This window comes from Labeo rohita, chromosome 5 (assembly GCF_022985175.1).
Source record: "Labeo rohita strain BAU-BD-2019 chromosome 5, IGBB_LRoh.1.0, whole genome shotgun sequence".
NCBI lineage: Eukaryota > Metazoa > Chordata > Actinopteri > Cypriniformes > Cyprinidae > Labeo > Labeo rohita.
In genome coordinates this window covers 7,255,497-7,381,332 of record NC_066873.1, presented here as the reverse complement: position 1 = coordinate 7,381,332, position 125,836 = coordinate 7,255,497, and the positions used below count along the sequence as shown (strand labels likewise).

General features: G+C 41.0%; 1 protein-coding gene across 1 annotated transcript; it reads right to left on the bottom strand.

The window, feature by feature from the left end:
* Positions 1-8,861: 8,861 nt before the first annotated feature.
* LOC127164698 (integrin alpha-M) lies at positions 8,862-84,383 on the bottom strand. The gene is made up of 20 exons (XM_051108723.1): positions 84,204-84,383; positions 83,458-83,578; positions 82,990-83,084; positions 81,991-82,046; positions 60,045-60,159; positions 59,419-59,552; positions 59,090-59,235; positions 58,754-58,907; positions 55,136-55,268; positions 54,957-55,030; positions 39,625-39,760; positions 32,714-32,862; positions 32,300-32,425; positions 31,973-32,179; positions 29,878-30,008; positions 16,289-16,449; positions 15,948-16,114; positions 15,649-15,777; positions 15,339-15,412; positions 8,862-12,060 (listed from the first exon to the last, which is right to left on the bottom strand). Exons 1-20 carry the CDS (start codon positions 84,295-84,297, stop codon positions 11,805-11,807), a joined length of 2,658 nt encoding a protein of 885 aa, XP_050964680.1. The 5' UTR covers positions 84,298-84,383; the 3' UTR covers positions 8,862-11,804.
* Positions 84,384-125,836: the final 41,453 nt, after the last annotated feature.

The window sequence follows — 125,836 nt, the reverse complement described above, 5'->3', positions numbered from 1 at the left end:
TGATTAGCATGTCGATAGCATGTTTCTTGCATGACTAGCATGTCGCTAGCATGTTTCTAGCATGACTAGCATGTTTCTAGCATGATTAGCAAAGTTGCTAGCATGATTCTAGCATGACTAGCATGTCACTAGCATGTTTCTAGCATGACTAGCATGTCACTAGCATGTTTCTAGCATGATTAGCAAAGTTGCTAGCATGTTTCTAGCATGATTAGCATGTCGTTAGCATGATTCTAACATGACTAGCATGTCACTATCATGTTTCTAGCATGATTAGCAAAGTTGCTAGCATGTTTCTAGCATGATTAGCATGTCACTAGCATGTTTCTAGCATGATTAGCAAAGTTGCTAGCATGTTTCTAGCATGACTAGCATGTCGCTAGCATGGTTCTAGCATGATTAGCAAAGTTGCTAGCATGTTTCTAACATAACTAGCATGTCGCTAGCATGTTTCTGGCATGACTAGCATGTCGCTAGAATGTTTCTAGCATGACTAGCGTGTCGCTAGCATGTTTCTAGCATGACCAGCATGTTTCTAGCATGACTAGCATGTTGTTAGCATGTTTCTAGATAGATAGATAGATAGATAGATAGATAAGGTTAGATGATAGATAGATAGATAGATAGATAGTAAGGGTTTGAAGATAGATAGATAGATAGATGAGTTTGAATGAGTTTAAATGGATTAGAAATACAGTACATAGAAGGGTTGAAGTTTGATTGAGGCTCAAAGGATTCTGGGAGTTTTGACAGTTGGAATTTGAAAAGTGTTGGCTCATTTGAACATTCCGTCAATGTAAGTCTATGGGATTTTTCCCAGTTTTAAACGTCATTTTTAGGAAAACCGTAAGTCCGATCAGTTAGAAAAGATATAGCAACTCGAGTCAGATCAGTTTGAAAATCTGGGCTGAGTTTGGAGTTTGAAGAGTTAAAGCTCTAGGAGGAGTAGCAGTCAGAAATTTTAGTCTCAGAAGAAGAATAATAATAATAAGTTTAAATAGCATATCAGTAAGTTGGCTTTCTCAAGCCAACTTAATAATAATAACTTTAAGTTTAAGTAGCATATCAGTAAGTTGGCTTTCTCAAGCCAACTTAATTATCCTGGTAGCCTTCAGTAAAATCAATTCTAAATTCTAAAATGATTAAACATGAATATCAGGTGACCAAATATTTACATTCTTCACTTACACAGACGACAATGAAAAGACTGTATCAGTCAACATATATATCTCAGAGGTCGTGTTAACCGAAAATTGTCCGTCATTGACATAATTTTTTTATCAGTGACGGAAAAATCTGAAGGCCGTTCGTCACTTTGACAGATTACACTGACAGTGATCTACTGTCACTTCTAACTGTAATTCTGTGGGATGATGTTAGACTCAAAACGATTAATAGATGCACGCACAATTATCCATGTACTGGATACATTTTATGCATGTATCTTACAATCCACAAACAAATGCCTTTCAATTTGAGTCTGTGGAATTCGGGATTAAATGATTGTGCAGCGATTTGTACAAATACAGACATGTTTGCAAATAAAAATGTTCTGTTCTGCATTAATGTATCATAAATTGCTCATGCAAAAAGGAATCCGTGCATTTGTGGATCAGATGACGCGTGCATTTATTGAGGTCTTGCTCGAGTCAATCTTGTTCAGTTCATTTGGATTTTGAGACTTCATTTTCGCAGTTTACACCATTTCACGACGCCCACAAACACAACTACCAATGAACAAGGCCCAGTGCAATTCATTAACGTACGCGATTTGAAAAATTCACAAATTTGCGTCACTACACTGAAACAAATGCATCTCAACCGGTGTCTGCAGAGTTAAGAATTACATGTGCAGCATTTTGTTCTAACAGCGACATATTTGTGAACACAAATGTTATAGTTTGTATTAAAGTATCATGGTTTGTGCATGTGGCGATTAAAATGTTCATTTGTGGATCAGAGACATGCGTGCATTCATTCACATCTCTTCTGAATCGATTCTGTTTGATTCATTTGAATTTTGAGACTTTCGTTCCGCCCTTTTAGCCTTGCCCAATCCACACACACACAGCTCACGATCCACACGCAGCTGAGCCTATAAGAAAATCGGCGACCACTAGATGGCACTATATAGCTACAGTCACGTTGTTAGTTATTCCTTCCTTATTACTGTTATTATTATTATACGTGCTATTGTAGTCGCTAGTTTGAGCCATTAGTAATCGCACGTTTATATTAAATTAATTATACTATATTAAACCAGTGAGCCTTTTATAGCCTGTTCCGCGCTCAAGCGGACGAGTAAAGCTTGCTGACTAAAGGAATGACAATGAATGTCTAGGGAAAAAATAGCTTTAACATATTTCATGTACTTATTGCTAAACTCTTTTCTGAGTCAGTGTCGGCTGCAAAGATGTAGTTGATGATGCTGATTCGCCATCTTCGCAGTAGGAGAGAAATTTTATACGACTTATAGTAATGAGAGTGTATGTTATGGGTTTGAAGAGGATGATTTTACATGTGAAGAAGACCTTTTTTTGTCGGAAAGTGCGTTAAGTACAAAGCCTGGTTTACAGAATAAACAATAGATTTACATAATAAACAATAGATTGGTTTAATATAATCAATTGTGATGCGACCTGGGAAAGTGCTGGGACGATTTCAGGAAATTCGAAAAATAGGTTGCGCGCAAGATTTTTATTTATTTTTCATATCATGAGATGGCGGAGCACAACTACGCAATCTTAAGTACTGTAACTTAGCTGCTCACTTAATCTTACTTGTCTTATTATAATTGAATATTTCACATCCAGAAATGAAGGATGAAGTAAGTTACTAAAGAGGAAGAGTCCAGTGAACTTTAAGCACAGTGAATGTAAACTTCAAGGTAGGCTACATTATGCGTGCTATCTAAACATACAAGGGATGATCAAAAGTTTGGAGACTATGGCCATGATTAAAAACAGAAAACAAACGTTAGTCTATTTGTGTAATGATGCAGAATAGCACTCCTGATTTGACAGACAGATCTTGTTAAACCCGTGAAGTGAAAGTGAAAGCGGTCTCACTTTAAACCCGTTTTTCTCAAAATTCCATTCCTGAAAATCATATCTATATCAGCCAACTTATGATAGCCGTAACTATTGTTACATTCAAGCTATGGAAATAGATAAAAAATTGGAAATAAAAACAGTTTTGAAAAGGGCTTGAACCCTGCTTTTATATGGTATCAAATAAAAGGTTAAATTCACCATATGTTGGGCTTTCCTTGATCGCATCACACTTAAATATAAACGTGCGACTAGCCCTTTAATAATAGCACTTTAATAATAATATAATAATAATAATAATAATAATAATAATAAGGAAGGAATAACTAACAACGTGCCTGTCACAAACCCACTCCTGTACGTCAGTCTTCTTGCCACCAGAGGTCGCTTTGACACTCGTATCTCACTGACTGTTACACCTCACCCTGGACTACGTTTCCCATCTGCCACTGTCTGTGTCTCGTCCTTTAAATAAAAGTCTGCAATTGGATCCGCCTGCTCCATGCGTCATTCCTCACTCTGTGACAGAATACTCGGCATCACAAGGACCCAGCAACTTTTCACAAGGACGTCAATCAGGTATGGACACTGCTAGACTGTTGTTAGCCCTCGAGCAGGGCACACGATCGCTCGAGGGCTACATACGAGAGTATTTAAACATCGCACAGTTTTCTGATCTGCCAGACTGCGTGCTGATAGACTTTTTCCTAGAGGGCAGTAGTCAGCCGCTCAAGTCACGTCTCAGACACGAGGGTCCGCGATCATCACTTTGTGAGTTTTTGGACTTTGCTCTGCTGTGTGTGGGCTCGCCGTTTACTGTGGGTGTCGCGGAGGAGGAACGCGACAACGCGGTAATGGCGGCCGCGCATCCCGCTCGCAAAATGGTGGCCGCGCCGGAGCGTGTTCATACCATGGCGGTGACAACGGAGCCCGTGCACAAAATGGCGGCGACAGCGGTGCCCGTTCGCAAGATAACGGAGCAAGTGCACAAAATGGCGGCGAAAACAAAGCTCCGTCATGTCACTGCTGCCATATCAGAGCCAAGCAAAGTTGCAGCTGTGTTTCCCGAGTCAAGTCAAGTTGCAGCTGCATTTCCTGAGTCCAGTCAAGTTGCAGCTGCGTTTCCAGAGTCCAGTCAAGTTGCAGCTGCGTTTCGTGAGTCCAGTCAAGTTGCAGCTGCGTTTCCTGAGTCCAGTCAAGTTGCAGCTGCGTTTCCCGAGTCAAGTCAAGTTGCAGCTGTGTTTCCCGAGTCAAGTCAAGCTACAGCTGCTGTTCCAGAGTCAAGTCAAGCTACAGCTGCTTTTCCAGAGTCACGTCAAGTTACAGCTGCTGCTCCAGTGTCAAGTCAAGCTACAGCTGCTGCTCCAGAGTCAAGTCAAGCTAAAGCTGCTGTTCCTGAGTCAAGTCAAGCTACAGCTGCTGTTCCTGAGTCAAGTCAAGTTAAAGCTGCTGCTCCAGAGTTAAGTTAAAGCTGTGTTTCCTGCGTCAAGTCAAGTCAGAGCTGCTCTTCCTAAGTCAAGTCAAGTTACAGCTGTTGTTCCAGTGTCAAGACAAGATACAGCTATTGTTCCTGTGTCAAGTCAAGTCAGAGCCGCTCTTCCTAAGTCAAGTCAAGTTACAGCTGTTTTTCCAGTGTCAAGACAGGATACGGCTGTTGTTCCTGTGTCAAGTCAAGTTAAAGCCGCTCTTCCTAAGTCAAGTCAAGTTACAGCTGTTTTTCCAGTGTCAAGACAGGATACGGCTGTTGTTCCAGTGTCAAGTCAAGTTAAAGCTGTCATTCCTGTGTCAAGTCAAGTTATACCTGTGTTTCCTGAGCCAAGTCAAGTTAAAGCTGTGTTTCCTGTGTCAAGCCAGTGCACAAAATAGCGGAGCCAGTGCACAGTGCCAAGTGCTCCAGTGTCAAGTCAAGCTACAGCTGTTGCTCCAGAGTCAAGTCAAGCTACAGCTGCTGTTCCTGAGTCACGTCAAGCTACAGCTGCTGTTCCTGAGCCAAGTCAAGTTAAAGCTGCTGCTCCAGAGTCAAGTCAAGCTACAGCTGCTGTTCCTGAGTCAAGTCAAGCTACAGCTGCTGTTCCTTTGTCAAGTTAAAGCTGCTGCTCCAGAGTCAAGTTAGAACTGCTCTTCCTAAGCCAAGTCAAGTTAAAGCTGTGTTTCCTGCGTCAAGTCAGAGCTGCTCTTCCTAAGTTGCTCCAGAGTCAAGTCAAGTTACAGCTGTTGTTCCAGTGTCAAGACAAGATACAGCTATTGTTCCTGTGTCAAGTCAAGTCAGAGCCGCTCTTCCTAAGTCAAGTCAAGTTACAGCTGTTGTTCCATTGTCAAGTCAAGTTAAAGCTGTCATTCCTGTGTCAAGTCAAGTTACACCTGTGTTTCCTGAGCCAAGTCAAGTTAAAGCTGTGTTTCCTGTGTCAAGTCAAGTCAGAGCTGCTCTTCCAAAACCAAGTCAAGCTACAGCTGTATTTCCTCTGTCAAGCGGAGTCACAGCTGTTGTTCCTGTGTCAAGTCAAGTCACGGCTATATTTCCTGTGTCAAGTAAAGTCACAGCTGCTACGCCGGTGTCAAGTAAAGCTACAGCTGTATCTCCCAAGTCAAGTCAAATTACAGCTGTCGTTCCTGTCTCAAGTCAAGTTACAGCTGTGTTTTCTGAGCCAAGTCAAGTCAGAGCCGTGGTTCCTGAGCCAAGCAAAGTCAAAGCGGTGGTGCCTGTGTCAAGCAAAGTCAAGATGGATTTTCCTGAGCCAAGTCAAGCCACAGCTGGTCTTAGTGAACCAAGTCGTCACACGTCTTGTCTGACCGCCCAGAGCCAAGTCACGTCTCGTCTGACCACCCAGAGCCAAGTCATTCCTCCGCCCGCTCCATGCGTCATTCCTCACTCCGTGACAGTGCCGTTGTAGTACAGAAAAAAAGGTACCATGACGAAGCTATTGATGACCATGAATACCATGATAAGCTATTCTGTAAGAACAAGTTCAGTAAACCTTGTTTACTATATTTCTACGGGCAAAGGAGAATAGCCAAACCAAAAAGAAACAAATAAAACACAATGTAACATTCATAAAAGCGTACACAATGGAATGCGCACATGTGACTGTGGCTATAGTGCCATCTAGTGGTCGTGGATTTTCTTATAGGCTCAGCTGCGTGTGGATCGTGAGCTGTGTGTGTGTGGACTGGGCAAGGCTAAAAGGGTGGAATGAGTCTCAAAATTCAAGTGAATCAAATAGAATCGATTCAGAAGAGATGTGAACATTTTAAAATGAACATTTTAATCACCACATGCACAAACCGTGATACCTTAATACAAACTATAACAGCTGTATTCACAAATATGTCTCTGTTAGAACAAAATGCTGCACATTAATGTAATTCTTAACTCTGCAGACACCGGTTGAGATGCATTTGTTTCAGTGTAGTGACGCAAATTTGCAAATTTTTCAAATCGCGTACACGTTAATGAATTACACTGGGCCAGGGGCGGATCTAAAAAATAATTTTTAGGCTGGCAAAGGGGTGGCATGGGGTCTATGAGGGGTGGCAACTCCAAAGAAAGCCCCCATGCATAGTTTTTGGGGATTTATAGTCTGACATACACAGTTGTGTTCACAAATATTGCATTACCATTAAGTAATCATCTATACTGTTTAAAATGAAAAATAAATAACATTTCAATGTCCATCATGGCACCAAGTCAATAAACAATATATAAAAAACTTCAACAGGTTATACAATCAATATTTCTGAGCTTGTATCACTAAAGAAGACATGCGATTCTATTAAATTACTACTTAGATGATATAAATCACATTTTAGTGCAAGTTTAAGATGTTAATGTTGATGATTCCATATTAATTTCCTAACATTAGAAAGAAATATTATAATATCAAAGCACTGAAACTGGATCAGTTTTGGAAACAATGTTTGATTTTCTGTTATTAACAGAGGTGGGAATGTCTGTAATCAATTATGACACACAATCAACCATAAAATCTAGCAACATCCCAGCAACTGCATAGCAAGAGCCTAGCAACCACCCAGAATATTGTAGCAACCAACTAGCAACACTTTAGCAAATATCTAGAACATGTAACTGACCAAACTATTTATGTTTTTAAAAAAGTCTTAAGACAAGCCAGCATAAATTTGTCTTTCAAACGTTTCAATCTAGTTACTACAGGTATTCTTAAATGATTACACACAATTCAAATACAACGACTTTTCTGCCCAGTGAACACTCATGAGATCAATAACACTAACAAAAAAGTCTTGCAACTCAGTGTCTATTACAGTATACTACATAAATTAAATTACAGATTGCTAATTCGGCAATTAACATTTGGGAAAAAATCTTTTTATTTTACTACTGTAAAGTAATCCTGCAGCAGATGAAAAGCACTAGAAAAGTTCAAATAACAAAGAACTGTATATGAACCTGGTATGCACCACAACACAGTACAGTAAAAAATAAAATAAAAAATTAAATTCAGCATCCTCTGCACATTTGGCTAAATTTCATTAGACAATTTTCATTACAGTACTATTTGGTCTCCTGACACAAGACTATATCTCTGGGTAGCCATTTCTCAGTTCTGCAGAAATGCAGTAGACTACACATAAAAAAATGGTTACAAATAAAATTTGACAGTCACACTTCTAAAGGTGTACAACATGTACTACAGTTTACTGTACATATAGAATAGTGAAATTTCCATCATCTAATATACTGGTACTGCTCTATAATTATACTATATGTGTAATTATAATACCCATGTAAATGATTCGCTCATTTCTCTCCTCTCTCCGTTGCTGGATGCAGAGATTCTGATTGGTGTGTCATCAGTTTTGCTACTTAATGTTTAACTTACTTATTGTTAAACTTTTTGAGAAATGTGTCTTTGTTTTTAGCACTGAATGAATGGTTTGGTAATATAAGCCAACTAACATCAGTTATATTATGTTAACAATCAAGAAAACTGCAATACGACCAGATGCTTACCTAACTCTGCTATTAGTTTCCGTGATCGTTATCTTCTTATTGATTTCATGCTATTATTGTTTCGTCGGATACAACAAAAAAGACCTATATCCATGATGGATTACGCGATGAATCTCAGACATATCTGGACGGGATTAGATGTCTCAGAGGACTTCTGAGTTAAACGAGAAGCAGTAATTATCTGATTCACGAACAAATGTAAAACAATTCGTTAGTGAACTGGGCCGCGCTTTGTGTTTTTGACTCAAAACGAACCGGTTCATAGGACTCATTTGTTAATGAAGCCGAATACACTGGGCGCGCTGCGTGCGCGTGCAACTATCGTGCACATTTCATTGAAAGACGTATTTTTGCCATTATTTTGCGTTACGCTGTCAAGGCTGCGGCAGAAAAGTAGCACATGAAACACTGTTTACATTTATATTTTATTCTGTGATAATTCCCGTGCCACCCTGGTAGATCCGCCCCTGCACTGGGCCTTGTTCATTGGTAGTTGTGTGTGTGGGCGTCGCGAAATGGTGTAAACTGCGAAAATGAAGTCTCAAAATCCAAATGAACTGAACAAGATTGACTCGAGCAAGACCTCAATAAATGCACGCGTGTCACCTGATCCACAAATGCACGGATTCCTTGTTGCATGAGCAATTTATGATATATTAATGCAGAACAGAACATTTTTATTCGTAAACATGTCTGTATTTGTACAAATCGCTGCATAATCATTTAATCTTGAATTCCACAGACTCAAATTGAAAGGCATTTGTTTGTGGATTGTAAGATACATGCATAAAATTGATCCAGTACATGGATAATTGTGCGTGCATCCATTAATCGTTTTGAGTCTAATATCATCCCATAGTTATTTACCATGCTGCAATCCGCTTTGTGACTGGAGCTGCATTTAACACTCATCATTGTCACCTGTATTCTCTATTGAACTGGCTTCATTCTCTTCATTCTCGTAGACAAATTCATTGTTTTTTGTTTATTTATAAAAACCTTTATTGGGAAAACACCATTATATTTGCAGTCACTTTTTAATATTCATAGTCATACAAGTCATAATCTGCGTTCTAATAGTTTTATTAATTTTTGTATACCTAAAGTTCGTACTTCTTTTGGTCGTTATTCTTTTCAGTTTTCTGCTGCCAGTGACTGGAATAATTTGCAGCAGACTTTAAAGCTTAGGTCATTTGTTTCACTTACTACTTTTAAAAAATTAATTCAGTCTATAGTACAGGATTATTGTACTTGTTTTTAGTTTTTTTTTTTATTATTATTATTATTATTATTTTTTTGTTTGTTTGTTTTTGTTTATAATTGTGTTATGTGTTGTATTGTTTTGTACCTGTTATACTTATGCTGCCTCTTGGCCAGGTCGTCATTGTAAATGAGAACTGGTTCTCAGCTGACTTACCTGGTTAAATAAAGGTTATTATTATTATTACCCTTTGCCTGTAAAGTGACTACCAACCTAGATACTTTCCCCAAAATGGCCGCCGTTCCAGAGTCTCGCCCCGTCACGCTGCAGAACCTCTCAAAGTGGCAGCATCTGCTGCAGAACCCCCTGAGAAGGTGGTGCCTAAATCTGCTCCAGAGTCTACTTCTGTCCCTAAGTTCGCTCCAGAGCCCACTTGGCGCTATCTGCCTCACCTTTCCTCAACATGTGGGTACCCACTTGTGAACTTTCTGTTTGCCCTGTCCCAGCCAAAGAGGCCATTTCTGAACTCTCTGTTTGCACTGTCCTGGCCAAAGAGGCCTTTCCTGAGCTCTCTGTTTGCCTTGTCACAGCCAAGGAGGCCATTGCTGAACTCTGTTTGCTCTGTCCTGGCCAAGGAGGCCGTTCCTGAGCTCTCTGTTTGTCCTGCCATGGCCAAGAAGGCTGATCCTGAACTCTGTGACTGTCCACAACAAAGGAGGTTGTCTGTGAACTCTCTGTCTGTCCTGTCACGGTCAAAAGGGCTGCCCCTGAATTCTCTACTACTTCTGTTACGATCAAAGATGCCGTTTCTGAACTGTCTGCCTGTCAGGCCTTTGTTAACCTCTCTATGTTCCGTGTTTCAGTCCTGATCCACCTTGGTGGTTTCCTGTCTCAACGGCTCCATATTGGTAGGCGTCTGTCCAGCCTGGACTATTTTGGTGGTCTCCTGTACTGTCAGCTCTGCTGAAGTCCTCAGCTCCATCGGCTCTACCCTGGTGCTCGTCTGCTCCACTGTGAGGATCTTCGGTTCTGTTGGATCTGCATGGAAATCATCTACTCTGCCCTGGTGCTCTTCAGCGCCTCTAAGGGTGTTGGTGCCTGTTTCTCAGTGACCACAGAGGTGACCCATGAACTCTCAGCCTGTCCTGATATGGCCAAGGAGATCGTCTGTGAACTCTCTGACTGTCCTGTTGGGGGATTCTGTCACAAAGTCCTTGTTCTTCCTCCAGTTCTCCACCAGAGGTCTTTTTTGCACCACAAAGACTCTCACACCACACACACACTGTTGCATTTCACTCTGGACTACATTTCCCACAATCCATTTCTCACAATGTTGATTAGCAAGTGCCCTATCCGATGGACTATTTAACACACACGTTCACCCTCATTCAGTTCCGAATACTATTTAGCCATTAGCAGCATTACAGAGCCATTTATAGCTACATCTGAGTTGATAGTCTAGTTTTGTCTTGTTTTCGCCTGATTGCCCATGCCCTTGGTCCTTGCCTGTTTATCTTGTCTTGCTTATTCACTGCCTGCCCTGACCCCTTCCCTGAATACTGGATTAACCCTTTGTTTAGCACTGTTAGATATTGTTTCCCGTAGATTGACCCTCACCTGTTTCCTGGATTACTCTTTTGTCTTGCCTCGTTTACCACTGTTTGCCGGTATCGACTGATGCCTGTATTTGACTACTGTAATAAAGCCTGCAGATGGATCATCACTTCACTGTCTCGACTCGTCATGTCACTGCTTTAAATGTTTTTTAAGTGTAAATAGGGTAACTTGTGATCTGTAAAGTAACCTTCCCAACACTGGTGCCCATACTGTTAAAATTGTTTATTTCTTTATTTGTCACTTTTGATATTGTTTCTTCTTAAAACCAATGTCTTTCTCACATGACTGTATACTGACCGTAACACAACATGAGGTGGAATGAGCCAAGATACCCACATGTGGTCAACTGATGCGGCCGGATATAAATTGACATAAATTAACCTGAAAAGTCCAAATGTATTTTTTTTTTTCTGGTCCTTGAATCTGATTGGTTAATGAGAGTGCAATATTAGAGTCCAACAGGACTTACCATTTGTAATTGTATACTATAATTTAAAAAATAATACTGTTTTTGTGTCACGGAAAGTGGTTTTTAAGAGGTTTCAGGTGAGAATGTACTTGTTTACAGTTCAAATATGCACTTTGTTAATAAAGATAATGTCGGTTTGATCATTTGCGTCAACATTTTCGGACATGTGAGCTCCAGAATGTCAACGGCTGTTCAGCGCTCATGAGGGCACTGGAATTTATTGCTGCTTCTGATCCCTGATAGCACACATACATCACGGAGATGGGAACATCTTGAGGTTAGGTAAATGAAGACAGAATTTTCATTCTTGAGTGAAATTTCCTACATATTTTTTTTCTGCCTGCCTTGTCATTGGTCACTAAAAGTATTCAATACAGTTTTGAAAATACAGTTGTTGTGTGCTTTTAGTTAAGTCAGATTAAAAGCTTTGCTTTAATTTTTAATTTCTGATAGGATCAAACCACATTTTATTAGGAGTCAGTACAGAAATCCTGATACAAAAAAGGATACAATGGAACAAAGGATACAAAAACTTTGTCTTGCCACTGTACCTATGTAGTATAGAAAAAGTTGTTTATTAAGAAACTTATTTAAAGAGCATCTGACCGTTTTGGTAAAGGAGAGGGTAGTCGGATGATGAAGGAAAAGCTCTGTATCTGTGGAATCTTCTCCATTATTGGATACCTCCACTGAGAAAGTCACTGGGTAACCAGCTGCACTCACTACAGTATCACTGGTGCACAGATAAGAGATACAGAGTCATATATGTATCCCGAGGAGAAACTGCCTACTTTCAGTAACTGCCAAAAGTTCCAGTAAATGTGACCCGTCCTGGCAAAATGAGTCGAAATGCACACAGACATAAATTTGAGCTACACAACTTTACTAAATTTGATGTTTTAAAAAAACAGCGTCTAGCGATCCCAATGCTCTAAATAATAATTCAACATATAAAATTTTTATTTGTACATTTGTACAGAGGAGTACCATTTCTCCGCTCGCTTCTCACACGGACTGTTATCCAAAGCACCTACATAAAAGTATTCACGCAAGCATAATCTGTTGTGTTAAATGAACATTTGGGAAAAAACATCTTGGCCCGTATTCACAAAACGTTTTATATTACCACTAAGAGTTCTCCTAAACAGCAGTAAAGGTTTTTAGCTAAAAGTTTCCCCTTAAAACCTATTAGCATTGCTGGGCCTGTATTTACAAAACATCTTAAGGCTAAAAGTAGCTCATAACTCGCCGATTTAGGAGAAAATCTTAAAAATAATGGGCTTGTCAGTCCTAAATTTAGGACTCCTACATTTTTGAGTATTTCACAAAGCGTTTTAGCACTAAAACTAAAACTAGCTCCTAAGTCTGTGAAAAGTTAGGAGTAGTGAAGAGGACTCCTAGGGCAAGCCACAAACTATCTTAAAATGGCTGTTGACCACTATCTGCCTCATAACATCGCGATTTTAAATAGAAGTATTACAAAACGTTGGAATTAGACCCTTCGACAGTATGCCAATGATAACCGTAAAAAGAAAAGAACGATCCAACCACATATCGGCGCACGTGATGAACTACTCACGTGTGACTCGCTCATTTCAAGAAGCGTCCGGACACGAAAGGTGCTCACACAGAATGTGCTTTTGTGTTGACAAAGATGGGACGCGGGCAGTGGAATAGGAAAAACATAAAAGGAGATGGGAGTGAACGTCTTTTAACTTAAGTTAAATGATTATTCTACTCTGTTAATAAAAGGCTGTTTATGCATATTCAATAATTGTTTACGCAAAGCATACATGTAAGAGGCTGACATTTAGACTGAACCAGAGGTCGCATTAACCTAAAATTGTCCGTCATTGACAGAAAAATCTCAGGACCGTCCGTCACTTTGACAGATTACACTGAGGACGATCTATTGTATATTGTAGCTGTAATCCCCACCCCTGTCCAGTTGGTGGTGAGTGCGCTCCAGTGCAGCAGCAGAGCACTGGATCCAGAACAGAAACAAAACCGTCACGATTGTTTTGATAAGCGTTTGATTACACAGAAGCTACAACAATCTATCATGCCACATTAAAGAGCGCAAAAACGGTATTTATTGCTTGAATTTCCTAATAAAAAATGGACAGAATTTGATATCTGAGACTTTGTTTCATATCAAAAGTAACATAGCTTAGCCTATTGCGATTTATTGGATGGGAGGAAGGCGCACTATGTACAGTTCATTAATCAACTGAGAACACCATAAATCCATAGACCAAATGATCGATTGGAATTTAAGAATGGATATTGGTTCATTAAAATGAGAATCTATTAAAATCGAGAAACTGAACGTAGCATAGCATATTTTTTTTTAAACACTGCACCGTCGTCCCGTAGGTTCATGATTAAAAATGGAAATGTGAACACAAATAAAAACAATTAAATGTGTTATTATAATTAAAATATGAAAATTAAAATGACAGGTCATAATGATTATGACAGAATTTTTATGACCCTGTCCGTCAAAATGACGGACAATGTTAAAGTCTAATGCAACCTCTGGACTGGACATATAGTTGTTTAATTAGTGACACTTAGCCTGTATTTTAAAATCATTATTTGAATGTGGCAACATTTTTTTTTTTAAATCTTTATTTGAATATGGCAAAATAATATTGCACTCTACAATATTTCTATGAATAGCCCTAAATCTCTGACAGAGACCCCTCCCCTATCAGCCAATCACTGTGTGCATAGTTAGTAATCATGCTAACATCATCCATAGCAACGAGGTCAAACCCTTGCTTACTCTTAGCTTAAGACTTCTCTTTATTCCTTAGTAAAAGTTTGTTTCAGCAGCTTTGTGAATAAGGTTTTAAGAGTGAACTCTTAGCTAAAAACTACTGCTATTTAGGAGAACTCTTAGTTGTAAGATAAAATGTTTGTGAATACGGGCCCTGATGAGACAAACTTTTTCTAAGGAGTAGAGAGAAGTCTTAAACTAAGAGTAAGGGTGGGATTGACCTTGCTGCTATGGATGATGTCAGCATGCCTACTAACTATGCACACAGTGATTGGCTGATAGGGAGGAGTCTCTGTCAGAGATTTGTTCACAGAAATATTGTAGAGCCTGGTATTATGTTGCCATATTGAAATATATTTTAAAAAAATGTTGCCATATTGAAATACGTTTAAAAAAAATGTTGCCACATTCAAATAAAAGATTTTTAAATGCAGGCTAAGTGTCATTAATTAAACAAGTATATGTTCAGCTGATTGTCAGCCTTTTACATGTGTACTTCTCATAAACAGTTAGCTGATATGCATATAAACAGCTGTTTTATTAACAGAATGGAATAATCATGGCTGATAGTAAGACATGCAAACATAAAAGAAAACCAAATGGGACGCAAAAACAGCTGTTACTTCTTGCCCAACGTGTTAATGACAAGAATATAATCAAAGGAAAATTTGGAGTTGGTATAACCTTCAAAATCAAATTCGTTATAGGTGATTTTGCTTTGGAACCTTAAGAAAAGTTTAACCATTTTTGTTTGTTTGTTTGTTTGTTTGTTTTAATCAAAATTGACTTTGCTGACTCTATCAACTTCAAACAGGTGTAGCTCAATCATTTTTTGAGCTATTCCAACAAATCATACATTGTTTTGAAGGTCTTTTAAGAATGGGAAATAAAAAATTGTGAAAATTTGGTCATTATGACTCATTTTGCCAGCACAGGTTGCAAATTATACTTTGATGCTTTAACCTTATTTGCATGTAAAAATGCCAGATTGGAGCTTTATTGTGAATACTGTATATTTGTATGTATCTTACATATTTTTGTCAAAATATAGATATAATAATATAAATATAGTACAATACTGACCGTTGTATTTATCACACATAACATATAAATAATGATTTGTATTGGCCCATTATTTACATTTTATCAGTATTGGCTATATGTTCATATTTAAATTTTGGTCTCTTAAAGGCGTCCATAACAAAAGTGGAATGTAATTGTACACTAACCTCAAAAAAGATAGAGACACATTTAAATCCGAAATACACACGTGATCTTCCCCGCATACTTTCTCCAGAACCACCTTAGAACACAAACACATTCACTAATAAGGTAACAGTAAACCATTATGGTAAGATGGGGGAAGATGCCCCTCAAGTACGTGTTTAAATTTAAGTTTAGCATGTGCACAATGATGAATGTGTTATTATAAGAAATAAATAGAAACATTTGCTATTTGTTTGTAATTTATTTGTTATAGCACAAAATGTAAATGTAAATTAAAAGATGGCTAAAATGCTATGATAGTATCTTACACACCATCTTTGTAAATGCAGGCCAGCAGTCGGGGCTCAGCACTGGCCTCAGCCCTCCTGTTCCTGGAATAACTTCTGTTGTTACTTTCATCTTCCCAGAGAGAGGAACTTCATGGTAATCTGAAATACACTCCTGTAGTGGACACACAACATATACACAAAAGGAAACGTTGTGTATGTACTGTATATCTGTACATTTTTATATTTTACATTAAAAAGCCATTACTAATACAACTGTTTTCATGACTTTTGATGCAAGATTGTGTGATATACAAACATATTTTGCATCTGTTTCACACTGACCGGGATGCCGATGTATTGTGTAGTGCAGACAGGGGAAATGCTGCTCAGGTTGCTGGTGAAGGTCCAGAGAAATGAGGCTGATCTGGGAACAAATAATAGCCGAGGTGCTCTGGCCCAAGGGTCCAGCTCCAGCTCCAGAGCCACTGACACCATGGAATCAAGATGACCTGAACCAATGATATATATATATATATATATATATATATATATATATATATATATATATAATGTCAAAAAATGTATATGTATACAGTACATAAAGAACAGTGTGTTATCCACTGTGGGAAAACAATAATTCTTCATGAAGTTCAATAGTTTCTCTCTTTCTCTGAATAACTTACCTTGTATATCACCCATGACAATCTTTTTTACAGTGACACAGATTGTAACTGTGGCAACTGGGGTGTTGAGACCGAGGGGGGCAGAGCAATGAAAGAATTTCTGATCGATAATTGGTGGATCAACAGTGACGGTTATAGGCAAACACATGACAGGCTGAGACCTGTTAAAATGTGATAGAAAAAAAAGTTAGTTTTTTTTTTTTTGAAAGTATATTTTGTTTGTATTTTGTATATCATAACTGTATAATAAAATCATGACACCTCTTTGAAATAGTTGCTTTACTTGTCATACAGCCTGAAATCAAACCCTATTCCAAATAACTTTTTTCAGCTTTGTTTATAATTTGAGTCCTACAACATCAAACCGATGAAAGAAAAATCACAACAGTTCTGCAAATTAAGAAAAAACAAACAAACAAACAAAAAAAAAACAGTGTTGGAAAAGTCATCAGTCCCTTGATTTAATACTTTGTAGAGCCACCTTTTGCTTTAATTACAGCCATTCGTTTTTTTTTTTGTTTGTTTGTTTGTTTTTTTGATATGTCTGTACTAACTTTGCACACATTGATTGGGAGAAATTTGCCCATTCTTTCTTGCAGAATTGCTCAAGTTTAGACAAATTATGTGGTGAGCGGCAATGGACTGCTCTCTTCAAATCCATCCACAGATTTGATTGGATTTAAGTCAGGGCTCTGACTTGTCCAATCAGGGACATTCACCATTTCATTGTTGTTTTGACAGTATGTTTGGGGTCACTGACGTGTTGGAAGGTGAATGACCTGCCCATCTTCAGCTGTCTAGCAGAGGGACACAGATTTTCCTCAGGAATTTGGATGTACTTGGCATTATTCATTTTCCCTTCAATCTTGACCAATTGCCCAGTCCCAGCTGAAGAGAAACACCCTCACAACATAATGCTGCCACACCATGCTTCACAATAGGTATAGTGTGTTTTGGGTGGTGTGCTGTGTTTGCTTTTCGCCAAAGATAGCACTTAAAATTCAGTCCAAATAGGTCAATTTTGTTCTCATCAGACCATAGCACCTTTTGCCAGAAGGTATCAGACTCTTCCAAATGTGTTTTTGCATAGCACAAACGAGACTGAGTGTGACACTGTTTTTAGGAAAGGCTTCTTTCGTGCCACCCTGCCATATAGGTCAGCTTTGTGTAAAGTTTGGGAGATAGTTGTCACATGCACAGACTGACCAGACCCAGCCACAAAGCCTTGTAAAACTTTCACAGTTGCCTTTGGCCTCCTGGTAACTTCTCTTATCAATGTCCTCCTTGGTCATCCATTTTGGATAGACAGCCTGATCTAGGCAATGTGCTGAGCAAGTTTATAATGGTATGCTCTAAGGGGCTGATCACTTTACCAAACAAGGCGTTTCACTGATTAATTTATTAATTTTACTGATAATTTAAATGATATTTTTACTTTAATGATCAGGGTTATATGTGTACATGCAGCTCCATGTAACGTGACAAAAGCGAGTGCAATGAATAAATTTACCACTGTAGCATGCGTGCAATACAGTTTTGCATGTTCATAACACAGCCGCTTAATAGTGTGAAGTGATTTTGTTGATTGTGTGTGTGATTACACTTAGTAGTTAGTATGACGATTTTTGATTGTGGACAGTTAAAATGTTTCCACGTTCTTCTTTTGAAGAAGTATCATAGTCATTTGCAGTCATTTGCAGACATACGTTCACATCAAATGTTAACTCAGCAGTAGAGTTACACTCGCGGGACACTGCACTTATTCACAATCACAAAAGTTGCACTATTTGCATCTGCTTTAAAGCCTTGCCTGTTGAGAGAGAAACTGATGTGTGCAGCTCTTAAAGCGACAGAACTAAACATGGTGCCGCTTGTCATTAAAGGAGTAGTTCACCCAAAAATAAAATTTGTCATTATTTACTCACTCACATGGTGTCCCAAACCTGTATTAATTTCCTTCTTGTGCTGAACACAAAAGATATTTTGAATAATGTGGATAACTAAACAAGAGCTGGTACACATTTGATCAGGGGTGGGGAACCTTGATCCTGGAGGGCCGGTGTCCCTGCAGAGTTTAGCTTCAACCCTGAAAAAAATACCAACCTGTATCCTGAAGACTATGATTAGCTTGTTCAGGTGTGTTTGATTAGTGTTGGAGCTAAACTCTGCAGGGACACCGGCCCTCGAGGATCAACGTTCCCCACCCCTGTATTTGATAATATAAGAGAAAATATTATTGTTAAAAAATACTGCCTACTGGACTCTTGCTTGTTTTATTGGATTATTCTCTACGACTTGCATGTGATATTCCTGTTTGCTCCTGTTTCCACCCTGCCTGTACGACCATGTCTTTGCCTCGTCCTGTTAATAAAAGCTCGCGAATGGATCCGCTTGCCTCTCGCCTCTCACTCCCCGTTACAGAATACTCCGTCAACACAGGATCCAGCAGCTTCACCCCCGGACATTCGACAGACATAGACACTGCCGGATCAAACAAGGATCACGCACACTCGAGCAACACATCCGTGAGTTTCTGGCCATTTCCAACCACTCCACCCTCCCGGACTGTATCAAAATTGAAATCTTCTGTGACGGCGTTAATGAGCCTCTAAAGGCGAGACTCAGACGCGAGGGTCCGCGTTCATTTTTAGCTGCTTTCTTGGACTTTGCCCTATTGTGTGTGGACTCACCATCTACCGTGGGTGTCGCAGATGAGGAGCGCGACGCCACGGAACCACTGGCCGCTTGGCTTGCGCGTGAAATGGCGGCCACACTGGAGCGCGCTCGAGCTATGGCGAAGGCTACGGATAGCGCTGCTCTAATGACAGCGACAACAGAGCCCGTGCACAACATGCAGCGACAACAGAGCCCGTTCGCAAGATGGCGGCGAATACGGAGCTCCGTCACGTCACAGCTGCCATACCAGAACCATATGAAGTTGCAGCTGCGTTTCCTGAGTCAAGTCAAGCTCCCGAGTCCAGTCAAGGTGCAGCTGTGTTTCCTGAGTCAAGTAAGGTCACAGCTGCCACCCCAGAGTCAAGCAAGATTACAGCTACTGTTCCAGTGTCAAGTCAAGTCAGAGCTGCCTTTCCTAAAGCAAGTCAAGTTAAAGCTGTGTTTCCTGTATCAAGTCAAGTTAGAGCTGTTGTTCCTGTGTCAAGTCAAATTACAGCTGTCGCCCCTGTCTCAAGTCAAGTTACAGCCATCTTTCCTGAGCCAAGCACTGACAAGATGGCTGCCACGCCAGAGCCACTGCACAAGATGGCTGCCACGCCTGAGCCAGTTCACAAGATGGCCGCCGTCTCCAAGCCACTCCACAAGATGGTCGCCATTCCAGAACCTGTGGTCAGCACTCGGACGCCACCTGTGGTCATGATGGCCCACGTGCTGGACTCACCCCTAATGACGGTTTGGGCAGCTAAAATGGCGCTCCTTCACGCCGCGGCTGCTACCCCAGGGTCAAGTCAAGCTTCCAAGTCCGGTCAAGCTTCAAAGTCCGGTCAAGCTTCCTAGTCCGGTCAAGCAACAGAGTCAAGCCAAGACACAGACACAGAGTCAAGCCAAGACACAGACACAGAGTCAAGCCAAGACACAGACACAGAGTCAAGCCAAGACACAGAGTCAAGCCAAGACACTGAGTCAAGCCAAGACACAGCTGTGCCCCATGAGTCAAGCCAAGTCACAGCTGTTCCCCATGAGTCAAGCCAAGTCACAGCTGTGCCCCACGAGTCAAGCCAAGTCACAGCTGTTCCCCACGAGTCAAGTCAGGTTACAGCTGTTGTTCCTAAGTCAAGCCATGTTATTCCTGAGTCAAGTCACGTTACAGCTGATTTCCATGAACCAAGCCAAGTTACTGCTGATCTTCACAAGCCAAGTGAAGTCAGGGCCGCTCTTCCTGAGTCAAGCAAAGTCACAGCCAGTCTCTACAAATCAAGTCAAGTCATTGCTGATCTCCATGAACCAGGTCAAGTCACTGTTGATCTTCATAGGCCAAGTCAAATCACCACTGGACTTCACGTGTCAGGTCAAGTCACAGCAGCACTTATTGAGCCAAGTCAAGTTACTGCTGTTGTTTCTGAGTCAAGTCAAGTCCCGGCTGGTCGCCCAGAGCCAAGCCACGTCCTGTCTGATGGCCCAGAACCGAGTCACGTCCCGCCTGACGGCCCAGAGCCTCGCCATGTCTCATCAGACCTCCCAGTGCCTCGTCATGTCTCGTCTATTTGTCCAGAGCCAAGTCACGTCTCGTCTGACCTTCCAGAGCCTCGCCATGTCTCGTCTGACATCCCAAGATCACGGCCTATCATGATGGCCAGCGTGCTGGTCCCACCACTAGCGTCAGTGAGGGCAGCGAACATCCCAGTGGCATCAACACCTTCTAGACCCACCTTTAAAGAGGTCCTGCCACCCGCCACTGCTCTTCCTTTAATGGCGGTTGCCATTTGGTGTGTGTGGGCTGCACACTGTGCTCCTGAGGTCACGTCTGTTCACAAGTCTGCTCCAGAGGTCACGTCTGTTCACAAGTCTGCTCCAGAGGTCCCGTCTGGTCACAAGTCTGCTCTAGAGGCCTTCCCCGTCAGAGAAGCTGTGCCAATGCCTCCAGAGGTGTCAGCGTGGACTGTAGAACCTCCTATGGAGGCGGCGTTATCCTTTGGTCTCTCTGCTTCTCTCCCTATTCTCTCTGCCTCCTCTGTCCCTGCTCTCCCCAGGTCCCAGCTCATGACGCGGGTTCCTGTTCCGCCCTGGAGGGTCCCTGCGTCTCCTGCTCCGCCCTGGAGGGCTCCTGCGCCTCCTGCTCTGCCTCCGGCTCCGCTCTGGAGGGCTCTGGCGCCTCCTTCTCTGCCTCCGGCTCCGCCCTGGAGGGCTCCTGCACCTCCTGCTCTGCCCTGGAGGGCTCCTGTGCCTCCTGCTCTGCCTCCGGCTCCGCCCTGGAGGGCTCCTGTGCCTCCTGTCCCGCCCTGGAGGGCTCCTGCGCCTCCTGCTCTGCCCTGGAGGGCTCCTGTGCCTCCTGCTCTGCCTCCGGCTCTGCCCTGGAGGGCTCCGGCGCCTCCTGCTCTGCCTCCTGCTCCGCCCTGAAGGGCTCCCGCGCCTCCGGCTCCGCCCTGGAAGGCTCCTGCGCCTCCTGTCCCGCCCTGGAGGGCTCCTGCGCCTCCTGCTCCGCCCTGGAGGGCTTCCGCCCTGCTGGTTCTGCCTCAGTCTCCTGGCCCTCCCACTGCTCCCCAGGACTGTTTCTCGGTTAGAGCGTCTGGAAGCCGCTCCTTGGAGGGGGGCTATGTTACGAATCTGGTCGGTGTTCCGCGGTCCGCTCAACACCAGATGTCGCTTTCTCCTTATCCACACACTCTGACTGTTGCACCACACCCCGGACTACATCTCCCGTCAAGCAGCGCGCTGATGGCGTCAGCACTTGGGACCAATCAGGCGCGCTATAAAAGCCCCGGTCTTTCCATTGCAGAGCACGGAGTATTGTTGTTGTGATTATTGTTGTTAGCGTTTTCTAGTTTCCTTGTTCCCTGTGTTTAGTTCCCTCGCCTGGCTTCCCCGTTTTGACTGTTCGCCGCCTGCCTACTGGACTCTTGCTTGTTTTTTTATGGATTATTCTCTACGACTTGCCTGTGATATTCCTGTTTGCTCCTGTTTCCACCCTGCCTGTACGACCATGTCTTTGCCTCGTCCTATTGGAATGGATCCGCTCGCCTCTCGCCTCTCGCCTCTCACTCCCCGTTACAGTTTTATTTGTATGTATGTGTATTTGTAATGTATATATTTGTTCTTATTTTCTAAAAACAAATATAAAATACAAAGATTTTTATCTTTACCCACTTTGGCCCAAATGTCTGCCATTCTTTTTTATTTTATATTTTGTTATCTTGAAATGTTTTTTTTTTTTAAATAGTAAAGTCAACATGACAAGGAATCATGATAAAATCATGAATCGTGATTTTCCTGAAAAAAATTGTGATATGATATTTTTGCCATATCGCCCACCCCTAACTTGTGCTTATTATTATTATGATGATTTTCTATATACTGTGTGTATATAATTAAACAACAGTTCTTTCTGGTCCTCGAATATGATTGGCTAATAAGAGTTCCATATTAGAGTCCAACAAAACTCCTACAGCCATCACCGTTTGTAAATGTATCACTTCACTTGCGGTGGAGTGTCATGGTGGATGCCCAGAACCACAATAATTTTGTGTGTCACGGAATGTTAAGAGGTTTTCAGGCGAGAATGTTCTTGTTTATAGTTCAAATATGCACTTAGTTAGATAGAAGATAACATCTATTTGAAAATTTGCATCAACGTTTTCGGACATGTGAGCTCCAGGACGTAAGTGGCTGTTCAGCACTCCTGAGTGCCCAGAGCAGCCTCTCCTCTGCCAGATCTTCTGGAATTTACTGCTCTCCTCTTTACTCCTCTGATCCATGATAGCACACATACATCATGGAGATATATGGTGTTAAAAAAAATAAATGACACCCTATTTGAATAATAAATAAAAAAAGGGGGGTGTAGAAAGACGTGTAAGTCTATAAAGCAGTGAAGTGGGTAGAGAAAGGGATTTGATGAGAGAGAAGAAGTGGAACAGGTAGAAAGAGAGGGAGCAGAAAGGAGGGTGTGAAAAAAGAAGGGAAGAGAAGGAACGTGATAAGAGTTGAGTAGAGAGGAGGGCATTGGTGTAGTGGGATGAGCATGGGGAGAAACTGTAAGAAGACATGGACAGAGAGGAAGTGGACAACAGGATGGAAGGGTTGGAAGGAGATGTAGAAAATCATGGTCTCTTCTATAGAGAAGCTGATGGGGGTGTTGTACTTTTGATTTTTAGTCCTCCTGGGACAACGTCTGTTATTTGCTGTGAATATCCAAACATTTTTTCAGAATTGAAGTTCAGAACATTCAGGTTATTTTAAATGGAATAGGAGCATTGTTGACATGGTGGTTCAGAACAACACCACCAGCCACAAAGGAAGAGGCCTGTGGAGATGTTGAGACAGGAGCTTGTCAAGCATTCAACCTTCTTACATTTTTTTTCTCCTATGATGCAAGCGTAGCACATACAGTATGTAGTGTAGATAAAATGTAATGAAGTTCTCTTCCAGATGTAAATGCCCCAGCGCAAGGTGCCCAGTAACCCCCAACCCCCCAAGAACGTTTTGCCCAAAACACACCGATGAAGAGAACAGGGACAACCGTTTTAGTCCATGCGCAGGGTGTGCCGACCATTTTTCCCGTCCTTAAAATAGCAAAAGTGGATTCGGACATGCCCTAAGTGCCCCGTGCCGTGTGCTTTATAACATGCGCTTAGATCGTTAAAATTGGGCCCCAAATGTTGACTACTGTATATATATATATATATATATATATATATATAAAACTTTACTAGTGTACTAGTGTAGTGTTCTAATAATTTTGGCCACCACTGTATACATGAATTATCCTGAAAAGTTATCAGAAAAGTTGTTGCTGCTAAAGGTGGCACAAATAGATTTTAAGTTTAGAGGGGCAATTACTTTTTTCTTATGGGTAATGGCAGGAGCTGGACAACAATTTTATTTTGCTTAGATATACAAAACAAAACTCCCTGTTGAAGAATGGCAATAAACGTGTATTTTCATTAGCATATTTGTGCATCTACAGCTGAATATGAATGTTTTACAATCAATAGAATTGTCATTCATTCAGAATGAAGCGCAGCACACACAGCCTGGAGACAGCTCTCCACTTGTTTGCAATGCAAGGGTAAATAAATAACTGGTGGATGAATAAGTACAGTGTTTTCTTTACTCAAACACTATGTTTGCAAAGGCTAATGTTTTTTGTGTGTTTGAAGAGTTTGGGGGGAAAAAAGTTCCCCTGTTAACCCCTGTTTTCCCCTGTTAAGTTAATGAAAGCATATACGATGCACTTGGTACAGCCGTTCTAATGACAGACAAAACGCAGATCTCCGTCATTTGTTGCCCAAAAACACTGTTAACTCCTTTTGAGCTTAATTTTCACAAAATGTTAAGTGCAAGTGTCTGACAAAGCTACAATAACAACTCCGACGACGAGGTGTTTAATTATTGGGGGAAAATATATAAATAAATAAAATGCATAAATAAAATTAAACAAATAAATACATAAAAGTCATTTTCCCCTATCTATCCCCTTACGCCACTGCCATACCCTATAGTTCTGTGAAACGCCGCCACTGCTGTGTAGTGAGAAAAAAGAGAAAGAACATTCATATTCTGCTTTTATTTCAGTTCATTAAAGTCAACCCACTCAGGAGTTTTGTGCTCTGTAACCCAGATAACTTTCATTTGTATCGGCTAACTTGTCTGTCTTGTCATTGCACAAACATAAATTAACGAGTTGTTACGCTGCCACTGGGACTGATGAAGTGGAGAAAGTAACAGCAGTTTGCAATTTACTAAAATATGATATTTGCTCAGGTGGTTGCTGGGGATCTTATCTATGTTATCGGATTGCAACGTATATCCATTTGGTTAATTAACATTACACATAGTGCACGTGTAATTAGAGTTAAGCAAGTCGGCGTAATAGCCCAGGCTCACATAGTCTTAGGCCACTATTTTTAAGCCGGTCGATGTGGTAGCCAAGGCTCACATAGTCAGTTCTTCTCTGGCCTGACAAACCAGTTTCAGTCTCAGTACTTGCTCTGCTGCAGCACCAGCAGCGTAACAGGTCTATTTCGCTAAGACCAAATACATTTACATTGTCATGTACATTACCATGCCAATCCCTCAGAGAGTTATCATGACAGAAATACAATTTAAATTTGCATCTTGCACACTTGAATGCCCTTTAAATGGAACATATATGCTTGATTCGAACTGGAATCAAGGCAGAATACCCTGTGATGTCCACGTCGCAGGGCACGTAAGGAATACGCAGAGTAAGGAGGCATGAGGACTGGAATTGAAAATTGCTGCTGTACAGTGTAGCGTATCAGAGTGAATCAGACAATTTAAGATTCAATCAGAACATTGTTGAAACAACCCAAAGAGCCAAAGAGGCCCAGGATAACCAGACAATGTCATAAATCTGTCCATGATACCCTGGCGCCACAAGTCTGAAACAAGAGAACACTTATTGATAATTTCAACTCAGGAAGAAGACTGTCAAATTTGGGGCAAGTAACCAAGATTAATGGTCAAAGATACAGCACATCATGACCAGCACATGAGAGAAATCATTAGTAGAGACTTCGTTGGGTGGGTTCCCCCACCCAGGATGAAGACCAGGCTCTTTCCAGACCTCTTGATCTTTGGTCTAAACAGAGCAGACAGGCTTATTGAAAAATGCTAATTCATTCTCTGCCAGCAGATGGCACTTTATGCTAGGAATATAACCGTTTCCTTCATAGCCACAGTAAATAAAGCAGCGCAGCACCTGACCTTGAAACTTGCAGCGCTCATATTTATTCAAATAAACCTTAGCCTTTTGAAGTGGAAGTTATATCTCAATTTACATGTATTCTTATATTTTGTTTTTTCACCAGAGTACCACCTGAGTCTTCTCCTTCTACTTCTATCAGTGATTCTTCCAGCGGTACTACCTGCGCAGATATCAACAGCATCACTGGGTTGTAGGTTGCCAAGTTAAGGGGACAACTTGGTTGAAATTTGTATGTGTCGATTGTGTGAAAAGGATGCATTTCATACAAGATCTGGCAACTGGACAACCTTGGAATATGTTGATGTGATTATTCATATATATAAGATTTGGGCCATACAATTACGGGAGTTTTACCGGAGGCAAATGTAGCAAACATATAAAATACCCCAGTGGGATTTTTTTTATAGAAATATTAAAATTACAGGAGAAATACTAGAAAATATTTAAACGGGATGATAGCGGGATAGAATGGTAAAATACGGGATAATCAGGAGAAAAAACGTGAGGGTTGACAGGCATTTACATATGTAGATGCACCAGAATAATTTAAAAAAAGGACTAAATGAAAAGCAGTCCATTGCATAACTCCATATCATGTACGTACTGTAACCCACACATTTGTCTATAACGTACTGATCACTCATTGAGTATGTCATTTTGAATAACTATTGAATAGTTTATAGGTTTATAGTCACATTTACTATGTGAGTGTTCGAATTTTCATGCTTTAAATGTTTCTATCAATGAATTCTTTGTAAAATGTATCATATTCTTGTTATAGAGATTATGTCCAAATTATGCTCTGCAAGAGCAGGAAAATTCAGACCATGTGACTGATAAGATAATGTGTTGATTTATGTATTGGGAGGAGAACATAGCAACATCCTGAGCTAAGACAATGTCTAATTGGTCAGGACACATATGGGATTTGTCCAGCAGCCCAGTTTAAAAACTCAGGACACCATCAAATTTCGCTTTTTGAATGACGACACTTAGCCATGCTGTCACGGGCGTCGTATGCGGGAATGATGAGTAGGGACGAGCAAATCAGGACACACAGTTTATTTTTATAATCCATACAACGGAGCAGGAACGAACAGGAACAGTAGGGAATCCACATGCAAAACGACACAAAGAGACTTTAAGCGAACTTTAAGCGCCTGGAGGCTCGTGCAGGGCAGACACAGGAGGGAGAGGAGGTACGCCTCCAGGGCGGATCAGGGAGCTCAGGGAACCACGGCGGAGCATACAATCCAGAGTGCCATGGTAGGTCAGGGAGCTCGGGGAGCCACGGCGGAGCATACAGTCTGGGGTGCCATGGAGGATCAGGGAGCTCAGGGAGCCATGGCCAAGTACACAGTCCAGGTGGCCATGGAGGATCAGGGAGCTCGGGGAACCATGGCCGAGTACACAGTCTAGACGGCCATGGCGGATCAGGGAGCTCGGGAAGCCATGGCTGAGTACACAGTCCAGGTGGCCATGGTGGCCATGGTGGATCATGGTGGATCAGGGGGCGCTCGGGGGGCGCAGGCACAGGAGGGCGCTCAGGAGGACGCTCAGGCTCTGGAGGGCGCTCTGGAGAACGCTCAGGCTCTGGAGGGCGCTCTGGAGGACGCTCAGGCTCTGGAGGAAGCTCAGGCTCTGGAGGAAGCTCAGGCTCTGGAGGAAGCTCTGAAGGAAGCTCAGGCTCTGGAGGGCGCTCTGGAGGACTGGACGGGACCAGCGGAGACTTGGGAGAGCTGGACGGGACCAGCGGAGATGAAGGAGAGCTGGACAGGACCAGCGGAGATGAAGGAGAAAGTAATCCCAACTGGTCCATAATGTCCTTATGGCTTATTTGGCTTGCCATGTTTGACGCCATAATACCAGAGCTGTCGCAGGCTTACTCGAGCGCGGGGCCGTGGCTGGAGTCCGTGAGCTAGCCGCTGCCAGAGTCTGTGAGCAGGCAGCGGCCCGAGTCCGGGAGCGGATCGCAGGTTCTGGGCTGAGGATGAGGGAGGAGCTCTGGAGAACTGGGGTGAGCAAGGGAGGACCGGATGGAGTGAGCTCGTTGGAGCAGTAGGTGGAGGACGCTGGCTGGTGGTGAGCTGGAGCGGCAGCGTGTTTACAGATGGGGGGAAGATTAGAATCTTCCACATCGACATAGAAATTGGAATTACAAAGAGCAAGGACATAGTTGATAAAATCCGCTACAGGTCTGCGGCAATCGTCAGGAGTTATGGAACAGAACAATTTGTCATCATTCAGCTCCATCTGAAAACACGCGTTGATCATAGCATCGCTCCAACTCACCCGGTGTAGAACGCTCAGGAATTCCTCCACGTATTGCTCCAACGGCCTCTCCACCTGTTGAATGTTCATCAGAATTTCCTCAGCCCAGAACATGTCTACGGTCGGTTCTTCTGTCACGGGCGTCATATGCGGGAATGAGGAGTAGGGACGAGGAAATCAGGACACACAGTTTATTTTTATAATCCATAAAAACGGAGCAAGAACAAACAGGAACAGTAGGGAATCCACATGCAAAACGACACAAAGAGACTTTAAGTGAACCAGGAGTGACAATACAAGAACCGACAAACCAATGGGGACAGAACCAAACTTATATACACAGACTAATCAGAGGGAGACAGGTGTGAACGGTTAAACAATGATGGAATAATTAAAGACGGAACAGGAAAGACCAAATAAGGGCATACAGAGGGAAAAACCACAGAAACAGTCCACAGGGGTGTGACACATGCTTTTAGCTGACACTTTTTGCCATGCTCTTAGTCATGCTTTTTGCATTCCAGCATGCTCTGGCTTGCATGCCAGTTGCTCCTTTAAAAACATGAGGAGATCATCACACTTCTCTCTTTTGCTTTGGTTTCTTTTCTTCTGTTGAGAGTTTCTTGTTTAACAGCACTCACTGTATATAAGAATCCATAAACTAGGTAAAAAGGGTGTTGTTTTACACAACCATTGAGAATTTTTAACCAAAGTATATTATAGACTTTTCATTTAGACCCTAAAGAATCATATCAACTTGTGGAAAATGGGCATTCGATGACCCCTTTAATATTACCTTCTAAATTAAGGTACATGTAAGATAAATGAGCGATATCACATGAGTAGTCACAGCCATGCTAATACAGAGTGATATTACATGACTACAAATGTGATACTGCATTTACAACAGTTTGATGGCATAAGTGAGTAAAAGAATAAGCACAACCACGGAGTGTCTTAAAAATATATTTTGTATGCAGAATTATTTCACCACAGAGTCAAATGTCATGTTGACAGTTTAACAGATTAGCTCAGTCTCCGTTAATAATTAGAAAATGTCACTTTAGAACTAGTAACAAAGGAATGTTAAGGTGCTTTATTGAAAGCTTACTGTATCTCTGTATTAAATGCTTACGGTATTATGTATAGTTTTATGAGAGAAACATGGACTGACTGAGTGTGATTACCTGCATCTGATGAAGTATTCATTTTAAGCTCAATCTCAAGATTCAGAACAAATGTTAGTTTGAATGTCCTCTGAGGAAAATAAACAATGTTTTCAACTGTTAAGGGTGATTTCCGATAACAACGCTGGTGCATTTGTTGGTTGCATCTTACAAGATTTTGTTGAAAGTAAAAAAAAAAAAAAACGTCCTTGTTTACAATCCTTTTTCAGTCTCTTTCAATATAAAAGTCTCTGCTGCTGACTTACTCGTAAAAAGGCAGTCTCTTGTCATCATCTAATGGCATAACAATGTAACTAAACACAAACAAAGTCTCTCCAAAAGTGATCGGCAGCAGTGTCTCTACTAATAGTGAAACTGATCAAATTGTCAGAGCAGCACTAACAACATTAGCGGATATATTAACGTGTGTGCAAACTGTATGTGCGTCTGGAAGAGAGACTGGAATAAAGTATGTGCTTTCCGTACATAATAAAACGTTTTGTGGCAAAAACGTGGAAATAATGTTGTTTTTATCCCATTGTTTATTGTATTTATTTGTTTGGCCAGTGTCGTTGTTGGTTTTGGTTATTTTTCTGTTGTAAGACCTTTGAAATAAATTAAATCATGTGGCGAAGTAATATAGACATGTAATGTGATCAAGAGCTGCCTGGAACTACGTTTGTTGTACATTTCCAAAAATAATTGCACACCATAGAACGTTCATCAGCCAGTCAGATTCACACACTTGCCTTAGTACTGTAACTGCACCTCTAGAGCCCACCACTACATCAGTAAGAGCGTCTGAGGTCAGATCTCCTGCAGAGTGAAGAGCAACTCCGAAATACTGCAGGCCACCTCCCACAGATGCTCCACTCACTCTCTACATGTGAAAGAGAGAAAAAGAGGAAGAAAAGGCATATCAGGCAGGCACTGCAGGGTCGGGGGTCATCTGTACAATAACCTCTCTGTGCTGAGCTAAATTGTGTTGTGTCATGTGTCGATGATAACCAGAGATATTGTCAAAAGCATCAAATATTGCCAATATTAAGAGGCTTTAGTATTTCCAATTAACGCAGGCCTGTTACATTCTTCTTTTTATTAGGCCTGTTATTATTATTAGGTTAGGCCTACCGTTATGTTTTAAATTACAATTAATTTCTGTGCACTATGAAAATTAATCATGGTCTTGTAGTAAAAGCGTAGTAACCATGATTTTTTTTTTTCCTGGGTTCAGCCCGTTAGGTCATTTTATTGGGTTATTTTTAATATTTTTATCAAGGTGCTGGGTTTATATATATATAACAAATTTTTGTTGCAACTTCTTGTGTCATTTTATTGGGTTATTTTTATTTATTTATTTATTTATTTTTACCTAGGTTCTGGGTAGTTTTTTTGTAACTAAGCTGTTTTTAATGCTGGATTATTTTTTTCTACACAGCCGCTGAGTTGAGCCTGTCTTTGACGAAACAACCCAACTGCTGAGTTACAGTCAGTCAGAGTGTAGGCTTTTTGAGTCCTCTACAGGAGAGACCAGTTCTCAGTGCTGCCGATTTGAACTTCTTCAGCTAAATAAAGGTTTGTATACATTTTATTTCATTTATAACATCTTTAAAGTGCTGTATATTGTATTATTTTGTGCAATGCAACATAAGGACGAGATGTCAGCTGAGTCAGCAGCAGTTTTTTTGCAGGATGGAAACGCCTTTTGCCTTGCATAAAATAAATGGATTTTATTCGTTATAGTACTGAGTTTAATCTTAAAATATGTTCTCTAATGTCAGTACTGTTTGTTTATGGGTAGTTTTTGGAGTCAGTCATGGCATCTTTCAGCTACGAGTGAAACGTGAGGCCACAGTCTGAAGTTTGCAGTTAACATGGTGAACAGTAGCCCTTCACCGGCATGTGTTCTGTGCAATATTTACCCAGCACTGGGTTACCAAATAACCCAAGTTGGGTTGTTTTTAACCCAGCCCTTTTTAGAGTGTAGTTACTTATTAGCATGCCTACTATAAACTTTATTGACTGTACTTATAAAGCACCTATTCTGCATGACCATATTCTACATCCCTAATCCTGCCTAATGCATAAATTTAACAACTACTTTACTAATTAACAGCAGATTAGGAGTTTATTGAGGCAAAAATCATAGTTAATGGTTTGTTAATAGTGAGAACTGAACCTTAAAATAAAGTGTGACCGGTAATTTTATAGTGCATCACTGCATGACGGGCTGTGAGGATAAAGATTAAGCTATTACCTTACTCCTCATTTTTATTTATTTATATATTTTTTAACATGTCTATTAATTTATACAATTAATTATAGACCTAAAATTAAAATTATCAACAATGCTGTAAATAAAGAGCAGCTTTATTTGATGCACCGATTTTCAGAAACAACTTGTTTAGCGATAAATAGGTAACCCACTAGGTATTACCCAGTACTTTTTTAGATAAGTGCACTACATACAAGTGCATTTAAAAAAAAAAAAAGTACAAATCTACATAACATTATTGATTAAGTTGTACATAAGATTAAGTTGTTATTTTTCATGTTTTATATGGTTTATTTACCCTCTGTGGTCCACAAAGGGGTCACAGAACGTATTTATATGTTCTGTCTGCACTATTATTTTCTTTGGCTGTTCCACCATGTTATTTTCTGGTCCAGTCTGGAGATAGTTGACCAACTGTAAGTGGGGACATGGATGGGCTTGTTGACCATCTTGTGTTCAACCTAGTTACACAGTTCACTTTGGAATAGCAACAAACCAGCTTGCCTAACTGAAGCTGCTATTTCAACAGAGGTTGCATAACTACAAATGACTACAAAACTGTCTCTTACCTGACTGTATTCTGTTCTGAGACCGCCTGATTGTCCCAAAAATATGTAGATGGCACCCTTGCCTTTCTCTTCTTGAGGTGCCCCCACTGCCAACTCCTTAAAGCCATCTCCATTCAGGTCCTGTATAGCTGCCAGAGAAGTACCAAACCGGCCAAACTCATTCCCCACCACCCCACGGAGAATCACTGAGCAGTTGAGTTCTTGGATCTTGGGAGGTTTTAAAAAGTCCATTAGTTATGTTCAAAGTAATGTGTGCCACACAGTAAATAGTGTATATTGATCAACTTCTGTATTTATATATCTATTTTGTGTGTGTATTGATCTTACTGTAGTGTTCAGTGGGCATATCCGAACCTCTCCTCCCACTCCATGAGCATGATATAACGGAGCTCCGACTGCTAACAACTCAGAAACACCAACCACACACAATTCTGCCCCAAAATATGAGCCCAGCTGCAGAGACAAACAAATTAGAAATAAAATAATAGATAAAAAAGAGAAAAGATGAACAAAAGAAAGTATGAAAGGCTTAAAGATGGGGGAGAGTACTGTGTTAAATGTGTTAGTATACAGTATATAAATAAAAGTACTGAAGGAGTCTCTCTCTCTCTCTCTCCTCTAGACACCCCCCACACACACACACACACAAAAACACACGCCATCTGTGTCAATCCTAATAAATATATGTTATATATAATGTGTATGGTTGATATTGTGTATAAGACATAATTAACTTTAAACCTGTGATCCATATATCCTGTGACTGATGGTCCAGCTGTGGTTCCGATTGTTCTGTGTAAACCCCAGCACCAGCCCTATGTGTCTATGCCTTGGTGCTCCCGCGAAGTACACAACATGACCATTCACTGATGCCACAGCAACCGAGTAACCTGCAGCACAGAGTGTAATTACTTCACTATATCAAAATCTACTATAAAAAAAAAAAAAACTTTTTCTTTATTCTTTTTTTGTTTGTTTGTTTGTTTGTTTGTTTTTTGTTTGTTGCATGCTGTAGTATATTCAGGGTTCAAAAGCAGGGCTAGACAGTGGCTAAAATTCCCTCCTATGAATGTTTTTGCTGTAGTTGGGGCCTTAAAATTGAGCAAACAAATTGGTAAATGAAAAAGGACAGAAACAAATAATTATAGATCTAATTAAACTGCAAATACAGTTAGCAGACAAAGAAAGAAAGAAAGAAAGAACACAGACATTTTTCAAATGTTCTTTTATGTTCCACAAAAAAAAGGTCTATTTACTTCAATTAAAATCCATTAGAATGATAAAAACGTTTAACTATTAATAAGATCTTAGTCACAGTAAAACCATGCTCCTTGTTACCATGGATATGGTTTGTAAAAGCAATAAATAATAATAAAATATAGAAATAATAATAAGAAAACACATGCAGCAATTATGAAAACAACCTAAAAACAAACTAAAATTTCTATTCCAGTCAAAATGGATCAAGTGACTTGTGCAGTTTATCACTTGATAGAGCTCCAGAAGCAGAACACACGTTTGATCTGCTTTCACACATGGTTGGCAGATGCACGGTTTAGTTGGGTTGCACCATTCACACATTTGGAGTATTTGTCTTTTGAAGCTACTGATGTGCTGCATTTTAAAAACAGTGCCTTACATAGGGGAGGTGTCACGGTTCATGGGTTCACAGACTCATTCTCGCTCTCTCTGTGTGTGTGTGTTGGGAGTGTGGCCGTGGCAGTGATTGTTAGTGTGATTGCGCCAGCTGTTGCTCATTTGCTCATTTAACACCTGTGTTTTCCGTCCTGTGTTGTCAGATCGTTGGTTCCGTTAGTGTGTGTGTAGGTGCATGTTCCAGTCTCTCATCTCCCAGAATTCCTTGCCTGGACCCTGTTTCTGGTTTTCCTCGTTCCCTTGGATCGTTTATCGGATGTATGGTTTTTCAGGCACTCGTTAATGACGTGCTGAGAGATAGGGTTGATCAGTTCATATATATCTACCTGGATGACATATTGATATTCTCTTCTTCAACATGTTCAGCATGTCAGGCAGGTGCTCCAGAGGCTGCTAGAGAATTGGCTTTTTGTCAAGGCGGAGAAGTGCGTCTTGCATGCACAGTCGGTTCCATTTTTGGGATATATCTTCTGGTCCGAGGGGGTGCACATGGATCCCGACAAGGTTAAGGCTGTTGTGGATTGGCCAACTCCAGATTCCCGCAAGGCCCTGCAGAGGTTTCTGGGGTTCGTCAATTTCTACCGCCGTTTTATTCGCAATTTCAGCCAACTAGCCTCGCCTCTGACCGCCTTGACCTCTGCCAAAACGACATTCGGGTGGTCCAGTGCAGCTGATTCTGCATTCACCAACCTCAAGAGCCGCTTTGTTTCGGCTCCAATCCTCCTGGCCCCTGATCCTACACGTCAGTTTGTGGTGAAGGTCGACACGTCGGATGTGGGGGTAGGTGCGGTTCTTTCCCAGCGCTCTGCCTCGGACAACAAAATGCACCCCTGTGCAGTGGCATCACTGGTTAGAGGGTTTGGGGGTACCCTTTATTGTTTGGACCGAACACAAGATCCTAGAGTACATCAGATCTGCCAAACGACTCAACTCCAGGCAGGCTTGGTGGGCACTTTTTTTTGGCCACTTCAATTTTTCCATTTCCCACGGTCTGGGTTCTAAGAACATCAAGCCCGACGTGTTATCCCGTATTTTCTACCATTCTGAACACCGACCCTCTCCCGAGAACATTATACCTGGGAGACTTGTTGTCTCTACACTCTCTTGGCACAGCCTTAGAAGGGGTAACGCCCCCGCCCGGGTGTCCACCGGGTCGATTGTTTGTGCCGGAGGGATTATGGTCTGACGTCATTGGGTGGGGTCACTGTTCCAACGTAGCTTGCCATCCAGGAGTAAATCGTACTAGTTTTCTAGTCAAACAGCGATTCTGGTGGCATTCTATGGCTCGTGACTTCCGGGTTTTTTTTTTGGCCTGTTCGGCGTGTGCTCGTGGTAAGATTTCCAATCGACCCCCAGAGGGGCTTCTTCAACCGCTGTCTGTCCCTTCGAGACCCTGGTCCCACATCACACATGGTTGGCGGATGCACGGTTTAGTTGGGTTGCACCATTCACACATTTGGAGTATTTGTCTTTTGAAGCTACTGATGTGCTGCATTTTAAAAACAGTGCCTTACATAGGGGAGGTGTCACGGTTCATGGGTTCACAGACTCATTCTCGCTCTCTCTGTGTGTGTGTGATTGTTAGTGTGATTGCGCCAGCTGTTGTTCGTTAGCTCAGCTATTTAACACCTGTGTTTTCCGTCCTGTGTTGTCAGATCATTGGTTCCGTTAGTGTGTGTGTAGGTGCGTGTTCCAGTCTCTCATCTCCCGGAATTCCTTGCCTGGACCCTGTTTCTGGTTTTCCTCGTTCCCTTGGATCGTTCATCAGATGTGTGGCTGCCTACTCACATCCCTGTGCTATCCAGAGAGACTGACCATCCACTTGCTTCACATGTCGCTCACTGTTTTCTGGATCTTTCACAATAAACTGTTTATATTGCACTTGCAAACTGAATCCTGTCTGGTGATTATGACAGGAGGGGGGAGATCTCTCTTTGCTATTCGACCCACAAATGTATGGCTCCATATGGCCAATAAGGATGTTCTGCTGACCCAGGGTCTCTGTGATTTGGATTCAGCTAATAAAAATTTTTTTTTTTTTATAATGCGTTAACATCTTTTCCATGTGACAGTTTTTAATCGAAATCATACTCTAGGTTTAATACTGTCACATGGAATTGATGTTAATGGGGTTGAAATTCTGCAGCAAAGCGATATCTCAGATCATTATCTAGTCTCGTGTATATAGCCATATAGCTAAAACTGTAAATTCAACTCCTTGTTACAAGTATGGTAGAACCATCACTTCTAACACAAAAGACTGCTTTGTAAGTAATCTTCCTGATTTATCTAATTCCTCAGCATATTCAATAGCTCAGAAAAACTTGATGTTGTGACAGAAACTAACTTTCTTTTCTAGCACTTTTTAGATACGGTTGCTCCTTTATGCTGCTTAAGGACAATTAAGGAAAACAGTCTGACACCGTGGTATAGCGAGCACACTCGCACCCTAAAGAGAGCAGCCCGGAAAATGGAGCGCAACTGGAGGAAAACAAAACTAGAGGTATTTCGTACTTCATGGTGTGAAATGTAGCCTATCCTATAGAAAAGCATTAAAAACTGCTAGATCTGATTACATTTCATCTCTTTTAAAAGAAAACAAACGTAACCCTAGATATTCATTCAATACAGTGGCTAAATTAATGAAAAAAAAGGCACCAACAGGCGTTGACTTTTCCCAACAGCACAGCAATAATGACTTTATAAACTACTTTACTTCCAAGATCGATACTATTAGAGATAAAATTGTAACCATGCAGCCGTCAGCTACAGTATTGCATCTGATAGTGTGCTATAGATCTCCTGAGGAAGAATTCCACTGATTCTCTACTATAGGAGAGGAAGAATTGTATAAACTTGTTAAATCATCTAAACCAACAACATGAATGTGTAAACAGGCGGGACTTGTTGGAAGCATGTAAGATCCAAGTGCAGGCTTTATTCAAACAGATCGTGGTCAATACAGGCAGGGTCGGTATCCAAACAGACAGTGGTGTCGAAGACAAAACAATATCATAGTCCACAAAACAGGCACAGTCCAAAAACCAGAGAGAGCAGTCCAAAAAGTAACAAACAAGGCAAAGGACGAATGGCAAAAACTAGACAGAACTATGGCGAGAAACAAAAAGCAAAACTATGGCAATAAAACAAAACCGTGGCAATGACAAAAACAGGGCAATGAAAACAGGGAAAAAACGCTTGGTAGAGTCCGCAAGAGCAAAACAATACTTCGCGCCTCCTGTTTGGTGTAGGCCTCCTTTTATGGCTACTAAACAGGAAGTAACCAACGAGGCAGCAGAGGGAGCAGCAACAGTCAGTTCATGGGTAATGGCTCCCTCTGCTGGCTTGGCGTTACAGAATGTTAGACCCTATTCCATCTAAGAGGTGCTTCCAGAAGTCATAGATTCTCTTCTGAATATTATTAATTTGTCATTATCATTAGGATATATCCCCAAAACCGTCAAACTGGCTGTTATTAAGCCTCTCATTAAAAAACCACAACTCGACCCCAACAAATTAATTAATTATAGACCGATCTCGAAACTCCCTTTTCTGTCAAAAATACTAGAAAAGGTAGTATCCTCATAATTATGTTTCTTCTGACAGAAAAATGGTATCTGTGAGGATTTCCAGTTTTCAGATTTAGACCGCATCATAGTACTGAGACTGCTCTTATTAGCATTACAAATGACCTGCTCTTATCATACGGTCATGGTTGTATCTCTCTAATAGTGCTGCATTTGACACTATCGACCACAACATTCTTTTGAATAGACTCGAAACTTATGTTGGCATTAGTGGTTCAAACTGTACTTATGTGACCACCATCAGTTCGTGGCAGTGAATGAAGAGGTATCATATCGATCACAAGTGCAGTATGCAGTACCTCATGGTTCAGTACTAGGGCCATTACTTTTAACGCTTTACATGTTACCCTTGGAAGATATCATCAGGAAACATGGCGTTACCTTTTATTGTTATGCTGATGATACTCAGCTCTATATTTCTTTGCGGCCTGGTGAAACATACCAATTTGAAAAACTAACAGAATGCATAGTTGATATAAAAAAACTGGATGACGAGTAATTTCTTACTGCTAAATTCTGAAAATTTAGCAGTATCAGACCTAATTATCGGACCTAAAACTTCCGCATGTAATAACCTTAAACACTGTCTAATACTTGATGGCTGCTCTGTCAATTCTTGTTAATTAGGAACCTAGATGTGTTATTTGATAGCAATCTTTCCTTCGAAAGCCACATTTCTAGCATTTGCAAAACCGCATTTTTCCATCTAAAAAATATATCGACATTACAACCTATGCTCTCAATGTCAAATGTAGAAATGTTAATGCATGCATTTATGACCTCAAGGTTAGATTATTGTAATGCTTTATTGGGTGGTTGTTCAGCACGCTTAATAAACAAACTCCAGCTGGTCCAAAATGCAGCACCTAGAGTTCTTACTAGAACCAGAAAGTATGACCATATTAGCCAGGTTCTGTCAACACTGCACTGGCTTCCTATTAAACATCTTATAGATTTTAAAATCTTGCTAATTACTTATAAAGCCCTGAATGGTTTAGCACTCCAGTACTTGAGTGAGCTCTTATCACATTACAGTCCCTCACATCCGCTGCATTCTCTAAAACTCTGTTAATGTGATAATACCTAGAATTATCAAAATTATTCTTATTTAGCTTCCAAACTCTGGAATAATCTACCTAACACTGTTCAGGAGGCAGACCCAGTATGTCAGTTTAAATCTAGATTAAAGACCCATCTCTTTAACCTGGCTTACACATAATACATTAACACATAATTCAAATATGTTAAAGGATTGTTAGCCTGCATTAATTAGGTCAACTGGAACCGAGAACACTTCTCATAACAGCCAATGTACTTGTTGCATCGTAAGAAGAAAAACTCCAATAATATTTTCACCCTCAACTTCAAAAATCATTTCAAAATCTTCCTACATTCCTGCAGAAGTACCGACCCAGTCTTTGCAAAGTGAACATGCAAAGAAGATCAAACACCCTTAACAAAAAAGGTAAAACAGCGATATAGGATGATTTTTGAAGTTGAGGGAGAACATGAGTTGGGAGTTTTTCAACATACCCTAACTGTCATTAAACGGCAAAAAAAACAGTTCAGGCAGAGTGAGACAAGATGAGCGTTTGACATTAAAAAGTACATAAATTGTATTATTTTTATGAAAATAACTGATTATTTCACTAGATAAGACCCTTCTTCCTACAACATTTGGGATTGTTTTAAGGTGCATTTAAACTGCATTTTGGAAGTTCAAACTCAAACGAACTGAGCTAGATGATTCAGAATTCAGAAATTAATTGCCTCTAAGTGAAATTTGAGTGTTTACTGTTGTCCTTTAGCATTATTGACACACTATTTCATTTAATACTGTAAAGCTGCTTTGACACAACCTGTATTGTTAAAAGTGTTATATAATAAAAAAGACTTGACTTGACTTGACTTGACTTTCACAATACAACAAAGTGGATTTACAGAAAATAGAACTGGTTACAGAAAAATAGAAAATAGAACATGTGTGATATCTCTGGTGATATCTGCAACATATATGCAACTGCTCACAAATGCATTTCAGGATATGGAAACATCTGCTGTTAGTTGTGAAACAAATGTGTTACCACAATGAGACTACTCATTGAAATAAGTCTTATAATGACTAGAATGAACACATCAGCAAAAAAACACATGCTGTAATATTTAGAGAAAAGTGAAAAACTTTTCATATTAAAGGGTGCTATTGTTAAATTACAGTAATATACAAATGTATTGTTGGGCTTTGACTTGTGGTTAGCACACTCTGATACGCAGTAGACACAATGTCATCTGACTCATATTTACACTCTCATTCCATTCCAATTTCTTTTACCCTACTGTAACTTTCAAGTATGCTATGTGGTTTATATATATATATATATATAAATCAGTTAATGAATGACACCTTACCCAAATAGGAATCTCTAATGTCCTCCTCCATGTTTGTGGCATTAATGAATGATGAATTGAGCATTTGGTGAGTGAGATCCTGCACTATTCCTCCTGACCAGGAATATGCCCCAACTGCTCCAAACATCCTTGAACCCTACAGTAACAACAGAGAAATTACATTTTATAATTTGCTATTGCTATAACTAGGAAATAACCTCACAAGAATGTTAAAAGTCTGCTTGTGAAAGTAGCTGCTTTTACATGATTACCTAGATAGTCCAACTTTATATTGTCATTTATAGTCATTTATAGTCATTAGTGAATCCAGAGTAGTCTAGCCTTTATGCAGTGTTCCGGTATTTTGTGACCTCAAATTACATTTGCTTAAATTAAAACAATGTTCATCTAAATGGCATTAGACTTGATGACTTTTCTCACACTTACTATATCTGCAGAAAAACTGTAATGATATTTGTGTAAAAAAAAAAATGTCACACTCAGGATGTTCTGTGGTTTTTGACCCCACACAGGAAATGAATGGGGGGAGGGGATAAAAATGATACTTAAAAAAAAAAGGTTCACATGCTCACACACACATACCTCACCCAACCCCCATTTGTCAAACACAGATCAGCAACAATGTGGAACACATACAGAAATGAAGGAGTGACACCATAACACAAACATGAGGGAGAACAAAAGACGTACACACACATATAACACACATAACAGCACGTTTAGGTTTGACTGTAATATGGCACAATTGCAAAAACTGTCACTTCTGTACAAAAACAAAACAAAACAAAACAAACAATATATATATATATATATATATATATATATATATATATGTATTTCTGAAAGAAAAAAAATTTCAGAAATTTCTTTCAGAAATACTTTAGATGCACATTGTTTGCCATGATGGTTTTGAATTGCTTGAAATATGACTGGAACCACTTCGACTATGTTATGAATTCTGTCCGGTCTGCCTGCTACAAGAGGTCGCCTGTGCATTTCACTGACATTTCACACTACACTGACTGTTGTATCACACCCCGGACTATGTTTCCCATCAACCATTGCGCTGATTGCTCGAACACCTGTATCCAATTAGACGCTCTATATAAGCCTCGGACTTCCCCTTGCATCTCGCCGAGTATTGGTGTTTTGTATTATGGAGTTTTGGTTTGTAGTATCATATTGTGTTTTTTTCTATAGTTCACCGTTCTTGCCTGGTCATCTAGTTTTGTCTGTCTCGCCGGCCAGCTTGTGGATCTCTCGCTCGTTTATTCGGATTACCCTTTTGCCTAGCCCCTTGGATTACGTTCGCCATTCATCAACCCTCACCTGCTTCACGGACTACTCTTACGTCTTGCCTACATTGTACCTGTTTGCTATTGTCCGACCCTGTTTGTGACCATGTCTTCGCCTTTGTTATTTAATAAAAGCTTGCATATGGAGCCGCTCGCTTCACGTCTCCCTCGTTCTCTCATACAGGCTACATAAAATTATAATGTAATTAATAAAAGTTTAGTACACACATCATTACTGGAAAAGCACATTTGCAGCGGACCTACACTGTCATGGCTAGAACAGTTAAATTAAATTGTGTATTTGCAGCCTTTTGTGCAATTGTATATTGTACAATTGTGTTTATTTTATGTAAAATGTGAACAAAAATAAAAGCAATTAAATGTGTTATTATAATTAAAATATGAAAATTAAAATGACGGGTAATAATAGATTTTGGCGGAATTTTTACAATCCTGTCCATCAAAATGACGGGCAATGTTAAAGTCTAACGCAACCTCTGATATACACATACACACTGATCAGACATAACATTAAGACCACTGACAGGTGAAGTGAATGACACTGATTATCTCTTCATTATGGCACCTGTTAGTAGGTGGGATATATGAGGGAGCAAGTGAACAATTTGTCCTCAAAGTTGTTGTGTTAGAAGCAGGAACAATGGGCAAGTGTAAGGATTTGAGTGAGTTTGACAAGGGCCAAATTATCATGGCTAGATGACTGGGTCAGAGGATCTCCAAAACTGCAGCTCTTGTGGGGTGTTCCCAGTCTGCAGTGGTCAGTATCTATCAAAAGTGGTCTAAGGAAGGAACAGTGGTGAACCAGCGACAAGGTCATGGCGGACAAGGCTCATTGATGCATGTGGGGAGCGAAGGCTGACCCGTGTGGGGCTACTGTAGCTCAAATTGCTAAAAAAGTTAATGCTGAACAAACAAGTCTGATCCATGGAGGCCCCATCTCGCAACTTACAGGACTTAAGGGACATGCTGCTAACAACTTGGTACTAGATACCACAGCACATCTTCAGGGGTCTAGCAAAGTCCATCCTTGATGAGTCAGGGCTGTTTTTATATATATATATATATATATATATATATAATATTATGACCATTCTGCAAGTTAATGGCACATTGTAGTGGCATCCCAAAGAGGCACAAAATCACTTTCACTGACTTTTACCATAACCGCTCCCTGTTGGTGGAATGACCTGTTGCCCAACTTGATCCAAACTCTCTATTCTATCCCCCCACCCCCCAAAAAACACTGACTTTGATCAATGCAAGCAAAATTCGTGCAAGCAGCAGCCCGGAAAATGGAGCGCAGCTAGAAGAAAACAAAACTAGAGGTATTTCGTATTGCAAGAAGTTAAAACATCATCTCCTCCAGAAAAGCCTTAAAAACTGTTAGATCTGTGATCAGGTGGTTGCAATCTGTACTTCTTAAACACATCTGGTCCAAAATGCAGCAGCTGGAGTTTTTACTAGAGCCAGGAAGTATGACCATATTAGCATGGTTCTGTCTACACTGCGTTGGCCTCCTGTTAAACATTGTACACTTTTTTTAAAATCTTGCTAATTACTTAGTTCCTCAGTATTTGAGTGAGCTCCTATCACATTACAGTCCGTCCACTGCAGTCTCAAAATTCGGCCATTTGATAATACCTAGAATTTCAAAATCATCTGCGGACAACAGATCCTTTTCCTATTTAGCCTAATTAGCTGATCTGTTGAAAAGAGATGGTCTTCATCCCTCCAGACTTGGTGCTGCTTTTCTCTCTAGAAATATGGCACATAATCTTCAAGTTTGTAATTGACTAAGGCCCAATCCCAATTCTATTTTCTACCCCTTTGCCTACCCCTCGCCCCTTCCCTTGCCCCTTCCCCTTGCCCCTTGAAACAAAGTGGGAAGGGGAAGGGTTAAAAATGTTCCCCTAAGAAATGGGACACCACTACTACACTGTCATACGTCATCATACGTGGATACAGTGACAGTTTCGCCGTTTTCTCCAACATTACACAACTAATTAAACTCGATCTGTACATTTTTAACTTTAATGCAGAATTTAGATATTAGCCGTCAATCACTCCCTGTCACTGACACTGCGCTCCGCTGAAACTCGGAACTGGCCGTTTTTTCTCTCTCTCTCAACCAACCTTTGTTCCGGATTTGTAAACTACATTGAAATTAGGGGTGTGTGATACGACGATTTTTCATTGTGGCAAATAAAATGTCTCCACAATCTGCTTTTGAAGAAATATACTATATTTCGTGCTACAGCGCACATTCTGTCAGACGCAATTCTGGTGCCTCCGTCTCAATATACTGTACAACGCGGCATACATTCACATCAAATGATAACTCAGCTTCAGAGTTTCACTCAGTCTTGTATTGTAGAATGTACGCTCAGCACCGCCGAGAGTTTAGCGCCATCGTTAAAACGAAACCGAAAGTAAAACGCGCGCGAGCATTCAAAAGCAATTTTAATACCCCACGTTTAGAGAGCGACTCCCCAATGTGCGCAAATTAGACTACATAACATATATAGGCTGTAGGCTATAGGTTGTGTAGTTGTATTTAATACAACCTTAATATTCATTTGGTGCTCCTAAATTTTTTTGGGTTTTTCGAGCCCTGTAGATAAAAATATATTTTCTAATATCGTGCAGTCAGTGCTATCCGCTAGCAAACTTTAGCGATTTTTTTGCAAACGTTTCTTTACAGAACATCACCGTAAACACAAACACAAGACTGAAGGTAATATACATATAATGAAAAATTGTCATAAAAATCCTTATTAATGGCAAAAATTACTTACATTTATGGGTCTGCTTGCTCGAGTGAGCAGCCATGTTGGAAATTTCTCTTAGCCCTTCGTTTGAAGTGAGGTCCCGAAAAATCTTCGTTTGGAGGGCTATCTAGCCCTTCCCCTTCCCCCTACCCCTCCAACCAAAAGAGAATTGAGACACCCCTACCCCTACACGTGAACGCGCCAAACGGAAGGGTAGGGGAAAGTGTAGGGGTAAGGGGTAGAATTGGAATTTGGCCTAACTGGGGCCTAGGTCAGGCTGCTAGCTGCCTCATGTCACAGAACTCAGTTAATTCTTAGCACATTGCCATTTCCCAACAGCACAGCAGTAATGACTTTATGAACTACTGTACTTGATACCGTTAGAAATAAAATTATAACCATGTAGCCATCAGTTACAGTATTGTATCAGATAGTGTGCTATAGATCCCCTGAAGAACAGTTCCACTCATTATCTGCTATAAAAGAGGAAGAATTGTATAAACTCGTCAAATTATCTAAACCAACAACATGTATGTTAGACCCTTTACCATCTATGCTACTATAAAATGTGCTTCCAGAAGTCATAGATCTTCTTCTGAATATTGTGAATTTGTCATTGTCATTAGGATATGTCCCAAAAACCTTCAAACTGGCTGTTAAGCCTCTCATTTAAAAAACAAAAAAAAAAAAAAAAAAAAAAAACACAACTTAACTCTATAGAATTAGTTAATTACAGACTTATCTCAAATCTCCCCATAGTAAAACCCCCTGCAGAGAGTTTTATATAAACACTGTGAGCGTTAGTTTAACACTTTAACACTTTTAATGTGCTTTTTCTGTCAAAGATACTAGAAAAGGGAATATCCTCACAAATAGGTTCTTTCTCAGAGAAAAATGGTATCTGTAAGGATTTCCAATCAGGATTTACAGTATACCATATCATATTACTGAGACCACTCTCATTGGGGTTACACATCACCTGCTCTTATCATCCAATCTCTTTGTTAGTACTACTGCATCTTAGTGCTGCATTTGACACTACTGACCAAAACATATTTTGAATAGATTAGAAAATTATGTTGGCATTAGTGAAAGTGTATTGGCATGGTTCAAATCATACTTATCTGACCACCATCAACTCATAGCAGTGAATGATGATGACCCATCACAAGTGCAGTATGGAGTACCACAAAGCTTGATACTAGGACCGTTTTTTTTTTTTTTTTTTCCCACACTTTACATATTACCCTTTAGGAGATATCATCAGGAAATATGGTGTTAGCTTTCACTGTTATGCTGATGACACTCAGCTCTATATTTCTGAGCAGCCCAAAGCATACCAATTTGCAAAAACTGAATGCATAGTTGATATAAAAAACTGGATGACTAATAATTTCTTACTGCTAAATTTTGAAAAAAACAAACAAACAAACAAAAAAAAAAAAAAAAAAAAAAAACAAATCAGAGGTGTTAATTATCAGACTAAAAAACCTCTACATGTAATAACCTAGAAAACTGTATAACACTTAATGGCTGCTCTGTCAATTCTTCGTATTCAGTTAGGAACCTAGTGTGCTATTTGATAGCAATCTTTCCTTTGAATATTTCTAATTTGTAAACCCACATTTTTCCATCTCAAAAATATATCTAAATTACAACCTACAGTGTCCTCCACTAATACTGGCACCCTTGGTAAATACAAGCAAAGATGGCTGTGAAAATAAATCTGCATTGTTTATCCTTTTAATACTTCATTAAAAAAATTAACAAAATTCTAACCTATCACTGAAGTAAAAAAAAAAAAAAAAGATGTTCAGAACCTCTGGTAGGAAAATAAGCCCACAACATTAAAGATCCAGCAGTATACTTGACTGTGAGCATGGGGTACGTTTTGTACCAAACCCATCAGAAAGCTATTTTTTAAGTTTGATCTGACCACAGAAGCCAGTCCCATTTGAAATTCTGCCTTTTCTGGGCAGATTTGTAACATCTTTAGTTGATTGGAATTCTTAATTATTGTCCTAATTATGGAAAGTGGGATTTTCAATGCTTTAGCTCTTTTCTTACAGCCACTTTCTATTTTGTGAAACTCAACAATCTTGTTCTGCACATCAGAACTATATTATTTTGTTTTATTCCTTGTAGTGATGCACCGATACCACTTTTTCCAGTACTCGCCAGATACCGATACTTTTATTTTTGGTACTTGTCGATTCCGAGTACCGATACCGATATTTTAAAATTTATCGGTAGATTTGTACAATATAGGGTACAGAAACTAAAAGAATATGTATAATGTTAGTTGATCAACTTCATTTATCAAATAGATACAGTCAAACCAAAATTTATTTAGATCACATTATCATAAACTGTGTCCTGCACCCACTAGTAAAAAAAAATAAAAAATAAAAAATAAAAAATAAAAAAAGGATCAAAAGATGGTATATATATGCTTTCTGAATAATTTTTGGGTTGACTATATATCCCTTAGTTATTTTTATTTTTACACTTAATTATGGCCTTTAAAATGTGTTTTGTTACTTTCACTGTTTTTTGTCTTGCTCTATGGTACATCATCTTCAGTTTAATACCATTAAACTGCTCCATTGCAGCGGCTCAGTACTGTAATCACGCGAGCCACTCATTATGAATCTCCTAACTCTGATATTTTCAGAAATACAAGTCGTGTTTTTTCATCTGAAATATGCTGCTATTTGGGCTATAATCCAAAGCGACTTAAATAATGCAGAAACACTTGTGAAGCAAGCAAAACATGTGCAAGTACAGTACTGCCTATCGCATTTCACACAGGCTGCTATAGTTTCACTTTCGCCGGACAGTCGTGTATGCTTAAGGTTGAAAATAAATGATGTTTATAGCGAATGCCCCTATAACTTTTTTTATATTTACGAATTTGTTTTAATCCAAAAGATGCATGTGCTAAATATGCGAAACATCAATAAAGATCAAGCAACAGCCGCGCTCTCTCTCTCTCTTTCTCGCGCTCTCTCTCCGTTAAATAACTTGTGCATTGATTTACTTCAATTGTTTTTGACATATCTTACTGAACTACAAACTTTCCAGTTATGTCAAGGCGGGATATTAATTCGACAAGCCCGCACATCTTGGCCGCCGCGCGCTCAATCCAATCTGCCTGCTTTGCCTATCAGTTATACAAGCTTAATACTGAATATTTAACATTATTATATTACTTGCATACATATACTTCGTAGACATCCTTAATCTCTAATGACTCCATTCTGCTGTCTGTTGTTTTGTTGTCTGTGTTTCTTTGCCTGCATAGGCACTTGTCACATGATGTGGTATTGGCGTTTGGTATCGGGGCATTTTAACGAGTACAAGTACGAGTACAGGAGCTCGGTATCGGTGCATTCCTAATTCCTTGTGATGGATGATTAAGGGAATTTAGCCTTTGTGCTCATATTTATAATCCTGTGAAACAGGAAGTCATGGCTGGACAATATTATAATCCTAGTCATTCTAGTGTGTTAAATAAATGCAAATATGAATGGGAATATATTTCAGAGATATTTTACTCATTATAATTTCTAAGGGTGCCAATAATTGTGCCCACCATGCATTAGAGAAAAACCTTTATTTCATAATGTAAGTTTTCCCCCACTTTTAATTGTTTTACTTCAATGAAAGGTTAGCATTTTGTGAATTTTTTGAATGTAAGATCAGATAACAAAGCAGAATTTATTTTCATAGCCATCTTTGCTCATATTTACCAAGGGTGCCAATATTAGTGGAGGGCACTGTATGTTCTTAATGTCAAATGCAAAAATGTTAATTCATGCGTTCATGATCTCTAGGTTAGATTATTGTAATGCTTATTGGGTGGTTGCTTTTCACGCTTACATTTTTTTTTTTTTTTGTTTGTTTGTTTGTTTTCAATTGATAACAAGCATTGTTCAATACTGAAGCCACATTTTTAAAACTTTTATTGCTTTCGGATAAAATGCATTCAGTGACCACATTTCTCAAAATTCATGAACACTTTTGTCATTTATAGTCCACAACCTGCAAAACACTATACGCATTTTCAGCACATTTTTAAAATGCTAACACACTGCTAAATGCTAACTGAGAAAAGCACATACAGTATAAAGTCTTATTTGCTATGAAATTGAATCATAATAATTCCAAACACAGCTAACTGCAATTTCATCTGAAAGCCAGGCCATATGTCCTCTTTTTGGCCAGTCCATCACAGGGATGATAAACATGCACACATTCATATTCACACTCACAGTCTCCAGTTCACCTGTCCTGTATGTATTTGGATTGTGTGAGAAGCACAGAGAACTCCACACAGAAATGCCTCCTGGAGCAGCTGGGACTCCAATACTACACGTACAGTACCTCATTATACTAGACATGCTGATGATGTGTGAGTGTTGTTTGTTTTGTTTTTGTTGTTGTTGTTGTTGTTGTTGTTGTTGTAATTATTGCTTTAGGAATTTATTCATTTTTTTTTTTTTTTGAGCTTTCTATTGTTATTCTCAATTTTTCATAAGTAAATTTTGTAAATGTAAATTAGGGCTGTCAAACGATTAATTGTGATTAATCTCATACAAAATAAAAGTTTGAGTTTGCCTAATATATGTGTGTGTACTGCGTGTAATACACACAGATTAACGTATATATTTAAGAGAAATATGTTTATGTACAAAATATTTTTATTTGTATATAATATTGTTATGATTCCTGTCTGGTCTGCCTGCCACCAGAGGTCGCTGTGCATTTCATTAACATTTCACACTACACAGACTGTTGCATTACACCCCGGACTACGTTTCCCATCACCCGTCTGTCTCACCACCTGCCTTGTGGATATCTTGCTTGTTTATCGGATTACCCTTTTGCCTTTCTCCCTGGATTATGTTCGCCGTTCACCGACCCTTGCCTGCTTCACAGACAGCCAGCTGTGTACCAGTGCATCTTTACCGAGGGGGGCCTCGAGTGGCAGTGAGTGGATTCCAGTGAGGCAAACAGATCTACCTGTGCCTGGCGGCATCGACTCCAAATCAACTGGACTGTCTGAGGGTGGAGCCTCCACTCGCCCTGGAACGAAACTTGTCATGAGAGGGAATCAGCCACATGATGAGAGTAGCACACAGAGACTTGAGTCTGTGCTGACTCCAGAGTAAGAGATGGCGGGCAATTGCAACATGCGAAAGGAGGTGGATGATGTACGCTACAGTTACTGTGTTGTCTGTTCGGACCAACACATGTTTGCCTTTGAATCTTAGGCCGAAACCACCTCAAGGCCAAAAGAGTTGTCAGCAACTCCAGCCAATTGATATGCCAATGCAGCCGAGGGCCCTTCCAGACCCCTGCATGCCCATGGCATACGGCACCCAAGCCCATCTTGAATGCATCTGTCATGATAACGATGCGTCTGGACACTTGTTCTAAGGGAACCCCCGCCTGTAGAAATTAAATGTTTTCTCAGGGACTGAATGGTCTGCACCACAGAGGTGTGATGTTCACAGGATGTGTACGCCATGCCCATCTTGGGACCCGGGTATGAAGCCAGTGCTGCAGCGGTCTCATGTGCATCAGACAGAGTGGCATGACCTTGTAGCCTGTTGACGAGCTAGTGGTGCCACCTTCCTGCGAGAACTGGACCGTTGGATGGGTCTGGCTGCAGGTCCGGCTTGCTGCGGGGCCTTAGCCATTCTTGCAGAACAAGTGAGCAGATGCCACACTGGCCTATTTATACCTGAATGTCCGGGGCGTGGCCAGCTATGCAAATTCTGTACACCCAATTTCATTGGCCTTTTCTCATGATGTAAGAGGTGTTTGGGCTCCCAAGAGCGACCGCTAGTGTCGTACACGACACAACGTCGGAGTGAGCGACAGAAAGGGAACAACAGTTACCATGGTGAATACACAATACTAAAATTAACTGTTAATAAAAAATGGAAACTGCTCATAAATAGAGTGACTATCATACCTTCATGCAAATCCTTCAAAGCTAACACATGAAGTACCAGTTATGTGATTTATTGGTACTTCACTTTTATTTCACAGGTTGCATGTTCAGTTTCTTTTGCACTTTGGTAAAATGATATACAGCACAACTGAAGAGTGCACTTTAGCACGGTATTTTGTCTGACAGGACAGGAAAGACCCGGCCAACAAAAAAAAAATGTGAATTTGCCTCCATTTATTTTCTGGTTTCTGTCAGTTTTTTTTTTTTTTTTTACATGAATCACTTCACCACCGTCACCCTTCTTTGCCTGGAGCAGGGGAACCACTCCTTCGAGGAGCATTTGGAAGAATTCCTTGATCTCTCACATTGGACCACCTTCCCGGACAACTGCCTAAGCATGCTCCTGTACACTGGACTTAACACCACTAACATGCACAGTTGTCCGGGAAGGGCCCTTCGAAGGAGCTTCATGGACAATGTCGAGTGAGTGCTGGTGTCATGTGGATCGTTCATAACCATCAGACTAGCGGATGACGACACCAGCCCCACTCCAGAACCAGAGCCCAGCCTACCATCACCCCACTGTGCAGAGCATCAGCCAGAGCCCGCAGGGACCAACTAGCCATTGCAAAAAAGAGCGACAGTGCTGAGGATTGCCCAGAACCTGAGCCTCAACCGACGTCTGACCAGGTGCGAGAGCCGGCAACAATGCTCAAGACAGTGAGCATGGCATCTGCTCACTTGTTATGTTCTGAGGAGTCGAGAAGCGTCTCAACCCTTTCAGAGGCAGTCTGAAGGAGTTGTGGCATAAAGAACACAACATCTCCTCCATCAGGGAACGAGGGTTACCATACATAACCGAGACAATCCCTTACTGTCATTCACTCAGATGTTGTGTCGACTGTATGACACTAGGGATCCCTATACCTAAATGCCACAACTGTTGGACTCCATCACGATTGTACAAGGGCGCAGATACTAACAAGCCAACGTGTTACAATAAATGCACCTCTCCTCCTCGTAACCTTCCAACGTCCAAGACCTAGACCTGCTCTTTCAACTGGAGAGCCGCCATAAAGGCAGAGGTCCTTTGGATCACATCCAAAGTCCAGTGGGAGATCCTTTGTTTGGAGATAGTGTTCCCCTTCTGCTGTCCTCCGAAACAGACAAAGAGCTGTTCAGAACATCTAAAACTGAGTATGTTCAATATAAATGTGAAGGGCACAGACTGGGCATAACAAAGGGTTGGGATAGGCTGGGTTTGTCAAATAAATCACTGCTTGCAGGTCTCATGCACACAATAATTCAAAATTGTTCACTCTTGTTTCTAAATATATGAATGTACAAAATACAAGCCAGCACAAATTGCACAGATGGCACAGAGTCTGTATACGAGAAGAGTAAAGAATCTCTGTGGTCACCATAATCAGTGGAAAGTTCAAAAGAACAGCAAAAGAAGAGTGGAAGGTATTAATTATTTTTTTGCCCGATAAGTGATTTATTTAGATTATAATAACCACTATTGTGTACGTGTGTGTGTGTGTGTGTGTGTGTGAGTCGTTCAGGTAAACCTGAACCTGGAAGGCTATCTTTCTTCTCTGAGAAAAAAAAACAAAACAAAACATAATTTTTGAAAGGGGGGTCTAGGAGTAGGGTTAGTGTAGGGGGATAGAATATACAGTTTGTACAATATAAAACCCACTGCTCTTATGGAATGACACCATAATGACAAATAATAAACCAGACGTGTGATAAATAATAAGACAAAGTTTTTGACACCCTTAACTTAATATTTGGTAGCACCCCCCCTTGGAAAAAATAACTGAAATCAGTCGCTTCCTGTAACCACGAATGAGTTTCTTACACCTCTCTACTGGAATTTTGGACCACTCTTTTTTTGCAAACTGCTCCAGGTCATTCAGATTTGAAGAATGCCTTCTCCCAACTGCTGTCTTGAGATCTCTTACAGAGGCAGAACAAGGATTGTGGTTTTGTCACATAGGTTTTGGCAAACTCTAGTCTTGGTTTTTAATGCAGTGGTGTCCTCCTGGGTCTCCTACCATAGCGTCCCTTTTCATTCAGATGGCGACGGATAGTGTGAACTGCCACTGTTATACCCTTTGTCTACAGATCAGCTTGAATTTGTTTGGAGGTTAATCGGGGTTCATCTGCTTTTCAAACAATCCTTCGTTGTAATTTTTTAATTAATTTTACTCTTCCGTCCACGTCCAGGGCCATGGGCTGTAAACCTCTTGATGATATTGCGCACAGTGGACACAGGAGCATTAAAGGAGAAGTCCACTTCCAGAACAACAATTTACAGATAATGTACTCACTTCCTTGTCATCCAAGATGTTCATGTTTTTGTTTCTTCAGTCGTAAGAAATCATGTTTTTTGAGTAAAACATTTCAGGATTTTCCTCCATATAATGGACTGATATGGTGCCCCGAGTTTGAACATCTAAAATGCAGTTTAAATGCTGCTTTGAACGATCCCAAATGCGGTTGTAAACGATCCCAGCCGAGGAAGAAGGGCCTTATCTAGCTAAATGATTGGTTATTTTTCATTAAAAAAATATAATTTAAATACTTTTAATCTCAAATACTTGGCTTGTCTTGCTCTCCCTGAACTCTGTGTATTCTGGCTCAAGACAGATTTTTATGTTCTTTTTTATGTCGAAAAAACGTATTTTCACCCTCAACTTCAAAAATCATTTCAAAATCATCCTACATCGCTGCAGAAGTTCCGACCCAGTCTTTGCAAAGTGAGCATGCAAAGAAGATCAAACACCCTTAACAAAAAAGGTAAAACAGCAATATAGGACGATTTTAAAGTGGAGGGAGAACATGAGATGGGAGTTTTTCGACATACCCTAACTGTCATGAACCAGAAAAGTTTGGGAAGAGCAAGACAAAACGAACGTTTGACATTAAAAAGTATATAAATTGTAATATTTTAATGAAAATAACCGATTGTTTTGCTAGATAAGATCCTTCTTCCTCGGCTGGGATCATTTACAACCGCATTTGGGATCGTTTGAAGCTGCATTTAAACTGCATTTTGGAAGTTGAAACTCGGGGCACCAAATCAATCCATTATATTAGAAAAATCCTAACATGTTTTCCTCAAAAAACATAATTTCTTTACGACTGAAGAAAGAAAGACATGAACATCTTGGATGACAAGGGGGTGAGTATATTATATGTAAATTGTTGTTATGGAAGTGGACTTTTCCTTTAAGATCTCTGGAGATGGACTTGTAGCCTTGAGATTGTCCATGTTTTTCCACATTTTTTTTTCAAATCCACAGACAACTCTTTACACTTCTTTTCTCTATGCTCGGTGTGACACACAACACAAAAGTTGAGTCAACTTTTCTCCATTTTAACTGGTCACAAGTTTGCTTACTATATTGCCCACACCTGTTACTTGCCAATCATTTTGTCCAGTCCATTTTTGAGTTCTGTGTGAAATTTTATCAAGTTTGACTTTTCTTCTCTTTTTTTTGTTGTTGTTGTTGTTGCAGTGCAAACAAAAACAATAAGCATGTAAATACCAAAACATTTGCAATTGGAACAATTTTCTGAGCGAAGTGTTGCATTTTCTGACAGAAATGCAAGGGTGCTGATATTTTTGGCCATGACCGCATCAGGACATGGGATGACATGGGTATTACAAGGATAGGGTGACTTATGAGGACATTACCCCATGTCCCCATTTTTTCAAAAGGCTTATAAATCATACAGAATGATTTTTTTTTTTTTTTTTTGAGAAAGTAAAAATGTGAAGACTAGGTTTAGGTGTAGGGCGATAAAAAAATATATGGTTTTTACAGTATAAAAACCATTATGCTTATGGAATATCCCCACAATCCACAAAAACAAACCTCTCTGTGTGTGTGTACCTACTTAACCATATTTTGGGGACACACTGGTACCCAGAAGTGAGAAAAACCTGACCCTGAAATCACCAAAAACCTCCCTTTGAGGACTTCCTCACTTGTAAAATTGTTTGTTTTGCTATTTGTGAACACACAGCATGATACAAGTGAAAGAAACTGAACTATGATTGATGTATCAGAAGAAGGGAGACAAACGGCATCAAAGACAGCATTTTACTTTACATTATGCCATGTGATACTGTATATAGAGGCATTACCATAGTAAAGACTGCACATTACTATAACTCACCTATCATCTGACAAATTCAGTTGCAGTATAGATTCAGTTATATGACACAGTGAGGACATTTACTTCATTGTCAGTCAACTCTAATACAAAACCTTATGGCCATGGCATACCTACATCATACATTTTGATACAGTAACACTGTATTAATACTAATAAGTAATAACACTGTATAAATAAATAACACACTGTATAAATACTTGTAGATTACAAACATTATGGATTTTATGTGAGTTACACAAGCTAGGTAATGTAAGTGTATTTTCTAACATGACAATTATTGCCTTTATGACTGCAATTATTTCAGTAACAAAGGTGATTTGAAACGTGTCTCGCATTGTTTGCTCTTGAATTAACTGTTAAAAATACTAAACTGAAAGAAGATCACAATGTTTCAGTGATTAAATCAAATGTTCTCAATATATATTACAGTATTCTTATGTTTTGAAACAATAATTGAGTGGATAAAAAGGACTAGTGGTGTTACAAGTGTGATCAGTTTGTATTTTTGTAGAGTCAAATATTTTTGAAAATATATACCTTACTTGTGAAAACAGTTCCAAAGTGAATAAAAAAAACTGTAATACAGGCAATAATTGTCATGTTAGAAAACACACTTACATTACCTAGCTTGCATAAATCACATAAAATCCATAATGTTTGTAAAAGTATTTATACAGTGTTACTGTATCAAAAGGTATGATGAAGGTATAACATGGCCATAAGGCCATCTGCTGGAACAGTTTACTGTCAATGCAGTATGACATATAACTGAATCTATACTGTAACTAAACTTTTCAGATGAAAGGTGAGTTATAGTAATGTGCAGTCTTTACCATGGTAATGACCGTTGCCATCACGCCTCCTTCATTACATTATGACTGTGTTTTGAAAATATGCTGAAATGTTTGAAAAAAGTGCACTTTTGTTTATCTGTTGCGATATTAGTACAAAGAGTTTTGAAAATGTAATAGTTGATGAAAATTGTGAAAAACAAATAATAATACAATAAAAATGAAAATGTAAAAAAAAAAAAAAAAAAAAAAAAAAAAAAAAAAAAAAAACAGCATTTTAATAATATAGGAAAATGTTGCTTACCTCAGAAAGTGACACACTAAAACCCCCCTGTGATAATTCCATCTGAAGAGAGCTGAAGTTCCCTGTATCAGTTCCTACAGCAACAGATAGAAAGAGCATGCAGGATTTCCTTCAGTGAGATTTTTATTTAGATATTATAGATTGTTTATATATTATAGATCTCTACTACTGCCCAGTACCTTCAATGGAGAATATTTTTTCTCTTAGTTGGTTTAGTATCAAGGTGAGAGCACTGAAACTCTCTGTCTCAAACACAAACTGAGGGGAAGATGCAATCAGCTCCAGCTCAGGATGAGAGTATTCCTTACCAATCTTACAAAAAAAAAAAAAAAAAAAAAAAAAAAAATTCACTTATTAAAAACACAAACACTTGGGGAATAGAATGATGTTGCATTAAATCTTTTTATGAAATCTATTCAAAGGAATGTTACAGGTTAAAAACACAATCCACTTTCAGACAATAAAGCCGGAAAAATAACTGGAAAACTACACTCTTAAAAATAAAGGTACTTCATGATGCCATAGAAGAACATTTTTTGTCTAAATAGTTCCATAAAGAACCTTTAACATCTGAAGAACCTTTTTGTTTAACAGTTTATAAAAAGGTAAGAAAGGGATGAGTCTTTAAAGAACCTTTGTCTGAATGGTTCTTTGCGGAACAAATAAATGGTTCTTCTATGGCATCATTGTGAAGAACCTTTTAAAGCACCTTTATTTTTAAGAGTGTACTGGACTTACTTTTTCTGTAAATACACAGCTGTATCAGCTGTTCACACAAGCTTTCGTGCTCTGTTTACACTTGGTATTGAAATGCGTTTTGGTTGATCGGATCACAAGTGGACAATGGAGACACATACCCGTTTACACCTGGCATTTTAATCCATCTCTTTTGTTCACTTTTGACCACTTCTGACCAGATTACCCCGTGGTGCTAATTATGTCAAGAGGAGGGTGAATGGGTAGATCCCTCTGTCAGCGTTAAAACACATGCAAGAGGGCTGAAGTTATCGTGCACCAATATTAATATTAAGCTCAGACAAATTTCACACATTCGCAAAATTAGACAAGAGAAAAATGTGGAGAGCAGCTGCTTTTGTTTCAGCAATGGTAGCCTCAAGACCCCACTGAACAGTGTGGATTCACATTAGAAAGTCAGGAGTGGTGGAAAAACATTGTGCTCAGTACGTTTAATGATCATTAGTGGCTTGAACATTTTCGTATGCAAAGGCAAACATTCAATGTTCATTGCGAAAAATTGGCTGCTACTATTGATTTTGAACTGTCAATATTTGGTCAGTAGGCGGTCTTTAGCAGCTGTTCAAATGCATTCGACCACTTGCGCATCTACACCATGAAAGCAATCTGATCAAATGTGTTTTTGACCCCTTCTGTATGTGGTCGAAAGTGGACAAGCTCAAAATATTTTACACCCTGTTTACACCTGTAATGCCAGTTGTAAACAGGGCCTCAATCTTACTTTTAAGATACTCTTCATACGTCAGCACCAAAATACCTGTAAAGTGTGTGATGTCAATAATTGCAAATGACATTTAAAGATCTCTGCCATTTTGTTTATCCATCCACATGAAAAGAAGTGTGCATCAATTGTATTCTCTAATTATAGTCTCTCTAGTAGTCCTCTAATCATAATTACAATCATTTGCACACGTTACAGTTCATGAAAAATAATTGCCATAAAACAGAACTGAGCTCATCCAATTTCACTATATGATGCTAGACAAAAACAATGATTGCAAAGTTGAAGGCATTATGTTTTCTTGTTTGTTTTTTCACATAATGCTAAACTCCCATGATGTAAACCACTGACAGAACACAGATGGTTGTCATTCATCGTATTAAAAGTAAAGTATTTCTCTAAAATTAATTTATAATAGTATTTTTGTAAGCATTGTAATGGAACACAAAAACAGCACTTCCAGACCGTATGAGTGTTCATAGAGGTAATCTTATTCTTTGTTTGGACATAGAATAATAGTGATAATTTACTGGTAATATCACAACTTCTCATCATAGAAAATTGCCAGAAGTGGTTTTCTAATTCTTTAACACATCTCTGGTCTCTTCTCTGTAGTGTTTCAGAGTGAATCAGCCAATTTAAGATTCGATCAGAACCTTGTTGAAACACAGGGAGCTGAATTCCACAAAAAGGCCCAAGACAACATGGATGATCATAAATCAGATCACAGTACCAGCCAGCCTGAAGTGAGTCTAACCAACCAACACTTTCACAGTTTGAACAGCATGCAGCATTAGAACAAAAGAACACTTATTGATAATTCCACCTCAAGAAGGTGATTGTCAAATTTGGGGCAAGTAACCAAGATTAATGGTCAAAGAGATGCACAGCATGACCCTCACATGTAAATGCATGATGGAAATCATGAGCTAAAGACTTCCTCAGATTAACTTCCCCCACCTATGAGATAAAGACCAGACCGAGATTCTAAGCCCTTTTGACCTTTTTGTTCCACACAGAACATGTCCTCACATTCACAGAACGACACAGAGTCTTTTACATGTAGATGCACCAAAATTATGCTTAAAACGAATATCGCCTCTAAACGAATATCATTCTATTGCATAGCTCCATATCATGTATGTAACCCACACATCTGACTATCATGTTCTGATTACTCATTGTGTATGCCATTTTGAATAACTGTTTAATAATTATTAGGTTCATAATCGTTTTTACTATGTTTGTGTTTGAATATTCATGCTTTAAACTAACTTTCTATCAATCAATTCTTGGTAAAATGAATTATATTCATGTTATAGAAATCACGTCCAAATTATACTCTGCAAGAGCGGGAAAATTCGGACCATGTGAATGATAAGATAACATGTTAATTTATGTATTGGGAGGAGAAACATAACAACATCCCGAGCCGAGACAATGTCTAATTGGTCAAGACACCATTTGAGATGTGTCCAACAGCCCAGTTTAAAAACTGAAGACACCATCAAAATTTGCTCTTAGCTATTGCTTTTTGCCATCACTTTTGCGTTCTTTGAGTGCTCCCTGATTTGCATGCCAGCTACTCCTCTAAAAACCATGAGGAGGGTCATCGCACTTTTGTCTTTCCTTTAGTTTCTTTTCCATTGAGAGTTTCACGTTCTATATTACGTTTTGCCGCTAAACCGTGTCCTAGACCTCTGTGCCCGTCTCAAAACCTCACATCTTTAATATTTTCATTCTTCTAAGCTCATTCTTTCCTCACTTTCTCTCTTTATGCAAACTGTTGGAATCAAATTTTGCCCTTAGCTATTGATTTTTGCCATCACTTTTGCCGCTGCTTTTTGCGTTCTTTGAGCGCTCCCTGGCTTGCATGCCAGCTGCTTCTCTAAAAACCATGAGGAGGTCGTCACATTTCTGTCTTTTTTCTTTAGTTTCTTTTCTTTTACAATGTTTACAATGTGTTTATGTGTTAGATTAGTTTATATGTCTTAGATTTATCCAATAAAGTCTTATTTATATTGAAAAGAGAAGTATCTTGTGTTTTGTGCTTACAAGTTAATGTCTTAAGCTGACCTTTTTACCTCGCTAATAAATAGTGGTTTTACTATATTTTTGATATTAATATCCATTGCAAAGTTGATGTTATATGGCTCTTTCAATGAATCACGAGCTGACTCAGTAAGCAGCCATAGAACAGCGATTCTGTTCAGATTTCCTTATATCACACTTGACCTCCAAATGTTTGAAAGCACAATAGAGTTTCAGCTGTATTTAAGATGTAATATTATTTCAGTTTTATTTAATTATTTGTGTTTACCCCAATAGCAAATCGTGTAATGCCTCGTTCATTGGCTTTAGGGATGACATTCTTAAATTCTTCTTTGGGGTCATTTGATTTTCCATCAGTGATCACCAGCAATAACTTCTGAGAGTTGCTTCGCATGCCCACCTTCTCGGAAAACATCTCTTCTCTGAGGGGGAATAAAAGAACAATATAAAGAAATAAACTGCAACTCTGGTGTTAGACTGACATTCATATCATAGCAGCTAAGAATTATTCTGCATTGAACAACAAATTATATTGCAATACTGGAGTTAGGACATTGCAAGCCATCAAACTAATAAACATGAATACAATTACTGTTGCACTCACAGCACAAAACGTATTGCAGAAGGTGTGTATGTATGTCCCTGTGCCTGGGTCACATCTTTCATTAGTTGGTCGGGGTCTCTATTCACTGCAAAGTTCTCAAAGTGAAAGACAGCCGACACCCTTGTGGAGAATTTGGCAACTGCCACCTAAGACACATAAACAATAACAATAAAAAATTGAATGCTACAAAAATATTATTACTATTTTTTTTTTTTTTCAAACTACATGACATTTAAAATCTGAACAGATTTTACATCACTATTAGGCATCATACACTTGTCAAGTTTTTATATGGCTACAGAGAAAAACTGCCATGTGCACATACACACCTGTGCTCGTGTATCCAAAAACATTGCAGTTAAGTTCTTGATAAATCTGATCATTGTTTCAAAATTTTCTGAGGTGATACTGCCAGAGTCATCAAACAGAATAACTGCATCCAGAGGGGGAATAACATGACACTCTAAAATACACAGAAAAAAATAAATAAATCTGACATAAAACTGCATTGCAGCAGTGTAAGTGGTAATGCATAATGTGTAATCTACCAGAAAATCATATAATATTTGCAACATACTATGATTTGGCATCTAATTATTGTAATCCTGCATATATTCATAATAGATAATATAGTTGGGACACAGCTTTTGTCTGTGTATGTTAATAAATGACAAATGCAAACTATGTCAAGGATATAAAACACAAATTACATGACATTGGATAAAAATACATATTTTAATAAATTTTAAAAAATTTATAATAATATTATATAATATAATAACATAAGATTTATATAATATAATCATATATATATTTGTTGCTTAATGGATAAATAATAATTTGATTTTAATTAGGTATAAAGACAATGTTATGTATAATATTACTAGAACACAGCATTAAAACATTAATATTGTGAATGTTATAAGGTTGCATTATCAGTAAAGTGTTGCAATACCCTGGAAAGCTGGCTTCAGTGTGTCAGCAGCAGTAAACTGTGGACTGATCGTCACACACTGACCATTAAGATAGTTAAACCCCTCACATTTATGCTTCAGACGAGGGCCACACACCTGGAAGAGAGACAGAGAGTTAGAGAAGAATTTTAAATTAAGAAAATAATTAAAGAACAAATAAAATTTAAATTAGTGTTAAAAATAATAAATAGAACTTACAGGTCCAATAAAGTAAGTCTATTGGACACATTTGCAAACATACAACCTGTAACTGTCAATTCTCATGTCACATGCAAAGAGACTAGCCAATAATAACAAAGAGGCATTTAAGTCTTAAAGTGGAAAAAAAAAAGAGTTAGAGAAAGGATGAAAAATGGCCATCACATAAAATGTGACTAAAATGTGTTTCCCTTTCAAGGAAACTCACACTCTGTCCATTACAGTTCACTATGGAGAAAGCAATCAGTGTGACAAGTGGTGTAGTCCTATAGAAAATGTCTCGGGTTACGACTGTAACCTCTGTTCCCTGAGAAAGGGAACGAGACACTGCGTCAGTAACGACACTCTGGGGAATCCCCTCAGCGTAGCGCATCTGAAGCATGAATGAAACTATTCCAATCCTGATTGGCATTGCGTCATGACGTAACACGTGACGGCATACTCGGAAACTACAAAGGGACGCCGGCACACAACAGAGTCAGCTTTCGTGATGAAGCAAGCCGCTCCCGGCCATGGAGAGGTGTGGCAAAGAGACGCAGTGTCTCGTTCCCTTTCTCAGGGAACAAGGGTTACAGTCATAACACGAGATGTTTCCTCTCAAGGGGACTCTAACTGCATCAGTAATGACACTTTGGGGAATGGATACCCACACCGCCACACCGAAACATGCCTGTCCTCGTGTGAAGCTGAACCAGGCATAACTTAGGACGAGAGCACTCGTGCACCTGGCATGGAGGGGAGGTGCAGGCTATAAAATCTGATGAAAGTATGCAGGGTGAACCACCCAGCCGCATCGCAGATCTCCTGCAATGGGACTCCTGACAGGAGGGCCTTAGAGGACACCACGCCTCTAGTACAGTGGGGCCCTCAAGGCCACAGGTGAAGGCAAACCACCCACCTGATAGGCCAAGGCAATAGCCTGAATAATGCAATTACTAATCATCTGCTTAGAAGCAGGAAGTCCCTTCTTGGGTGATCCAAAGCACACCGACAACTGTTCTGACCTCCTCTAACGAGAGGACTTCTGAATTAAGATGTTCAATGCTCTGACAGGGCTGAGCAGATGAAGCCTCTCTACCTCCGCCTGTACATGAGGCGGAGGATGGAAGGCCTGAAGAACCACGAGCCGTGCCACATTAGATGGCACCTTGGGGACATAGCCAGGCCTAGGATGTAAAATGGCCTTAACTCCTCCAGTGGCAAACTCCAGGCAGGTCGGTGAGATAGTCAAGGCCTGGAGATCCCTCACTCTCTTGAGCGAAGTAATTGCTAGGAGAAAGACCATCTTAAAGATCACGTTCTTCGCTGTAGACGACTCGAGAGGTTCAAAGGGGCAAGTGACAGCCCCTCAAGGACCACAGCCAGATCCCAAGTTGGGACTCTGGAACGAGTTGCAGGCCTCATCCTCCATGCACCACGGAGGTACGACCAGCTGGTGCCTCCCCAGAGGCTCAACATCTAAAGGAGCGTGGAAAGCCGTAATGGCAGCCACGTACACCTTTAGTGTGGATGGGGTAAGACCAGCAGAGAAGCGATCTTGGAGGAACTCCAGCACTGAAGCCACTGGGCAGTTAACTGGGTCCAACCCACACTCTCTACACCATGTGGAAAACACATTCCACTTCAGGCCGTACAATCTCCTCGTGGAGGGAGCCCTGGAACTGAGCATGTTCTTGATCACCCCAGACCACAGGCCAGCCTCTAGGTACTGAGCCCCCTCAGGGGCCAGACCCACAGTTTCCACAGCTCTGGCCAAGGGTGAAATATTGGGGTGAAATATTGTGCCCCCAGCCTGAGACATGATGTCTGAGAACCATACCCGGGCCGGCCAAAACGGGGTTACCAGCAATAGACTGACCCCGTCTCTCAGGACCTTCTTCAGAACTCCTGGGAGCAAAGCGATCGGGGGAAAGGCATCCAGACATAGCCTCAGCAATGTCTGTACCGTGGCATCCAACCCCAGAGGGGCTGGATGCGTGAGTGAAAACCACAGTGGACAATGGGTCGTCTCTTGAGATGCAAACAAATCCACTTCCACTGGGCCAGACCTCTCACAAACTGCTTAGAGCCTTGTGGACCGCTAGCATTTCCAGGCAATTTATGTGCCATGAGCAATGCTGGGTATGCCACAGACCTTTTGCAAAGCGGTCGTCCATGACCACGCACCAGCCTGTAAAGGATGAGGAAAAAATGGCAAACCCCGGAGTTGAGGCTGAGACCTGGGCTGGAGGAAGCGTTCATCCAATTTGCTTGATACTTGTACTTCCTGCCTTTCTTGTCTCCAGTTAATGTTAAGTCTGGCCACAGCACGAGTCAGCACATCAACAAGCTCCTCATGTGCGTGTGAATGTCGTGCCGAGCTCTCCACGATTTCACCTGCCTCGATGCTGAGCACGTCTATTTCCTCAGAATCAGACAGTGCACAGGAGGTTTCACGGGCGGCTTCCACTCAGGGAGTGAGAACATCGGAACTGTCAGACGAGGACTGATAATGTGCCATGGCAGTCTCGAGGCCTCCCGACAGATCCATCTGCCAGCCCCACGATCTAAGCCAGCTCATCAAACACGGCCAGGCGGAAAACAATGAACACACAGGTGATGTGTGTCCCCACCCGTTAAAAACCTTGGACAGGCATGCATGCACTGCTTAAACTGACCACTCGCCATGATAGTAAAGACAAACAATGCTAAACAAACAATGCTAAACAAGACTTTTTTGAAGAGCAAAAAAGCTGACTCTGTTGTGTGCCGGCATCCCTTTGTAGTTTCCAAGTATGCCATTGCATGTTACGTCATGACGCAACGCCAATCAGGATTGGAATAGTTTCTTTCATGCTTCAGATGCGCTACATTGAGGGGATTACCCAGAGTGTCGTTACCAATGCAGTTTGAGTTTCCTCGAGAGGGAACAGTGGTTTAGTATTATCCAGTCTCCTTGAAAAGCCTGTTGGCCTCTGCTGTTTAACTAAGGTGATTTTGGAAGGTTTTTGTAAACATTTGTTTCTTATTTATTTGGTTCTACTGTTTTTGCTGATTTTTACTTTATTCAAATGTTGTGTGATTTATTTAGCCCATTTTATTTTACATCAAGGTTCGGGCTATGCTGTGCCACCAATCTTTCTTATTTGTTTTGCTAATAAACTTTCTATGTTTCTTATTTATTTGGTTCCACAGTGTTTATTGATTTTCAGTTTTGTATAGGCTATCTATTTAAACTTGTATAAAGTATTAGTTATTTTATATTAGGCATATCATGGTGTATTTTTATTCGTTTTGTTTATTAAAGCTATATGATTAACATATAGTAAGTAAATTTGACATTGTATTTTGTTGCTTAAATTTAATTCAAGCATTTGTTGCTGAATTGACACTACATTGAAAGTGAAAGTAAAATTTGCACTGTGCTTGTACAAGCTATTTAAAAGTGAAGGAAGTGAGGAAAAGAGGGGAAATACAAGTGAGCTAAAAATGACAACTGATAGATGCTGAATTGCCGCTAATTTGAAAATGACAGTAAAATGTGCACGGTTGACAACCTATTTAAAAGCAAAGGAAAGCCAGGAAAAGAGGGAAAACTATGTGATCCCGATATTATTGGCTGTTACAGCGAGAGAACTGCGCTCATTGCCGGTTGCTCTCTGTGTTTGATGTTTTTGAGTGACATTGAGCACAGTTCTCTCACTGCCTGCAAGTGGCCACACGCACTCAGTGATAATGAACCAATTATAACAAAGAATTACAAGTTTCATGCAACAGTATGGGGCATAATTAAGAGGGAAGCTAACATGACAGATTATGGACTTGCAAAGAAACAAAACAAGTGAGCACACATGCTCTATCCTTGAGGGGGCAGCGTGTGCAACCTGTGAGTGCTTCTCTATGAGAAAGCTTCGTTCTCGTCTGTCCCTCTTCTCAAGGGAAGAAGGATGGCCATCTGTTCCCTGTGGCTCAGGACCTGCCACTGCTGAGGCACGGAGCAAATTGAGATCACAGGGCTCTCAGGTGGAGCTGGCTGAGGAATATAAGAAAAGTATGTCCCTTTTCCTGTTCTTCGGCCATGGACATTTTATCTCTTATATGTCCACTGATCTGGCAACCAGTGCTCTGTTGGCTTCCACCCATAATGAGCAGGAGATGGCTGAGGAAGATGAAGATGTTGATTCTGAGTCTTCTACTTGGCATTCCTGCCCTGCGTATTGTAAGGCCTCTATCGAACAAAGAGAAACAAAAGAGAAACAGCATCACTACATTCCAGGAGAATCTAAAGCTGCCCCCCTCCGACCAGCCTGAACAATAAACTTCATTTACGGCCATGCCTATGGACTCTCAGGAGACTATTAGAATCTTCTGATCCCAACAATAACACCTCCTTGTCTGGATCAATCCTGCGTTATCTCCCCGGGGGACAAAACACCCCCGTGCAAACCACATGGGTTAATGGTGCTCCTTGACCGGTCTGCTGATAGGAAGAAACACAGGAAGAGAGCGATCAGCCAGACCCATCACGAGTACCAAAAGAACAATAAAATAGTGATAGGAGGAATCTCCCCCCCTCTTCTGAGGCCATCTCAAAAACAGATGGCCAGGGCAACTGGTTACCAGCAATGCATAAATTGATAATCGAATAAACACGAAAGACAGATTTACATTGACACGTCCCGCCTGCAGGGTATGCGGGTCACTACAATGTGACACTCAGCATTCCTTTCTCCCCCTCTCAGATACGTCCAAATGTTCTTTCCCTCCAACAAAGAATACACAAATTTATACAAACGATCCTAAAGGACAATCATTTATCTCTGCTACTAGTAGCGCAAATAACTCCTAATTATGTGTTGTCTTTTATATGCTTGATGTGTTTATTGTAGCCTACGCAGCTAACCGATGTGTGTATAACCAGTTAGTTATTAGTGTGTATGCAAGATACCCGACGTTTGGTATTAAATAAAAGCTCATGTTATTTCGAAGATGTTGACGTGAACGAAAAGTTGATATTGTATACGAGGTCTGCATTGCAACACTTATTGAAGAGATAACAAACTCTTGCAGAAAAGTTGCCTCCACGTGACCGAAAGACATTATGCTAAACTATGCACAAATGAACAACAGTATGGGGCGGAGCCCTGCCTTGCAACCCAAATGATTGGAACACAACTTTATGGGAAGGACTTTTTCGGCCCGGTTGAATTCAAATGTCCAGAACAGCCCAGAGCCTTTCGTCTTCAGCTCGTCTTTAGCTCTCACCAGCGCTCCCGGCTTGATCACAACGTGACTGTGCCTTTCAGAACTCTACAGAACCAGCTAAAGCTTCGTGAAACTCTCAAAGTCCTTGCGACCCGCAACTCCGACTTTCAAAGGACTTCCAGCTCATCACGTCCGGTAACCAAGCCGCCAACCGAGGCTTGAACTGACCAAACTGCATGAAACACCGAACAGCAGAAGCAGCTTGAAACACCCTGACGGCGTGAACAGCGTGAGCCGCTCGCAACGAGAGAAACACTTTGCCAGCGCTCACCTGAGCTCCGAGAGCATCATCTGTGTAACCAAGCAACCAACCGAAGCTTCATCCAGCCTCTCCAACTATCCAATTACCACCGAAGGCTTCCCAGAGACGTCATCCAAAGAACCAGGCAACCAACCAGAGGTGGCGCGATTCCCTCTGCTAAGACGAGCCCACAGAGGAAACCCGTTTCGGCCAGAACACAAGTAAAACAAGGTCTCCTTAATCTCTTGCTGAACTGGTGCTAAATCTCCTTCAGCAGCTAAAGTCAAATCTCTGCTTTTGTGGTTTTCTCAGGTTGCAATTTAAGAACTAGTAGTAGATACTAGATATGCCACACTCTCAGAATAAAAGGTACAGTTCTGTCACTGGGGTGGTACCCTAAGGCTTTCTGTGTGAGTGCACTCAGAAAACCCTATCCACAAGTTTCCAGGGGGCGCTACTGTAAAAAAAGAATGTGGGTACAACTTCCAGCGAGATGACGGACGTAGTATACTGGTGGTATTTTGTGTGCTAATTAGCAAAGTGTTTTTTAGACCATTTGTTACTTTGTAAAGATGCACACCTTCATGAGAGATGTCATTACATTCTTATGGACAACATATGCTTTTTGAATTTGTGTTATTAGCAAGTTTGGATCGCTAAATCTTGAATGACTGTCAACTAGTGAAATGACATTTGAACCGAGACGTCAGAGCTTAAAGGGCACGACAGATGAAGCCTCGATTCGAGGCTTGTTAACGTAGAAATCACTTTCGTAGAAGCCTCACTTTCTGTCCAGTCATGTGCGTGATTCACTTTGCGTTTACATTTTTGACCCCCAGATCTTACTTTGCAAGTACATTTTCATTGGGACCCATTTAATAATTACATTTTTAAATACCGAGTCATACAAGTAGTATGAGGAATACAAATTATTTCAGGAAAATTAAATATATGCCATATGCAATTAATACATGTGTACACTATTCTTATATTACATCATATTGATATTCGTACTGACATTTAATGGCACTATTCAATGGGTATATTAATTTATCAGAGTCAGAAATTCAACAAACAAACACACACACGGTTAGGCTATTATTTGTGCATTTAACATGAATCGATCTATGGAAATTGTGGTGAATGCATCTTCCAACAGAGCTTTAGTCTTTTGGCTGCTTTATTTTTACTAACCACCAGATCGCGCTGTTTTCGACACTCTCGGAGCTTTGAATCTTTTCCCGAAACAGTCAGAGGAAAGTCTCGGTGCTTCACGAGGCTTCATTTGCCCGTCACTCCTGTCAGCTGTTGAATGAATGAGTGTCACGTCCCGCTTGTTTACTTTGAACCGGAAGACGCTCCCACTTTTGACTCAAGGCCTCATGGGGCGTAGGAAACTTGTGGATAGCAGAAGTTTAAAGTATGATATGGCTTTAAAATGCATGATTTCAGCGCAATAGATGTTATAATAAAAAACAAATAATAAAAACTATTTTTTTTTTTTTTTTTTTTTTTTTTGGGCAGAGTATCTGAGATTTGAGCTGTAAAGGCAGCCCTATTTTGGAAAAGGGGACTGGGAGCAGGACACCTGGCAGCAGTTCATTTGCATTTAAAAAGACATGAACAAAAACAGCTTGTTTCTGCTTTTACTCAAAATAGGCATTTTAATATAATATAATAAATGATCTGTGATGCATTCTGAGCTGAAATTTCACAGACACATTTTGGAGACATCTGAGACTACATCTTGTAAAAAGGGGCATAATAGGTGCCCTTTAAGACCTGGACCCATGAATAAAGGATGAAACTTTCATCTCTTTCCATATGTTTTATGAACTTTTTAATAGTTCTTATGTTCTAATTATTTTAATTTAAATAAAATAAATTAATGAGAGAAGATAAAGGATAAAAGATAAATTTCAGTCTCTTAGGGTGCTTTCACACCTGTAGATTGGTTGCTTTGTTCAGAAACGGGTTAAAATTATAACAATGTTGCTTTTTATTTATGGTGCGGTTCGCTTTCACACAGCAAAGTTTCTAAACGGCCCAAATACAAGTCACACGTGAGTAAACTGTCCTCTCATTAGTCAAAGTTCCACGTTTTTTTCCGGGATTCCGCTCAGCTGTTATCTGTCAGGATGGAACAACAGCTTTGCGGGCTTATTATTGCATTTTTTTTTTTTAGGTATCGTTATATTGATTTATAATTTTGAGCAAGAGTCCTGGATTCATCAGGAGAACATTTTTAAAACACACCTACTACAAACAGAGTAATAAGACGGCATTATAAAATGAAAAGGCACGCTTTGATTTTGAATGGCGCAGACAGACACGGGTTCATTTTAAGCGGTCTTAGCAAAACAACAAAGTTACTGCTGTTCATGGAACTGTAATTACCCATTATACAGTATGATAAAGCCTGGATCGTTGGTCCACTGGATCGGATTGCTTTCTCACTACACCCGAACTGCTCCAGTGTTCGTTTGACCCCTCCACCTCTTCAGGGAGGTCTCGGTACGCTTCTTTGGTCCACTTTTGGTGCGCACTCGAGTGTGATTGCTACATTCACACCTGCCCAAATGAACCGCACCAAGAGGGAAAACGAATTCTAGTGCGATTCAACCGAACTAAATGAGGCAGGAGTGAAAACACCCTTATATAAGAGGCTGTGCTTATAAGTCTTTACAAATGTTATAAGTCATACCAGTTCGAATGGCATGAGGGTTAGTAAATGAGGTAGCACGTGTTTGATTCAGGAACTGAATCAAGAGACAGGAACATAAGGAAAACAAAACCAAAACACAAAGAACACATGACAAGTATAGGAAACAATTCTCACTATTAACTAGTTACTTATTTGCATGCCTATTATTAACATATTGGCTGTTTATTAGTACTTATAGAGCACCTATTGTGCATGACCATATTCTACACTTCTAATCCAACCCAATACCTGAACTTAACAAATACCTTCTAACTATTAAGCAGCAAATTAGGAGTTTACTGAGGCAAAAGCTGTAGTTAATGGTTTGTTAATAGCGAGAACTGGGCCTTAAAATAAAGTGTGACAATAAATGACATAATTTAATAGCAGTAAATTTGCTTTATGGCATCCTATAGATCAAAATTGATGCTTTACTATTAAATGCATTTTTGTGTGACAAAATGGAATATTAAGTGCATTTGCATTAATTGCAATAACATCTATCATTATTTGTTTCTGTCCTATTTAATTTATTCATTAATTTTTTCCACTTTAAGGCCCTAACCCCAGCAAAACATTAATGGTTGATTGTATTTGTTCAGGGCTGAATTTTTAGCCCCTGGACATGTGCATTGCACTACAACACTATAAGTACAACTTGCATTAAAAGATATGTGACAAATATATGAAACCATATGTTTAATATGTTTGTCCAATTTTGAAACATAAAGAATATGATACAAAATACATGTATTTTACGCAGCTGCTGCACTTGAAGGTTCAGAGTGTGAGCACTGCAAGTTTCTCTCAATTGGATCTCTCTTTGCTTTCTTTGATGAAGGGCGAGCCTCTGTGTCCTCATTGCGATCATGGGCCTCTCTGAGAGATGGCATGCAAAGTGCCCATCTCTCTCACGCTCTCCCCGGATTGCGATGGCCCCACCCTCGCTGGTTCTCTTGCTTTTTGTGAGATCAAGAGCGCCACCTCTGAGCGCTCCTCACGCGATGATAAGGCATTTGAGGAGTTGCTCGAGGTGGTGACTCAGGCAGTGGCCAGGCTTAAATTGGACTGGCTGCAAGTAAACCCCAGGCACTCCAAATTCAACGATAGGTTTTTGTTGGGTGGCCAGGGGAAGAGACCCCAACATCGGTCTCTCCCTTTTTTCTCTCAGATCTCCATGACGAGTTATTTTGTTCATGGAATAAACCATATTCCTCCTGATCTTTGTACCCATGATGTTGATTTATTCGTCTATCGTGGGTGCTAAGGAGCAGGGGTATGTGATGATGCCCCAGGTAGAAGAGACACTTGAGTGCTATCTCTCTCCTGGGAGCTCATCTTCGCTTAAAAAGCCAGTGCTCCCCACCAAGCCCTGTAGAATGACATCTTTGCTGGTGGGGAAGGCGTTTTAAGCAGCTGGTCAGGCTGGTGCTGCCTTGCACACCATGGGGGTTTTGCAAGCGTAACAGGCGGACCTGCTGAAAAACTTGAGCATGGGTGGGAGCATCAGTGAGGAGGCGTTTTTAGAACTATGCTGAGCCACAGATTTGTCTTTTCACGCAACCAAGCAAACAGCTCGCTCCATTGGCCATTCCATGGCTGCTATGGTTGCCACTGAGAGACATCTGTGGCTCAACCGCACGGGCATCAAGGACAGGGACAAGATGTTCCTCCTTGATGCCCCCGTGTCATCTTCCAGCCTATTTGGCGACTCCGTGAACACTCTTGTTACTAGGTTCTGGGAGGCCAAAAGACACATGGAAGCTTTTGATCAGTTTCTCCTCCGCCGTGACTCAGTCCGGTGCCTCTATGGCGAGAGTCACAAAAGCAGAGTGTGGTGAGTCCCTCGTTAGGACTGGGGAGTGGTTCGCTGCACTCAGCAGCTCAGCAAGAGGTTGGATCTGAGGACCATTATCTCAGCCAAGAAGAAGTCCTGAGGGTCATGTGTCCAGGACCGTGGGGGTGTGCCCCCTCGGGGAGGGGCGCAAAAGATTCCAGCAGGATACAGTTTGTGCATCATCCTCCATCCTTGCGCAAACCTCCGTGAAACCGGAACAATCGCATTTATTGACACAGGAATTGCAAGCTCTGCTGGACAAATGGGCCATAGAATGTGTTCCCCTCCGTGACAGACAGTCAGGTTACAGCTGTTATTTTCTGGTTCCCAAGAAAGATGGGGGGTTGCATCCAATTTTAGATCTTTGCGGGAACCTCAGAAAGTTCAAAATGCTAACGATCAAGATGATTGTCTTGCAGATCCAATCGGGGGATTGGTTTGTGACAGTCGATCTTGAGGACGCATAGTTTCACATAGAAACTTACCCACAGGAAGTTCCTGAGGTTTGCTTTCAGGGCAAAGCTTGCCGGTAACAGGTTCTTCCATGCAGAAGAAACTAAATATACAAAATGCGTGGATGCAAGGTCCATCAACAAGGGTGTCGCCTCTTAATGATAGCGCCCCGTTGGCCAACCAGAGTTTGGTTCTCAGATTTAATATCCCTCCTCAATGGCTCGCCGTAGCCGATTCCGGTCAGGAGAGATCTATCTCAGTATTTCATCCTCGGCCCGAGCTCTGGAACCTTCGTGTCTGGCCCCTGAGGGGGGACCAACTAAGAGATGCTGGGCTTCCAGCTTCGAAAACTGGTGTACGTCACACCAGAAAGGCCCAGTTCACTGCCACATTGTTTCAGTGCTGAAGTTCCTACAAGACGAGCTGTCCTCAGGCACATGTCCTGGTACTGTAAAAGTCTATGTTGCCACCATTTTGGCTTGACACACTATCTTTGACAGGGTCTCAGTGGGAAAGCACCCACTAGTCACCTGCTTCATTCGTGGAGCTAGGCAGTTGAGACCGCCCACCAGAGTGACAGTTCGTGAGACTTAGCTATAGTGCTCGAGGGTCTGGTTGGGACCCCTTTTGAACCACTGAAGTCAGTGCATGTCAGGTTTCTGACTCTAAATATGATTTTTCTGATAGCGATCACTTCGCTTAGAAGAATGTGTCCAGTACGTGCTCTTCAGATTTACATCCACCGCACTAGTGGCGTAAGTCGGAGCAGCTTTTTATATGTTATGGTGGCTGCAACTGGGGGGCAGCCACCACTAAACAAACTATGTCACATTGTCTGAGGGATGCTATTTCCCTAGCCTATGAGGCGCCCGGTCAAGCTTCGCCCCTAGGACTTAGGGCTCATTCAACCAGGGGGGTTGTATCCTCCACAGCTATAGCAAGAGGTGCCCCCTTGCAGCAAGTGTGTGATGCAGCGGCCTGGTCCTCCCTGCACACATTTATCATATTCTATAGTTTGGATGTCTGAGACCTCTTCAATATTTGTGCACACATTTGTTCCCAGCATCTCATTCCCGCTTTTTAAAGGAACAGGGTTACAGTCAAGTAACTCGAGATGTACACTGTAGCATATTATAATATTTACTATATATATATATATATATATATATATATATATATATATAGTGCCCTCCACAAATATTGGCACCCTTGGTAAATATGAGCAAAGGCAGCTATGGAAATAAATCTGCATTGTTTATCCTTTTGATCTTTCATTCAAAAAATTTACAAAATTCTAATCTTTCATTAAAGTCAAAAGATAAAAAGTGAATATTTTTCTCTAGTTCACATTGGCCACAATTATTGGCACCCAATTATTGCAAAGTCCTTTTCCCAAGATAAGAGCTCCGAATTTTCTCCTATAATCCCTGGTGAGTTTGGAGAACACCTAACAAGAGATCAGAGACCACTACCTCATACAGAATCTCTCCAGATCCTTCAGATTCCCAGTTCCATTTTGGTGCTTCTCCTTTTCAGGTCAGGGAGCTGGGACGGCCATGGCAGAAGCTTCATTTTGTCCTCAGTGACACATTTTTGTGTTTGTTTTGGATCATTGTCCTGATGGAATATCTAAACATGGCCCATTATAAAATTTCTAACAGTGGCAGTCAGGTTTAGATGATTTTTATCTCTTAGTATTTGATAGAATCTATGATGCCAGGTATCTAAACAAGATGTCCTGGATCTCTGGCAGAAAAATGGGCCCAGAAAATTAAAGATCCAGCAGTTTATTTAAATGTGGGCATGGGGTACTTTTTCATCCCTGTTTGCACCAAACCCATCTTCAATGTTTGCTGCCAAAAAGCTCTTTTTTGATTTCATCTGACCATAGAAGCCAGTCCCGTTTAAAGTTCTAGTTGTATCTGACAACTAAATATGCTGGAGTTTGTTTTTGGATGAGCGAGTAGGATTTCTCTTGAAACCCTCCTAAAAACATATGGTGATATAGGGAATATTTGAATTTTTTTAGGCTTTCTGGCCCCAAGACTCAACTAATTTCTGCGGTTCTCCAGCCACTCAGAGTCTTTGGCCACTCACAGTCTCCTCATCCATTATGACGATATAGACACACATACGTCTAGACAGATTTGTAATATCTTTAGTTGATTGAAACTTCTTAATTATTGCCCTGATGGTGGAAATGTTTTAGCCTTTTTTCTTACAGCCACTTTCTATTTTGTGAAGCTCAGCAATCTTGTTCTGCACTTGTTCAGAACTATGTTTTTTGGTTTTACTGCTTGTAATCGACAATTAAGAGAATTTGGCTTTTGTGTTCTTCATATTTAAAATCCTGTGCAACAGGAAGTTATGACTGGACAGTTTCATGCTCCTAGCCCCACCCTGGTGTGCTAAAAAATGTAAATAGGAATGGGAATATATTTTAGAGATATTTTACTCATAAGAATTTCTTGGGGTGCCAATAATTGTGACCAACGTGAACTAGAGAAAAACATTTATTTCATAATCAGATTTTCCCCCAATTTCCATTGTTTTACTTCAATGAAAGGTTAGAATTTTGTGAATTTTTTGAATGAAATATCAAAAGGATAAACAATGCAGATTTATTTCCACAGCTGTCTTTGCTCATATTTACCAAGGCCGCCAATATTTGTGGAGGGCACTGTATATATGTAACGGAGTTCAAATAAATGTTAAATTCATTCATGCATAAATTGGGAAAACTTGGTTGTTGCACTGCTCCAATTACGTTCACTATATTAGGGGGCGGTGCTATGTAATCGGCAGCAGTCTCAAGAAGCCTCGCTGCTGGTAAGCTGATTCAATGATCGCTCATCTTATTAATTGAGTTTTAGATTGTTTTCAAGCACAAAGCTGAACTTTTATGCCACACAAACGATTATTATGTTTGTCTGTCAGCTCCTAGTCCTGTTAGTAGAGTCTGTGATGTGTTAATTGTGACGGAAAAACGAAGAGCGTGTGTATTAGCTTGCTTGTAAACTCTAAACCTCTGTTTATTTAATTTAAGACTGTCATGCATCATCTTTGAGATACAATTTAACCAACCTATGGTCCTGTTTGTCCCAGGTGTTCATTCGTATGTGTTTTTTGTCATGTTCTGTGTGTAAATTGTTAGCCGCTAGCATTAGCACACGTGTTGAATTATATGTTGTGTCATGCAAGAGTTGAGGTTTCCCGTTCTGTCTTTCGTTTATACTAAAATATGTAAAATATTGGACACTTGAGTTTACAGTTTCACCGCACTAATGTGAATTAATGAGAATTGATAAGAAAAAGTACAGTTTTATATTTTATGTATGTTTTACTCAGCTTTATGCCCACTATATGTTCACGTCCACTCAGAGAAAATGTAAGCACAGCAGTCTCATGAAGCCTCACTGCTGACTGTCATGCATCATGGTGTCTGCCTGTCCTTCTGTGTCTTGTTCTGTGTTTCAGGATGAGCATATGGATCTGTCAAATGTGCCCAGTGAGTACCTCAACCTGAAGAGAGTGTTCAGTCACGAGCTGCTTCTCTACCTCCACATCGTCCCTATGACTGTGCTATAGACTTATTACCAGGTACGTCTCCGCCTAAGGGCAAACGTTATTCGCTTTCCGCCCCAGAGAGGGAGGCCATGGAGAAATATATTTCTGATTCTCTAGCAGCCAAGATCATCCGCCCTTCTTCTTCACCAGCGGGGGCGGGGTTTTTTTCGTGAAAAAGAAGGACGGGTCCTTTCGTCCCTGTATCGACTATCGAGGGCTGAACAACATCACGGCAAAGAATAGATATCCTTTGCCATTGATGTCTTCAGCCTTTGAGCATCTGCAGAGCGCGTCATTTTCCATGAAATTGGACCTCCACAACGCTTATCATTTGGTTCGCATAAGGGATGGGGATGAATGGAAGACTGCTTTTAATACCCCCAGGGGGCACTTCGAATATTGCGTTCTTCCTTTTGGGCTTTCCAATGCTCCCGCAGTCTTCCAGGCACTCGTTAAAGACGTGCTGAGAGATATGCTAGATCAGTTCATTTATGTCTACCTGGATGACATATTGATATTTTCTCACTCTCTCCAGGAACATGTTCAGCACGTCAGGCAGGTGCTTCAGAGGCTGTTAGAGAATGGTCTTTATGTCAAGGCAGAGAAGTGCGTTTTCCATGCACAGTCTGTTTCCTTTTTGGGGTACATTGTGTCGGTCGAGGGCTTGCGCCCTGGATCCGGACAAGATTCAGGCTGTGGTAGATTGGCCAACTCCAGATTCCCGCAAGCCCCTGCAGAGGTTTCTGGGCTTTGCCAATTTTACCGGCATTTTATTCACAATTTCAGCCAGCTAGCTGCTCCTCTGACTGCCTTAACTTCCACCAAAACTCCATTCAGGTGGTCCAGCGCAGCGGAAGCTGCATTTGCCAAACTAAAAAGCTGCTTTGTTTCAGCTCCCATCCTTATCACCCCTGATCCATCCCGGCAGTTTGTGGTGGAGGTTGACGCATCAGAGGTGGGAGTTGGTGCTGTTCTATCCCAGCGCTCTTCATCAGACAGCAAGATGCATCCTTGTGTGTCTCACCATTTCTCTCACCATTTGTCTCCTGCTGAATGTAACTATGATATTGGTAACAGAGAGCTGCTGGCAGTCAAGCTTGCCTTGGAGGAATGGCGTCATTGGTTAGAGGGTTCGGGGGTCCCTTTTGTCGTTTGTACTGATCATAAGAATCTTGAGTACATCAAGTCTGCCAAAAGATTGAACTCTAGGCAGGCCCAGTGGGCCTTATTTTCCGGTCGTTTCGATTTTTCAATTTCTTACCAGCAGGGCTCCAAAAACATCAAGCCCGATGCGTTGTCCCGTATTTTTGACCATTCGGAGCGCCTGTCTTCTTCTGAGCCCATTGTGCCACAGAGGGTTTTTGTTTCTGTAGTTACATGGGAGATCGAGTCGAAGGTCCGTATGGCCTCACAAGGGGTAACGCCTCAACCCGGATGCCCACCAGGTCGTTTGTTTGTGCCAGAGTCTTTACAGTCCGACGTAATTCGATGGGGTCATTGTTCCAAGGTGGCTTGTCATCCTGGGGTGAGTCGTACTAGGTTTCTTATTAAACAGTGGTTTTGGTGGCCATCTATGGCTCGTGACATACAATGTTTTGTTTTGGCTTGCTCTGTTTGTGCCATTTCTAAGACTTCCAATCGACCCCCTGCTGGACTCCTTCAACCGCTGTCAGTTCCTTCGAGACCCTGGTCCCACATTTCGCTAGATTTTGTCACAGGTCTTCCACCCTCAAGGGGGAACACAGTGGTTTTGACCGTGGTGGACCGGTTCTCGAAGGCTACTCATTTTATTGCTCTGCCCAAATTACCTTCTGCCAGAGAGACAGCAGTTGCTGTCACTGATCACGTTTTTCGCATTCATGGCCTCCTGACGGACGTGGTCTCTGTCAGGCGGCCGCAGTTTGTCTCCAAATTTTTGGAGGGAGTTTTGTCATTTGTTGGGGGCGACTGTTAGTCTTTCTTCTGGTTTTTATCCACAGAGTAATGGTCAGACAGAGAGAGCCAACCAAGACCTTGAACGTATGTTGCGATGTTTGGTCTCTCAGAATCCGTCCTCTTGGAGCCAGCAGCTCTCATGGGTTGAGTACGTACATAACTCATTACCAGTGTCTGCCACGGGCCTGTCTCCGTTTGAGTGTAGCCATCCAGCAACGTGGGTAACTCCAGGTGGGGGCGCGCACCAAGGCCAAGGCTGATCGCCACCGGTCAAACGTTCAAAAAGTGTGGCTTTCATCTAAGAACAGTCCTCTCCGAACCGTTTGTAATAAACTTGCTCCCAAATTCATTGGCTCGTTCCTTGTCACCAAGATCATTAGTCCGGTGGCAGTCCGCCTTAAACTCCCTCCAGCGTACAGGAGAATTCATCCCGTCTTTCATGTTTCCAAATTACCCAGCTAAGATAGAAGCTGTCGCTAAGTGGCCTGCCCCCGACTCCTGCAAGGCCTTGCAGCGTTTCCTGGGGTTTACCAACTTTTATCGGTGGTTTACAGGAATTTTGGTCAGATCGCTGCACCGCTCACTGTGTTAACCTCCACTAAGGAGAAACACAGGGATGCTCAGGTAGCCTTTGATACTTTAAAGTCCCGTTTTATCTCTGCACCTGTTCTTTTGGTTCCAGATCCTGTGCTCCAGTTCATTGTCGAGGTTGACGCATCAGATGTCAGGGTTGGCGCAGTTCTATCTCAGCGTTCCCCCCGCGACGGGAAGGTGCACCCATGTGCATTTTTCTCTCGCCGCCTTAGCCCTGTAGAACGTAACTACGACATTGGCAACAGAGAATTGTTGGCAGTGAGATTGGCTTTGGGCGAGTGCCGTCACTGGTTGGAAGGGTCAGTGCAACCCTTCTTGGTCTGGATGGATCATAAAAATCTTGAGTATATCCGTTCAGCCAAGAGGCTGAGCTCGCACCAGGCCTGATTGGATATTGATGCACTACAGATAAGACTTTCACACACATCAACATTCACATGACAAAATCCTACAATCTTACATTGCTTTGTTGTTTTGTACTTTTGTATATTTACAATTTTGGCTATATGTTGCTGTATTAACCTGAACTGAATGTTTTCTATTTTGTGTTTAATAAATCCATTGATTTGAAATCCCTTTGACTACTGTACATTTTTGACAATATAGACATTTATTATGTGGTGACTGCATCTATTTCAGATGTATAATAACTGTTTTTCCCAAAGACTTAAGTAATAGTAGCTGAAAAAACATTTAAAGTGAAACTTGAACTTGTCAGTGATGGAAATAACAACGTTATAAATAAACGCTGTTACTAACGGCATTATTTTTTCCCATAATCAAACAAATGACTGTTTCCCCTGTTACAACGCTGTTACCGTTACTGACAATAGAATGTGGCATTTCTGTGATTTATTATAATACTATTGTAATAATATTTTTTTAAGTTCATCTGAATTGATGAGCAGCGTACCTGTATTTGATTAGCCATAGACTCTAGTTTGAAGGCACATGACTCGCTGTCGCTTTGTCTCACACACTCGCAAAGAAAGATACAGAGCAGGAGAGTTTTATATACTGTGCAGAATTGATGTGCTGCTGTCACACCCCTGGACTGATTAGTTGGTTTCTCCCATCATTTCCCCCTGCAGCTCTGTGTGTTTTGGTATCTCCCTTATTGTCTGCACCTGTGTTTGTAATCAGTCTGTGTATATATAGCGTGTATTTTCCCCCTTTCCTTGTCGGACGTTGATGTTACTACCCTGTGTTCCTGTGTCTCCTGTGTTCCCTGTTGGATTTATTAAATACCTTTCGTTTATTGACGTCGTTGTTCGTGTGCTTCGTCTGAGCGTGACAGAACGTCCGACCAACACAATTTTTTTTGCGTATTCCCCCCCGTTTTGTTTATCATTCGTTTTCTAGTTTTTTGTTTCCGTTGTGTGTTTATTATGCATCACCTCCGACCGGAATTCATCCTCCTCCGGCTGAAGCAGGGGGATTTACCGCTCGAGGGATACACCATCATGTTCCAGCTTGTAGCTCACACCACCAGCTACCCGGACGACGTGCTCTGTGCGTTTTATAACGCCAGACTCAATGCGTCATGCAGAGCGCCATCGTCCGAGGACGGCCCTCGAGCGGATTTCGCCGCGTTTGTGGAGTGGACACTGGCGAGAAACCGATCCTCGTTCCCCGCCTGTTCCATGGACAATCTCGCCAGTGCCACTCCAGACCCAGAACCCAGCCAGCCACCCCGACCCGCGGAGTCACAGCCAGAGCCCACCGATGACGGAGAGCTACAGCCCGCCGCGACCAGCGTGCCATCGCTGAGAGGAGCGACAGAGCAGCTGATCACCACGGAGCCTGAGTTGCACGAGCCGTCAGATCAGGTGCGTGAGCCGGCCACAATGACCGCGACGGTGGAGGGAGCAGTGGGAAAGGAAAGTGCTGAGGACAGTATTACCCACTGCACCACTGCTGAGGGTGAGCTTAATTGGATTTTGGGACATACCATAAAAGACAATGAACCTGATCTATGTTTCCCTGAGGATTTAAATATTGAACCCCCTGTAAATTCTGAACTGTCAGCCTGTTTGGATTTCCCACCCACCCTCCCTCAGTCACCTCTGCTTCCTGTCAGCACCTCTGCTCACCCTCAGCTCACCATCTGTGCGGTGGGTTCGCCACGGGTCTGCCAGTCTCCATCGGTGTCATGGCTGGAGGATCCCTCATCTTCGCCTCCAGCCTCAGAGTCCTGGACTCCGCCTCGGCCCTCCGACCCTGCGGCTCCACCCCGGCTCTCAGCTCCCTCGTCTCCACCGTCACCCGTCAGTCCACCAGCTCCACCGGGCTCCATCATCCCTCCGGCTCCGCCCTGGTCAGTCGTCGCCCCTCCTTCGTCTCTGGACTCCACTCCTCCGGCTGCGCCTCGTCGCTCCGTCCCTCCGGCTCTGTGGACCTCCTCCATCCCACAGGCACAGCCTCGGTCCTCTGTCGCTCCGGCTCCGCCGCGGACCTCCGGATCTCCGCCTCCGCCTTGGTCGCCAGAGCCTTGGGCTCCGCCTGGGCCCTCCGGATCCTCGGTGTCGCCCAGGATCATCGGCTCTCCGTCTCCGCCTCGGGCTCTACCACCACCTGCTCCGCCTCCGTCGGTCGGCCCCATGGTGTCGTCAGCCCTTCCTCCACCATGGCTCCTCCCTCCATCGGCTCCACCGTGGGGTTCCATCATGGCTGCGGTCTGGGTCTCACCTGGCTCCTCCTGCTCCAGCCCCCTCCTGTCTCCTCCTTGGCTCCTCCCTCCATCATCACCTCCATGGACTATTCCATCACCACCCTGGACTCCATCTTTTGCCCTCCTCCCGGGAGTCCATCCTCCGCCGAAGCCCCCTCCTAAGACTGTACATTTTGTTTTCCCTGTTTGTCGGCACGAGGACGCACCTTCCGGGAGGGGGAGGTAATGTCACACCCCTGGACTGATTAGTTGGTTTCTCCCATCATTTTCCCCTGCAGCTCTGTGTGTTTTGGTATCTCCCTTATTGTCTGCACCTGTGTTTGTAATCAGTCTGTGTATATATAGCATGTGTTTTCCCCCTTTCCTTGTCGGACGTTGATGTTACTACCCTGTGTTCCTGTGTCTCCTGTGTTCCCTGTTGGATTTATTAAATACCTTTCGTTTATTTACGTCGTTGTTCGTGTGCTTCGTCTGAGCGTGACAGCTGCATGTAAACAATATTCTTTGTTGTATTTTCCTCACAAAATAACAGGGTTCCTTTGGAGTTCTTTAGCTTTTGAGGACTGCCAGTTGCTCCAGTAGCAGACGTAGAAGTAGAACTGATGCACAAATGGAAATCTCATTGGCTGGCACCCACCTATTACTGTCCCTGTTTTGATTTCAGCAAATGAGTTTGAGTGAACGCAGACAATGTAATTAAAATTCATGAACCCAGCAGCTCATTAATCCTAGTAGTAGTAGAATTCATTGTAGTGTTGTTATCTTATAAGTATCATTTTTATTTTACCTCCTTTTTTATAGAAACACTAAATAACAAACAATATCTTAAGTACCACGACCATTCCTAAGTTCAGTCAGCATGACAAATATGCATTCATACATGGTTATTCCAATGACTAAAGTTTAATGTTAAATTATCATAATATCATACTGTAATTCTTGACTAACTGAAGCTGAGTGCACTTTCAAATATATATATAAAAAAAAAAAACTGGGCCATTAAGCTTTATATATATATCAGATATTTTCAGATATTTAATATTACAGTAGTCATCCATTTGAAGTGGATCAAAACCTTCATTAAAGTTCTAAAACCAAAACAATACCTGTTCTTTGATTAACTTTTTTTATCTACTTCAAATGTTGACTTCTGTAGTCTGATGAGTAAACAAACAAAAAAAAACTATAATGTAATAATATTATAAATAATATTTACAATAATATTTACAATAATTCAAATATTGAATTTGATAGATGTTTCTCACATTGCCTCACAGTGACATTAAAATATTGTAGATTAGTGTACAATGTTTTAAAATAATTATCTATTTATTTAGTGTCCAATTCATTCATTTAACATTTAATTTAATATTGGGGGCATCCAAGTTATTTGACATATATGAACTTTTTTTTTTAAAGTAACACAATAGTTACCTTCCCTGGTATTTTTATAGTGTTACATTAGTTACTTTTATACTTTTATAATTCACTATTTGTGAGAAGTAACTAGTAAGTATAACTAATTACTTTTTTTAAGTAACGTGCTCAACACTGATTGTTGTAGATTAATAGTGCAGGCCTTGTGTGGGCCTATTGAGGGTGCTTCCTAGGTGCTAATTGAGGGCTGCCCATGCAGGGCCAGTGCTAAGGGACCAATGTTTTGCCAATGAGCAAAGTCTCAGAGGCCCTGTGCTGGCAGCCCGCTGGAGGCCCTTAGGCTAGCCTTAAGTGAGCCCGTAAAGGGCCAGTGCAGGTTTGTTTGCAGGGTGTTGATTTCGTGGTCTAAAAAAAAAAGACAAATTCTTTTTTAAGCAAGTCCTGTGCAACATTGCAGACAACTTCTGTAACCCAAATGAAGCATATTAATGGCCATGATCTTGCTCTCACTCTGGTTGATCGGATTTAAATCGAAAATCATTTATATGTACATTAAAGGGGCTATATTTTTTTTTCGTTTGTTTGTCATTTTTTTGTTTGTTTGTACGTAATTTTTATTATCAATTATAGTTCTTATAAATTTGTCAATTTAAAAACAATTTTTGGAATAATATGTTCTGTGAGTTTGTACCCAGGTGTGAGGGAAAGAGTGTATTTTAATACCACCCCTGACAGGATGGTGGCACTGGTGTAAGAGAATACAATCTTTTGACCGTGCACATGGAGCCATGAAAGCAAACATGCAAGCCAGTGCCATGCACAGACCATCAGAGGGGCAAGGGCGAAATGGCGTTATGGCACCGAGACACAGACCCACCGCCCCCGTGCACACCACTGGCATATAATTTGTTTGTTTTATGTTGCAGTTCATGTTTTCTTTTAAATTAAGTAATTTACTAGATTGAATGCCTCATCAATCAGCCTCTGGATGCATTTACACATGCATTTGGACAAACACATTGCATGAACTTCTTCCAAGGTGGACAAGAAACAAGGGAGACACCTTAACGCCTTTTATCACTGCAATCATAATCAACACTACTTACCAAAGCTTGATCAACATCACAGGCAAGAGCCAAACCAAATGCAATGCCTGGATCAACTGAAAAGGAAATCAAATTTCAGCAGTTTACTCAAATACCAAAAACTGCTGTAAAATACACCTCAGTTTAAATGTACTTGTATATCATCTTTCACAATGCATTACAATCACGATGTTCCAAAGCAGCTTTACAAGAAGTACTGATAATGTTAAGTGGCAAGTGTAATTTTTTTATTATGTATTTTATTTTTTATTTTTTCTGTCCTCTGCAGTTTTGAAACTTTCACACAAAAGTTGGTGGTTTACTTCCTCTTTTTGAGTAAGGAAACATGGCTCTGGATGTCAAAGCTGTTAACAACAACAACAACAACAAAAAACCTTACAGACATTTTGTTTTGTATTACTTAAATAATACCTATTAAAATAAATGCGATGACGTTCATATTTTCTAACAAAAGCAAAAAATAACCAAGCTGAGGTCAAACCAAAACACAGCAGAGCAGTTATACTTTCATCTAATGGTGTTAATAAATGCATTTAATCTTAACTGACTTAATTGTCTCACAGTGAGAAAGTCAAGAAATAATTTTATCAGAGAAGTGTAAATAAGCTAGTTTATGCATATTCATGGGCTTCTTTAAAACTCTTTAATTATATAATATAAATTTAACCAGTTGCCATACATAATACATGACCAAAACAAACAATTGTATGAAATGTACTTTGACATAGGGTAGACTGGGTCTAGTTGTCACAGGGCCTAAAAGGTTTTGAGTCAAAGGTGTTGGATTCACTGTACGGCATTCATTTCTATGATATCCACAAACAGTGAATGACTGTCATAAAAACTCTGAAAGCAAAATATCATCAAGGCTATAATGTAATTGGTTATCACATTGCACATTTTCCACTGGTAGAGCTGGTAATCTTAACTGGTAGAGATTGAGATTATCATTTTGTTAGTGTTTTTATGAACTGTAATATGAGTGTTGAGCAGTCTCACCTGTCACTGGGAGCAGCATACATTGATTACTACTGTAAGAACACCTATAAAGACCACCAGTTCCATTATGAAGGTTAGGGGCTGTCACTAACACACTAAAAGAGAACAAGACAATTCTGAGAAGGGCAGGATGTGCAGTGGTGGAACAATCAGAGTTGACTAACGCAAGACTAACACAACTTTACTGCAATTGTGTTAACGTCTGTACATGATGATTCAGAGATGTACTTGGGGTGAAGGTCTTTTCAAACTGAAGGTCAGAATTTCCTGACAGTGGATTATGTGGGCTAATCTCATAATTTTCCAGTCAACAGACAAACTTTTTGTGGTCATTTTTATAAAGCCAAGAATTATTGATTTTGATCACAATACAAAATAAAAATGTAATATAATTTCTGTATTTATCAGCTCTCAAAAAATAAAAAACCTTAAATAATTATTTCTACCTGATTAAAATGCTGGCCTCACCTGTTTCCTTGCGTTGGTCCAAAATGACAAACCTGATGGCCAAAATGAGAGCCTACTTCGGGTGCAGTGAAAACTCTTGGATGCTGTGTCTCTAAACTGAACCCAAAGGAATGACAAGCCACTGGGGGATACAGAAACCAGGGAAATAATTGTTTCAAAAATATTGTTAACTTTTTTAAAAGAACACATCGAAAGTCAAGGACATGAGTGCCACAACGCAACCGTTCAGAAAAGTACTGTGGTGGTATAATGGTATATTAATGGAATCACATAGTAATCACATAGTAATGTCATTGTGCTTTAACAAATGGAGACAGGGACTAGTTCTTACACAGTTGTCAGGACTGTTGTGACAACATGCCCCACTGAATACGATTTACGGTAAAAAAATAAAATAAAATAAAAAAAATACATAAATAAATAAAAAAAAATTGGTGTTTTGTAAGAAACAGAGATCAATTCTTATAATAACACATTCATAAAATAATACATTGATGTGTTTAAAATAACTAAAGAAAAAATATAATGATTGAGTTCTAAGTGTCCGGACTAAGTTATACACACACTGGCTACACATACAGAAACCTCAAGCAGAGTAACAACAGTTGTAGTTCTGATGATCCACTAACATACATTATATAAGCCTATATTATTGTTCTTCATACAATTTCAAGTGTGGAATAAGTTAGCAAAACTTTTGAGGCCACTGTATTTCAAAAACATAATATGTAAAATCGGTTACTTACGCAGGAGAAACCCAAAGAATATATGAAGCAAAAAGTCTTGACAGCACGGGATAGGTTTCGGTTGCACGGCAGATTTAAACGAATAATTATTCATATTCGACAGAGACAAACAGAAATTATCTCGGTAAAAGCAAACACGTTCACTGTATGCAAGTTCCGCAATGAAAGTGAAGTGAAACAAAGCTGCAATGTTGTATTTTGATGTGGGTGTGCAGCATGAGAAAGTAGCAGCCACTGAGCGGCCTCTACTGACACCTAAAAAAAAAAGAAACATCCCAATTTTGGTGTTAAACAGTGAAAATGTGCAAAAGTGTTAAAGGTGTTAAATGTTAGGCTAAATGCTCTTTTTACCTCTAGTGACTCTTATAAATAACTGTCATTTATGCTCAAATAGTCAGCTCCATGTTATATTTTTGACTTCTTTCACTGTGCATTGTCTAATAACAACATGGTGCTTTGTTTTTTTTATCTTGGTGTGTGATTTAATGCATATTGAGTATTATAATATTATGAAATTGTAATAAAATACAGTGAGGGCTCACTGTTTACTGCACATTGTTATTCTTTTTGTAAGTCTTGCCCATAGGCTTACTTCCATGTTGAGGAATAAGGTGGAGAGGTTAAAAGGGACTAAATAATGCCGATTGACCGATCAGGCTACTCTATTCATCATTACCGTCTGCTGTTACAGTTTAGCTGTAAAAGTGTGGACAAACAAATCATATTACATAATACATGCATAAAAAGTAGTTTACCCTTAACACCTCAGGCTGATTTCGAACTCGGGTCACTGTCACACAAGCGCTCTTGCTTTATCAGTTGCGTCACCAAAGCAGACGTGCTCTGTGTAAAATGTCTCAGGTTACGTATGTAACCATGGTTCCCTGAGAAGACACTGCGTCCTCTAGCGGTTGCTATGGGGAACATCTCCAGTGTGACCCGTGTCTGAAGCATACATTCAAAAACTACATGTTGGCCAGCGACAGCCTATGACGTCACTACCGGCGCGAATACCCGTATCTGCTTTTTCGTCTGAAGCTTGCATCTGAAGCATGGTGAGGATTCTAAAGGACGCAGTCTTGTTCCCTTCTCAGGGAACCATGGTTACAAATGTAACCTAAGATGTTCCCTTTTGAGGGAACATCAAACTGCATCCTCTAGTGGTCGCTATGGGGAACAGTATACCCCCGCTGCCATGCTGAGGGGAGTGCATGCCGGGAAAGGTACCAACTCTACCAAAGTACCAACTATACCAAAGCCTAGGGAGTTGCCCCTAGGATGAATGACGGCTGTCAGTGACATTATCCCCTTTCGGCCAAAAGCCTGAGCTGCATACCCGAAGACTTACCTGTAAGGGGTCATAAATACTGGACCCGGGGTAGAGCTCAAGATTCAGAATCGGAAAGGAGATTCCTTTAAGAGGATACGGCTAAGTGCCTAAGCAAGAAACTAGGCCTGGCATGTCACCCAGGGGCTACACTGTCTCTGCATGGGTTCGGTCAAGAACCGACACACAGAACATAAGTAGCAACACCCTGTTTCAAGGATACATAGATAGAGTGGGGCCCAAGGTGACCGGGGCCTGAACCAACTCAGAGAATGGGAACGAAGTCGAGCCCGTAACCCATATCATACAGGATTTTTAAAAAGTGCGCAGGGTACCTAGCGTGCACACGTACCACCATGTGGATTTTAAGAAAGTGCCCAGAAACTAGCATGTGCACTTACCATAACATGGATTTTAGAAGGGGTTCAAGAGACTCTGTGTGATCGTGGCACTGCAGGAGCAGCATGCTTGAAGGTGATCCTCTACTGTGAGGGGGTAGGCAGTGAGGGGGGTCCTCAGATGCCGGTTGGGGGCAATGCTCAAGGCCAACCCTCATGGAGAGGCAAAACAGGCAACTTAGCAAGCAGCTGGTTGTCTGATTTCTGCCATGGAGCTGAGGGCAGCTGTGGCCTAATGGTTAGGGAGTTGGGCTTGTAACCAAAAGGTTGCAGATTCTAGTCCCAGGTCTGGCAGGGATTGAGGGTCATTGGAGTGAATAACCAACGCTCTCTCCACCCTCAATACCATGACTGTGGTGAGTCCTTTGAGCAAGGCACCAATCCCCCAACTGCTCCCTGGGCATTGCAGCAATAGCAATATGGCTGCTCACTGCTGTGTGTGTGCACTTGGATGGGTTAAATGCAGAGCACAAATTCTGAGGATGGGTCACCATACTTGGCCTCATGTCATGTCCTGAATTTTTTTTTTTTACATTTATACACTTGACCAAGTGAGTGGTCAGTGCTCAGGAACAGTTTTCTAACTTCTGAAAGTGAGGAGGAACACTTGATCCACTCTGGGGTGGCAAGCTCGTAAGAGACCCTCTTGCAGTAAGGGGAGCACTGCCATGCCCTGCCAAAGTGGCTTAGGAAATTAGATCCAATCAAAGAGGTTCAGACATTTCAACAGAGATGAGTCTAGCAACTCGTTATGGCTGCAAGCGTGCAGCACCGCTCCCTGCTCTCGGGCTGTAGTGGGTACTCTCCGAGGGGCATTACTTTGTGGTTTTTCTATACGGTTACAAGTACTACTATAAGCAAATATTTTTTCCACTAATGGCAGTACAAATTATATTGATTTAAAGACTGCTAATCAGCGAGAGGAGTCGTCACGGGTTATGTATGTAACCCTAGTTCCTAGAGGGAACAAGATGCTGCGTCGAGAAATGCTTTGGGAACGCCTTTCAGTGTGACCATGCTCTGAACATATGTGTAATCAGTCAAAAAAAGAGAGAAAGAGAGAGAGAAGCGTCACGGGCGGGGTGACGTAGAGAACGTTTTGGGAACGTTATGCCCACGCCGCCAGATTTTCAAAGCCCTGCTGTGTGTAGGCAGGTCAAGAGGAGAGGGCAGAGGAGCCCAGAGTGACAGGGAGGTCTACCCCGTAGAACCTCATAAAGGTAAGGGGCGTGGACCAGCCCGCAGCATTGCAGATGTTCTGCAACGGCACACCTGACAAAAAGGCCTTGGAGGCCGCCATACCATGGGTCGAGTGAGTCTTGACTCCCAAAGGTGAGGGGAGATCAGAGGACTCATAGGCAACAGAGATGGCATCCGTGATCCACCGACTTAGGGTCTGCTTAGAGGCAGGTTGATCCTTGTTAGAGGGACCAAAACACACAAACAATTGGTCCGTCTTCCTCCACAGGGCAGCTCTGTGGATGTATGCATCCAGTGCTCGCACTGGACAGATACAGTTAAGCTTCTGTTGTTCTGGCTCTCTAAAAGGAGGAGGACAGAATGCCTCCAGCACAATGGGCCGTGGCACTGAGGAGGGCACCTTGGGGGCGTACCCCGGTTTCGGGTGCAAGAACGCTTTGGCCATACCAGGTGCAAAGTCTAAATAAGAAGGGGCCACAGAAAGGGCCTGCAAGTCACCGACTCTTTTAAGAGACGAGATAGCAAATAAGAAATGCTGTTTTTAGGGACAGAAACCTGTCAGAAATCTCCTCAAGAGGCTCGAAAGGTGGTTTACAAAGAGCCTCTAAGACCAAGGCCAGGTCCCACGTAGGGACGCAAGAGCATACTGGTGGCCTCAGCCTCAGCACACCATGGAGGAAACGTGACACTAGGGGGTGTCTACCCAACAAGGGGCTACCGAGAGGGACATGGAAAGCAGAAATGGCTGCCACGTAGACCTTCAAGGTGGAGTAAGTTAAACCCGAGGCAAATCTAGCCTGTAGGAACTCCAGCACTGAACCTAATGGGCAGCGGACTGGGTTAAGTTCGCCACACCAAGAGATGAACAGATTCCACCTCCAAGTGTATTAGTTTCCTCACCTCGGCCACGTCTGTACCATGGCATGCAGTCCCAGGGGTCTCCATTTCCCGGGCCTCGGCCCCTGTCTCAACAGGACGTCTGCTCCCTGATTGAGATGCCCAGGGATATGAGCTGCTCTGAGCGAGAGGAGTTTCCCCTGGGCCAACAAGAGGATCTGGTGCGCCAGCTTGTTCAGGGGGCGGCGTGACAACAGACCTCCTTGGTGATTGATGTAAGAGACCACCGCTGTGTTGTTGGTGCGAACCAGCACATGATAGCCTCTCAGATCTGGGAGAAAGTGTTTTAACCCTCTGGGGTCTGAGGGTGTTTTGAGGCCCTGGAGAAGTTTTGACATGCCCTGACATTGGTGCTTTTTTCAGTATCTTAAAAACATATTAATGGCTGAAGCACAAACTGGGCTACAGTAATATGTAAGTGTTTTTGAGAAAAACAACGTTTATGCATGGTTAGTGAAAATCAAATTTTCAAGTCACTGAAATAAAGACACATTATTAAGCACACTAATCTAACCACAGAGATGTGAACAGACGGTGTGTAATTCCTGAAAACTGTTTTCTGAATTCTGTTCAACAAGTAACACAAGTAAATCATACCTGATATTTAAGTGCTTGCAAAACTCATAATCAGTAGTCAAGGAACTTGTTTTACCAATAGAATATCAGTGTAGTTGAAGATCTGATGTTGGTACAGCGCTGTGAAAGGAAAAGTTTGCAGGATTCATCTGTGCAGGTATCAGATCACAAACAACTAAAACAAAACAAAAAACGTGTGAGCGTGTTCATATGAAGAGCAATTTAAAGCATCCTTGCTAAATAAAAGCATTAGTTCTATAATTTCTATCCCCAAAAAAAATGTGGTCACTAAAATAAATAAATAAATAAATGAATAAATCAGTGAGCATGTTGATAGGCCTGGAGCAATATTGTTACATTAGCAATCACTAATATTGCCCATGTGATTTTATAGCTATCATAGGCACACATGCTTTGTATTTATTATTATACAGTATAAAAACAACATCTGAGAAATTAAATTATTAAGCACATTATGTACACGTTTAAGCAGATATTTGCAGACAGAGTATTCAACAGTAAAGACTGGTCTAAGCATTCTTAGACTTTTATATCGTCTAAACATTAGCCCTACTTTTATGTCAACTTGTTTATGAAACATAAAACATTCCTGACGTCTTACAGATGCGTTGAAAAGTTGCCTATGATATTTCAATTTCACACATTTTAGTCAGGAATTATAGTTTCGAAAAATTCCAACTAGTAAATGCGTTCAAGTTTATGTCACAACAACACATTATCTAATGCCAATAAGAAACATTAATTGCACTGTATAAGAGATCCTCTGGTCAGCTGCCTGTAGCCGCGCTCACATTCTGTTTGTGAGATAAACAAGCTTAGCCTGTTCCTCTCAGGGCGTCCTCATCTGGAGTAAATACAGTGCTTTTTCCTCTCAGCTCCTTCTTCCAAAAACAAAAGTATCCGACGCAAACACGTTGCCGCTTTGTTTACGAATTGATGTGGGTGGTCATTTCGCGCGTCTCTCACGTAGATGTTTGTAATAACAATAGAGCCGAACAGCGCGTTGTAGGGTTTTAGGTCAAATTAAAGTGATTCAATTGAGAATCGAATCCAAAGGATTCGGAATTAACTTGATTAACTGATTCAAAGTTAGTAATTTACACTTTTATCAACTGTTCGTCCACTGAACGTTCAACTTAGGGTATTTTACCAACTCTGGATGTTTATATTATTCCCGTGGCCATCGGATTATATTATAAACAAAATATTTGTTCGTTATGAGCGAGGTAGCAACATCTAGGCACAGGCAATAGTGTGATGAACATAAACACAAGACAATGTTCTTTTCAATGAAACAAGAATTTATTGAACTACTCTAAGATACATGAACTAAACTACTGAACTAACAATTAACACACATACACGCACTCACACACACATGCATACGGTTCACGGAATGAGAGTCTATGGATTTTGAAGGGAATCCCAAACTACTAGTATCTGCTACTAGTTCTTAAATTGCAACCTGAGAAAACCATAAAAGCAGAGATTTATCTTTTAGCTGCTTAAGGAAAGTTAGCACCAGTTCAGCAAGAGATTAAGGAGACCTTGTTTTACTTGCGTTCGGGTTTTCCTTGGTGAGCTCGTCTTAGCGGAGGGAATCACGCCACTTCTGATTGGTTGCTTGGTTCTTTGGATGACATCTTGGGGAAGCCTTCGGTGGTGATTGGTCAGTTGGAGAGGCTGGGTGAAGCTTCGGTTGGTTGCTTGGTTACACGGATGATGCTCTCGGAGCTCAGGTGAGCGCTGGCAAGGTGTTTCAAGCTGCTTCCGCTGTTCGGTGTTTCACGCAGTTTGGTCAGTTTAAGTTTCGGTTGACTGTCTGGTTATCGAGCGTGATTAGCTGGAAGTTCTTTGCAAGTCGGAGTTGCAGGTCGCAAGGACTTTGAGAGTTTCGCAAAGCTTTAGCTGGTTCTGTAGAGTTCTGGATGGCACAGTCGCGTTGTGATCAAGCTGGAGCGCTGATGAGAGCGAGCTGAAGATGAGAGGCGGACTCAACAGGCGAAGGGCAGATGCAACAGGCGAAAGGTGCTGTGTTATGCTGGACATTTGAATTTAACCGGGCCGACGACGTCCGTCCCATGAAGTTGCGTTCCAATCATTTGGGTTGCAAGGCGGGGCTCCGCCCATACTGTTGCTCATTTGTGCATATTTTAGCATAATGTCTTTCTATCACATGGAGGCAACTTTCCTGCAAGAGTTTGTTGGTCTCTTCAATAAGTATTGAAATGCAAACGTTGTACATAATATCAACCTTTCATTCACGTCGACATCTTGGAAATAAAATGAGCTTTCATTTAATACCAAACATCGGGCATCTTGCATACACACTAACAACTTTCGTCTAGCTAACTGGTTGTACACACATTGATTAGCTGCGTAGGCTATAATAAACACACCAAGCATATAAGAAACATAGACAACATATAATTATGGGTTGTTTGCACTACTAGTAGTAGAGATAAATGATTGTCTTTAGGATCGTGGGTATAAGTTTGTGTATTCTTTGTTGGAGGGAAAGAACATTTGCCGTATCTGAGAGGGGAAGAAAGGAATGCTGAGTGTCACGTTGTAGTGACCCGCGTACCCTGCGGGTGGGATGCGTCAATGTAAACCTGTCTTTCATGTTTGTCCGATTGCCAATTTATGCATTGTTGGTCAGCAGTTGCCCCGGCCATCTGTTTTGAGATGGCCTCAGAAGAGCGGGGGAGATTCCTCTTATCACTATTTTATCGTTCCTTTGGTACTCGTGAGGGGTCTGGCTGATCACTTTCTCTTCCTGTGTCTCTTCCTATATCAGCAGACCGGTCAAGGAGCACCATTAACCATGTGGTTTGCACGGGGGTGTTTTGTCCCCTGGGGAGATAACGCAGGATTGATCCAGACAAGGAGGTGTCATTGTAGGGATCAGAAGATTCTAATACTCTCTTGAGAGTTTGCAGGGATGGCTGTAAATGAAGTTTATTATTCATGCTGGTTGGAGGGGGCAGCTTTAGATTCTCCTGGAATGTCATGGTGCTGTTTCTCTTTTGGCGACTGGTTCGATAGAGGCCTTACAGCGTGGGCGTGATCTAATTAGACATAATGAGTTTAGAGGGGAAAAACAAGACATGGCATTGATTTCATATGGATTACTTAAAAACAGAATATGTGTTTTCGATTAAACTTACTTAATTTAAAACTAGACTTTTCAAGCTTTCTATAGATATATCTCTCATGTTTGTGTGTCATGTATTCGCTGAGTTTTAGTTCATTTTAGTGATGCGTTTCACCTGGATATTCACGGAGACTGAGAAGACTGAAAGGACACCCTGTATATTTTCTTTATTTACAAAAACCACAAACATGTGTTGATATGTTGAGCGTACACAAATAAAAGTAAACTTTCTACAGATTCAGGTGATGTATTACTTTTATGTGTCCAATCAAAATTGAGGGAGCAATTCAAGTTCATTTTGTTGTCATCTGGAAAATATGCGAGTGCTCCCACCGGCGCCTTAGCCGACCCCAGGATGTTAATGCTTGAAACACAGCCAGCATCTCCAGGCAGTTGATGTGCCATGTGAGATGGCGACCACTCCACAGACCACGGGCTGGACGACCACTCATTATCACTCCCCAACTGGTGAGGGATGCATCCGTCGTTAGCGTTTTGTGACGACAAGGAGCTCCCAGCACCGGGCCCTGATTCAGGAACCAAGGTTTCTTCCACATGTCTAAGGCACGAAAGCATAGTGGCCTTGATCATCCAAAGCGGGTTTCCCCTCGGGGAGAACCCCTTGGTCCTGAGCCACCACTGCAGGGGTCTCATGTACAGCAGGCCAAAAGGTATTACATAGGACACAGCTGCCATCAGACCAACAGTATCTGTATCGGCCTATTCTGACTCTCTTGACTGAGGTAAGGATTGACTCGATCCAAGCAGGAGAAAGATGTGCCTGCATCGGGGTCGATTCCCACACCGCGCCTAGATAAGTGGTCCTCTGAACTGGAGAAAGCACACTCTTCTTGGCATTTAGTTTTAACCCCAACTCCTTCATATGAGCGAGAACGACATCTCGATGCCAAGCCGCTATGTGCTCTGACTGAGCTAGAATCAACCAATCGTCAATGTAATTGAGAATGCGAATGCCCTGGAGTCGCAGAGGAGCCAGCGCAGCATCTACGCACTTGGTAAAAGTTCGGGGCGAGAGTGCTAGGCCGAAAGGAAGAACAAGTATTGGTAATCTTCACCCCCAGAAGCGAACTTAGAAACTTCCTTTGTTGAGGAAGGTAGAGATATGAAAGTATGCGTCCTTGAGATCTATCGTGACAAACCAGTCCTCAGGCCTGATCTGTGACATGACCTGCTTGAGAGTAAGCATCCTGAACTTGAGACGCATAACTGTGTGGTTCAAAAGACGAAGATCTAAAATCGGACGCAACCCCCCATCCTTCTTTGGAACGATGAAGTACCGGCTGTAGAACCCGGACTCTCTCTCGTGAGGAGGGACCACCTCGATGGCCTCCTTCCTCAAGAGAGCGTTTACTTCTTGTTCCATGACCAGCACCTGCTCGGGGCCCACAAGTGTGGGAAGAACCCAGTTGAAAGGAGGCGGCGGAGAGGCGAACTGAATTCTGTAACCTTTCTCTACAGTATGCAGAACCCATTGAGATACGTTTGGCAGAATCTTCCACGCTCCCAGAAGTTCTACTAAGGGAATCAGCCTCTCGAGACTGACCTCTGGTGTTCTTAGAGTGGCTAGCTCGGTGCCCTGAAGCGGAGGACCGGCAGGGGACAACTGTTCTAGGCGTTCTAGGCACGCAGGCAGAGATCGGCAGCACAACGCAGCTCACTGACATCGTCTGCCTTCACTTCCTCGCCCTCGTCAAGCTCTTTCAGCAGATCAGCCTGATATGCCTGCAACACCGCCATGGTGTGCAGGCAAGCACCACATTACTGTAGTTGGCAGTAGATAGAGAGTGAACACAGGCCGAGAAAGGTTTATTCCACATCTTCGACACCTCAGTGTGGGGGTCGGGAAAAAACAGCAAGCCCCGGCGTAGAGGTGGTGGTTTAGATTTTAAAAATCTTTCATCTAGCTTGCTCTTAGGCTGCTCAGATAAAGTCTCGGTGGGCCAGTCAAGTTTTAATGTGGCTACCGCATGAGTCACCACCTTTAATAGCTCCTCGTACTGAACAGACTGGGGGGGAGTGTCCCCAGTCTCTTCGAGCAGCGAAAGCTGCACACAATGCGGGCAATCAGCCCCCTCGAGAGCTGATGCCACATGCTCCACTCCCAAGCAAACAACGCAAAGGCTGTGTGTATCCCCACCCGTGATGTAACGGGGGCAGGGAGGAACACACATCCCAAAACATTGTTTGCTTACGCCCTTGGACGTGCAAACTGGCACAGAAAAACAGCGTGACCGACAAAACACACACAGAGCGTGACTGAAAGACAGAAGCTACCGGCTGCATTCACCGCACATGCTTTTATAGCTTCCTGGTTCTCTACATTACCCCACCCGTGACGCTTCTCTCTCTCTCTCTCTTTTTTGGACTGATTACACATATGTTCAGAGCACGGTCACGCTGAAAGGCGTTCCCAAAGCATTTCTTGACGCAGCTCGAGTTCCCGAAGGGGAATTTAATATAGGCGCAGTAAGCGGTGCGTGAAAATAAGAACAGCTTGTTTTCAGTGCATGCAAAAGGAATAAAACCGTCCATAACATTACTCTGCCCTTGTCTCTGCACGCTTTAACTCTCCATGCACTGCACAGCTGCTTCTAATGTAAAACGCAATGATTTGGCGGTTTGATGGTCTCACATTATGCTGCAGATGTATAGGCTATGTGACCCATGAATTAAAATTATTTTAATACATTTGAATATTTAAATAATTATTTTAATCTTAATGTTACTTTTCATGCAGTTAACATCCCAAAGGGCTGCAGTCCACATTCAAGGTGCAATGTTGTCGTTGTCCATATTCAACATTAAAGAACCTTATTAGGCTATTAGGCTAATAGAAAAAAGTGTGTTGTTACAGGTGCATTGGAGTGTATTGGGAATATACTAAAGTAATAAACCTTCTGATGAAGTACGTAATTTTCTTTCACCATTTCAAACAGACTATTTGTTGTTTACATATATTTTCTTTTGTAACTGCTTTCTATATGTATGTAAAGCTTCTTTGCAACCATGCAAAGTTGTGAAAAGAACTATTTGAAGTGTGGTTACATTACTGAAAAGGTTAAGGTCATAATTATACAAAATACTGCATCATTATGAATTATTATTATAATTAATTTCAGAGCTCACAAAAGCAAGGTGAGGAGAGATGGACTTATTAAGCCCCCTTCACTGAACATACTGTAGCCTATATTTAGGCCGATGTAAAAATCACATTATTAACATATTTATTAATCAGTTATTAACATACTTATTAATCACCTCTGCAAAAATCATCCCATTTTGGTCCAGGCTGCTTTAAATGCAAATGAGCTCTGCTTGCCCAGCCCCTCTCTACTCTGTGATAACTAGCACATTATACGGAAAGGTGATCGCAAAGATTCATAAAAAAACCCTTATACTCACTTCTGCTGTAAGTGAAGCTGGATCACGAATGATTCGCGTGAACATAGAAGGATACATGTAGATCAGGAGGCGCATTCCCTTCACAAACAAACATCCACTGCATCTTCAGCGGCTCAGATGTCGGGAGTAAATGACGACCACTATGGTATTACATCCAGCAACACAACACCTGTCACATTCATGTCTGTGCATGTCATTGGTTTTTCCCATTGTCTCCCCCCGTCGATCTGTCTGATTTGGTTTTACCCTCGTTAGCGTCATTCCCTTCACCTGTTTGCAACAATTAGTTCACCTTTATAAGCCTGTTTGTTTCTTGAGTTCCCTGTCGGTCTTTAACGTTTGTTTGTTCTACGTGTGTGGATTATCGCTCTGTGTTCCTGCCTGTTCCAGCTTATGCTACCAGAAGTTTATATTAAATATATTGTTGCTTGTTATCTCGTCTCTCGTCTCGTTCCATCCAGCACGCAGCAACTACGTAAGAGAAAGACTGACCGACAACAGTTTAACCGGCGTTATTCCCCTGTGTTTATTTATTTTGTTTCTCAGTGTTTTCTTTTTTGATTTACCCCCATGGACCCCACTGTTCTCCTCATCATAATGAAGCAGGGGGAACGCTCTCTTGAGGACCACACCCGAGATTACATCTTCCTCGCAGAACACTCCCACTTTCCGGATAGCAGCCTTTGCACTTTCTACCGTGCAGGACTGAACACCACCACTAAGGGGCTGCTATCCGGGGAGGGTCCTCAAGAGAGCTTGCCGGACTACATCGAGTGGGTGCTGGCGTCCTGTGGATCGTCATGGACTATTGACTTCGTCAAGGAGGACGTCAGCCCCACTCTAGACCCAGAACCCAGCCAACCATCACCCCGACACGCGGAGTTTGAGCCCGAGCCCACCGCGGATGACGAGCCAGAGCCACGAGCGACAGAGCAAAGGATCGCCACAGAGCCAGAGCCCAACACGTCCGACCAGGTGCGAGAGCCGGCTACAACTACCGCAACGGTGGAGTGCTGCGTGGAGCAAGAGAGGGCTATGGAGAGCCCTGCCCACTGCACCACCGCTGGGGGTGAGCTTGAACTGAACTCTGGGGACTTGATTGACTTCTTTACTGAAGTTCTGGAAACTAACTCTGGAGATTTAATAGACTTTTCTACAGAAATACCTACCTGTCATGATCTACCTGTCGGTATGGAATTCCCACCCACCCCCCCTCTTCTGTCTGTCTGGTCACCGCTGTCCCCTGACAGCCCCTCTGCTCACCCTCAGCCCACTACCTGTGCAGTGGGCTCACCGCGGGTCTGCCAGCTTCCATCGGCGTCAGGGCTGGAGGATCCCTCAGCTCCGCCTCCAGCCTCAGAGTCCAGAACTCCGCCTCGGCCCTCCGACCCTGCGGCTCCACCACGGCTCTCAGCGCCCTCGTCTCCACCGTCGCCCGTCGGCCCACCAGCTCCACCGGGCTCCCTCGTCCCTCCGGCTCCGCCTTGGTCGGTCGTTGTCCCGCCATCGCCTCGGGACTCCACTCCTCCGGCTTTGCCTCGTCGCTCCATCCCACCGGCTCTGTTGGGCTCCTCCCTCCCTCCGGCACAGCCTCCATCCTCTGTCGCTCCGGCTCCGCCGCGGACCTCCGGATCTCCGCCTACGCCTTGGTCGCCAGAGCCTAGGGCTCCGCCTTGGCCCTCCGGATCCTCGGTGTCGCCCTGGATCTTCGGCTCTCCGTCTCCGCCTCGGGCTCCTCCGCCAGCTGCTCCGCCTCTGTCGGTCGGCCCCCTGGAGTCGTCAGCCCTTCCTCCACCATGGCTCCTCCCTCCATCGGCTCCACCGTGGGTCATCATGGCTGCGGTCTGGGTCTCCCTCTGCTTCTCCTGCTCTGGGTCCCTCCTGTTTCCTCCCTGGCTCCTCCCACCTTCGTCGCCCCCCTGGACTGTGTTGTTTTTCCCTGAACTGTCTGTCTGGCCATGGCCTCCTGAACTCCCCGACCCGCCATGGCCTCCTGAACTGCCCACCCTCCCTCCTCTTTCGATGTTATACGGCGCGAGACGCGCCTATTTGGAGGGGGGAGTAATGTCACATTCATGTCTGTGCATGTCATTGGTTTTTCCCATTGTCTCCCCCCGTCGATCTGTCTGATTTGGTTTTACCCTCGTTAGCGTCATTCCCTTCACCTGTTTGCAACAATTAGTTCACCTTTATAAGCCTGTTTGTTTCTTGAGTTCCCTGTCGGTCTTTAACGTTTGTTTGTTCTACGTGTGTGGATTATCGCTCTGTGTTCCTGCCTGTTCCAGCTTATGCTACCAGAAGTTTATATTAAATATATTGTTGCTTGTTATCTCGTCTCTCATCTCGTTCCATCCAGCACGCAGCAACTACGTAAGAACACCTCAATTGCTCAGTTCTTTTCTAAGTTACATCCCTGCACCGGCATCAAAACATGGAGGCTGGACTTTTACAACTGATCTCAGGTAAGACGCTCATGTCAATCAACTATCGTGGGAGCGGCCTGGTGTGGATATAATGCAACAATGACAGGCATCTGAGAATGGCTCAAATTTGAAAAAGGGGATATTATTTTTACAGATTAATTTAAAACCACAGCATGGATTTTTACCATTACAGTGTAGATTTGTACATACACTGCCAACACACATTAATGTTCAAACAGCATGTAAAAGCGAACTTAGCATCCGATGACCCCTTTAAGGGGAGAGGAAACAAATAAATATCAATACACAGAATGTGATATTGTCTTTTGTGCCATAGCCTTAGGTAAGAACTCATTCACAAGCCTTTTTTACTTTAATGATATGACAACATACAGTATAAACAATCCCCACAGACATATATTAATATGTGACCCTGAAACAGAAAACCAGTCGTGAGTAGCACAGGTATATTTGCAGCAATGACCAACAACACATTGTATGGGTCAAAATGATTTGATGAAACAATTGGAGTGTATTTTCAGTTAGTATATGTAATGCCAAACAAGCAAAGGAAGCAGAGGGAGCGGTAACAGTCAGTACTAGGGCAAGGGCTCCCTCTGCTTCCTTTTTGGTGACTTCCTGTTTGGCAGCCATATAAAGAGGGCCATGCCAAACGGGCCTTCGTGAAGCATTGTTTTGCTGTTGTGGACTCTACCAAGCGGTTTCCTTGTGTAGTTTCCATCGTCATTGTTCTGTTTCATTGCCACAGTTTTTGCCTTGTTTCATTGCCTTGTTTCATTGCCTTGTTTCATTGCCTTGTTTATTTTGTTACTTTGGATGGCTCTCTTGGATTTTGACCTTGGATTATTTTCCCTGTTTTATGATTGTTTCGCTGCCTGCCTTGACCCTTGCCAGTGTTTTGGATTACGCTTTTGTCAACATGCCCTTGGATGTTACTGTTTGCTGGTGTCTGACCCTGCCTATCTTGACCACAATCTGTACAATAAAGCTCGCATCTGGATCTATCCACGCTGTCTGTCGAGTTCCGTTACAGAATACTTAACCATCCAGCATCACGCCTCTTTCGTCTTTGCCAAGGTTACCGGCCTGTTGAGGATTATGTCATTAACTTTTGTGAAATATGTCACTTGGTGGACTTTAGCCCTTTCACACGTGAGTTTAAAATATTCTAGCTGAGCCCCCAGGGTGAGTTTTTTTAGGCGACCGTTATTTAGAACGTATAGCCTTATTGTTTCCGTGGTGACGCGTCGTGTTTGTCATGTGATACAACGCAGCCACAATAGCGCTGTATCACTTTTATACGCGAGCTGTGGGATTTACAAGACGCAAATTCATCCTCTCCTCCTGAAAAACATTAAAGTAAGTCTCTGGTGAGCTTGGAGAAGAGCAGAGTAAACTTTATAGTTACCTACACAATGTGTATATGATATTAATAAAACATGTCGTCAGATAACATTTGTAAGGATCATTATTGCCGCTTCTTTAGACATCGGCGTGTATTTTGGTAACTATAAATGCATCGTTTTACTAGGATTTATGGGTATTTAAATGTCTGGAACCTAAAATAAGCATTATATGGTTGAAAACACGGAATAGTTGCAATAATATGACAAGCGCTCAGCGCATCCAATTTGGCTCAGCGCCAGCCAAAGCGCTGCTGCAGATTTGAATTCAGCAGTTGATCACGTGACGTGCTGAACGTTCAAATCACACCGCTTCAGGGATCAGCCAAGAATGATCACACTGGTGTGATCGTACGCGTGAAAGGGTTAATGATGTGGCACTAAAGGACATTTTTCGTTTTGGCCTAAAACAAGAAATTGCACGTTTTTTTCCAGACCCCTCGCTGGATGTTAGAACAATATATTGACTTTGCTCTGTGGATGAGTGGCTCTGCATTTACTGTGGGGATCACTTATGAGAAACCCTGCCATCCTCCAGTATCTGCCACACCAAAGTGTTTGCATGTCATGTCCGGAATTGTTAACATCATGCCAGAGGCCTCTCACACCAAGCCTGCCAAGCCAAAGCCTGCTCACGTCATGCCTACCAAACCAAAGCCTGCTCACGTCATGCCCGCCACTCCAGGGCCTGCTCACATCATGTCCGCCGCTCCAGGGCCTGCTCACATCATGCCTGCCGCTCCAGGGCCTGCTCACATCATGCCCACCGCTCCAGGGCCTGCTCACAAGATGGCCGCCCTTCCAGAGTCTGCACCTGTCATGGCCACCCTTCCAGAGTCTGCATCTGTCATGGCTGCCCTCCCAGAGCCAGTTCACAAGATGGCCGCCATCCCTAAGCCAGTTCACAAAATGGCCGCCTCATCTGAGTCCCCGGCCAAGATGGCCGTCACGCCTGAGCCTCGCCATGCCAAGGTCATCCTACCAGAATCTCATCCTGACATGGCTGCCACACCCAAAGCAAGTCAAGTGATGGCTGATCTTCTGGTGTCAAGTCACAGCTGATCTTCCTGAGTCAAGTCAAGTCACGGCTGATCTTCCGGAGTCAAGTCAAGTCACGGCTGATCTTCCTGAGTCAAGTCAAGTCACGGCTGATCTTCCTGAGTCAAGTCAAGTGTAATAAATTTCGCTTTCGCCAACCTAGGGACGCCAATTAAGGTAGTGAATTTAACTTTCGCCAACCTAGGGAGGTGAAATAGGGTAGTGATGGGTACTTATGTCACAGCTGATGTTATGATTCTTGGATAAGGTTGTTCTGTTGGTGTCCTTTCTTTTACAAGACTCAGACTCAGAACTGTGTATCTGTTACTGACTGTCTGAACGGGAGACTCAGAACGGAGGTGTTTCTTTTGAAAGGGTACCTTTATCCCTTTCCAATGAGGAGGATATTGCAGTTTGGCGCTTCTCCATTCCGTGCTGTGATTGGCTGGTTCCATCAGAGTGGGGGGACATGTGGTGGCCCACCCTTCTTTCCGCCTGTGGAATTTATTTGCATAGTCCAAACACAAAGCTAGAAAAGTGTCACTACAGTTTTATCAGTGCGTTTATCACTTTCCAAACCATGACCAGAATGCATTTGGCAATGTTACGAACACATTAAGTCCAAACATGATGGGAAAAGATTGAACTGTCATGCATGCATTCATTTGTCCATTAACAGCTAAATTTGTGTAAGATGTTGCACTACACATAGCTGTCACCAAGAATACTTATTTCTCTAAATAAGTATAAGATGTGTGTGTTGTAGTGTGCATCAGTTTTAAGGTTTGAAAACAGTTATGAATGGATTTGGATGAATCTCCATGATCTCTCTTAGTTTCACCCACTGCTTCTGCATCTGGAGGTCCTAAGGAATTTTTATGGTCGGTCACAGGCCAAACCATTAGGAATCAGTCTCAAGGTGGGTGAAGGGCACAAACTGCATTTTGACCAATAGGAAGTTCTGTCCTTCCCGGGCTTTGTACCAAAGGGGTCTTCTTGCGCTCTAAGAGATGTCTGGCTGTTGTCCTGGCATCTTTATCTGATGCCGTTGGACAGTTTGCTTATGTTAGTTCACCAAGATCCAATCAAAATGTAGCAAACCTCTGTCCACTATGTGGTCAGGGAGGGGCCCCCTTGCCATAAACTGGGCCCTGGAATGTGCTGTCCACTACACAAGTCACCGCAGATCTTCCTGTCTCAAGTCAAGTTACAGCTGTGTTTCCTGAGCCAAGTCAAGTTACAGCTGTTGTTTGTGTGTCAAGTCAAGCCACGGCTGATTTTAATGAGCCAAGTCAAGTTACTGCTGTTGTTCCAGAGTCATGTAAAGCCACAGCTGACATTCATGAGCCAAGTCAGGTCACAGCTGTCCTTCCAAAGGCACGTCACTTCGCAGCTGTTCACCCAGAGGCTCGTCACGTCTCAGCTGACCTCCCAGAGGCTTGTCACATCTCAACTGACCTCCCAGAGCCTCGTCACGTATCAGCTGATCTCCCAGAGCCTCGCCAGGTCTCACCTGGTCTCCCAGAGCCTCGCCAGGTCTCACCTGGTCTCCCAGAGCCTCGTCAGGTCTCGCCTGGTCTCCCAGAGCCTCGCCACGTCTCGTCTGATCTCCCAAAGCCTTGCCATGTCTCGTCTGATCACCCAGAGACTTTGTACAAGATGATTGCTGTTCTAGAGTCTCGTTCAGTCATGATCACCATTCCCGAAATACCTCACATCATATCAACAACGCTCTCAAAACTCACAGCCTCATCACACTTAAGCCCAGCAGGCATCCCACTGTTAACTGTGCTGCCCACGATGGCAGTAGCCATTTTAAATGTGTGGGCTGCACACTGCGCTCCAGAGGCCTTGTCTGTCCACGAGTCTGCTCCAGAGACCTTGTCTGTCCATGAGTCTGCCCCAGAGGCCTCGTCTGTCCACGAGTCTGCACCAGAGGCCACTTCTGTCCATGAGTTCACACCTGTGCCTCCAGAGGTGGCGGCTTCGGCTGCAGAACCTCCCAAGGAGGCGGTGTTCTCAGCAGAACTCCAGAGGTGTCAGCTTCTGCTGTAGAACCTCTCAAGGAGGCGGCGTCCGCTGTAATATCTCCAGAGGTGGCAGCTGACGCTGCAGAACCTCCCGAGATAGCAGCCACCTCTACTGTGTTCCCAGAGATGATGGCGCCCACTGCAGTTTCTCCAGAGGTGGCGGCACATGCTGCAGAACTTCCCAAGGTGGCGCCACTCGCTTCAGCTCCTTACATGGTGGTGGTGCCAAGCAATACACTCACACTCAGTCAAGAACCCTGTATCTGGCCAGTAACAGTCACAGAGACAATCAATGAACTCTTGTCCCTTCCCAAACCAGCCATTGAGGCAACCTTTGAACTCTCTGCCTGCCAAGTCACAACCAGTGAGATTGTTCATGAACTCTCTACCTGTCCTGTCATGGCCAAGAAGGCCGGTCCTGAACCCTCTGATTGTCCAGCCACAGTCCAAAGGAGTTCACCTAGAGGGGGGGGGATTCTATAACGCCACGCCAGCAGAGGGCGTCCTTGCCCTAGTACTGACTGTTACCGATCCCTTTGTTTCCTCTTTGGTGACTTCCTGTCAAATAAAGAGGCCAAATAAAGAGGGCCATGCCAAACAGGCCTTCGCGAAGTATTGTTTTGATGTTGCGGACTCTACCAAGCGGTTTCCTTGTGTTTCATTGCCTTCATTCTGTGTAGTTATTTCCATCATTATTGTTCTGTTTCATTGCCATAGTTTTTGCCTTGTTTCATTGCCTTGTTTATTTTGTTACTTCAGACGACTCGCTTGGATTTTGACCTTGGACTGTTTTCCCTGTTTTATGATTGTTTTGCTGCCTGCCTTGACCCTCGCCAGTGCCACGCTTTTGTCTTGCCCTTGGATATTACTGTTTGCTGGTGTCTGACCCTGCCTGTCTTGACCACGATCTGTACAATAAAGCTCGCATTTGGATCTATCCATGCTGTCTGTCGAGTTCCGTTGCAGCATAGACATGTCAATCTATTTTAAGTATACTTATCATGAAATAAATATATTTAACACAATTAAGTATATTTATTTTTCACTAGGGTATCCTTCAAAAAGTGCATGATAAACAAAGATATTGTCTCTCAAAAGAAAGAGTCGGCTGAGAGCTGCCTTAATAAGTCATTATATTTATGAATCTTCAGCCTGTTGCTAATATACGTCACTGGGTAACACATTTGCATAACCCCTGCCTGTCTGAGAAAACCCCACAAACCCTTACGCTAATTAGTGAGTTTACAGAAGGAGAAGATGCTGTGTTCTGCGCTGTCAAAGCAAGTTTGTTTTGTTTTCATTGCCGGATGATGATGTAAAGAATAAGTGGTTCAAATTATTTTTTTCCAGAATACCACAGCAATACAATTTGAACCTTTTGTTGTGCTCATCATTTTAGCAAAGACTGCTTCTCTAATCTTGGCTTTTATCTTCTTTATTTGGACTAACAAGTGTCTCTGAACCACAACCTGTAAGACTGATACGTTATGTGTACATTTTCAGTTGAGTGTTTAAAAATAGCAAGTTGTTTATGCTAATATGTGATGTACACTTAATGCAGCTTTAGGCTTCCAGGTAAAGGACGAAATTACTGTCTTACTAAAATAGTTCTGATAATTTGCTGTAGGCTTATGGAAGGGAGAGAGCTGAGTTCATTTGGGCAGGAGTACGTTTGGGATGATAGCGTTAAAAGCCGAGCTGAAGTCCACAAACAGGATCCTCATGTAAGTCCCTGGTCTCTCTAGATGTTGCAGAAAATAGTGCAGTCCCATCGTCCACAGACCTGTTTGCTCTGTAAGCAAACTTGAGAGGATCCAGAAATAGTCCAGTAATGTCCTTCAGTTGGGCCAGCACCAGTAAACGACTTGATTTTTTGACCTCTACATGTGTATACCAATGTACCAATACCAATGACCTAGCGTGCATCCTCAGAGGAATGTCAAAATTCACAATTATTTGCAGAAGACAAAGTCAAACTATATACAAGTAACCCAGAGAAAAGTCATGCAATAAGTCAAGTGACTAATTGAGCAGGAAATGTCAGCGTCAGTATTTGCAAACGCAAGGAAGGGTGGGTAGAGAGCTTATCAACTCCTCATGTTGAATGATGATTGGCTAGATCTAACTGTGATGCGTGACAATAGATTAAGCTTCCATTTCTAACATATGATATGAATTTGTGCACACGTGTGAAAAACCGTGCAACGTACAATCGTTTACACACTTGAAAAATGAGACATTGCCCCCTAGCAATATCTTTTCCGAGATTTCTTTTCAATTTCTCTCAGACCTTTGGGGCCATGAGTCGAACAGGCCCACTGGGTTTCATTCCAATAGGCCTCCGTTAACCTTGTCTAACACATGCTCAAGCTTTGTCTGCCAATGGCGGCCATGTTTTTTGAGATACGCAAATGTCCTTATAGATGCTTGTGGCACTTTGGACCAAGACTGTGCACATCGATTTTCATGTTAAAGGACAAATGGTTGTGAAGTTACAGCCATTTTACATTTTTAGTTCTCTAATAGCGCCACCAAGTGGCTAAGCTCAGCAATTTGTGACATCTGAGTTTGAAGAAGATATTTCATTCTAGTCTGGGAGTTATAGACATTTTACTAAAAGTGGCCCTACCCCCTTTGAACGTTTTGCCATCCCTTTGCAATGGTAAGTCGAAAGTTCAACGTTTTTGGATAATTATTGATAATCACTCTCCAGAGAATCTTTCTGTACTGATTTGGTTCCAATTGGGCGAAAAACCTAGGACTAGCTCACAAAAGTACCTTTTTCAAAAAATGCAAAATACCCGAAAATTTTGTCAAGCTCACAACCAAATCTGAGGCATGCATTTTGTCCGCCATGAGCCAAACCCTATTGTAGGCTAATTGCTAGAATGGTCATGGATCAGTGATCTCCACGTAAAACTGATCGTGTAGATCAAACGTTAAATTATAGAGACTTGAAACTTGGAGGGATGTTAATACTCACACCGCCTACAACGTGACCGAGGTTCGCCATAATCACCAGAGACATAAGACATAAGTCATACTTTTGTTCGCTGTAGTACCCCCATCGGGCCGAGCCTCGGTCATGCTGTAGGCGGTCTACTAGCTGAGGACCTAAACCTGTTCTATGCCGGTTTCAACAGGGATAACAGAGAACTGGTACAGCCTCCGATGCCCTCCAGTGACACTGCCCCAGTCCTAAACATACACAAGGTGAGACTCTGTATGTGCAACATCAACCCCAGGAATCCGCTTCAACATCTAGAGGAGAAAAACAGGGAAAAAAGGACAAGTTAGCAAATGGAGATATGGATTGTACTTTATGGATTCTTTTTGCACTTTTACGTTGTAGGTTGCTCTGATATTATATGGACAATAATTTCGATGTCTCTGACAAAGTTGTACCAAATGGTAGTAAGTATAAAGGATTGTACTTTGTGGATTCTTATTGAATTTTTTACATTGTAGGCTACTCTGATGTTATTTTGTTGTTATTTATAACAATGACAGTAGATAATAAAGAAAGAAAACAGAATGAACAAAAACACACCACAAATCTTTCAACTGAAAATGAATTTAAATGAATATACTACCATATCATTGCTAATACTGCTTCATCTTAATACATAACAAGAGCTAATACTATTACTGACACTCAAGTCACTTCATATATTATATTATATTGTACACAGTCTATGTAGTACATGTTATATTCTTTCATGTGTATTGATTTTCTTAGTCTGTCTATATTCATACAAATACAAACAGATGTTCATTTCACACAGTGCTGGTGAATACTCCTGAAATAAAGCTTGGTCAAGGCCAGAGGCAGAGCTAATGTGTAAAATACAAAGAACAGAATACAGACTACATGTGTTTTCTCTGAAGACATTTAGCACACTAATATTATAAAGAGTGCGTAAGTTTTCATGTGTGAAATATATATTCACAATGTACACAATATTTTTCTATGAATACAAGCAACAAGAAACACGAATGAGCCAAATAATTATAGGCAATTTAAGATCATGGGGAAATAATGGGGGGAAACAAATAATGATCTTCATTGAGAACATGACAGAATGTAGTACACTCTATTATGACAGTATGTAGTACACTGAAGAAAAAAAAATTGCTATAAATAAAGACAACTTTGTAGCAAAATGTAATAACTGCAGATAATAAGTATTACATTATTATTGTCATAATGTAATTATTTTCTTAAAATGTAATAAAATGTAGTTCCAACCCAGAAAAAAGAAACTCATCTGCCTATAACCCTAGTAATTCTGAGGTATGAGGTGTGAGAATTTAAATCAAACTTCGCTTATCAATACATACATGAAACACTTGCACACTAATATGAAATCCATACCAATACATCTTATGTTAGTAATGAATGCATATACACTTGCATATAAATATAAACTTGACGCATGCATACATCTATAGACCCTCGCTTATATGTATAAACTCGATCCATGCATATACACCTACAACAACACACACACATACATATTAACTCGCTGCTGCAGACACAACTATACATACTCGCATATACATAATCTTGATCTATGCATACACACCTATAAACACTCACACATAGGCCACACAGAAACTCAGTGCTCCCATACACACCAATAAAACACTCACGCAAACAAAATAAAATTCTTCATATTCGTATATAATTCAAGACGCATTCTTTAGTTGTGTATATACTTGTATGCTAATGATTTCATATGTGGATGTGCGTGAACTTTTCAGTGCAAACAGAAGGCAATTTCAGTGCAATAGGAACCAGCGGCACTTCCGGCGGCATCTCCAGATGCCAGGGTATTTTAATATGCTTAACACGGCTTAATGCATTAACACACTTTTTAAAAGACCTTTAATAAACATACAATGTACAGGCAGATAAGCCCAGAATAAAAACGCAATGCGTTTAATTTTTTTCCCATAAGGGAGGAATACTATGTAAAGTAATATGATTTGGTCTTTAAAAAACATCTGTTTTAATGCATTAAGCCACGTTAAGCGTTTTAAAGTGCCCCAGCATCTGGAGATATTGTTGAGATGCATTTTAAGTATTCAAAAATTGCTCTAACCCCAGCAAAACATATATGGTGGACTGTGTGTGCCAGATGGGCTGAATTTTAGCACCAGTCCAGCCCTAATGATTGTCCTCTTCTAGGGCCAGAAAGAAGACCTTCTAATAATAAAACAATTTAAAGTAAACTCCTTAAGGGAGCTGTATATGTTCAGAAGTTGTTGCTGCTTCTGGAAACCTATTTGCTTTTTCAGAAAATGTGCAAGTGTCTGATCATATATAAAGTCAAAATATCAACTCTGCCAGCACATTGTTTAATTATTTGAAAAAAGCTATGTGACATTTAACTCAGAAAGAGAAGATAGATTCTCTATAGAAAAACATATGACCAAAATTATAACACATTTTACATTTGTGTATAATATATACAATTTTTTTTAATAAAAAAATAATTTAAATGACCATCTTTCAAAAATTCTATGTACATGCATGGTGCATGCAGTGAGCCTGTAACCCTCTGGTCATTTGAACATCTGTGAAGTGGAGATACGCCACAGTTAATGTTTCATTTATGTGGGAATGGAGGGTCTGGTGGGGGTACAGGGAGGCATATTGAATAGAACAGGCAAAGAGAACTCACAATATTGAGTGAAGACAGAAGATGAATGATGAAGCTAACCCATATTAGGACATCATCAGACATTTGCTGGTGAAGACTAAATGGATGAATGGTGAATTCTTACCCTTTTTCTATTTAATAACTGATATCAAATATCGAAATCAGTAAAGTAATACTTTGATTTCAGTAATGCCTCAACTGAGTTTCAACTTCGTGTCAGATGTTTCTCCTAAACATCCTTGGAATATATATATATATATATATAATTCTATAGGGTGAGTAACGGTTGCCTCAATAACAACTGTATATCGTTCTGAGCTGTGGACTCAGTAACTGGTATCTGTCCCTGTCTGTGAGTGAAATACAGGGTTGGTCTGGTTACTAAGTTAACGGTTCAGACAGATAACATACAGGATGCTGAATATTTCTTATTCCTAAAATTCCCTACGACACACCTGATACTTCACCTGAGTGTATTGTGCCTGAGGTCTCTCTTGATTCTTCAGTTTTGTATGAGAAAAATATAGATTTAAAAGTTGGTCATCACTGTCATCACGACAAGGATTTTCTTCATAAATGTCAGGTTTGTGTTTATATGTTGTCATTTTTGACAGTTGATTAATTACAATTTCTGTTGGCCAAAACTATGATGTTCTGATTTTGTTGTTTGTCGTATTAATTGTTTTGTTTTCCTTGATCGTTTAAATGTTCAAATTTACCTGAATAACTTAAACAACTTAGAATTACGGAGACCAAAACCTGCATAAATACATACAAACATAATCACACACACACACACACACACAAAAAATGTTTTAATTTAATGTATTTTTATTATATATATATATATATATGATTTTTTTGTATATTTCTTTATTTTATTTTATTTTATTTGTTTATTTATACATTCATTTATTTTCATGTTTATTTATTCATACATAACTATTCCCATATTTATTTATTTAGTTATATTACTTATTTATACTTTTCTATGTGCAAAATGGAAATTAAGGATCCTTGTGTATCTTCAATGTTCAAATTTACCTGAATAACCATTAAACAGCTTATATTTACATAGACCCAAATCTGCATAAATAAATAAATACATAAAACATAAATAGGGGAATATATAACTTAATTCATTTAATCTTATTTTATTTTTATTTCTTAATTACACTTGCACACTTACACTGAAATTATTTTTATTTGTATTTTTTTTTATTGGTATTTATTTGTTACTTTCTGTATTTATTTTTAAATGTATGCATTTATTTATTTTATATTTGTTTATTCACACATGTAATTATTTCCAGATTTATTTATTTATTAAAATGTATTTATTTATACTGTTTATTTGTACTTTTCTGCCTGCAAGATGGAAATGAAGGATCCTTGTGTATCTTTGTGTAAATTACGGATGAGGCTCTTGTGTAACTCCAGTGCATCATTGGTTAATTTTTTCTAATCCTTCATTTTCAATGTCGGGTCTAGCTATGTACTAAAAGATGGACCCTTTTCACAAGACTGTGATGAAACGTTTTAAAGGTCATCATAATTATAAATCCTTGAAAGTTTTTCATGTTTCGATTTTTAAAAAGTATATGCACATTTATAAGACTATCTCACTTTTTCATCAAGTTACAAAAAACGAGGTAACGCTAATGTGAGGGTATGCGCGGTCATTGCGGCAATACTCATACGTAAACAGCAACATTGCACGGTTAATGTACCACTGAAGACGTTGTTCTACTAATTTATGCTGTCTAAACCATGGAAAATGTGTGGCAGCTGCTAAATTATATTGAGAAGGACTTAGTAAGCAGGAAAGGGTATTATATTTTGACAAACTAAAGTTAATACAGGGCTCAACGCTAAGCAGCAAGTGTTTTCTTGGTTACTGCTGTACACAAAGCTACGCTACACTTATTAACACTGCTTCATAATGCATTATACAGATTATAGAGGAAAAGAAAATGCCATGTACATTTCTGAAAACAGACAGTTCCCCTCAGAGATACATTCATATAAACTCCTAGCCCCAATTCATTATTTAGGAGTTTCTTCCAATATTTAATGCATCGTGAACAGTGAGATTGATGTGCCTGCGCTATAGTATTTTCTCCTCTTTATGTCCGTCTTCAGCATTTCTGGCCCCTGTTAATGGCCTTTTACTGACTAAATATATTACAGTTTTTCCTTGCTAAAACACAAGTTGCAAAAGAACTCTGCTCATATTCTCAAATGAAAGCTCATGTGATGCAAAATGCTTGCCACAGTCAGCAATATTTGAACACAATGAACACACCTGGCGTCATTCATTACACACGACTCAATATTGAAGACACTTGTTGCTAATGCTGTGACCACATGTATAAAAGCAAGTTCAGAGTGCACAGTTTGCTGAAGATTCCAAACAAACACAATAGATGAAGGCAGAGTCAGGGGAAGAGGAATTCGAGTCAGAGGAGGGAGAAGAGCTGGCCATGGAAGAAGAGGAGCAGGCCAACGAGGAAGAGGAGTTCAAATCAGAGGAGGAAGAGGAGCAGGCCAACGAGGAAGAGGAGGAGGCCAACAAGGGAGAAGGTCCAGGAGGGAAGGGTCCAGGAGGGAGAGCAAGACAACCTCGCACCATCATTACGGACGAGATGCGAGCAACAGTCATTGACCATGTCATTGTCCATGGCATGACAATGGCTGAAGCAGGACTAAGAGTCCGTCCAAACCTGAGTAGGTTCACCGTGGCCACCATTATCAGGGCATTCAGACAACACAACAGGTATTGTACTCTATTGCTTTCTTTGTCACAATACAGTTTTACAAGCCTGTGAAAGTAGTCTATTGGTTTCAAATCAGTTGTTATTGTAAAACATGTCAATTGACAACACATGTTTCTTTCTTTAGAGTTGAAAGAATGCCACATAGAGGTGGGAGGGTTGCCATATTTACAGTAGAGGGTGACACGGGAGTGGATTTTCAAATCTCTCCCGTCCCACTCCCACAAAAAAAAATCCCATCCCATCCCAATCCCACGAAAAAACTGGGAAAAAATCCCGTCCCGTCCCAATCCCGGAAGAATGACTCCCATTCCCTCCCACTCCCGTATTATTATTATTATTATTATTATTTGGCTAGAATCTGCCAGTTACAGTAAAGAATACAGAACAGATCACAGTATGCCCGTAACTTTTTTTTTTTTTTTTTTTACATTAGTTGAATAAAAATGCAAAATTTTGTTTATTATTATTATTATTATTATTATTGAACTGAAAGCCATCTTAAACAAATGCACAGTGTGCATTGCACACACATTAAATTTCACGTAAATCATTCATGCAGACACACGTTTCCTATTTGAATTGGTCCATTTGAAAGTAGACATTTCACTCTATAGATATATTTTTCTTGTCTCTAAAGCAAGTATACACGGAGTTTCGAAGTGACGCGCTCAAGTTCACAGAGACAGGCGGTAGAAAGCGCGTCCTTTTTGCTTTAATTAGTTTACAAAAGCGCAACGTTTCTTTGTTTTTCTGAGTGCACACAAATAAACGTTGAGTCTTTACAAATTCGAAAGATGCCTATCACTCTTATCTGTATGACCAAAAATGACGGTATTTTAAGAGCAAGTGACCGCACCGGCGCCTCTGTCATGCAGTACCGCGCTACTATTCGGCTTCCACACTCGCACTGACACTTCAATAGCGCACATTTTTCTAGGTTAACATTAGATTGAGCGGCCATATAAACTTGCTACTACATACATCTTCCAGATGAAAAGCCATATGGTCGACGAATGATAGGTGAGCATTTGGATGTCCTGCTGTATTACAAGTCGTTAACGATTTGTCCATCATGAACTCACTTGCTTAACCAGCCACACCAAAGCATACAGAAGGAGAGAATAAAGAGACAGGTCAACTAGAATTAAGTTCAAAATTACAATATATCGTTTATAGTTTATTTATATAAAAGGTATATTTGTCTGTAAAGTTGGGTTTCATAGCGTTACGATTCCCGGTCCCGCCCACTCCCGCTGACATTTTTTCCTGTCCCGTCCCAATCCCGTCATTATTAGTGATTTTGTTTCCCATCCCGCGGGATTCCCGAAAAAATGTCAGCCTCTAATTTACAGCGGCACAAGAAACCCTCATTGTGTATCCACAATGAGGGTTACTGTTGGTGGTATGGTTCGTGAGAACAACCTCATCAGACTCCGGGAGATCAGAGACAAAGTCATTGCCGATAATGTCAACTTTGAGAGCATTGATGTCAGCTTGGCCACAATAGACCGAGTTCTCCGGCGCCAAAAGATGTGGATGAAACAGGTCTATAGGGTTCCCTTTGAGCGCAATTCTGCGCGACACAAAGACCTACATTACGAGTATGTGCAAGTAAGTATACATCCATGTTCACAGTACAGTTAGTGGACATACTGTGTTGCTCAGTGGCCTACATTACTTCTGGACAATACTGTGCTACCTGATTGACTGACCTGATTCACAGAGGATATTACAGTTGGACGCGATTGCCAGACCTCATGAGTACCTCTTCCTGGATGAGGCTGGCTTCAACCTGCAGAAATGAAGGCAAAGAGGCCGTAACATCATTTGCCAAAGAGCCATCACTGAGGTTCCTGGCCAACGGGGGGGTAATATTACTCTTTGTGCGGCCATGGGTTCGGAGTGGCTTGTCCACCGGCATGCTGTCCTTGGGTCTTACAACACCCAACGTCTCCTCACCTTCCTAGAGGAGCTAAGAGACATCCTCCTGGACCGCCAACAACACCATCCTGGGCCCGCACATCACATTTATGTGATCATTTGGGACATTGTCCGCTTCCACAGAACAAACCAAATCAGAGAGTGGTTCACCACCAACAGTAACCAGTTTTTAAACGTCTGTCTGCCACCCTACTCCCCTTTCCTGAACCCTATAGAGGAGTTCTTTTCATCGTGGAGATGGAAGGTTTATGACAGACAACCATACACTAGAGAGAACCTCCTAAGGGCAATGGAGCTGGCCTGTGTTGACATCCCAGTGGAGGCCTTCCAAGGATGGATTCGCCATTCCAGGGCGTTTTTCCCGCGGTGCCTGGCAAGAGACAATATAGCCTGCGATGTGGATGAGGTGATGTGGCCCGATGCAGCTGATTGTGGTGTGTGTGTGTGGTGTGAATAAAGTAAATAAAAAAACTTCACACCCTGATCATGTTTTCAAGATTAGATTCTGTTTTTGCATTGAGTTGTGTTACAGTAGTGTACATGCAGTATTTTCTATGGATTTATACTCTTCATATGAAACTCACAAATCTAAATGCCTAATCCTCTGCAGAGATCTAAGAAGATCCGTTACTGTAAAGTTTCTAAAAATATGCATTGGCAGTTATGAAACAAAGAACCTTCTCACAAATTGAGCATTGTGTTTTCAATTGTTTTGCTGTAGTGTGTAATGATGTGTATAGTGTTTACATTTTTGAAAGCTTCGAGCTGCTCTTTTGGTGTGAAAGTTTGAGTTTTGAAGTGAAAAGGTGTGGTTGTGTTTATGTAGCTTTAGAAAAGGGTGTTGTGTTTAGACATTGGGGAACATGGAGGAAACGTTTGTGAAATGTGTTTTAACATTTGAGAAAAACTGTAATAACGTAATATTTCCACGCAAATGACATTTTGGAACATATATGCACCAAGCCGTAGGGCAGTCCATATTGTTGAGCCCTGCAATAGGTGATAAATATCCATACGATCTGCCTCCTTTGTCATGATCTGACGATCCAGCAGTTCTTCTATTTCTCATCCTGACATAGTGAATTAGTTTTATTTTTTCGCCAAGCCCATACACAAGTTCTGTTCGGTTCAATGGCATTGTTTATGTTCAGTGCCGCCACAATGGCCGACTTCTGGATTGATGACGTAACGTGAAAATACACATGGGACGGACGGTAAATTTGACATTGTTCTCTCTTCTGACTGCCAATCAGTCTCTCACATTTTTTTCCCTATCGTGGAGTTGTTATTTTGCTATTTGAGCAAATGGGAATGCAAAAAAATGCATTTGTGGTACTCTCCCGTTCACTGCTCTCAGATTTTACCCAACTATGGGGACTTCTGCTACGAGATACCCGGATATGTGAGAAAGCTCCATTGAGCTGAACAAGGTTAAGGCTAAAAGGGAGACAGCTCTGGCTACTGGGCCTAAACAGCTGACAGATGTACTAACAGACATCTTTAACACCTTGCTAAGCCAGGCAGTCGTCCCCACATGTCTCAAGTCTGCAGTCATCGGATGTTATCACTCGTTTGAATAGACGTTATCAGTGGTTATCAGCTCATTGATATGGGCCAGAAGGGGCCTGCTGCGCCTACTGGTAGGCTCAGAAGGCTGTTATCATCCATCCAAATGGTAATCACCGCAGGGATGTATGAAAGTGAAGTTACCACTGTCATACCAGCAGGGGCGATCGTTTCCCCAATGCCATCAATTCCACCCGGACCAAAGACCGGTAATATAGTGGAAAGGGATTATGTAACAAGTCTACACGTTTACCGTATTTTTACTATAGTAACTGTTGCTCGACCATTTCATGTGTAGTCAATGCACAGTAACCACAAAATGTGCTATGCTTTTACCACTGTAACCATAGTTTTATTGTGGTATTTGTAGTTAGTCCCTTTCTCTCAGCTTTTCCTTTCCTGTTTTTCCACACTGTAATCCGTAATTGATTTACACATTGTAGCCTCTCTTTCTGTGGTTCATCATGGCAAATCTTAAAAACTCAGAATCAAATTTTGATCAATTCTTTTAGAAAGCTGCTAGAATTAACAGGGAACTTGAACTTGAGGCTGCCAATGCTGATCTTGAAGAAGCTGCCAAGGAGGCTGAACAAGTCATTCAAAGGTTGAACACATTTAGTTATAACTGATTTGCTTTAATGAACACATCCTAATATTATGTGTTAAAATAACTTTCCTTACAGTTCTTCCCCTCAATTCTATTGGTCACAGATCATTTTTAGCACACTGTCTCAACATGTATATATTTCTCTTTGTTTCAGCTGAAAGGAAAGACTAAAGGAAGGCCTGTCATGGGATTTGTATTTGACCATATTGTGCGTTTACGGACAAGAACCAAAAGCTGCAAAGGTAAATATTTTGAATGGTATGTCTGTGTTGGTCTGAGCACCTTGACTGAACTGTACTGCACTCCCTGCTGAAAAAACCAGCTAAAACCAGTTTAAGCTGGTTGTCTGGTTTTAGCTGGTTTAAGCTGGAAGTAGCTGGTTTTAGCTGGTTTAAGCTGGAAGTAGCTGGTTTTAGCTGGTCTCCCAGCCTGGCCAAGCTGGTCAAGCTGGTCTCCCAGCCAGGCTGGTTATAGCTGGAAGTAGCTGGTTTTAGCTGGTCTCCCAGCCTGGCCAGGCTGGTTTTAGCTGGTTTAAGACGGAAATAGCTGGAAGTAGCTGGTTTAAGATGGAAATAGCTGGTCTTAGCTGGAAGTAGCTGGTCTCAGCTGGTCTCCCAGCCTGGCCAAGCTGGTTTTAGCTGGTTTAAGCTGGAAGTAGCTGGTTTTAGCTGGAAGTAGCTGGTTTTAGCTGGAAGTAGCTGGTTAAGCTGGAAGTAGCTGGTTTTAGCTGGTCTCCCAGCCTGGCCAGGCTGGTTTTAGCTGGTTAAGCTGGCAGTAGCTGGAATTAGCTGGTTAAGATGGCAGTAGCTGGAATTAGCTGGTTTTAGCTGGTCTCCCAGCCTGGCCAGGCTGGTTTTAGCTGGTTAAGCTGGAAGTAGCTGGTTTTAGCTGGTCTCCCAGCCTGGCCAGGCTGGTTTTAGCTGGTTAAGCTGGAAGAAGCTGGTTTTAGCTGGAAGTAGCTGGTTTTAGCGGGTCTCCCAGCCTGGTCAGGCTGGTTTTAGCCGGTTAAGCTGGAAGTAGCTGGTTTTAGCTGGTCTCCCAGCCTGGCCAGGCTGGTTTTAGCTTGTTAAGCTTGTTTAGCTAGATGATATCTCTTAAGTTATTCTAGTTGTTAATGATAATATAATTTTAATATAATTAAAAAAGACACGTGATGAAAAACTTGACAAATTTCTGAACTTTTATAAGGAAACAGCCAAGTGAACAAAACTACATAAATGTTATAATAAATCAATGAAATGTGCAATGTGCAATGTGTTTTTATTTTGTTTTTTTGTTTTTTTGTTTTGTTTTTTTACATGATTCCCAATTATTTATATTCACAATTTCTAATATTTGTAGAGGCTTTACATTTTCTTTATTTCAAATGTAATAATTAGCAATTCATTAAATTTTATCTTTGAAACAAATCTGTTACATGACTGCATTAATTTAAGTTTCTTAAGGGTCAAGATCTCACTTTATCTGCATCTCATGTGCTCCATAAAGGTAAGGTTCAATTCAAGGTAAGTTTAGTACCATAATCAGGTAGGCTAGATGATACATCTTAAATTATTCTAGTTGTTAATGATAATATATCTGAGAAGAGTCTTAAATAAATTGTAGTATAAAGTATAGCATAAAATCAAGCTAGCACTTGAAAATCAGCATAGAACTTAAATCAGATTAAATTATTGTCTGAAGAAATACATTCACCATAGTTGTATGACCAAATATAGTAAGCTGTTTTATTTTTAACGAGTGTTTCGGTATTAGACTTTTACACAAAATATAAATTAAACAAACACAGTCTTTATATAATAGATAACAATCACCTGCAATTAAAAAACACTTGGAGAAAAAAAAACAATATCTTTAACAAGAAATGCTTAAAGCATAATCTGATCACGTGGATCACGTGGTGGTTTGACTCAGAAGTACAGTATATTGCTGTAAATTTTAAATCTACAGAGGCGGGATTTTCTTCAACGGTCGACATTTGGGAGCAGCAATAAGTACGATTCTCAACTGCGGTAGATTTATTTCACTTTTAATTTTTCATGTTTGGTAACTGCAGTAGTGTATTAAGGTGTCTACATTCGCGGTACCCGCAGATTAACGAATCCTTCGTCCGCGGGGCGTGAGGGAGACTTGTGCCGGGTTTAAGCAGCGCGGTCGCGGGAGGATTTCACACATTCCCCGGCCTCATAGCGACCGATATAAAGTTGGTTCGATGTTTGACGTTTGGCATTTGTCAGAGATTCAGCCTTGGAAATCTTCAATAGTTCTTTACCGATTGAGCACAATGACAAAAACATACTGCATTCTAACTGTTTCCAAATGTAGAAGAGAACACACAATATGTTTTATTTGTTTTAATCTGCCTTAAGGTATTGTAACTGATAGAGCTTATAATGTAATGGTGCAGGATAGGGACTGTCTGCAAAGTGCAAAACGAAGAGCAAAAAGTACAATTATTTCATCTAAATGCTTCACTTGTGAAATGTATAGAAAATAAAACTCAAATTTAAGGGGTGTGTCTTATTACTGGTTCATAAAAGAACATTAGATATATGTTTTATTCACAGATCTATAGCACAACAAAAGTTATTGAAATGAAACCATTGAGAAAAAGCTTGTAAAGCATGACAAAGATTGTGCAGTTTACCGCCCCCTAGAGGAAGATACTGAACTTGTTTTGACCAAATTTGACATTCAGAAGTTTAAATAAATTAATTTTAGAATGCACACAGTTTGACATGTGAACTCCAGGTGGTGTGTCTTGTTACTTGTTCAAAGAACAATATTTACAGCCATCTTTCACTATCAAATGTAAATCAGGATGTACGCTATTGAATTAAATTTTAATCTGTTAACACATTCATTTTTTAAACATACAGGCCTGGTTTCACAGACAGGGTTTAGACTAAGCCAGGATTAGGCCATAGTTCAATAAGGACATTTAAGTAATTTTCATTAACATGCCTTAGAAAAAACATTACTGGGGTGCATCTTGAAACAAAACAAAGGCACTGATATTTTTAAAGATCAGTCTGTGTAAGTTTCTTTCAGTTGAAACAGCTTAGAATTACATTTTAGTCTGGGACTAGGCTTAAGCCTTGTCTGTGAAACCGGGGGACAGTATTCCATCTCAATATCAAAGGCTGTGTCTTGTTACTGGTTCATAGACGAACATTTAAATGTTGGTTTTATTCACAAAACTATAACACAGCACATGATATTGAAATATCAACGAGTAGGTCAATCAATGTAAAGTACATACGCTCTTCCATCTTAACTTCAAAGAATGTGTCTTCTGATTCCTATAAGAACATTTTGATGGTGGTTGTGTCTTGTTACAAATTTCATAACAAATATTTTGCAGTAGTTTTCATTGTCAAAAGTGATGCAGAAGTCACGCTATTGACATTTAAAAATCACTTGCAAAACCTTCCAAAGAGTCTCCTGTATTACTGCCCACTAGAGGAACATACTGTTGTTTTGACTGAGTTTGACATTCAAACTATTTAAATAAATTCATTTAAAATGCATACAGTTTTCCGTCTCAACTGCAAAGGCTGTCTTGTTCCTTGGGCCTAAAAGAGCATTTCCATGCAAGTTTTACTGTCATGTGTAAATCAGGATACATGCTATTGAATTAAATTTTAATCTGTTAACACATTCATTTTTGAAACATACAGTATTCCATCTCAATATCAAAGGCTGTGTCTTGTTACTGGTTCATAGACGAACATTTAAACGTTGGTTTTATTCACAAAACTATAACACACCACATGATATTGAAATATCAACGAGTAGGTCAATCAATGTAAAGTACATACGCTCTTCCATCTTAACTTCAAAGAATGTGTCTTGTTTCTGATTCCTATAAGAACATTTTGGTGGTGGTTTTAGCCACAAACTATACCCAACAAACATGAGACGTCCACCCGACGTGCAGATCATGTCTATATTCCGACAAAGACGTTGAAATGACGTCGTTTGGACGTACAGTGCTCAGTGGGTAATAAAACACATACTATTGAAAATGAAAGCAATACGTAATTTAGGTAAAATAAATACAAGCTTCTATCTCAGCTTTAAAGGCTGTGTCTTGTCACAGATTTCCTAAAGAACATTTTGCAGTAGTTTTCATTGTCAGAAGTGATGCAGAAGTCACGCTATTGACATTTAAAAATCACTGGTGAAACCTTCCTAAGAGTGTCCTGTATTACTGCCCCCTAGAGGAACATACTGCTGTTTTGACTGAGTTTGACATTCAAACTTATAAATTTATTTAAAATCAATACAGTTTTCTATTTCAACTTCAAAAGGTGTGACTTGTTTCTGATTCCCAAATAAACATTTCAGTTCAGGTTTTACTGTCATATGTCATTCAGAACACATGCTATTGAATTAAACATTAAAAAAATCCTGTAAATTCCTTTTTTTCCCTTTGTATGTCTTGAGCAGTTAAACTGTCCACTATTCTTCAGAAAACATCTCCAGGTCTCACAAACTCTTTGGGTAAATTGTAGTAATTTTGTCTTCTGGGAAACATATAGGGTTTTTTTTCTGAAGCTTCTGACGTATTTCATCTGTTAGTATAGTCTTGTGGACTATATGTAAACATCTTTGATGCAAAATGTCTTACTTTAGGACTTTAGAACAGTTCTTAAAAAAAAAAAAAAAAAAAAATAAAAACTTTTGACCACAACTGTCTCTTCATAGGACTGTAAGTCAGATTAAGTCCCAGTAGTGGAGTCAAATTGACCCTTTGTACTCTATGACAGCGAGCAAATGTTTATATTTATTTATCGTTTACCAACTGTTACTTAGAATCAAAAAATTTAAACGTTACACTCCAAAATAAACGATTTAAATAAACAAATAAATACATTAATTAATTAATTAATTAATTAATTAATTAAAACATTTTTTTTTCAATAATTTTCATTTTTTCACGGTTGTCAGTTGCAGTCATCCAATTATTGTAATTATTAAACATGATTTTTGCTGTTTAAATACCTTCTGTAATGTTTTTTTAATATCAGTGTTCATTGAGCAGTATCATTTCCTGTTTGAATAAATTTTCTATATTACATATCACTGAAATAACATATGGGACCGTCCTCAATATTTTACTCAAAGTATCTTTAAAAAAAAAAAAAAAAAAAAAAAAACCTAGAATAATATACTGCCTTTCTTAAGAGTGCTAGACTGTACTATTTAGGTGGTGGTAATGCATAATGAAATATTTATGTATGTATGTTTATTTATATCTAGAGCTACATTGTATTTAGCTACATCATAATTTGTATTGTTCCAGACTCATATGATAATTGATGTATTATATATCAATAAAATAATATACTATATATGGACTGTTTTTTTTTTTCTCAAAAAACAAAAACAAAACAAACAGAAAAAAATAGTGTTATTAAAGAAACAAAACAGACCCTTGAATTGTTTTTTTTTTTTTTTTTTTTTTTTTTTTTTTTTTTTTTGTCTAACTGAGGTATTGAATTGGAAATTCAGTTTGAGTTGCATGTGTTCTCTTATAATTCTGTGACTGAAAACAACATTAAAATATTCTTCTAGAAACCAGTAACAAGACACAGCTTTTAAAGTTGTAATGGAAAACTGCATGCAATTAAATTAATGTACTGACAGATTTAAATTTTAATTTAATAGCATGTGTCCCAAATGACATATGACAGTAAAACCTGAACTGAAATGTGCATTTGAGAATCAGAAACAAGACACACCTTTTAAAGTTGAAACAGAAGACTGTATTGATTTTAAATTAATTTATATGTTTGAATGTCAAACTCAAAAGTCAAAACAGCAGTATGTTCCTCTAGGGGGCAGTAATACAGGACACTCTTTGGAAGGTTTCACAAGTGATTTTTAAATGTCAATAGCGTGACTTCTGCATCACTTTTGACAATGAAAACTACTGCAAAAAATGTTTTATTAAATCTGTAAGGAGACACAGCCTTTAAACCTGAGATAGAAGATTGTATTTTTTTTAACTAAATTATGTATTGCTTTTATTTTTAATAGTATGTCCCAGCTAGAAATATTTCATATTCTGGGAATGTTTTCAGCGGCAAGTTTTATTTTAGTTCCCATAATATTCTCTCCTAAAAGGATCACATTCTCTAAAAACATTCCACAAATGTTTATTGATAACATTGTAAGAACAGTATCCTCTAACATTCTAATAAAGATTCCCACCACACAAGATGTGGACTTAAATTGCTCAGATGTCACATTTTGGTTGAAAGTGAAAACCCAACCTTTGTTTGAAATCAAGCTCCAGCATCTTTAAATAATTCCAAAAACAGCATTACCAGCTTCACTTATTAGAAACCAGATTGGCATTTTTTCTGGCATACATTTACACAAGTTTTTATTGAAATTAACAGAGGTCTGGATGTTGATTGAAAGTAATGGTTTGGTTTGATGTCACCATTATGGTGAGAAGCGTTTGCTTTAGTTGGGCAATTTGACTCTTTTCAATCTTTTCTCTAGCAGTTGGAACTGTATTTGTCATGGCAAGAACCACAAGAAAAACTGGTCAAGTGATGTTGATTATTTGCTGATGTTAATCATCATGTAGTGATCTGATCACATCTGGAGTCTAATCTACATTATTAAATTCATATTAGTGACTGTAGTAATGTGCTTCAACGGTGTAAAATCCAGCAATGTTCTAATCAATTTCTACCAGTTTTTTTTTTTTTTTTTAACACACTGTTCAGAAATCATTTTAAACTACTGAGTGCTTCGACAGACACAAACATCAAGAATCACTGTATGAATCTCAACAGTGGTGACATGCTTCATGCCGCAATGCATTCTGGGAGCCCTAGATGAGTTTTGTATGATGCAGCCATAATACATTGCAGCAAGTCACCATTGTTGAGATTCATACACTGATACTTCATGTTTGTGTCAAAGAAACTTAATCAGTTTTAAAACTTAAAAATTTTATAATTAAAATTCTGCTAAATATCAGCTTTCAGAACTATTGAGTTGCTACAATGTGCAATGAAGTTACTTTAGATGAAATCAGATCACCATGTCACTATCATCATAGATGACCATCAGCTGACCACTTCTTTCATGCTGTTTTTGCCATAATAAACACAACTACAGCAGATAAAGAAAAATGTTGAAAAGTCAGGAGTCAGTTTTGCTCAACTAAAGCAAACACTTCTCACCATAATGGTGACATCAAACCAAACTATTACTTTCAAATGGACATCGACATTTAAACCTCTGTTAAACTCAGTAAGACCTTGTGTAAATAAAGGTTGGGTTTTTACTTTCCTAAATTTTACTTTCCTAAATTTGACTTCTGAGCATCATTTGAGTCCACATCCAATATCCAGTGTGAAGCTTCCCACTTAAATCTATTAAAATGTTAGAGGATAATGTTGTTATTAATAAACATTTGTAAAATGTTTTTAGAGAATGTTATTCTACCTTTTATGAGAATATTCTGGGAACTAAAATAAAACTTGCCACTGAAAATATTACCAGAACATAATGTTCTCCGAGTATTCTTACAACAATAACATTCCTAGCTGGGTTGTTCTATTATAGTTCTGTGGCTAAAACCACCACCAAAATGTGTGCTAATCTGTAACAAGACACACCCTTTAAAGTGGTGATATAAAACCAGTGTCATAAATATATATTTTTTCTTTTTTTTTTTTTTTTTTTTAGATTGATTTTTAAATTCAAGTCAATGCAACGGCAAAACAACACTTTTGCCAGCTTTGACTAAATTGTTGAATTTCAAAAGCATGTGTTCTGTTATAGTTCTGTGACTAAAACAAATATAAAAATGTTCTTATAAATAGAGAAACAAGACACACACCATGAAGGTGATACACAAGTGTATTTATTTTAAATTAATTTATTTATTGGTTTATTTCAATAACAACTTTTTGGTGTCATAGTTCTGTGAATACAATGAACATTAAAATGTTCTCAGAAGGACCTGGAATAAGCCTACTGCATAACCACTGGAGTATGGAATGATAATGATATTTAATATTGTTTTGCTTTTATTCATTTTATTTATTTAATAATAGTAATAATATATAACCGCAATCACATATCTTGTTTACAGTATTTCTTATTTAAATGCAAGTGAGCGTTATAAGTGTTTGTCTTTATAGCTTTATCACATTGGTGCACAAATTGCTCTTGTTTTGTTAACTAAAAAAAAAAAAAAAAAAAAAAAAAAAAAACATTCAGAAGGAAAACCATTAATCGTTTTATCCTTTCACATGTACTTTGTAGACGGTCCCTAGCTGACCTAAACGCAAGCTCGCTGCTGCTAAAGCATTTATGCGTTGCAACATATCGATGAGGATTAAAACAAATAAACTGCGATGTGTGTTCAGTTCTACCTTCTAATGCTTTTCAGATAAGCCATTTTGTATGCAATTGTACTCATTCACTAAGAATGTATTGAAGTTTTTTGCGGCTGAATATCTGTCTAACATCCAACGTCAAACGTCGAACCAACTTTATATCGGTCTCATAGCGGCTATAGGCGGAAAAATCTCTGGGTTCCTACGGTGATAATTACACACTTCATTGACAACAGTTGTGATTCATGGGAACGTCGTGTTGTTCAGCACACTTTCTCATGATTATTTTATGATGTAATCAAATTTGCACAAGCAGTCATCTGTTAACAGGGGCGCCGAAATGAAATGTTACTTAAGTCTCGCAACTCGCGGTCATCCCGCTCACAGAGGATGTAAACTGTCACGTAAACTCTGAACGGTGCTGTTAAAGAGGTTAACGTAAGCAGCGAGATGTGCGAGAACCTTTGATAACTTACTAATTCGCTTACTGTTTAATTGTAATGCTTTTTTGCTAACTTTGGTTTAAAGAATGAGTTACAGTTTTTCTCAAATGCTAAAACACATTTCACAAACGTTTCCTCCATGTTCCCCAATGTCTAAACACAACACCCTTTTCTAAAGCTACATAAACACAACCACAACTTTTCACTTCAAAACTCAAACTTTCACACCAAAAGAGCAGCTTGAAGCTTTCAAAAATGTAAACACTATACACATCATTACACACTACAGCAAAACAATTGAAAACACAATGCTCAATTTGTGAGAAGGTTCTTTGTTTCATAACTGCCAATGCATATTTTTAGAAACTTTACAGTAACGGATCTTCTTAGATCTCTGCAGAGGATTAGGCATTTAGATTTGTGAGTTTCATATGAAGAGTATAAATCCATAGAAAATACTGCATGTACACTACTGTAACACAACTCAATGCAAAAACAGAATCTATTGCACACAACAGTACTCTTGAAAACATGATCAGGGTGTGAAGTTTTTTTATTTACTTTATTCACACCACACACACACACCACAATCAGCTGCATCGGGCCACATCACCTCATCCACATCGCAGGCTATATTGTCTCTTGCCAGGCACCGCGGGAAAAACGCCCTGGAATGGCGAATCCATCCTTGGAAGGCCTCCACTGGGATGTCAACACAGGCCAGCTCCATTGCCCTTAGGAGGTTCTCTCTAGTGTATGGTTGTCTGTCATAAACCTTCCATCTCCACGATGAGAAGAACTCCTCTATAGGGTTCAGGAAAGGGGAGTAGGGTGGCAGACAGACGTTTAAAAACTGGTTACTGTTGGTGGTGAACCACTCTCTGATTTGGTTTGTTCTGTGGAAGCGGACAATGTCCCAAATGATCACATAAATGTGATGTGCGGGCCCAGGATGGTGTTGTTGGCGGTCCAGGAGGATGTCTCTTAGTTCCTCTAGGAAGGTGAGGAGACGTTGGGTGTTGTAAGACCCAAGGACAGCATGCCGGTGGACAAGCCCCTCCGAACCCATGGCCGCACAAAGAGTAATATTACCCCCCCGTTGGCCAGGAACCTCAGTGATGGCTCTTTGGCAAATGATGTTACGGCCTCTTTGCCTTCGTTTCTGCAGGTTGAAGCCAGCCTCATCCAGGAAGAGGTACTCATGAGGTCTGGCAATCGCGTCCAACTGTAATATCCTCTGTGAAAATGTGAAAGTGAACAGGTGTTCAGAACAACAGTCAATCAGGTAGCACAGTATTGTCCAGAAGTAATGTAGGCCACTGAGCAACACAGTATGTCCACTAACTGTACTGTGAACATGGATGTATACTTACTTGCACATACTCGTAACGTAGGTCTTTGTGTCGCGCAGAGTTGCGCTCAAAGGGAACCCTATAGACCTGTTTCATCCACATCTTTTGGCGCCAGAGAACTCGGTCTATTGTGGCCAAGCTGACATCAATGCCCTCAAAGTTGACATTATCGGCAATGACTTTGTCTCTGATCTCCCGGAGTCTGATGAGGTTGTTCTCACGAACCATACCACCAACAGTAACCCTCATTGTGGATACATTTGCCCAGCAACCCTGGTGCTGGGAGCTAATCAGTGCAGCTGCACCTGTTGCTCATTACCGCCGCTTATATCTGTCCCGCGTTTGCTGTGTTTGTTGTCAGATCGTTGTTCGCTCATGTCTTGTCGTTGTCCTCTCCAGTGTTTCTTGTTCCAGGAATTGCTTCTTTTTCCGTGTGGATGTTCAGCCTCTGTGGATCTAGCCGAACCACTTGTGGATTGCATGTTCAGCAACGGATCGTTTCACCCGCCTGTTGCTTTCTCCGTGCTTGCTTTCTTGACCTGAAGGGAGTGTTCAGTAAGTCTCGAGCTGCTTCCCTTCCTCCACATCGTCCCTATGACTGTGCGATAGATTTATTGTCAGGTACGTCTCCGCCTAAGGGCAGGTTATACTCGCTTTCCCCTCCGGAAAGGGAGGCCATGGAGAAATATATTTCTGATTCTCTGGCAGCTAAGATCATCCGTCCTTCCTCTTCTCCGGCTGGTGCAGGGTTCTTCTTTGTGGAAAAGAAAGATGGTTCCCTGCGTCCTTGCATTGACTATCGGGGGCTGAACAGCATCACGGTAAAGAATACTTATCCTTTGCCGCTGATGTCTTTCGAACGACTGCAGGGTGCTTCCTTTTTCACAAAGTTGGATCTTCGTAACGCCTATCATTTGGTTAGCATAAGGGAGGGGGATAAATGGAAGACCGCTTTTAATACCCCCAGGGGGCACTTTGAATATCTTGTTATGCCG

What these genes read in the sequence shown, in the direction of transcription:
- LOC127164698 (XM_051108723.1), bottom strand. Translation starts at nt 84,297, where the DNA reads ATGAATAATTATTCGTTTAAATCTGCCGTGCAACCGAAACCTATCCCG. An exon ending in GGACCAACGCAAGGAAACAG is followed by an intron (nt 83,085 to 83,457) that starts GTGAGGCCAGCA and finishes GTTCTCTTTTAG; the next exon opens with TGTGTTAGTGACAGCCCCTA. An exon ending in TCTGCAATACGTTTTGTGCT is followed by an intron (nt 58,908 to 59,089) that starts GTGAGTGCAACA and finishes ATTCCCCCTCAG; the next exon opens with AGAAGAGATGTTTTCCGAGA.